The following is a 144,179-nucleotide window of genomic DNA, read 5'->3' on the forward strand; positions in this document are numbered from 1 at the left end:
GAGGAAGATGGGAGAGGCCACAAACACCAAAAGCAAAGCCCTCAGCTGCTAGGAGAGATATTGCCAAGAAAGGAGCAGCTTGGAAGGATAAACTGGGAGATTATGTTGCAAGCATGCCTAAGAGCTTCTGGAGTGCTGGGGGAGGAGCACTTCCATATAACACTCTACTTATGGGTCTAAGGGTTTTATTTTTTTCTGATAAACTGTTTCTGGATCTCTATGGGGCACCAAACAAAGCATTTCTTTCAAAGCAATAATATTTCATTAAAAGTTTTGGGGTAGAAATATATTTTAGGACCTAACAGAGTCCAGGACAATGATTTCCACAAATGTCTTATCTACTAGAAATAAATACTTAGATTGATTCAGCATATTCCTACCATTGCCTTTTCCGTAAAATATTTTCCAAAAAAAACTGGTAATCTTAAGCCATTAGTTTACTCTGTAATGTATGATTTCTAGTAAGATCTATTTTTTTTAAATGTCTTCACTCATAGTTAGGTTTCTTTGGAATAGTTTGTTTCCCTAATTTACATAGTCCTAGGCTTTGTTGTTGCTTCAAATTTTACATAAATATGTAAATTCTACACTTTAAGTTTTGTGGTTGTCTATATAATTTTTCTGTAGCAGGTTTGCTTTCCTAATTATATTTTTTACTGGACAAAAATGAACAGTTTCCTACCTGAAGAGTAGAATACATTTGGAAAACGCACACAGATAGGGTAGCCTAGAGCAAAACCTGCACAGAGTAGGTGCTAAATATATGCTTGCTGAATGAGTAAGTGAAGGGATGCTGTTGAATGACGTCTTCAAGAAAATCAGAGTTGGGAAACGGACTTTGGCCCAGTGGTTAGGGCGTCCGTCTACCATATGGGAGGTCCGCGGTTCAGACCCCGGGCCTCCTTGACCCGTGTGGAGCTGGCCATGCGCAGTGCTGATGCGCGCAAGGAGTGCCGTGCCACGCAAGGGTGTCCCCCGCGTGGGGGAGCCCCCACGCGCAAGGAGTGCGCCCGTGAGGAAAACCGCCCAGCGTGAAAAGAAAGAGCAGCCTGCCCAGGAATGGCGCCGCCCACACTTCCCGTGCCGCTGACGACAACAGAAGCGGACAAAGAAACAAGACGCAGCGAAAAGACACAGAAAACAGACAACCGGGGGAGGGGGGGAAATTAAATAAATAAATAAATCTTTAAAAAAAAAAAAAAGAAAATCAGAGTCAAAATAAAATGCTATTACATATCAATAATTGAGAACCATTTTTAATGTAGATAAGTGAGGATTTTTTTTTTTATAATCATGGCATATTACCATTTTTCCCACTGTGGAAATTTCTATCTCAATGAACTAGATATATGTAATTTTAATGGTATTTCTTTTTATTGTTGTTGTTGTTGTTTTCCAGGGCCAGGGAATGAACCCAGGACCTCATATGTGGGAAGCCAGCACTCAACCATTGAGTCACATTGGCTTCCCCCAGCTGTTTTTTTTAAATTTGTTTTGCTTGTTTTTGTTTTTCCAGGAGGCACTAGAAACTGAATTCAGAACCTCCTATGGGAGGCAGGAGCTCAACCACTCAAGCCTCATTCTCTATTATGATTTTTTAAAAAGATTTATTTATTTATTTCTCTCCCTTCCCCCTCCCCCCCCCCCACCCCTCTTGTCTGCTCTCTTGTGTCCATTTGCTCTGTGTTCTTCTGTGTCCACTTGCATTCTTGTCAGCAGTACTGGGAATCTGTGTCTCTTTTTGCTGCATCCTCTTGCTGTGTAAGCTCTCCATGTGTGCGGCGCCACTCCTGGGCAGGCTGCGCTTTTTTTCACACTCCTTACAGGGCACATTCCTTGCGCATGGGGTTCCGCTATGTGGGGGACATCACTGTGTGGCACGGCACTCCTTGTGCACATCAGCACTGTGTGTGGGCCAGCTCCACACAGGCCAGGACGCCCTGGGTTTGAACCCCGGACCTCCCATGTGGTAGGCGGATGTTCTATCAGTTAAGCCAAATCCGCTTCCCTCCTATGATTTTTTATTTCTTATTTTTACTTTTTAGGAGGGACCAGGAAATGTACCCAGGATCTCATACATCAACTACTTGAGATATATCCACTCCCTTTGTCTTTAAACATTATGAGTGTTTACTTAATATTAGCTTACCTAGATAATATGTCAGAAAATAAAGCTGGATTTCTCAACAGTCATACCAAAGTAATTTTTAAGCTTCTGTTCTAACTCACTTTTTATTCTGCCCAAATGTTCTTTGATATTGGTCTGGACTGCTGTTGAATGAGGACACAAAAAGGATGAAAGGCTACTTTTGTTCACAGGTTTAATCTTCACTTTTTTCTCCTGTCAAAATGTATTTGCCAGAAATCTTTCTTTCTAGCTGTATATTTATAGCAATTATTCTTGACTATTTTGAAAATGGTGTCATTTTCACAACTTTACTCCGTATAACACAGGATATCTTTATAGGAAAAAGAGGTTGTGGATACTGAGCCAAAAATTATCACAAATGTTCACTTCTACCATTATTTAGGATGCTCCATGAATTGCATAACCATTTCTTTGCTGTTGAATCTTTAAATTATTTTTGAGCATTTAGTTCTATTAAGTATTTTTCTCTAAAATTAGTTTTTAGGAGAAATCTTACCGGGCTTAAATATTTAAGTAGTTTTGTTTCTTGATAACATTTTTTTGCATATTTTCCCAAATGGCTGTACTGATGTTGTACCAAGTGGGCATTGTCTGTGTCGGGCAATAAAGATAGCGATTTTCCCAGAGAGTTATAGGAAAAAATTGAGCTTTTTTGAGGTTATGCTTCAATTAGTGTTTCTTTTTTTTTTTTTTTTAAGATTTATTTATTTATTTCCCCCCTTCCCCTTCTTCTGCCCTGCTGTTTTTGCTGTCTGTATTGTCTTCTCCTCTCATTTTCTCTCCTCTAAGATTCACCAGGATTCACTCCTAGAGACCTCTGATGGGGAGAGAGGTTCCCTGTCAATTGTGTCACCTCAGCTCCTGGTCTCTGCTGTGATTCACCTTGACTCTCCCCTTGTCTCTCTTTGATGCATCATTATCTTGCTGTGTGACTCCCTTGTGCGGGGCACTGGCTCACCATGCGGGCACTCACGTGGGCACTCATGCTGGCACTGGCTCACCGTGAGCACTCATGTGGACACTGGCTTGCTGCACGGGCATACTTTCTCTTCTTCTTTTTCACCAGAGGCCCCAGGGATCGAACCCAGGTCCTCCCATATAGTAGGTGGAAACTCTATCACTTGAGCCACATCCACTTCCCTCAACTAGCATTTAAAGTATATAACCGAAAACTATGTTGGCTAAAACACCTTAAAACAGTTTCAGGAAACTGCTCCGTGCTCAGTTGGCAAGTGTATCATTTATTTATTTACTCCCAACCTTATTCCAGAAAATATTTCACGATGAGTAAATATACCTACAGTGGCTCAGAACAGACTTGACAAAACTGGGTAGCATATACATCAAGTTTTATTTCAAGTGACAGACAGTGGGGCAGCAAAGCCACTTTATTATTATTATCTTTGACTTATTATTTATTTCTTCCCACCCCCTCATTGTTTGCATTTTCTGTGTCATCCTTGTTTATTTTTAGAAGGTACCGGGAACTCAACCCGGGACCTCCTATATGGGAGGGAGGCACTTAATCACTGGAACCATCTCCATTCCCTACTTTGTTGTGTTTCTCATTATGTTATTCTTGTGCCTTTTGTTGTGTCATCATGTTGCATCGCTCGCTGTCTAGCTTGTCTTCTTTATGAGGCACTGGGAACCTCCATTTCCTGCTTTGTTGTGTCTCTCATTATGTTTTTTTTTCTTCTTGTGTCTTTTGTTATGTTATTTTGTTGCATCAGCACGCCATGCCTGCCCATCGCACCAGCTTGCTGTCTTCTTTAGGAGGCACTGAGAACCAAACTGGGGATCTCCCATGTGATAGGCAGGAACTCAACCGCTTGAGCTGTATCTGCTTCCCAGCAATGCCACTTTAAAAGTCCTTTAATTTCAACTTCTTTGTGGAGCTTGAACCCTCTTGAAGCTGAGAGATATACAGAATTAGTCTCCTCGTACATTTTTACATAACCTTTGGAAAGCAGTTTGGCAAATACATCATGAGCCATAAAAATGTGCCCTTTCTAACCCAGTAATTTCACTTCTGGGAATCCTAAAAAATAAATTATAAATATGAGGATGAATTTTATGCATTAATGTTCATCACAATGTTATTTATGATAGTCAAAACTTGGAAATAACCTAAATGTACAAAAATGAAACACTGAATAAATAGTATTATTTCTACTTGTTGGCAATTTGGCCATTAAAGTGTGATTTCTTTTTTTTAAAGAGATACCATGGATAGAACCCAGGACCTTGAATGTGGGAAGCAGGGGCTCAACCACTGATCTTCATCCACTCCCCAATGAGAATTGGTTTCTTTGTCTGTTTTCTTTTTAGGAGATACCAGGGATCAATCCAGGACTTCGTACATGGGAGGCAGGCGCTCAACCACTCAAGCTACATCCACTGCTTTAAAGTATGACTATTAATCACATTGCGAAAGTTAACATAATATTTAGTGAAAAGGTAGAATATCAAATGTCATGCATTTTATGATAATTGTGTTGAAAAAGAAAAACAAATCACATATTAAGGAAAAAATAATGAAGTAAAATAGACCAAAATGCTCATAGCAGCTGTAATTTTATGAGGTCAACTGTGGGTACTTTTATCTTAAGTTTTGTTTACTAAATTTTTGTTATGGGCTTTTAAAAAAATGTCTGAATAAGTAATTTTGAAGAATAGTTAAGCCTCTAAGTGCTCTCATTGTTATATTCTGATGTAATATTAGGAAATGAAAAATTGCTTTTGGGAGGTTACCATCGGGAAAGCGTTCCCGGGGTGCGCAGAGTGTATTAGCCCCAGCAGGCAGGCAGAGGAGCCCGCAGACTTCTGCAGTGGGAGAACCACTGAGCCTACAGGGAAGAGCAAGCTTAAGGGAATGGGAAATGGTGGGAGCTCATCGAGTTTGAGGATTTGACAAGAGCCAACAACCTAACAGTCAAAAAATGAAAATGGGCATGGCTTAGGCAATCTTTGTGTAAGGATGTCCCAAGGAACCAAGAAGACTCAACATGTATGGAAAACCAGTGAGTGTCAAAGGGGATGTGTATACCAAAAATTTGTGCTAGGTCATGTCAAAATTTCATTCTAGTCATTAATTTTTCTCTCCAACTCCCTCTTATAGATAAGAAATGGAAACCAGCAGAAACAAAGTAGAAGACTCCAGCTAGTTGGGATGAAATCATATGGGATTCCCTTTGAGCCTGGGAAGACAGCTGATATTTTTTTGAGAGGCTGCTTTTTTCTAAAAGTTGGGCTATGTTCTTTATCTATGTTACTTTATTTAATTCTTATTTTATTTAATTACAGATGAGTAACCTGGACTCCAGAGAAGTCATATATCTTACCCAGGGACATTGAGCAGTTATTAGAACTGGAATTTGAACCTAGGTCTCCAAAATCCAGGTATTTTCTATTATTTCTAAAGGGGCTGAGAACAAAATAGCCAAGTAGCTTAAGTCCAAGGAATGGTTATTAAACTTCTACCCTGAGGCATAGGGCAGTTAAGATGAATTCTGAATCTTACTATCCCTGAAAAGTAATTGCGTTACCTTAGTCCATTACCCTCTAAATAGTAACATAAAAGGCCATATTTACCCACTACATCCAGGATAATTGGAATGTGTCTAGGCCTGGAGTCAGAGCTTATATTGAAGGTAATATTGATAATGCTAATACATCTGTAAAAGAAATTTTAGATCCTGTCTTCCAGGCTTGTGAAATTTAGTATCTTTTGAGAAATGGGTTGACTAATGTTGACAAAAAAAATACATGTTGCCAGAACTCATCTGTCCAAATTCAAACCGAACCATCACATGCCAAACCAAATAAACCAAGCCAAATCAAAATAACTCTTGCTAACAACAGGGTGACATTCTTATGTAAAGTAGACTATATAGTCAATGAAAGAATTGCTGATCAAACCTTTACATACATTGTTTCATTTATGTAGAAGAAAAATATCACATAAATCAGAAAGACATCATCTACATGTGCTTGTATGTGTATAAATTCTATGTATATTTGTAAGTTCCCATTTTGTCTTTATTATAGCCTTTATACTCTTCTACTTTTTTCTAAAATTATACACATTTTTCTGCTTTACTTCAACAAGACTTGCCCCATCGTCTATATCCATCTCCTCTGCTTCTTACACCTTATTAACATTTTTCTAAATCCTCTATTAGAATTGTGCATTTAAAAAATGCTTTTCAAGTCATACTCTTATTATTGATAAATCCACTGAATTTTTTTCCTTTTAAAAATAGCAATCTTTAACCTGATGCCCTGGTGCATTGGTAGAAGGTTGCGTTTACATACTTAGTTGGAATGAGGCCAGCTCATCTTAAAGGTGGAGATTTCAATCGACCAATGAGTCGATAATTCTCTGAAAGCAGCAAAATCTAATAAGAGCTCCAATTAGGACAAGCAGGCCACTTTTCCTCTTACTGAAAGTTAATCACCTTTAATAGACTTACCATAGTAAACCAGCTGAGAAACCTGCTGTTCTCCTTAAGACCTTAACAGCTGACTTCCTTACAATGTGATAGTCACACCTGAAAGTATCTATTTTAGTGCCATTTTCAGCCATAATTGAAATGTGTGACAGGAAAGAATTTAGAAGGGGGCTGAAAAAGCACGTTATTATCAAGTTTTCCTGCGTTGAAATCTCAAGGTTCTATTTGTATTTCAGATCCAGTTCACCGAGGAGCAGTGCACCCTCCCTCCATTTCTTTGCCACTGTCTTCCTCTCTGCTAGTTGTATTATCCACAACTGAGTCCCTCTTTTCCCCAGAATAAGTATCACTGTTGTGTGTTTCAGCTACATCAGCCATTTCAACTACATCAGCCCACCCAAATAAGTCAACTGGTCTCTGCCTTTCCCAACTCCAGGCAGCTGGATTCCTTTACCCCATACTCTATTCCTGTCTATTTGGGGTGCTTAGAAATATCACCCTTCCAGAATTTCAATATAAAGATTCAAGCAGAATTCTGGGTCCCCTGTTTCTGCCTCAGACTCTTTCCTTGTCAGCCTTGCTTGGGGCCGGATCTGATTCACATTGTTCTGAACCACAGTTCTCACTTCTTTCACTCCAGTTGGTTTTGTCCATTGGAAGGTCCTCCTTTTCCACTTACTCCAGGACCTGGTGTAACACAGGGATCAGCCAAGGAAACTCTCACACAGGGATTAAATAAAATTCTCTCAAATCCCACACCATTTGCAACAGAAGGCCCCCTATCCTAGCCATTTCCCCAGTGATATTGGGGACAAAATGAAAGTGTTGGTTTATATATTTTCCCTAATCACCTCCAGCTATTTAATCCTGCTTCCTTGGTAGGTTAGTTTATAGGTTTTTGGCTCTTCCTGTATGCAACCACTTCTCATTTCTGACATGGAGCATAACCTATCCTTGATTTCCACCAAAAAAATATAACTCATACAGGCCTTTATGTGTGGATTAGGTTTATTGCGTGCTCAAAGAAATAGAGGTTTACACTGACAAAACCCAAAGAACTTAAAATTAAACATAAGTGAAAATAAGCAAAACTAATTTGTGGTGTTAGAAGTTAGGAAAATGGTTACCTTGATGGTGCTGTACCTGGAAAACTCCTGCCTTTGTAGCCCTCATTGGTCCATGATGCCTCCTGCCAGTCATGATGATGGTGGCACCATGTCAGACCCTATGGGAAGGCCCACCTTGCTCTCGCCTGAAATCTTTTTGGGTAGGAGAGTACCAGCAATGGTTACATAGGTTTACAAAAATGTTTCCAGAACAGTCAAGCAATAGAATGCTTTTTCTCATTAAAAAAAAATTTTTTTTGGAGGTACCGGGAATTGAACTCAGGACCTCGTACATGGGAAGCAGGCACTTAACCACTGAGCTACATCTGCCCCCCATTGTTTATTTTATAATTAGTCAGAAATTGGTTTATTTACAATTTCTGGTTAATATACAACTTATGTTATATAAAATACTAGTATTTAAGAATTGCAGGCAACACTACCAGTAGATAAAATAATCTATTTTTAATAATTCAGAAGGCATTGTAAAATCTTTCCCTGCCTCTGGATCATCATTGTGGATACTAATTGTTACTGTATTATATTAAAAATCAATTAGGGGGAAGTGGATGTGGCTCAAGCAATTGGGCTCCCATCTACCATATGGGAGGTCCAGGGTTCTATTCCTGGGGCCTCCTGGTGAAGGCAAGCTGGCCCATGCAGTGAGCTGGCCCAAGCAGAGAGCTGGCACAGCAAGATGATGCAACAAAAAGAGACATAGAGAAGAGACAGTGAGAGACACAGCAGACCAGGGAGCTGAGGTGGCACAAGAGATTGAGCACCTCTTCCACTCTGGAAGGTCCCAGGATCAGTTCCTGGTGTCTCCTAAAGAGAAGACATGCAGACACAGAAGAATGCACAGAGAATGGACACAGAGAGCAGATGGGGTGGGGGTGAGGATATAAATAAATAAATCTTTAAAAATCAAATCAGTCAGGGTTATATGTGCTATTAATAGCTGAATGTTTAGGTTTCTGACAATTTACTCTGTTTTGTAGCAAGACAAGCTCCTCCACCATTTCTCCTAAGTCCTGGGCTAGGTATTTCAGGATACATTCAATTTCCTTACTTAAGGAGAAGATGATACATACATTAAGTGAATTTATTTATATATAAATGACATTAGGAATTCTTGGATAAATATGCAGCATTATGAAAGCACCATGAAAATTATATTTTGAGTCAAGAGTTTTTAACAATATAGCATATACAATAATAAAGATGACCATGGATAAAGCTGAGTTATCTAGACTTTGACATGATTACCAATGTCAGACTTCTATTTTCTTGGGTAGAGAAACAGAACCAGGGCATACTCCTGTGAATGGAGTGGCATTTCCCTTGAAGAGAATAGGTGCTTCCACTGTCAATCAGCCTGGGTCTCTGGGGTTGAATTCAACTTGCCCCTCACTCAAACATGAAGAGGGGTTGGAGCAGTACCTGGGTTAGACAGCTCTGTGGAAGCAGACCTAATTGATGTAGGTATCTAAATTTATAACAGACCTTATGGATGGGTCTGGACTGTGTATTATTTTGCCTGTGCATTGTTTTCAAGGCATATCTGTCTAGATCTCAGAGTCCAATATGTCCCAGATGACGTTGGGTTTCATTTATTTTATAATGGATTGAGTTCAAGTAAAAGGGCCAAATTTGTTGACTATAGTTTTAGCTAAGGAAACTGTGGGTGGAGGAGGCAATGGAATGGAAATGACTGCTCATTTATCACTCATTTATTTACTCAAGAAATATTTATTGAATGCCTTCTTTGAACTAGGCAAAGTACATTGTGCCCTGGGAACATAGTTAACAAAATAGATATGGCCTGTATCTTCATGGAGCTTGCCATCTAACTGCGAGTAGTAGATAAATGAGAAAACTAGCCGGTAAATAGTAGGTTGTAATTCTTATATATAATGAATTTAAGCTGTTGCTTTTTAAAATCTAATCTATGAGGTATAACTAACATATAAAAAAAGGCATCCATTTAAAGTGTATAATTCTATGAGTTTTGATCATTACAAGCCCAATCAAGGATATCGAACATTTCCATAATACCAGAAAGTTCTCTTGAACACTTTGCAGTCGATAATTCCTCTCTCCCCAGTCCCAGTGCCCCAGACTTACTTTCTGTCCTGAGAGCTTAGTTTTGCCTATTTACATATAAATGGAAACCTAAAGTAGGACTCCTTTGCAGCTGGTTTCTTTCACTCAACATATTGTTTTTTATCTTTATCCATTTTGTTGAATATATTAGTAAGTCATTCCTTTGTAATACAGAATAAAATCCTGTTTTCGCTATATACCATATTTTGTTTATCTTTTCATCTGTTGATGAACATTTCATTTGTGTTTTCATTTCTCTTCCTAAACATTCTAAGAGTAAAATTGCTGGATCATATAGTAAGAGTATGTGTAACTTTATAAGAAGCTACAAAGCATTTCCCAAAGTGGCTATACCATTTTGCATTCCCCACCATCAGGGCTGAGATTTCCAGTTGCTCCACATCCTGGACAGCAACTGGTAATGCCAGTCTGCAATTTTGGCCATTCTAATAAGTGTATAGTAGTATCTCATTATGGTTTTATTTTTTTTATTTTTTATTTTTAGATTTTATTTATTTACTTACTTGCCCCCCCCCCCCCCGGTTGTCTGTTCTCTGTGTCTATTTGCTGTGTCTTGTTTCTTTGTCCGCTTCTGTTGTCGTCAGCCGCCCGGGAAGTGTGGGCGGCGCCATTCCTGGGCAGGCTGCACTTTCTTTCGTGCTGGGCGGCTCTCCTTACGGGCGTACTCCTAGGCTGGGGAGATCCCTGCGTGGCAGGGCACTCCTTGCGCGCATCAGCACTGCACATGGGCCAGCTCTACACAGGTCAAGGAGGCCCGGGGTTTGAACCGCGGACCTCCCATGTGGTAGACGGACGCCCTAACCACTGGGCCAAGTCCGTTTCCCTCTCATTATGGTTTTAATTTGCATTTCTCAGATGACAAATTGTGTGAAGAATCTTTCATATGTTAGTCGGTCATTTGAATATTTTCTTCCATAAAGTGAATGTTTAAAATTTTTGGCCACAATAATGAGGTTGTTTCCTTCCTTATTACTGAGTAATAAGCATTCTTTATATACTTTGTTTAAAAATTATTTGTCACGTACATGTATTGCAAATGTTTCCTCTCTTGTCTGTTGCTGTATTTTCATTTTTATAATGGTGATTTTCTTAAGGAGCAAAATATTTAATTTGGATGAAGTATAATTTATGGGTTTTGTTTTTCTATGATTCATGATTTTTTGTGTGTGTCCTATCCAAGAAATATTTACCTAATCCAATGTTGCAAAGATTTCCTCCTAACTTTTTCTTCAAGAAAGCTTCTGCATTTGTATCTATTTTGAGTACATTTTGGCATGTGGCATGAGATAAAGTGTCCCAGCATCATTTGTCGAAAGGCCTAAATTTTCTCCTTTGAATTCACACCTTTGTTAAAAATTAATTGATCATATAGATGTGGGTTTATTTCTGGGCTCTATATATTTTGTTCAATTGAACTATTTGTTTATCCTTATGTCAGTACCATATTGGCTTTAAAGGAAGTCTTTGTTCTTTTTAAAAAAATGCTTTAGCTATTTAAGGTCCTTGTATTTCTATACAAATTTTAGAATCAGCTTGTGGATTTCTACCAAAAAATTGAAAAGGGGTTGCATTTAATTTATAGATCAATTTGGGGAGAACTGACTTTAACAGTATTGAGTTTTCTAATTCATAAATATGGTAAAGCTTTCCTTTTTCATTTCCCCCAGCAATATTTTTAGTGCACAAATTGTTCATGTATTATTAAATTTATTCTTAATTTTATATGTGTTTGAAGTTATTGTGATTGTTTTTCCCCAAATTTTATTTTCCAAATCTTAGTTGATAATAGTTTATTTTGGTGTTTATCAGAAACCAAATACTTTTCATATTTCTAGTGTCTTGGTACATTTATGTATCATATCAGAATCTGGCTGTTTTGTGGTCATCTAATAAGCATACTAACTCTAAGATACAGAAATTAAATACATTTCCACTGGAGATAATATACACAAGGAACAAAGTTAATCTGTATCTCAGGCTACTTCATTTATTTGCTTGGGCTGGTTATTACACAATTTTTCCATAAACTTATTTGATTGGGCACTTTCTCCTATTAGTTAAATCTTTTTTAATACATAGCCTAACAAAGTTTCTTAGGAAATTCATTTTAAAATTATAGACACATAATTTTATGCTAATTTACTATATAAATAACATTAAAATACTGACATTTTAAAAGGTTAAGATAAACAAGAAGCCATATGTGGTAGGTTGAATAATGTGCCCCAATTTAGACATGTTCTTAATTTAATCCATGTTCTTGTGAGTACAAATCCATTATAAATAGGACCTTGGAAGATGTTATTTTTAGTTAAGGTGTGGCTAACTGAACCAGCGGGGTTCTTAATCTGGATTACTGGAAACCTTATAAGGAAGAGGCCACAGGGAGAAGTGGGAAGTCAGAAGGAACACAGAAGAGAAAAGAGAGAACCTTACCATATGCTGGAGGGCAGAGATTCAAGCCAAGGAACCCAAAAGATTGTGGCAAGTCAGAACCAGAATGCTCTCGACCTGCAGAGGAAACAAGCCTTTTAGCCTCAAAATTGTGAGCCAATCAATTCTGGTTGATTAAGCCAAGCCATTGTGTGGTATTTGTGAGAGCAGATCTGGCAAACTAATGCACCATAATTTTAAAAGTATTTTGAGTCGTGATGGTGTTATGTTATTATTAGCTAATTTCTTCAAGCATAAAATACACGTAGAGCACATTTCTTCATTAACATTTTGTAGCAGTTTGATATAGTTATGAATTCCAAAAATAAATATTGGATTATGTTTGTAATCTGGTCCATACTTGGGCGTGATTAAGTTTTGATTAGGGCTTTGGTTGGGCCATATTATTAGGGTGGTATTAGGGTGTCCCCAAAGGGACAAAGTTTTAGGGTGTCCCCAAAGGGTGGGGACTCATAGATAAAAGGCGTGACAAAGGAGAGAGTTGGGGGTTTTTGATGTTGGGTTTTTGATGTTGGAGTTTGATGCCGGAATCTTAAGCTGGAGCCCCAAGGAGAGAGACAGAGCCATTCACCTGAGAGTCTACAGCTGACCTTGTGGAGAAAACAGAGGAGCTGAGCCCAGAGGAATCCAGGAAGCCTGAACCCTTGCAGACATTGGCAGCCATCTTGCCCTAAAACATGAAAATAGACTTTGGTGAGGGAAGTAACTTATGCTTTATGGCCTGTTATATAAGCTCCTATCCCAAATAAATACCCTTTATAAAAATCAATCAATTTCTGGTATTATGAATCAACACCCATTTGGCTGACTAATACACATGTGGTATAAACTCATTGTTTAAATAGTCTTCTTAATAACTTGAATTTCTTTAGTCAACATCTTGTCACATCTAAGTCCTTATCTTTAATCTTGTGCTGTAACTGATCAACAGCTTGTTCTATGAGTTGGAGAAGTATAAGCTTTGTCATTTTTATTGTATTTTACCTGGGCTTGCATAGGTAGCAGTATTCTAAATTTGTGATTTATTTATTGGAAGCTCTTTAAGCCACTTTGTTAAGTTTGGTAATTTAATCTACAAATACAATTACTAGCCTCCTTAAACTGGAAGCAAACAAGTGAATGAAGGACCATATTGCAATTTCCTCCCAGTCTTCCACAAAACACCTTGCCTGTGGGTCTGACATCTATCTACCTGAAAAACAGAGCAAAAGATAGAATCAGTTTAAGCATATATTAAATATTGAGAAGCTTTAATTTCCTTCTTAATTATTCCCATTACAGGTAAACATAACTAGAAATTGAAATTTTTTTCTTATACTTTGTATTAGCCAAAAAGAATCAGTACTTTGCCGATGCAAAGTACCAGAAATCTGTTGGCTTTTATAAAGGGTTTTTATTTTAAATAGAAGCTTACAGTAACAAGGCCCTAAAGAGTCCAACTCAAGATACCAAATGAGGTACTTTCTTACTCAAAGTCTGTTGCCACATGTTGAAGCAAGATGGTGGGTGATGTCTGTGAGGGTTTAGCCTTTCTTCTCCTTCTTAAGGTTCCATGGTCCCAGCTTGTTCTGATCTCAATTTTAGGCTAGCATCAGGCTCGCCTCTCAGGGTTTCCCCGCTGCTCTGTTTTTTTCAGCTGCAAAATATCAGGCTCTTCTTTCTTCCTGGAGCCTCTGCATTGTCTATGGATCTTTATTCCTCTGTGTTCTTCTCTGTGTATCTACTTTTCTGTTCAAGGTTGAGTATCCGTTTATATAGCCCACCAATGGGGCAGAGACTCAAGCTGAGTTGCCCTAATGATGTGGTTGAGTTAAAACCCTAATCTTGATTTAATAAAGTAAAAGTGAAACCTCTGAATTTAATATAATCAAAGGGGTATCATGACCAGAGGAAGAGACCAGTTTACAAACATAATCAGTGAATCATCTTGACATCCTCTGGAGACAAACAGTATAGGCTAGGGTGCTATCAGGTCCATGTCATTGCATTTGACTCCTCTGTCAGCCAACAGCCTCTGCAGAGAAGTAAAATCTTAAAATGAAATAAAATAAAACCCTCTCTTCCATTCAGCTGAATCATAATATGTACTATTGGTCATAAAATAAAGATGAATTATCATGTTGATTGCAATTCTATAAGCTTTGGAACAACAATGTGTAATGTTTAACGTGTGTTTCTGAGGCCGTATAAAGTTCAATACTTTCTGATCCACCAAATTATTTTAATGTGAAACTTTGGTAATACACAAACTTGTTTAAATGTGTCAAATAATTTCCCAAATGTTTCTAGGTTTTGTTAATATTATGCATTTTATGTATATCCTCCAGTCTTAACCCATCTCTACATTGTTCCATATACTCTTTTTGGTAACAATTTTTTAAAAATTACATGGCACAGTTTCTGGTATTAGGCCCTTGCCATCTACATGGAAAACTAAGAGGTTTATAAGTGAAGCAATGGCAGAACAACAAAAGACAGCACACAGCAGTATCTAAATATCTTCCCATTCCTTTGTTAAAACTAAGTGTAATAATGTCCTAATAAGATGACAGAAGTCATTTCCACTATTTTCACTAGAATGAAAATCCCTGATAGAATGAATTAGGCTCAGCTTATCCAAGATTCTTCTATCTGGGACTCTAAGTTATACCTTAGATTGCTGGGTTTGGTTTCAGTGGAGCCAGATGTTCTCTAGTGTGACAGCTCAGAACATGAGTACTGTGGAACAGCAGGGAAGGAGTAAATGAGCATGGGTCAAAATCAATCAGCAAAGAAGGAGAAGAGCAATGCTATACAATGCTGATTTGACCCACCCTACAAATACCTGCCATTCTTACTTTTTTTCTTTAAGATTTATTTATCCCCACCCCCCTTGTTGTTTGTGGTCACTGTCTGCTCTCTGTCCATTTGCTGTGTGCTCTCTGTGTGCTCTCTGTGTCTTCTCTTTAGGAGGTACTGGGAACAGAACCTGGGACCTCTCATGTGGGAGAGAGGCATTCAACTGCTTGAGCCACCTCAGCTCCCTGGTTTGTTGTGTCTCTCATTGTCTTTCCTCTTTGAGTCTCTTTGTTGCATCATCTTGTTGCTTCAACTTACTATGCCTGCCTGTCACACCAGCTTGCCTTCTCCAGGAGGCACTGGGAACTGAACCCAGGCCTCCCATGAGCCACATCCACTTCCCTCATTCTTACTTTAACTGGGTCTTCTTTGATGCTTAGACATCTTTTCATTCATCTGTTTTTGTTTGTTTGTTTTCAGGGCCAAACCATTTTCCATTTTATTGAGGGACTTCTAGAGGGTGGAGGAAGGAGTGGGAACAATAAAATCTGATGTCAGCAAACCGTCAGGGACTTCCCAACCTCACAGCTGTGGAACTTCATTCGTCGTTCTTGATTCCATGGAATAGAGATTGGCAAACTATGGTCGACAGGCCAAATCTAGCGTGCTTCCTGTTTCTGTACATCCCAGGAGCTATGAATGGATTTTACTTTTAAATAGTGAAAATGAAAGTTAAAAGAAGAAAAGTTCATATATGTGAAAATTTCAAATTTTCAATGTCTATAAATAAAGTTTTATTGGAACAACACCAACATTCACTTGCTTACATACTGGCTATGGACACTTCCGTGCTACAATGGCAAAGGCAAGCAGTCGTACATATTCATTTAGCCATCCCTTTTTAAGATGGTCCTTCTTTTTGGGTGAACAAAATGTCATGTTCTTAAAGGAGATAGGAAGACAATTAAAGAGCACAAAAGCACAGATGAAAAGAATTGTGGGATTTTGTAAAAGTCACCAGCAATTTCATAAGTAGCTGGATACCAATGCTGGGACCTGGTCACCACAGTGTTACTCAGCAAGACTGACTTTGAGTTTATGACAGGGAAATAGCCTTAGTTCTTTTCATTAACCCATGGCTACTCTCCATAAAGACCCTCTTTCCTCCAAGGATGAAGACTTTTATACTGAAGCCAAAATAACTTATAAGGAAGTATCTTTCCATACAATATGAATAAATCTTTATTACATGAAAGAATATGAACCTTGAACTTTATTCAACAATATCCATTTTTCAGTATACTATTAAAGTAGCTCAATTTAAAAGTCACTCTTTGGATTTCTTTTTTTCCTTTGAATACCTTTGGACAATGTAACAGCAGCTGCAGCAGTGGGAATCTATTGAAACAAATTACATTGCTCATTGATTGATCTCCAAAGGCATATTTCTTCTAGAAACTTGTCTTTGAAAATTCACTGAAAAACACCTAGTGCTTTAAATGATGGAAGTTAAAATATAAGAGATGAAGAATAGATCTTTATGTGGTGCTAGACCCAAACTGCCATATAGTTTAAATATTAATTTTAACTATCTCTCTGAATGATGTAAACCACACAGCCCAATAGGCCTTCATAGAAATTAACCAATACTTAAGATATTAAATATAAATATTGACTAAGTTGTAATCAGTTTGTTTTGGAATAAATAAAATGTCTCTATATTTCTGCCAATAGATCCTTATCCTTACTGTTATTTTTTCTCAAATTGTTTTTATGTTGACTTTCTCTCATTACATAGTATTTCTCCCCCAGATGAAAGAAATGTACAATTGTTTATGATCTTCTTTCTACTTAAAATTCCTGTTCTGCCTCCCTAGACCTCCCCACACACAATCCATCAAGGGTCCTTGGAAAATTCTAAGGCTGGAGAATTATAACTTGTAGAGGATCAATAAAGAGAAAATGTTTTAAAGACACATCTTTTCTTCTATGTAGTAGTACCTGAAAGAACACAGAAACAACAACAACAAAAACAATAAAAAGCCAACATTAGAATTTTTTAATAATTGTGCTCTGTATTAGTCAGAGTTCTCTAGGGAAACAGAATCAACAAGAGATATCTGTCAATAGTATGTGATTCTATAAGAGTCTCTCATGCCGCCATGGGGATGCACAAGTCCAGGTTCCTTAGGCAGACTGCAACCAGGGGCTGCAATGAAAGTCCTGGGAAGGTTCTTGACAAGTTCTGGGAGATGTTGGCTATCCAAAGATGAGCCGGAAAATTCGGTCTCAATGCTGGAATCACTTCCCCTTTTAAGGCATTTAACTGATTGGGTTAAGTATCACTCTTTGCTGATGGCAATCTTCCTGATTGTTGTAATTATAACCAGCTGTCTATGATTTACCACTGCAATAAAGTCCATGGTGAATTAAGTCCATAAATGTCCTTGTATTGCAGTTAGCCCAGTGCTTGCTAGACCAAACAACTGGGCACAATTACCTGGCTGAGTTGACATGTTAGCCTAACCATCATGCACTCCATCAACACAATAAAAATGCCCACATTTCTAAAATGGCAATTATAAATTCATGCTCAATAGTCTATCAAACTCTCACTGTCTCTCCTCTATGCCTCCCTTTGTTGTGTCTTCTTGTGCCAGCTCTCTGTGGCATGGGCCATCAGCTCTCCTTGGTGTGGACTAGTTTGCCTTCACCAGAAGGCCCTGAGAATCAAGCCTGGAGCCTCCCACATGGTAGATGGGAGCCCAATTGCTTGAGCCACATCTGCTTCCCTGAGTATTTATCTTAAAGTAAGATTTTTATTCATAAAATGGCAAAGTACTTATCATTGAGAGTTATTTAAGGGTCAGATGGTGCTGTGTTTTCACTTTATAGACTTTCATGATCTAGTAGCATCATTAAAAATTCAGTAGTAGAGCATTTCAGTAGAGTATATTTTCACGTAATAATGTTTTTATGAAGCTGTTTTAAAATGCTGCATGCAGGAAAGGATGTGACTCAAGTGGTTGAGCACTTGCTTCCCACATGGGAGGTCCCAGGTTTGGTCCCTAGGGCCTACTAAAAAAGAAAACACAAAAACAAACAAGCAAATAAACAAAAAAAAACTAACTCAGGGGGCCCCATGTGGTTCAGTGGTTGAGTGCCAGCTTCCCACATACGAGGTCCTGGGTTTAATCCTTAGCCCTGGTACCTGAAAAAAAAAAAAGATACATGCATCAACAATAGATAATGACTTCTGAAATTAAGATTATGTTAGGCTTATATATACATACATATATTTACCTTGATAAGCTATACAACAAGAGCGGTATAGGGAAGCAGACTTGGCCCAGTGATTGGGGTGTCCACCTACCACATGGGAGGTCCACGGTTCAAGCCCCGGGCCTCCTTGACCCGTGTGGAGCTGGCCCATGCGTAGTGCTGATGCGCGAAAGGAGTGCCGTGCCACGCAGGGGTGCCGCCCACGTAGGGGAGCCCCACGCGCAAGGAGTGCGCCCCATAAGGAGAGCCGCCCAGCGTGAAAGAAAGTTCAGCCTGCCGGGGAATGGCGCCGCACACACTGAGAGCTGACATGACAAAATGATGCAACAAAAAGAAACGCAGATTCCCCTGCCGCTGACAACAACAGAAGTAGACAAAGGAAACCTGTAGCACATAGAAACAGAGAACAGACAACGGTGGGGGGAGGGAATAAATAAATCTTTAAAAAAAAGAGCCATATAGTCTTTAAAATGATTTGTTCTTTGTTCTCATGTTTTAAATTCTAAAAATTGCTTTTGGTCATTCTTTAAGAAAAAGTCAAATAATTCTAAAGATTTATTCTTGCTTCCTCTTCTTGCTCCTCTGCTTCCCATCATTGCTTTTTTCTTTCTTTTTTTCCTTAATGCATCTCTAGGCCCTAAATAGCTTAAATGGCTACTTCTTGGATTTTTAAGTATAGGCAATTCCTGATAGTTGAGATGAGAATTAGTTTCCTTCATCCCCACTGCACTTCCATCCCTCCACCCCAGTCCGTACCCACACAGACATTTCTATGCCTCTTCCTATTCTCTCAATATAGCTATAATAATGTAGCTATACCATAATTGGAGTAAGGCAAATCTTTTATGTTTTCATTATTATTACTATGTAAACAATTCTCACAGATGAACCATGTTGTATACTATGGTTATATTTCTTTCTGGTACAACTTTTATTTTCCATCAATTCAATATTTGTCTCCTCTTTACTTCCTGTGTAACTCTCACCAAATCACCCCATACTTTTTACTAAATGTAATCATCTCTTTCAAACTAATAAACAGAGGAGGTATTTTATCACTCCAGTCTTCAAGGAAGCCTGTTTTGGAACCCACTGTCCCACTGCTTGAATCTGGATGGGATGTTCTTTAAATCTGTTACTTAACTTCTATCCTGGGATATTTCACTATCGCCTTCTTTGCCTTTTTTTCCTTGTTTGATCTCCCGTTTCCTTTTTTTTCTTTTTTAAAGATTTATTTTATTTGTTTCTCTCCCCTTCCCCCCTGTCGTCAATTCTCTGTGTCCATTCCTTATGTGTTCTTATGTGGCTACTTGTCTTCTTGTCATAGGTATCAGTAATCTGTGTCTCTTTTTGTTGCATCATCTTGCTATGTCAGCTCTCCGTGTGTGCTGTGCCACTCCTGGGTGGGCTGCACTTTTCTTGCACAGGGCGACTCTCCATAATTATGGGGTGCACTCCTTGAACGTGGGGCTCTCCTACGTGGGGGACACCCCTGTGTGGCACAGCACTCCCTGCACACGGCAGCACTGTGCGTGGGCCAGCCTCATCACATGGGCCAGGAGGCCCTGGGTTTGAACCATGGGCCTCCCGTGTGGTAGGCGGATGTTCTATCTGCTGAGCCAAATCTGCATCCCCCCTGTTGCCTTGATCCCACATTTTCAATTTTCTTGGCTTATACATTCTGGTTACATCTGGATATAGAAAAACATAATCTGCCATAATAAAATTCATTCTAATTTTGGGATGTTTTAAATGTTTAATAATAATTCAAACTGTGTCAGTTGAACTAACTACAATAACTAAAGTTAATTTTTAGGATTATTACTAGACTAACCATGCTTTGGTTTGGTTAATATCAGTGACCCACACACCACAAATCTGTTTTTCATGCTCTGATTGTTGATTCTGGTTAATGACAGAAAGTTTCCTTTTGGTTCATATCTTTGTATGACAGCTAAACTTGTTAATTTCCTTGTCCTTTTTCAGTGACACTAGCTACAATCACACAAGAAATACTGAGGTTATCAGAGTTCTTATCCTTGTCTCATAATTCCCCTGTAGGATTATGAAAATAAACCTATCCTGGGCAAAAAGTCCAAGATTTTTGGCAGTTAGGTGATTTTTATTTTTTCTTTTCTTCGTATCTTCAAGTAGCTTCCAAATCCTTCATTTTTTCCTAGCATCCTCAGAGTCATACTCCTCCTTTGTATTTCTTTGCTTCCCTTAGGAGCATATGAATGAGTACATTTTGAGACAAAAACATGTTAACAGAATCCTGGAAATAGCCTGATTTATATTCACATTGTTGTAGTTTCTTGGCTGCTATGATAAATACCACACAATGGGTTGGCTTAAACAATGGGAATTAGCTCAAGTTTTCAGAGGCTAGGAGGCCTGCTTCCTTCCAGAGTCCTTAGCATTCTGGTTGACTGGCATTCCCTGGGTTCCTTGACTTTCCCATCCCATGGTGATGTCCTCTCTTTTCTTTATGGATTCCATTGACTTCCAAATTTCTTGTTCTTCCCCATGGCTTCTTTTGTTCTATAAGGCCTTGAGTAATAAGATTAAGATCCATCCTGATTCATTTGACCACACCTTAACTAAAAGTAATATCTTCAAAAGGTCCTAAACAATGGGTTCAAACCATTTAATCCAGAAATGGATTAACATTAAGAACATATTTTGTTTTGTTTTCCCCCCTAGGATACATAATTCTACCTATCATATATATGAAGGAGTAAACGTACTAATTAGATGACAATTATTACTTTTCATTCTCTATGTGTGGCTCATTATTCATATAGTGCACCAAGCTAATCAAACCTGAGAGATTAATTTGATCACTCTGTGGGCCATTTGTGGAGCCTCTTTTATTTTGGCCCCAGACATTCACCAAATATAGGGAAGAAGCAGACATTTAATTGAGTGCGACTTTGTCTTAAACATACTTTTAACCATTACTCGTTTCCAGCAGCCTATTTATCTCACTTTCAGAGATAGGTGCTGACAACAATTCTTAAGCATTGTAGGCTTAATTCATAAACTTCCTATTGGAAAAGAACTAAGGACTGTAGAAGTTGAGATGGAAGGAAATGATAAAAGAAGTTAATATTTTTTCTGTGTCTTTTACATATCACACATTATGATAGGAATCTTTTTATTTAATACCCACTAGAATAGAAACTAGGTGGACAGGGATTTTAAAATACTGATTACTATTTCTTAGGTGACATGGAAACACAAAGTAGGCTATGAATGAGTGAATGATTATGGGATCTTGTTTAATCCTGATAGTGAGGCAGGGTAAACTAGGGACCTAAGGAGGAAAGACAGCCAGGCCCTGAGCCTCGGAAGACTTGCAACTCCTACCGTCTGGTTTATTGGACTTACCCCGGCCAGCTAACAGGGAGGTGAAGAAGGTCAACCACCACACCAGGGAGCCAAGAGTGCCTACAACTGCAAGCAGGAGAATTGTATCCATCATCCATGTGGAATCTAAGCCCCCTCTATATAGAGGTGGAGTGGACATCACCATTCCAGGGTCCACAGAATGGAGGAATAGAGTATGGATTAGAGTGGACTTACTGATATTCTACTATGGAACTACTGTGATTAGTAATGGAAGAAATTGTAGCATTGATGTGGATAAAGTAGCCACGGTAGCTGCTGAGGGTAGGGAGAGGAAAGAAGAGATATGATGTGGGGGTATTTTCAGGACTTGGAGTTGTCCTGGGTACCTGCAGGGACAGATGCTGGACATTGTATGTCCTGCCATGGCCCACTGGGTGGACTGAGGGAGAGTGAAAACTACAATGTAAACCATTATCCATCTGGTGCAGCAGTGCTTCAAAATGAATTCACCAAATGCAATGAATGTGCCATGATGATGAAAGAGGTTGTTGATGTGGGAGGAGTGGGGTGAGGGGGGTGGGGAGTATATGGGGACCTCTTAGATTTTTTAAATGTAATGTTTAAAAAAAAAAAAAAAAAAAACTTAATAAATTTCCACACAAACACCACCCAGTAAAAAAAAACTAGAACAGCATCCTGCTGGATGCACATAGGCAGGTTATCAGTAGTTAGCTGGTGCCTGCTGACTTGAGGGAAAGCAGCTTGAAGCTTTCACCCATCAGCTATGGAAAAACGTTGGCACCATGTGCCCACTGACTGTACAAACAAGTCATAAGAATGCAGCTTGTGGTGCCCACCCAGCAGAAAGTAGGAGAAACAGGATATTCCCACACTACCCACCTATTTTTAAAAGTCCTTTGTGGGAGCAATAGCCTGGAATCAATCACTACCAGTCAGCAATCCTAATCTCTTAAGAGAATCAAATCACCCAATAGAGCTTCCCTGCTTTGTCTCAAATATGCCAATCAGCGCAGACCCAGGAGTCCTGTATCCCCGATAAAACAGGGGACTCCAGGGCAGAACTTTGTATTTCTCTCCCTTGAGAATGCCTGTTCCATGTCTGTGGGTGTATTTCTGTTTTCTTGCTTTGTCCCACCCCCTCCAAATTCTCTGTTTGCCTAATTAATTTGTGGTTCATCCTTGAATTCTTTCTCTCCACAAAGCCAAGAACCTATATATCTTCTCCGATAACAATAGTAGCATTATATGTCATAAAAGTAGTTTGCTTTAGTTGTCATAGCTAATAGTAATGAGCAACAGATGGGATTCAAATTCACATTTGTGTGATATAAAGTTTATGCTTTTAAAAAATATTAAATTGGATTTAACAGAATGCTTCTTCCCTTACACATGGTAATCACAAAACAGGAAATTCTTAAACATGTGCAAACAATGAAAAAAAAATTGAAAGAAGCTTCCCTTACATAAGTTTAAGTACTTTTGTTTGTTAGTTTCATCAGGATTCTAACTTTTGCCATTGTCTTGGCACAGAGCTAAAAAAAATTAATTTTTTTAATTTTCTCAACACAATCTACCCTATTATCTACTTGTGAGTCTTAGGAGTACTGCCAAAGCGTGTGGTTATCAGTGGTAAGATTTTCATAAATCAGACATGCCATTTACTTCAGCTTTTGCTGTTATTAAGCAATGATTTGCTTTAGACATTTTTTTTTCAGTCTGTATATTTAGTGGACTTTGGTAAAGCCCTTTATATAGATTGTTAATTGTTCACAGTACACATCTAATTATGGCTTAGTAATCTTGAAAGAAAAAAAACTACCTTAAAGACTAATTAATAAATTGAACAAAATCCATACAACTCCCCCATCCCCCAAAAGCTAGCAATTGTGAGCTGTATTTATTAATATATTGAACTCGGGGGAGGGGGCAAGATGGCGGCTGAGTGAACATCCCTGTTAGGGTCTTCTGCAGGGAATCGGCTGGGCGGCGTTGGAGACTCTTTGGGACCGGATTGTTTCAGGATTTTTGCTGGTCCGGAGGTGTCTGGACATCGATTTGGAGGGAAGGTAACAGAGAGGATTCGTCTGTGAAATATACACGGAGATCCCAGCTACCTGTAGAGGATTCCCTCCTTGGGTAGGCGGAGACGAGGCATCTAGCCCCGCTCGGTGGGGCTGAGCCAGGCCGGGCCGCAGCGGCGGACGCCGGAGCCCGGCCGGGCTGCGCCGGCGGCGAGCGGGGTCGGGCGGGGCCGAGTCAGGCCGAGCCGGGCCGCGGTAGCGTTTGGAGCCGGGCGGGGCCGGTTCAGGCCCCGGCTGCGGGCCGCGGTAGCGTTTGGAGCCGGGCGGGGCCGGGTCAGGCCGCGGTGGCGGGAGGTGGACGCCGGAGCCGGCTGGGCCGCTGTAGCGAGCGGAGCTGGGCGGAGCCAGGCCAGGCCAAGGCAGCGTGAGGAGCCGGGCAGAGCCGGTCCAAGCCTCCGCGGCGGGCGGAGCCGGGCCTGCGGAGGGGTTTCTGTTTTTTTTTTTTTTTTTTTTGAGCATCTGCAGTACTGGGGAGTTCGTGGGCCCTGGGCGGCCTATTGGGGGTTTGTGGGAAGGGAGGTGCTTGCAGACCCATTTGGGCAGACAGACGGGGTTTTTAGGGCAAAGCGGGGGGAAGTTGTTGTTTTAGATAGTGTTGCAATTGTGACACGTGTGTACCTGTATCTCTCTTCTCCCTATCCGTTCCCCACCGTTTGCCCATCCTCTTTTTCTTTCTTCCTTTCTTCTTGCCTTTCTTTTTTCTTTATTATAATTAGTTTTTTTTTTTTTTCGGTTTTCTCTTTCCCTCTTGTCCCTCATCTTCCACTTATTTTTACTTTAATTCAAGTAGACAATAGGTGCTACAGGGAACACCTCACATTTGCTGGGTTTTCCCATCCTCCACTGCCTCATTTCTGTGTGAACTGATTTAGGCTACCTACACTATCCCCCTTCCCCTGCATCTTGATATCCACTATCATCTACTGTCTCTCCTATATTCCACCCCCCACCTCCCGTTCTTTGATCCACAAAGTGTCTAACTCTTAATTTCTAATACCTTTGTTCTGTTTTCTGTCTATAATCCACTCTTGAAACTATTACCTTTCTTTTCTTTTTCCCTCTCTCATGAAAACAATAGCTGTGTAGTTCATACCATATTCCTCCCAAATTCAGTCATCTACTTCATAAAAGGTACTCTACCTACAGCTATAACTCTATACAATCTACATGAATCTAACCTCCATCCTTCCAGATCTCATATTCTTGCTTTATTAACATACATCACCAATACAACTTTACACTTTTCCCTTGCTTACACAATTGCCTTTCCCCAACACTAATACTTTCCTCTAAAGTGAACTTAACCAACAACAAGTAACTAGAATAAGAAGAAAAAAGTGACAAAGAGAAGATATAACACCTGTGCAAAAATAACAACTAATTAACCTCCAAGAGCAGACAAAGAAGCTAAGGAACTGATTAAATTTGTCAAAATAAAGAGATGACCAGGAAGCAACAAAAATCTACGAACCAAACCAATAATCAGGAAAACATGGCTGAATCCAATCAACAAACCAATAATCACGAAGGGGAGCAAAACTTGGCACAAGCAATGAAAGATCTCAGAACATTTATCACCGACAAATTTGATGCAGTAATGAAAGAGGTTAACAACATGAAGACATCACTTGGAGGGGAAATTGCAGACATACGCAAAAACATAACAGATATGATGGGAATGAACACCACAGTTCAAGAAATCAAAAATACACTTGCAGCAAATATCAGCAGACTAGAAGAGACAGAGCAGAGAATTAGTGATGTGGAAGACAGTACATCAGAAATCAAACAGATAGTAGAAGGGGTCAATAAGAAGATAGAAAAAATCCAATTAGGATTTAGGGACCTGAATGACAATGCAAAACGCTCAAACATACGTATTATAGGCATTCCAGAAGGTGAAGAGAAGGGAAAGGGGTCAGAAAGAGTGTTGCAGGAAATAATGGCTGAAAACTTCCCAAATCTACTGAAAGAGACAGATGTACATATCCAAGAAGCACAGCGCACTCCACAAGTCATAAACCCCAACAGGCCCACCCCAAGACATATACTTGTCAAATTATCCAATGCTCAAGACAAAGAGAAAATCCTAAAAGCAGCAAGAGAAAAGAAAACCATCACATACAAGGGAAGCTCAATTAGATTAAGTGCTGATTTCTCTTCTGAAACCATGGAGGCAAGAAAACAGTGGTATGATATAGTCAAGGTACTAAGGGAAAGAAATTTCCAACCAAGAATACTTTATCCAGCTAAACTAGCATTCAAATATGATGGAGAGTTCAAAATATTTGCAGACAAACAGAAACTGAAAGAGTATACCAACAAGAAACCTCCCCTTCAAGAAATTCTAAAGGGAGTGCTGCAGGAAGAAAGGAAAAAACAGGAAAGGCAAAGTTGGAGGAGAGTATAAGACCAACAACAACAACAAAAAAGACAAAAAAAATATACAAACAAAATATGACAAACACAAATCCAATCAAAGTATGGCTAACACAAATAATTCCTTGATAGTAATAACACTGAATGTCAATGGATTAAACTCACCTATCAAAAGATTCAGACTGGGACATTGGATAAGGAAATATGACCCATCCATATGCTGTCTACAAGAGACACATCTTAGACCCAGAGACGCATGGAGATTGAAAGTGAAAGGCTGGAAAACAATCATACAAGCTAACAATAACCAAAAAAAGGCAGGAGTAGCTATATTAATATCAGACAAAATAGACTTTAAATGTGAAACAATTGTGAGAGACAAAGAAGGATACTACATTTTAGTCCAAGGGAAAATCTGTCAAGAAGATCGAACAATCATAAATATCTATGCCCCTAACAAGTGTGCCTCTAAATACGTCAGGCAAACGCTGGAAAAACTAAGTGAAAGAATAGATACATCTACAATTATAGTGGGGGATTTTAATACACCACTATCAACTCTGGACAGAACATCTCAAAAGAGAATCACCAAAGAAACAAAACATCTGAATAGTATATTAGAGGAGCTCGATCTAATAGACATATATAGATCGCTACACCCAAACACAGCAGGATATACATTTTTCTCAAGCGCACATGGATCATTCTCCAAGATAGATCATATGCTAGGCCACAAAGAAAGGCTGAACGAATTCAGAAAGATTGAAATCATACAAAACATTATCTCTGACCACAGTGGAGTCAAGCTGGAGATTTGCAAGGGAAAGAAGCCCAGATTTCACACCACGATTTGGAAATTAAACAACACACTCTTAGAAAAACAGTGGGTCAAAGAGGAAATCTCAAAAGAAATCAATGACTACCTTGAAACAAATGATAATGATAACACAACATACCAAAATTTATGGGATGCAGCAAAAGCAGTACTGAGAGGGAAGTTTATAGCCATAAATTCATATATCAAAAAAGAAGAAAGAGCAAAAATTGAAGAACTAACTGCACATTTGAAGGAATTAGAAAAACAACAACAAAGTAACCCAACAGGAAGAAGAAGGAAGGAAATAACAAAGATAAGAGCAGAACTAAACGAAATAGAAAATAAGAAAGCACTTGAACAGATAAACAAGACCAAGAGCTGGTTTTTTGAGAAGATTAACAAAATTGACAAACCTTTAGCAACACTAACAAAGAAAAAAAGAGAGAAGATGCAAATACACAAAATAAGAAATGAGAAAGGCGATATCACCACTGACCCCACAGAAATAAAGACTATCATAAGAGGATATTTTGAAAAACTATATTCCAACAAAAATGACAATCTAGAGGAAATGGACAAATTCCTAGAAACACATAAATAGCCCATATTGACAAAAGAAGAAATTGATGATCTTAACAAACCAATCACAAGCAGAGAGATAGAATCAGTTATTAAAAATCTCCCAACTAAGAAGAGCCCAGGGCCAGATGGCTTCACAGGTGAATTCTACAAAACATTCCGGAAAGAACTGACACCAATCCTGCTGAAACTATTCCAAACCATCGAAACAGAAAGAACATTACCCAACTCCTTCTATGATGCCAACATTACCCTAGTACCAAAGCCAAACAAAGACATCACAAGAAAGGAAAATTACAGACCAATTTCTCTAATGAACCTAGACGCAAAAATACTTAACAAAATACTTGCTAATCGTATTCAACAACACATTAAACGAATTATACACCACGACCAAGTGGGATTCATCCCAGGTATGCAAGGATGGTTCAACATAAGAAAATCAATCAACGTAATACACCATATAAACAGATTGAAGGAAAAAAATCACATGATTATATCTATTGATGCAGAAAAAGCATTTGACAAAATACATCACCCTTTCTTGATAAAAACACTCCAAATGATTGGAATACAAGGAAATTTTTTGAACATGATAAAGAGTATATATGAAAAACCTAAAGCCAATATTGTTTACAATGGAGAAATCCTAGACTCCTTCCCTCTAAACTCAGGATCAAGACAAGGATGCCCACTGTCGCCGCTCCTATTTAACATTGTCTTAGAAGTACTTGCTCGAGCACTGAGGCAAGAACCAGAAATAAAAGGCATTCAAATTGGAAAGGAAGAAGTCAAAATTTCATTATTTGCAGATGACATGATCCTATACATAGAAAACCCTGAGAGATCTACAACGAAGATTCTAGAACTCATAAATGAGTTTAGTAAAGTCGCAGGTTATAAGATCAATGCGCAAAAATCAGTAGCATTTCTGTACACCAATAATGAGCAAGATCAGGAGGAAATCAAGAAACAAATACCATTCACAATAGTAAATAAAAAAATCAAATACTTAGGAATAAATTTAACTAAAGAGGTAAAGAACTTATACACTGAGAACTATACAAGATTGTTCAAGGAAATCAAAGAAGACCTAAATAAATGGAAGACTATTCCTTGTTCATGGATAGGAAGACTGAACATTATTAAGATGTCTATCCTACCAAAATTGATCTACACATTCAATGCAATCCCAATAAAAATCAATGCAGCCTTCTTTAAGGAACTAGAAAAACTAACTATGAAATTTATTTGGAAAGGAAAGAGACCCTGAATAGCCAAAGACATACTGAAAAAGAAAAACGAAATTGGAGGAATCACACTACCTGACTTCAAAACATACTATAAAGCTACGGTGGTGAAAACAGCATGGTATTGGCATAAGGAGAGACATATAGACCAATGGAATCGAATTGAAAGCTCTGATATAGAACCTCACATATACAACCACATAATATTCGATAAAGCCACCAAACCCTCTCAACTGGGAGAGAGTGGCCTATTCAACAAATGGTGTCTGGAGAACTGGATAGCCATATGTAGAAGAATGAAAGAGGATTACCATCTCACACCTTATACAAAGATTAACTCAAGATGGATCAAAGACCTAAATATAAGAGCCAAGACCATAAAAACCTTAGAAAGCAGTGTAGGGAAACATCTACAGGACCTTGTAATAGGTAATGGATTTATGAATATCTCACCAAAAGCACGAGCAGCAAAAGAACTAATAGATAAATGGGACTTCCTCAAAATTAAAGCCTTCTGCACCTCAAAGGAGTTTATCAAGAAAGTAAAAAGGGAGCCCACACAGTGGGAGAAAATATTTGGCAGTCATATAACTGATAAGAAACTTATAACTTGCATATATAAAGAACTCCTATATCTTGAAAATAAAAAGATAAACAACCCATTTAAAAAATGGGAAAAAGACTTAAACAGACACTTCTCCGAAGAAGAAATACAAATGGCAAGAAAGCACATGAAAAAATGTTCCAAATCTCTAGCTATCAGGGAAATGCAAATCAAAACCACAATGAGATACCATCTTACACCCATAAGATTGGCAGCTATGAAAAAAACAGAAGAATACAAGTGCTGGAGAGGATGTGAAGGAAGGGGAACACTCATCCACTGCTGGTGGGAATGCAGAAGGATCCAACCATTCTGGAGAACAGTATGGCGGTTTCTCAAAAAACTAGCCATAGATTTGCCATATGACCCAGCAATACCACTGCTGGGAATATACCCAGCAGAACTGAAAACAAGAACACAAACCAATATATGTACACCAATGTTCATAGCAGCATTGTTCACTATTGCCAAAAGTTGGAATCAACCCAAATGCCCATCAACAGACGAGTGGATCAATAAAATGTGGTATATACACACAATGGAATACTACTCGGCTGTAAGAACAAACACACTACAAACACATGTGATAACATGGATGAATCTTGAGAACCTTATGTTGAGTGAAGCAACCCAGACATTGAAGGACAAATACTACATGACCTCAATGATATGAAATAAACAAGCTGCCCTAGATAGCAAGAGACTGAACGATAGGCTTGCAGGAAATCGGAGGGTGGAGGAAGGATATGAGCCGATGTCTGCAGGGGTGGAATTTAAGACGAGATGGTGGTAAGTATGAACACAAAGAAGAGATAAAAGGGGGGTAAGGGGTTGCCTTTGCTTGGGGCTTTGCGGGTTTGAGGGTGGCTGGGGAGGGACGGATGGGTAATGTTGCCCAAAAGTGGGGGGAGGGAGGGGTAGCATACGAACCAGGAGAGGATCAGGTGTTGGTGGAGAGTAAAATGCCGAGAAAATCATATCAAAATATAATAAAGAGGGTTACCTGTTTAGAATGCTCGGAGGGGAGGGTCTGATGCAGGACGGGCTCCTGGGGAATGTCTAAATGCTCATTCTGCCAGAGTGGGTGACACCATGGGGTAGAAACCCAAGTAGTGAGAGTGGGGGTGGACCCACATCCTGGGGAGGACTAATGCCATCCAATAGAGGGAACTGTATCCCTCGAGAGAAAGGGTGGCTCCCAGGGCATTGGGGCAGTTGAGCAAGTTAGGCCCTGAACACTATTCCATCTATCTCTGGAAATGGCTCCTCAGGAAACGGAGGTTGGCTATCACTGAGGGCACCAAGGTGGAAGGGAAAATGGATGTTAAATGTGTGGAACCAAAGTAAATGGGGGGTAAGAGAGGAGTTTCTTGAGAGTACACAAAGATGGATATAAAACATGTAATAGTACACCATAACATATAGGAGATGACAGACTGATAATGTAAACCATAATGTAAAACATAGGATAACTAAAAATGTAAAGAACTGTGTATCCTAAAGTATGCACCATAATGTAAGCACAGATGTCACCTTGTTAGAAAGCTAATGTCTCAGACTCTGTACATCACTTTAAGTAAATATGATATGAATAGGGCGTAAGAGTATCACTGTGGAAGGGAAAAGGTTTTCTGGTGGATGTGTGGGAGTGCTGTATATTATATATATACATTGCTGTGGTCTAGGACTCCTGTGAAGAAAAGCTGAATAATTAGGGGGGGGGGGGGAAAAGAAAAAAAATAGGATGTGGAATTTTTTCAAGTCAACATTCTTTATCTAAGTTCTTTATCTAACTTTATCCAAGTTCTTTATCTATCCTTTAAACTCATCGCTATATGCCATTCCCTAGTAAGGGACCATGACATTATATTGGGCTTCAAATTTCGGGGAGTTCTGGATCACAGAGTGTTTCAACAATGGCAATGGAGGGATACTGGTATGGGATACCAATGACAGGTGATATATGACTGACAGGGAGCTGTACAGAACATATGTCCAGGGTGCATGGTAATGTTTGGATATACTCATAGTGGCAACAATTAAAAACCACAGTAGGGGGGGTACTGGGTTCCTGGCCAGTGGTGCTCTGTCGTGGTCCCTAGGGGAGCAGCGACAGTCTCCCAGGTACAGTGGTGGGGACCGGGAGGGAGTGAGGGTTCAACAGTGAGCCCCAGATGCTAATGACTATGCTTGTGAGCTGATAAACCCAAAATAAGAACAAGGCCTAGAGCAACTTTGTGCCTGGGAATTTCCTTCTGTCAGCCTTCATGTTACTCAAATGTGGCCAGTCTCGAAGCCAAACTCAGCATGTAAATGCAATGCCTTCCCCCCAGCGCGGGACATGACACCCGGGGATGAGCCTCCCTGGCAACGAGGGACCACTATCAACTACCAACTGATGATGCAACTGGAAAATGACCTTATACGGAAGGTTCAATGCGGATCAGCAGAATATCCATGTCTACATAAAATACCATGACTTTAAAATGCTGTTTGACCTAAAGTAAGGGGGAAATGGAAAGGAGAAATGAGTTTATATGGCTACGAGTTTCTAAAAAAGAGTCTGGAGGCTGGCAGAAGGTTTGCCCTCATGCACAACTGAGCAGAGTCAGAGAGACAGATAAAGCAGATACAACCCCCAGATATTGGTTCCTTTGAGGGCTAAAGAGACCCATGGGAGTTATGGTCATGGCCGATGGGGTTAACTACCAGGGCAGATGGCCCCTCTTTGGAAATGGTGTTTATGTGTGACGAATCTTGACTCAGATGGGATCTCCCTTCATAAGACTTTCATGCTAATGTGCTGGAGGTGCAGTTTTAATGTTGGGGTTTAAGATATAGTTAGGGGATTTGAATCTCTGGACTGACAATGTGATAGCCAGATCCTGAGCCTCAACAGACTCCAGCACCTACAATCTGATTTATTGGACTTACCACACTCAGCTAAGATGGAGTTGAAGAAGGACAACCACCACACCATGGAGCCTAGAGTGATTACAACTGAAAATGGGAGGATTGCATCCAGCATCCTGGTGGAATCTGACCCTCCTCTTGACATAGAGGTGCAATGGACACAACCAATCCAATGTCCACATAGAAGAGGTGGCATAGGATTGGGAAAAGTGGACATAATGGACAAAGGGTATGGGGAAAGGCAGGAAGAGATGAGAGGTGGAGGCGTCTTTGGGACATGGAGCTGCCCTGGATGGTGCTTCAGAGGTAATCACCGGACATTGTAAATCCTCACAGGGCCCACTTGATGGAATAGAGGAGAGTATGGGCCATGATGTGAACCAATGTATATGAGGTGCAGAGGTGCCCAAAGATGTACTTACCAAATCCAATGGATGTGTCATGATGATGGGAACGAGTGTTGTTGGGGGGGTGGGGAGAGGGGGGGTGGGGGGGTGGGGTTGAATGGGACCTCACATATATATTTTTAATGTAATATTATTACAAAGTCAATAAAAAATAAAAAAATTTAAAAAAAAATAAAACAGATTGGAGCTAATAAATAAAATCATCAAAATTTGCAGGCTATAAGATCAACACAGAGCAACCAGTTATATTTATATACACTGTTTAACAACTGTAAATGTAGATTAACTATACTATTCCTTTTACAATAATGTCCAAAAGACTACTTATTAATTTATTTCACCAAGCAGGTGGAATACATGCATGTTGAAAGCTGTCAAATATTGCTTAAATGAATTAAAGAAGATCTGAATCAATGGAATGGCATCCTGTGTTCATGCATTGGGAGACAATATTGTTAATATGGAAATACTTCTCAAAGTTTCAAAGTTATCTATAGATTCCATGTGACCTCAGTCCAAAACAAAATAGTGAGAACTTCAGGGGAAGATGGCAGAGTAGGGAATCCTAGGACTCACTTCCCTAAGAACAGCTAGTGAGCAGGCAGAAACTGTCTGAACAAACTATTTTCAGGCACCAGGTGCCAGGAGATTACTATAAAATATCCAAGGAAGAGCAGATCAAGACTGAGAAACTGAGATATAAAACTGTGAGTAACTTCTCTAAGCCGACCACAGCAATTAACTCATTACCTTCCCCCTGACATGGGACATGCCTCCCTGGGATAATCCTCCCTGGGACTGAGGGATTATGACCATGTGTTAACCATTGATGTGTTTGGAAAAAGAAATTGACCAAAAGGGGGAAATAGTAAAGAAAAAATAAAGAGTGTTTATGGATAAGAGATTTCAAAGTGAGTTGTTAGGTCATTCTGGATATTATGCTTTTGCAGGTCTCAGGCAGATTACACTAATTGTCACAGCAAATAAAACCTCAAGAAAGAGAGCTCATAAGGTCTCTAAGAATGTACAGACACCAGAGGCAAGGTACTCTGCCTCATGAAATCAACCTTTTTGAAGGGCTTTATTTGGGAATATGTGATAGTCTATTCCCCAATATAATATAAAAGTTGTGCTCATTTATAATTCCCCTACTCATGATTCTTCTACTTCTTTTATTTGAAACTATAATTTTCAATATACATATTAAATATATTTATCAAAGACTTAAATCTGTGGATTGTCCACATGTCATTTGAACCCTGAATCCCAGCAGAGTAGCACCCAACTCCTACTCTTCTGTATTTGGGGTTTGCCTGGACAACTGACAAATGATGATTGACAAGTCCCATCTACCAAAAAACAAAAATAAAAATAAGGAGAATTGACAACTGCCAGCAAAACAATTACTTCCATCTCCTCCATAATAGCTAACTCTGCTCTCAGCCTGAAACCATAAGAGTGGTCATTAGCACAAAGCCTTCAAGACAAAGAATTGAACAAATATCAGGGGGCAATATAATAATGGGTCAAAGTGATTTCATTGCTACTGTAGTTATTATTTTGTGTTAACAGAAGAAATTGTAACATTGATATAAAGACAATGGCTGCCAAGGATTTAAAAGAGAGGGAAGGAGATGACTAGATGGAGTACAAGGCATTTTAGGGTAGTGATTTTTTCTGTATGCTACTGCAGTGATGGACACATGACATTATACATTTATGAAACCCATAAAACTGTACAGCACAAACTGTAAACCACAGTGTCAACTATTGACTTTGTTAGTATGCTTCAATATTGGCTCACCAATTGTAACAAATGTACCAGACTTAAGTATGATGTTAATAATGGAAAATATTTGTGTGTGAGGGGGCTTATATGGGAATTTCTTATACTTTCAAGGTATTTTCATTATAAATCTAAAATTTCTCTTAAATTAAAGTATGTTATTACAAAAAAAAAAAAATATATTGAACTCTAATGTTTTAAAATAATTCTGGTTCTCCAACCATTCCCCACCCCCTCACGCTGGGCATGTAGCAATAGTAACGCCCTATTTTATATATAAATATAAATAGGAAAGTGTTATTTATAAACTTTTAAAAAGGCATATTCTTCTATAACAAGAACGAGACTTAAATCAATCAATAAAAGCATTTATCAAGACATTAAAGTAGCAGTAAAAAAGCTGGGATCTCTATCCTGATATCAAATATTATTTTTTTAATATATTATTGTTTTTATTTTAATTCTGCCCCCTCCCCCCCCCATGGTTCCCTCATCTGCCTGCTTGTCTTCTTTAAGAGGTACCAGTAATCAAACCCGGTACCTCCGAAGTGGCTCAACTCCCTGTAATATTATTGAGGTAGCTAAATGACTGAAAATGGACTACAAGTTGCTGGGTTCTAAATATGACTGTGAAAGATAGACTTTATTTGACCTTACTTTCCCTAAAATAATTCAAATTTTTTTGAGGTAAGAATGACCAAACTCCAATTAGGCTTCTCTAAAGAGGAAGGGATGATACTTTCAGAACACAATTTTCTTGCTTGAAACTGCCATGACTTTTTTCTTACCTGAGTGTTTTGCTTTGTTTTCATTTACCAGTGTAATAAATCCACATCATACTCTATGTACTCTAAATGTAAATGTCACCTTCCCTTTAAGGAAAGGGTTTTTCAATAAGAATTAAGGTTGGCAGAAGCCCCCATGCACATTCATCCACTGGAGCCATCCAGACTGGTTTGTTACTGTGCTGAGCCCCTTCCCTTACTACCAAAAGCCACCGGCTGATTGCTAAGACTCCTGATTCATGCCCACGTATTTATAAGAAGTTTGTCTTCCATGTATATTATGGCAGTCACAAACATGCCGGGCAGATTCCCTTCTAATCTAGTGCTATCTTTAAAAAAAGGAAACACAAACAAAAGGATACATCTCACTTACTTTTAATCCAGAAAGCTTCTCTTCACCATATCTCCCTTCTCTCACAGATAAGAACACAACGTACACAGTTTATTACAAGGGTTAAAATTTAGTTCCCCAAACTCTTTACCCCCAAATTGCTTCCTCTATAATGACGGTTATTGCTGTTTTCACTCATTACTGAAATGTCCCAGGGCATTTCAGGGGCCAATTCAATGAAAGTGGCTACCGAAATTTAGAGGTCAGTACCTCTGCCTGCTTAGACCAACTACTGGATTCAAAAGTTGCTCCTAATGCCTGTCTTCCATATAAGAGAACAAAGTGCTGCTGCAGTACAACCTGAGAACCACCCTGGCCACACTCCACTCCAAAATAAGCCTACAGAACTTTATTCTAGGATTGACATTTTACAGTATGCCTTCCCCAGCAAAAACTTTTTTAAAAGAGTAATATCAAGTGTGGATATAGATTATTGATTGCACTGAGTAATGCAAAACCTATATATGTATTATGAATCATAGAAACCACCATTTCATTCATTGCTACAGTGTTATGTTCTCATTTGAAAACACATCCTAGTAGGAGTATTTTAGCTTAGTTATAAAGGTGGTTCATACTATAACATTTCCAAAGCATGTTTTTTTAAAAAATATTTATTTATTTCGTTGTGCTCGCTGTCTGCTCATCATCTTTTTAGGAGGCACTGGGAACCAAACGCAGTGCTTGAGTCACCTCGGTTCCCTCTTTGTTGTGTCTTTCATTGTGTTTCCTCACTGTCTTTCTTGGTTGTGTCATCTCACCGCACCAGCCAGTCAGGTCAGCCAGTCATGTCAGCTCACTGTCTTGCTCATCTTCTTTAAGACGCACCGGTAACCAAACTCGTGACCTCCCATTTGGTAGACAGGAGCCCAGATGCTTGAGCCACATCTGCTTCCCTCCCAAAGCATACTGCATTGTAGTTAAGTATTTCCAAATAGTACAAATTCCCTGAGTTAAATACATTTTAATCTAAAGAGTTGAGACTGATCATCTAAGGGAAAAATAAAAAATTATGACCATCATTTTATGATAAGAGATCTATTCCATCCTTCATTTTTAAAAAAGATTTATTTATTTATTTCTCTCCCCTCCCCACCCTATGTTGTCTGCTCTCTGTGTCCATTCGCTGTGTGCTCTTCTCTGTGTCCGCTTGTGTTCTCATCAGGCGGCACTGGGGATCTGTGTCTCTTTTTGTTGTATCATCTTGTTGCGTCTGCTCTCCGTGTGTATGGCACCACTCCTGGGTGGGCTGCAGTTTCACATGGGGTGGCTCTCCTTGCAGAGGGCCACTCCTTGCACAGGGGGCACCCTTATGCAGGGACATTCCTGCATTGGCTAGCACTCCTTGTGTGCAGCAGCACTGCACATGGGCCAGCTCACCACATGAGCCAGGAGGCCCTAGGTATCAAAACCTTGGACCTCTTGTATGGTAGGCAGATGCTCTATCTGTTGAGTCACATTTCCTTCCCCCATCCTTCATTTTAATACAACAATCCAGATAGTTATACTATCTTTGATAAGAAGTTATACAGAATCATTTAAAAATTTCTTTTTTTTTACTGCTCAGATTGGTATAGCACAGCAATTCATGAGTTTAAACAGTCAAAAAGTCATCTGTAGATCAAAAATAAAGCTCAAAACTGCAGAATAAAAAAAAAAGGATCTCTTCAAAAATTAATACTGTAACTTTCCTTCATTAAAGACTGTTTGGCAAGTCCACAGATAAACATTTGTCTTTGACTTGTAAGACATTAAGCCAGAGCCTACCATAGCTCAAATCTCAATATGGGAGTTTGTCCAAATTTTCTGTTGTATTGATTATTTTTGAAATATTTCAACCATTAGCCAAGGCTGGAAAATCTTTGTCATACAGGGATTTGCTGCAATAGGTTTGACATAATAGGATTTGCTCAAGTGTTTGCTTAGTCCTACCAGGAATTCTTGGTGCACTAGAAGGAATATTCCGTCTTCTGGGAGCTGTATCTGAAGTGTTTTGATATCATTTGGCTCCCTTTCCTTTTGAAGAGAAGTTTCAATAAAGCTTGTTCCAAAGCTTCAAAACACAGAGCAATCTAGGTCAGGTGTTGCCTTCACCTTTCAAAACACGGAGTGATGCAAAGGGAACGTTTATTTATCTGATAATGCCAGTTATAAGAAAAAGACAGGGCTCGACTTCTACTGGTATGGCTAATGACATCACAACACCAGTCTGCACATGTCCAGGGCCCTGAACACTAGTTTGGAAGCCAGCAGGGCATGTCTATAATGTGTAAGATGAGGTGTGTGTGGTAGATATGATTAGCTGACAGCTTGGTTGTTCTGACGCAGGATGGTGGATACTGCAGAGAAGTCTGATGGGCCTGATAGAGATAACTGAGGATGTTGAAAGTAAACTTGGCCACGAGGGTCAGGTGGCTGTCTTAGGAACAAACTCAGTTGTGCTGACTGAGGTACTTCTGTCTGTTTCCTCTGTTTGCTTCGTTCACATCGTTATCACGAGTGATCAATAGCTATTCAATGAATTGGACTAAGAAATTCCAGGAATAAGCAGTAAGATGATGCAGTCTTGGAGAACGACAAAGTGAAATTCTTGAAGAAGCCGTACATGCAGCAGCTACTAAAGAACATACGTAATTTAGAAAGGCATAATCTTGCAAAGATATGTCTAGGAAGTAATCCACATACTTGCTTATAGAGTTATAGTTTTTTCCAAACAAATTATTGGTTAGCCATCAGGAAGCTCTATTTCATATTAAATTCCCATCCTGGGCTGGTTGCTTTGTTCTCAATTAGAGGGACAAGAATCCCTAGAGTACATAGGCAGTGCCTAATAAAAGAAAACAGACCCATATGTCAAGCCTTCAACATGATTGCAAGTAACTATGAATCTTATCCTTCAAAAATTGACACTTAGTGGTTACCATAGGTTCTGAGGGGAGAGGGAGGGAAGAAAAGAATAGATGGAACATAGGGCATTTTAGGACATTATAATTGTTCTGCATGATCTTGCGATAATGGATACACTTTAAATTTTGTTAAAACCTACAAAACTGTACGGTCCAGAATGTAAACCATAATATAAACCATTGACTATGGTTAGTAGCAATGATTCAATATTTGTACATCAACTGTAACAAATGTACATTCTGCATGTAAAATGTTATTAATAAGGGAGAGGAGAAAAGGGGAGGGCATTGGGTATATAGGGATCGCCTTTATTCTCTGGGTGACTTTTCTGTAACCTAAAGCTTCTTTGGAGATAAAATGAAAAAAAAAAACACTGGGGGAATATACAGAAGAAAATATCACTGTATATATAAGACAAACAGATCTTACAGTAATGAAAGATGCAATGTCTAAATTTTTGTTATTTTAATTTAAAACTTTTTTAGTATTTTATTTGTTATTTTTAAAACTATTATTATTGTTTAATTTTCTTATTAATTTTATTTAGTTATTTTGTTGGCTTCATTTTCCAAGAGGTTTTGGATCACAGAAAAGTCACAACAGTGGCAGGGGAGGATCACTGGTGCAGGGTATCATTGATGGGGGATGCATAGGGTAGGGCTCACCTGGAGCATGCTTCTAAGGCATATTCATATGTTCAAGTGTTCATGGAGCATTGTCTTGGTTGTTGGAGATCCACACAATAATCAAAAGAATATTGAAGTCCATTCCTGGGGTGTTCTGCTACATTCTTTTATAGGACAGTAAAAATCCCCCAAATGCAAGGGCAGTGCCTAGGGAAGGAAGATAGACCATTAGGCAATGCCCTGATATTGACGACTGTACTTATGAACCTTTTCTTGTGAAATTGAAACTTAGCCTAATATTATATATTGCCTAAGAGTTACCTCCTGAAAGCCTCCTTATTGCTCAACTGAGGTCTCTTTCTAAGCCAAACTCAGAATATAAATGTATTACCTTCCCCCCAGTATGGGACATGACTCCTGGGGATGAACCTCCCTGGCACCAAGGGATTTTTACCAAGTGCCAACTAGCAATGCATCTGGTAAAAGACGCTGACCAAAAAGGGGAAGTGGTAAAGACAAATGAGTTTTTATGGTTAAGAGATTTCAAAGTGAGCCAGGAGGTCATTCCAGAGGTTAACTTAGGCAGGTCTCAACAGGATCTCATTGACTGTCTCAGTAAGCAGTGCCTCAAATAGGAGGGCTCCTGAGGGCTCCAGAGACATCCAGACATTATAAGCAAGCCAGGCAAGCTCAAGAATTTGGCACCTTGTCAGTGCGCCTTACATTGGAATTTATGTTCCCCAATGTAAGAGTTAGAGTCATTTATAGTTGCCCTAAAGATGGCTCTTCTGTCCCTTTTATTTGAACATATAATTAGTACTTTATTTGATAAATATATGTCCCAGAGACTTCAATCTTTGGTCTGTTCATGTGCCAGTTGAGCCCTGAATCTCAGCAGAGTTGCAACACCTACTCTCCAGTTCACTGGACTCACCCAGGACAATTAACAAGGAGATGATGATGAGCATTGCCAATCCCAAGGAATAGAGAGTGTCTGCAACTGCAAGCAAGATAGTTCCATCCATTTACCCCACAGGATCTAAGCCCCCTCTCAATTAGAAGCAGAGTGGGCATCATTATCCCCAAATCGTCAAGAGTGGGAATGAACAATGGACTAAAGTAGACTTATAATTATTCTACTATAATTATTCTAGCAATGGAAAAACTCTTATCATTGATATAAAGGCTGTGGCTACCAGAGGTTCTGAGGAGAGGGACAGGGAAGAATACATGTTAACACGAGGGCATTTTTGGGACATTGGAATTGTCCTGCATGCCATTGCAATGACGGATATAGGCCATTATATATTTTGTCATAACCTACAAAGCTGTGTGGGACAGAATGTAAACTAGTGTAAACTATAGTCCATGATGGCAATGCTTCAATATGTGTTCATCAACTGTAACAAATGTAGCACACTAAAGAAGGGTGTTGTTAATGTGGGAAAGTGTGTGGGGGTTAGGGAGTGGGCACATGGGAATCCTCTAGATTTTTAATGTAACATTCATGTAACCTAAAGTTTCTTTAAAGATAAAAAAAATTTTTAAGTATAAAAAAGATCTATTTCATGTACTGCTTCAGAGGGATAATACTAGATGAAAAGGGCAGCTGTCAGAAGGCAGAAGTTCCACTGAAAGGTTTCTAATAATAATAGCACCATATATATAAAATAACTTTTGTTTTGCTAATAGTAAGGCTCTTGAGCCACTCCAACTATGGCACACTATCTTGTGTTTTTTTTATGATTCCATTTTTTAAATTTTATTTTTTAATTATCTTTTTTTAAAGTTAATAGATCAGAGAAAACATTACATAAAAAAATAAAAGAGGTTCCCATATACCCCACTCCCCATCCCACCATCATTTTTTTAAATTGTATTTTTTGAAAATACATAGATCACGAAAATTGTTACAATCAAAAAATATAAGAGGATCCCCTATAACCCCCAACCCCATCAACCACCTCTTTCATCAGTGTGGCACATTCACTGCATTCGATGAATACATTTTGGAGCATTGCTGCATCACATAGATAATAGTTTACATAGTAGTTTACACTCTTTTCTTTTTCTTCAAATTTACTTGCTAGAAGCATACAGGAAAGAGCAACTAAATGCAGCTGCTTTATGGAGATGTCATAGTGATCCATCATCAGGTCCAGCAAATAGTAAGACGCCAGGCAGAAGGGCAGAGCAGTAAGCAATTGCTCAAATGGCAATTCAGTCCGCAAAATCCAGTCTGAGCCTTGTTAGAGCGGACTGGCCTTCGCAGGAGGGCAACTTCAGCTCCTCGTACCAAAGAGCTTGATGAATATCAGTGGCCCGCTGATATCCATGGGCCCCGGCGGCGCGCCCACCCAGAGGATGCACCTTGAGGCTGCACCTTCAGTCCGCACCCACAGCGCTCAGCCTCAGGCCCGCCCCCGGGCGGGGTCCTGGGGCCGCAGCCCCCCCAGGCTGCTGGGGGAAGGCTGCCGAGTGCTGGCCTCAGCGCAGCCCCGCCCATTTTTAAAGGCCGCGCTGCAGACGTTATCGTTTGCCAAGCACAAGATAAAACACTGTAATTGCAGAAGATAAAATCGGGAATTAAAATCATGGATTTCTTTTGAGGCTTGTACACACAAAAAAGTTCATGCTAAACTCATGCCCGCGTGGGAGCACGCACCCAAAGGTACACGCTAAACGTATTCTTCTTGGCATTTTATGTGATGAGTATCTCCTGTCTTCAATCTCCTAAAAGAATCCTAATGAAAAATCCCTTCAAGGGACAGCCCACTTAAGCTTAGCCACATGCTGCACAAGGCAAGATGAAGGGGGAAATATGGTTTCAGTTAATTCCAATCTTCATTTTAGATCTAGAAAAGGTTGTCCTAACCCAAACTTAAACTTTTCTCCTTCCTCATTCCTCCTGTCTATGACTCTATCTAAAATCCTGTTCTTAAGGATTAATCACCATGAGGTGTTATCTAACATTTGAGTATTATACAAAAATTTATTCAGTTCTTACTACTTCCGGAAGTTTCTGAGTTTAATTTAAATATGCATCTAGAGTTTGAAAACACTAGGAAAAGAGTGATATTCCCAATTCCAAATTTGGAGAGAGATTTTTGGGCAGTGGGGACTTACCACGGGATGTTTAAATGTCTCATTTATGCACATGCTGGTCTTGAAAGGAAGGCAGTCATTTGATTATGTAAATCAAATATGATAAAAATATGAATCTGGACATGAAATCCATTCAAATTGAAATTTGTGGTTGAATTTTAAGATGCATGGTACTTAAGAAATAGTCACAAAATAACCTAATTTGGGGGCGGGGAAAAGGTAGGTGAGTTTCTAAACAAAAAAGTGGAAATCTAGTGTCTCATTAGCTCCCAACAACTTGAAATTCATAATACTCACTCCAGCAATAAATCCTTAAAGCTACAAAATGTTGGTCCTGTGTTTTAACTGTATATTCTACTCAGATATAAACAGCATTTATTGTGCTGTGTAAGCAGCCTCTTCCTCATTAGATACCTATTTTAATAAATTTCTAAAAGATTTTAATAAATTCTTAATAGAATTAAGATTCAAACTTTATAAATTTTAAAGTCTGGAAGCCTGTTGACCTTTCAAAAGAAAGTAATGTCAGATGGTTCAATTTATCCAGTCCTTGGAAGCATGTAACACCCTACTGGAGGAAAAGGTCTTAACGAGGAAGGAACAAGCTTCTAAGGTTATAAAGCAACAGTGTAATTTTGTAAATATATTCTTGAGATGTTTAATTAAATGTAAAAACAAATGTAATTTTCCTCATGCTAAATCTATCTTACAGTGATTATTTCTCTGCATAAGAACAAATTAGTCAGTCGAAGCATTCATAAATCAAAACTCAAATGAACTATCATCCTGAAACAATCATAAATTTTACTTTAGACTGATATTAAAGATGAGTGTACCTTTGTAAATAAGCACAAAAATTAGCCACTCACAGGTCCAACATCTATAAAGAAATATAGCTCATGCCTATAAGTTTTTATCACTTAGTGATAGTTGCACAATATTGTGAATGTAATTAATAACATTGAATTGTACACTTGAAAGTGGTTAAAATGGGGAATTTTGAGTTTTATATATGTTAATACAATAAAATGCTTAAAAATTAGAAGAATAAAAGTCCTTTTTAAGTGAAAAAAAAAAAAGCCCCTTTTTAGTTTAGTTTTTTTTCATAACACACTTAATGAAGGAAGTAGAATGGTATCCTAAAGGAGCAATGGGCTTGGCAAAACTGATCCACATCTGAGCTAAAGCTCAGTCACTTCAACAGCTGTGAGAACTTGAACAAATCATACAATTTTTCTGGGCCTCAACTGGCCCATACATAAAATGTGGACCTACATTTATGTATTAACTACCCCTTGGATCTGTGATGAGTATAGGACAAGAGAAAGTATAAGAAACAATTTTATACATTATAAAACACTAAACAAATGTCTTTTATTAGTAAGAGTATAATTAACATTTAGATTCTTGACAGCTTTCTTGATGAGCAGGTCCTAGATCTTAGGAATGCTTTGGTCTTGTACTTTCACTATTATCAACAATAATCAATTCCTCCTTTTCCCTTCTCCCTTTCTTTCCTTCCTCCTTCTGAAAATGGATTTGAGGCATATTGCTACTAAAATATGTACATTATGATTAACAAAATAGGAGTGGAGATAACAAACCTAAATAATGAAAAGTGAGTACTACGTAAATACTAAGAGTTAATACAGGTAACACTATAACTAGGACCAAACTTTTTTTTTAAGATTTATTTTTACTTTTTAATCCCCCCTCCCCCTCCCCTCCCCTCCCCCCCTCCTCCTCCCCTCCCCTCCCCCCTCCCACCCCCTACTTCCCCTCTCCTCCTTTTCCCTACCCCTCCCCCGCGCTGCTGTTTTTGCTGTCTGTGTCCATTCCCTGTGTGATCTTCTGTATCTATTTCTCTTCTTGTCATCTCTTCTCATATTTTCTCCTCTAGGATTCACTGGGATTCAATCCTAGGGACCTCTGATATAATAAGACGTTCCCTATCAACTGTGCCATCTCAGTTCCTGGTTTCTGTTGTGCTTCACCTTGACTCTCCCCTTCATCTCTCTTTTGTTGTGTCATCATCTTGCTGCATGACTCACTCACATGGGCACTCAGCTTACCACAAGGGTACTGGATTGCTGTATAGGCACGCTTTCTCTTCTTTTTCACCAGGCGGCCCCAGGAATTGAACCTGGATCTTCCCATTTGGTAGGTGGAAGCCCTATCACTTGAGCCATATCTGCTTCCCTGGTACGGAACTTTTGATTGTAAAACTTGACATGAATAGCGTGATAACTCCTATTTATTAGGATGATTCAGCGGCACTAACACTTTCTGATACATCTAAGAAAAATGAATTCTACTCACTAAACTTTGTGCCTCCATGCATTCAACAAATGTCCATTGAGCTCTTCCCATGTGCCCTGCACTGCTGTAGGCACTGAGGAAACAGTGGGCAACAAAATGGACGTGAGTGAGAAGAAAAACATGAAAAAAGCATAGAAAAACACATACCTAGTGATAAATATATATTCTTAATTATAATAAATCATCACAAGAAGAAGAACTGGATTTTCTGAGAAGGAATAACAGGGGCAACCTATTTTAATTTGGGGAGTGGATCAGGAGCGTGCACTCTGAGGATCTATTTGAGTACATTTTAGACATTTAAAATTTTCCAAAAATTAATCACTTAAACTTTTGTCCATTCATGAATCCACTCATTCATTCAACTAATACTTGAGGGTCTTTCTGGGCATAGAAATAAAACTAATAATAGTAAATAGTGCACTGTTGTAAGCACTTTAACATATAAAAACCAGAGGAAAGGTGTTACTAGTCTGTGGGAGGGAAGCTGGTGGTGGCAGAAGAGTTTCAGTGGCTAATGGTGTCTCTGTCTCAGAAGCCTTTCCTCTGTCCAGGAGACCCTCACTGGATATACAGTGACCTCCTTTCAAGAAGGTCCATTGCAGACTTCCAACTTTGCACACGTCATCTTTCAAAATGTGGCTGAGAGTTATCTTCCTAATGCACACCTGGAATGTCATTACACCTAAACTCCATAAAACACCCAGATCTAGAAGATTGGGTTGGTATATTTAAGATTTGACGGAGTACTGCATGCAATTGTTATATGTGTTTATGGTCCCCTATTTCTGAACATTATGTAGAGGATAACAGTTCAATACTAACATTTCAAGGATACTACCATTTCCATAATGAAGGACAAATTTATCAGTTCTGTTATGCTACCCACAAGGGTGAAATTCGTGAAGCAAGTACACCTTTCCAGTTTCAAGCTGCTTCTTTTGAAGAGTTGCTTACTATGGAAGATAAAGGAAATTCTGACATGGCGGTCATGGCCACAAAAGCTGACCTTCTTGAGTTGAAAATTGAGAAAAGTATGAAAGAAAAAGTACTGTTAAAGGTAATTGCTGTTCTAGAAAGAGAAACAGGACAACTTTGAGAACAAATTGGAAGAATGGAGAGAGAACTTACCGTGAGAAAGAAAGAAGTGACCAACTGCAATCAGAGCAAAAAGTTAGCTGTGTCTTGTGTAATTGTTTGGATTTAATAGTATATTGCCTAAAACCCACCTTTTTCAAAAACTGAACTAAGTGGATGAAAACCATCTATTGAAAGTAGTATTTAGATAGACATTTGTATAAGAATAAGTCAGTTTCTATTAACCTTTTGTCACAGCTTCTTTTAAAATGTAAAATGGTTAAATACTTTTACATTTTTGATACCAGCCTTGATCAGGTAGTGCCTGATAGGTGTTCCCAGATATTTTACATCTAATTGTAGAATACTTGATAGAAGATAGTGAATTCTGTTTGGAAATACAATGAGAAATGATAATCATTGGTTAAAAGGAAAATAGCATAATTAAAATTACTTTTCAAAAAAGCTGAATACAGTGAAAATGTGTTAGACAATATTTTGAAATTTTTAATATAAGAAATGCTATTAATTATCCTAAAAACACTTAACTATCCTAAAAATATTAAGACACAATTTCTTGAGCTAAGAAAAAGATGTGTAAGTAGAAAACAGTGTGACTACCTTAGATATACAAATGGATTTAAGTTAGAAGCTGAAAACAATGAAAAAAGTCATCACCAAGTCATTTGCTAAAGAAATGTATTTTATTAGTTCTGACAAAACTATACAGATTGTGCTTATACATATCACACTCTCAAAGTAAAGTTAGTTGGAAATGCTTGTATTTATTGACAGGATCGAGCTATTGTTTCCTGAGGGTGGGGTTTGTTTCAATATTCTTTTGTCTAGTTAGACCTTTAGTAATTACTTAATAGTTGTTAAACCGGGAGTGCAGTGATTCTCAACCATTTGTATACACCAGTGGCATAGTATATATTGTACTTTTGCGCAGAGATGATACAAAAACAGGGCTTAAATTCTGAAAGATTCCTTTTGCCTTGTTCTCTTTCTTTGAGGATTGCTCTTTTGAGTTAGAGGGTAAACAAAATATCAGGCAAATTATCAAGTGAATCTCCTTATAAATGTCTATTAGTATTCTCTTCTTTCTTTATTACCATTAACGTTTTAGTTAAATATTGGTAACTCCCGATGTTATTCTGGGAAAACACTTAGTTTACTACAGTAGACTATAAGAGCAGGATATTATATATATTAGATTAAGGGGCTACATTTTCCATCATTTGAACTTTTTAAACAGACATACCAAATATTAACATAACTACAGTAAAAAAATAAACATATAAACTTTGGTCATACTTACCATAATTAATAGGAAATATTAATATATTCAGTTTACTGATGAGGATATGAAGAACAATAAATTAAATGACTTCCCTAACTTAGGTCAGTGGTTAGTAGGTGGTCATGAAAAGATTCTACTCCATTGTCTGTGCCACATCACACACCTCTAATTTATTACCTTTGCTTAACTCAGTGATAAAGAAACAGACATGGGGAAAAACAGCAATGCAATGTTCTCAGACCTAAAATAGACATATGCAGATGGAGCTTTGGGAGACAGGAGAAATTACCTTACAACAGGTATTAGAGAATGTTTCTCAGAGAAGGCTTTGTTGAAACCTTGAAATGTGAAAGGAATTGGTCTACTTGCTATTCTAGGTTGAATAACATGATAAATTATTTGGAATTTTGGAAGATGAAAAAGTTGATGGGAGAGAGAAGCAGCAAGATGGTTATCAGTTTAAGTGTGCACTCTCCACCTCTCTCACAAAAAATGGCTGAGAAGGGGCAAGATCATCCCTGAGTGAGCTGTTTTGGAAACCCACAGAGCAGGAGGCTTCAGGGCATGATCTGGACAGAGCTGGACAAAGAGATAAATTGTTCAAGGTAAAACCCAGAGCTTTTTGCCGGAGTCTGGAAACTGCAAAACAGCTAAGCCCCACCCTCAAGACGTGAAGTTGCACCAGAAAAGCGGAGAGGTGAATCTGCTGAGGCAGCCGGGTTTATGTAATCGCCCTGGGATAGAAATTTGGCCTGGGAGTGGGCAGAGTCAGGCAATTGACTGGTCTTGTGCTGAAATGCTTTCAAAATTTCAATTCCCCTAAGGGAGGCAGGCAGTAGGAAGTGCTTAATAAGCTTCCAAGAGCCTATTTAGGATCCCCTGGGAGAAAGGAGTGGTCTGGAAGAGGGTTGAGTCACTTTCCTGTAGTGAGTTCAGTCACCTAGGTCCCATTTGAATTTCAAAAGGGAACTCAATCAGACCTGGAGAGGTGAGAGGAGATCCCCTCACCCAGGCTATTGCATTCTGCTGCCCTGGGAGAGAAAGAAATAAGAATAGAAAAGAGTCAGGGACAGACTTTTAATCAGCAGGAATCTATCCAAATGTAGAAAGTCAAACCTGCCCAAGGGAAAGTGACTGGATAGCTTTTTGAGGAGCTAACTGACCCAACCAGAAAGTTTGGCTCAGTGGAGGAGTTACCACCTCAAATGTACAAGGTCCCTAGTTTGATTCCTGGCTCTTCTTAGAGTAGTGATCCACTGGGATATCAAACATCCAGCTGATACTTTAGGACAGGGAAAATAGCCATCATTTTTGTATTAGCTTTTTTCTGGTCTCTTATTTGTCCTAAAAAAAAGGTAATCTAAAAAAAGTTTTTGACTTAATTTGCTCACTAAAACCTGTTTCAAAGCCTGCAGAGGGAAGGCTGCAGGGTAATTGGTTGATGAACACTGGCAGCCTGAGAAGCTCCACAAGGGCCTAAGAAGGAAGGCTGTTCTTAGTTTTTTGTTTGACTGCATGCTCGTGTGTTTTGTTTTGTTTTGTTTTCTTGTTTTTCTTTCCTCTTTCTCCTCTCCCTCTACCTTTTTTTGTTAGGTGCTGCTGGCTTGTTTCTTGTTTGCTGTGTTTCCTCTTCCTTGATTTCCCCTATTCTGTGTATACTGGTTTGTCTCTTTTCTTTCCTTCATCTTTCTATCTTCTGCTTTCTGTTGTTGTTCTAACATTCCACCTCTCTTTGTTTAGTCCTTGATTTTTCTGGTTATTATTTCTATCTTGTCCATTCTGTTTTCTTTCTTTTATTAACCTTTTTTTCTTTTTGGCCTTTCTTTTCTCTTTCCCTCTCTCCTCATCATCTTGGCCTTTCAATTCATTCTATATATTTTTCTCTAATTTGTTTCCCATTTCATTGTGGGTACTCCACTTTTTTATTCCTATTACTCTACACTGCTTACATGAGTTAAATATTAAGTTTTCAGGCCTTACACAGTTCCTCTTCTTTTACTATTATTATTGCTATTATCCTTTTTCTCTTCTTACCTATTTCATTTTCTCTAGCCCTAATCTTTTTCCTTCAAGGGAACATAGAAAACAACAAGGAAATAGAACAAGAAGAACAAAGTGTCAAACAGAAAACTTAACACACACAGAAAAACAGTAGCTAAATAAAACCTTAAAGTAGAGAGAGGAGCTAATCAACTGAATAAACCCACCAAGATAAGAAGATCACCAGACAGCAACAAAAAAATTACAAACCATATCAAGAATCTGGATGACATGACCCAGGCCAATTAACAAACTAAAAACCAGGAAGAGATAACAAAATATCAGCAACTAATCAAAGCTGTCCAATCAAATATTATGGAACATCTTAATGAGGTGAATGAAGAGAATAATGATATTAAGAAGACACCAGGAGAACATACTGAAGAAATTGTAAACATACATGAAAAAATAATGGATATGATGGTGATGAATGGGCACAATCTTTTTCCATCAAGGGAACTTACACAACAACAAGGAAATAGAATAAAAAGAACAAAGTGTGAAAGAGAAAACTTAACACACACACAAAAATAGCAACTAAGTGAAACCCGAGACTAGAGGGAGAAGATAATCAGCTGAATAAATCCATTAAGATAAAATGACGACCAAATGGCAAATTACAAACCATACCAATAATCAGGATGGCATGGCCCAGTCCAATGAATAAACTAAAAACCAGGAAGAGGAGGAGAACATCGAACAACTAATCAAAGCTGTCCAAACAGATATCATGGACCAACTTAATGAAGTGAAGGAAGAGATTAAGGATATCATGAAAACACTTGAAGAGCATACTGAAGAAATTGTAAACATAACAAAAAGATAACGGACATTATGGTGCTGAATGGCACAATCCAGGAAATCAAAAATAAACCATCAGCAAATAACAGCATATTTGAACAGGCAGAGGAAAGAATTAGCAATGTGGAAGTCAGTACATCTGAAATCAAACAGATAGTAGAACAGATAGATAAAAACATAGAAAAAATCCAGCAAGGACTCAGGGATTTGAATAACAACACAAAATATACAAGGATATGCGTTATAGGCATCCCAGAAGGAGATGAGAAGGGCAAGGGGACAGAAGGAGTGTTGGAAGAAGTATGGCTGAAAATTTCGCAACTCTATTGAGGAAGATGGGCGTATATGTCCAGGAGGCACAGCATACTCTGAACAGTATAAATCCCAACAGGACTACTCCAAGCCATATACTTGTCAAACTGTCCAATGCTCAAGAGAAAGAGAAAATACTGAAAGGAGCAAGAGAAAAGAGAATCATCATGTACAAGGGAAGTTCAATAAGATTAAGTGCTGATTTCTCATCTGAAATCATGGAAGCAAGAAGGCAGTGGTATGACATAGTTATGGTCCTAAAAGAAAAAAACTTCCAACCAAGAATTCTCTATTCAGCAAAGCTGGCATTCAGAAATGATGGTGAGTTCAAAATATTCACAGATAAACAGAAATTAATGGAGTATGCCAATAAGAAAACTGCCCTTCAAGAAATACTAAAGGGAGTTCTGCAGGTTGAAAGGAAAAAATGGGGGAGAGAGAGTTGGAGGAGAGTGTGAGAACAACCAAAAAGATAAAAAGAGAAATAAAAACTACATATGACACACATAAACCCAAAGAAAATAGGGCTAATATAAGGAATTCCTTGAGAGTAATAACACTGAATGTTAATGGATTAAATTTACCAGTCAAGATATACAGATTGGCAGAATGGATAGGGAAATATGACCCATCTATATGCTGTCTACAGGAAACCTACTTTAGACTCAGGGATTCAAGGAGGCTGAAAGTGAATGGCTGGAAAATAATCTTACAAGCAAACAATAAACAAAAAGGGTGGGAGTAGCTACACTAGTATCAGAAAAAATAGACTAACTGCAAAACTATTGTAAGAGACAAAGACTGACACTATATATTAGTAATATGGGTAGTCCTTCAAGAAGAAAGAACAATCATAAACATTTATGCACCTAACCAGGGTGTCTCAAAATAGACGAGACAAACACTGAAAAAACTATGTGGAGAAATAGGTGCCTCTGCAACTATAGTGGGAGACTTTAATACACCATTATCACCATTAGACAGAATATCTCAACAGAGAATTAATAAAGAAACAAAGACTTTGAATAATACATTAGAGGATCTGGACCTAACAAATATATACAGAACACTACAGTCAAATATAGCAGGATATCCATTCTTCTCGAATGCACACAGATCATTCTCCAAGATAGTTCATATGCTAGGCCACAGAAAAATTCTCAATGAACTCAGAAAGATTGAAATTATTTAAAGTAATTTCTCTGACCACAATGGAATAAAGCTGGAAATCAGTAAGGGCCAGAGAACCAGATTAGACACAAAAGATATGGAAATTAAACAACACACTCTTATTAAACAGTGGGTCAAGAAGGAAGTTTCTAAAGAAATCAGTAACTACCTTGAAATGAATGAAAATAAAAATACAACATATCAAAACCTATGGGATGCAGCAAAGCTATACTGAGAGGGAAATTCATAGCCATAGATGCATATATCAAAAAAGAAGAAAGAGCTAAAATCAAAGACCTAACTGCACAGCTGGAGGAATTAGTAAAAAAGAAATGAACTAACCTCTGAGGAAGAAGAGAGAAAGAAATAACAAAGATCAGAGCAGAACTAAATGAAATAGAAAATAAGAAAGCACTAGAAAAAAATAGACAAAATCAAAAGCTGGTTCTTTGAGAAGATCAATAAAATTGACAAACCCTTATCTAGACTGAAAAGAAAAAAGAGAAAAGATGCAAATACACAAAATAAGAAATGAGGAAGGGTATATCATCACTGACCTCTCAGAAATAAAGACTGTTGTAAGAAGATACTTGGAAAAATTAAATGCTGACAAGAAGGATAATTTAGAAGAAATGATCAAATTCCTAGAAACACACAAGCAGCCTACATTGATGAAAGAAGCAACTTATGAACTCAACAGAGCAATCACAAGTAAAGAGATAGAATCATCATCAAATCCTCCCAACTAAGAAGAGCCTAGAACCAGACAGCTTCACAGGTGAATTCTACAAAACATTCCAGAAAGAACTAACACCAATCCTGCTTAAACCCTTCCAAAAAATTGAAATAAAGGAACTTTGCCTAACTCATTCTATGATGCCAACATTACCCTAATACCAAAGTCAAACAAAGATGCCAGAAGAAAGGAAAATTACAGACTAATCTCTTGAATGAACCTAGATGCTAAAACCCTTAGCAAAATACTTGCTAATTGTAGTCAACAACACATCCAATGAATTATACACTATGACCAAGTGGGTTTCATCCTGGGTATGCAAGGATGATTCAACATAAGAAAATCAATCAATATAATACACCACATAATCAGAGCAAAAGAAAAAAATCACATGGTCATCTTTATAGAGGCAGAAAAAGCATTTGACAAAATACAGCACCCTTTTTTGTTAAAAACATTGCAAAATATAGGAATAGAAGGAAGCTTTCTGAACATGATCAAGGGTATATGTGAAAAGCCCACAGCTAACATCATATACAATGATGAAATCCCAAAAGCTTTCCCACTAAGATTGAGAACAAAACAAGGATGCCCACAATCACCCCTCCTATTTAATATTGTGTTAGAAATACTTGCTCAAGCACTGTGGCAAGAAAAAGATATAAAAGGCATCTAAATTGGAAAGGAAGAAGTCAAAATTTGCAGATGACATGATCCAATGCATAGAAAGCCATGAGAAATCTACAACAAAGCTTTTAGAACTTATAAATGAGTTCAGTAAAGTCACAGGTTATAAGGTCAATGTACAAAAATCAGTAGCATTTCTGTACACCAATAATGAGCAATCTGAGGAGGAAATCAAGAAAAAAATTATTTTTTTTCTATTTGCAATAGTAACTAAAAAAATTAAAAACCTGTGAATAAATTTTACTAAAGATATAAATGACATACACAGAAAACGACACAACACTGTTAAAGAAAACCAAAGAAGACTTAAATAAATGGAAGAATACTCACTGTTCATGGATAGGAAGACTAACTACCATTAAGATGTCTATCTTACCCAAACTAATCTACAGATTTAATGCAATCCCAATAAAAACCAATATAGCATTTTTTACTGAATTGGAAATACTAAATATGAAATTTATTTGGAAGGGCAAGAGGCACTGAATAGCCAAAGAAATTGAAAAAGAAAAACAAAATGGGAGGACTCACACTATCTGACTTTAAAACACTTTACAAAGCTACAGTGGTCAAAACTGCATAGTATTGGCACACAGATAGACATACTGACCATTGGAACCAAACTGAGAGTTCTGATATAGATCTTCACATGTACAGTCATCTGTACATTCAACAAGGCCACCAAGCCCACTGAACTGGGAGAGAATGGCCTCTTCAACAAATGGTGCTTGGAAAACTGGATACTCACATCTAAAAGAATGAGAGAGGAACACTACCTCACACCTTATACAAAAATCAGCTCAAGATGGATCAAAGATCTAAATATAAGAAGTACAGAAGCATCTACACAGGACCTTGCAATAGGAAAAGGCTTCATGAACTTCAGAAGCATGAGCAGTGAAATGAAAAAATAGATGAAAGGGACCTCCTTAAAATTAAAAACTTTTGCACCTCAAAGGAGTTTGTTCAGAAAGTGAAAAGACAGTCTATCCAATGGGAGAAAATATTTAGTAACCATATATCTGATAGGAGCCTAATATCTTGCATAAATAAAGAAATCCTATATCTTGAAAATAAAAAGACAAATAACCTATTTTAAAAATGGTCAAGTGATTTGGACAGACACTTCTCCAAAGAAGAAATACAAATGAATAAAAAAGCGCATGAAAAAATGTTCAGCATCATTAGCTATTAGAGAAATGCAAATCAAAACAACAATGAGTTACCATCTTACACCCATTAGACTGGTGGCTATTAAAAAAACAGAGGACTACAAGTGTTGGGAAGGATGTGGAGGAATGGGAACCCTCATCCACTGCTGGTGGGAATGTAGAATGGTCCAACCATCATGGAGGACAGTTTGGTAGTTCCTCAAAAAACTAACTATAGATCTGCCATATGAGCCAGCAATTCTACTGCTGGGTATATACCTAGAAGAACTGAAAACAAGGACACGAATAGATATATACACACCAATGTTCATAGCAGCATTATTCACTGTAGTCAAAAGTTGAAATCCACCTAAATGCCCATCAACAGAAGAAAGATTAAACAAACTATGGTGTATACATACAATGGAATATTATTCCACTGTAAGAAGGAATACAGTACTAACACATGGGATAACATGGATGAATTTTGAGGACCTTATGTTGAGTGAAGCAAGCCAGGCATTGAAGAACAAATATTACATGACCTTTCTGATATGAATTCAGCAAATTGAGCTGACTCAGAGAGCTAGAGTCTGGAAGACAGGCTTATAGGAAATAGAAAAGGAGATGAAGATTTTGAGCCAATGCTCATACTAGTGAAATATATGATAAGGTGGAAGTGAGTAGTTGTGCAGTGAAAGCATATGACAGGAGTGAAGGGATACCATTGGGTTGGGTGGTACAAGTTTGACAGGGGAATAGGGTGGGCAGGATGGTTTGGACAGTCTATGGACCTGGGGGAGGGTTGAGGGAGGGAGCAGGTGAACACTGGGGATTGGCTGGTACATGTTTGAAACTATAATGCTGAGAAAGCTCTTTCAGCAATATGACATAAAGAAGGGTTGCTGGTTTATGGTGTTGGATGGAGGGGGCATTTGGGACAGAGCACACCTGGGACAGTCTTCTATAGAATGTGTGAGTGATCATTTTGTCATAATAGTGTGTTTTATCAGTGGGGGAGACCCACATAATGAATAGGAAGGAGTTGGACTCCCATACTGAGAAGGTCTGATATGGTCTTAATCAGATGGAGGGTGTCTCTTGAGAGCATGGGTGGTTCCTAATAGGGGAGGACAGACTAGCATGTCAAGTCCTCAGCATTGTTGCAAGTATCTAAGAATCTCATCCTTCGAAGAGTGAAGACTGGTGTTTGCCATGGGCTCCAAATAGAAGGTGGATGGAGGAAGAGAATAGATGGAAGAGTAGGTATTTAGGGGGCAATGGAAGTGTTTTGCATGATCTTGCAATGATGGATTCAGGCCATGCTAAATTTCAACAAAAATGTTAACTATAATGTAAACCACTGACCATGGTTGCTATGTTTTAATATTTATACATCAGTTGTAATAAATGTACCATCCACATGTAAAAAAGGTTATTAATAGGGAAGGGGAAAGGGGGGGGAGGAGGATGTTGAGTATATTGGAATCCCCTATATTCACTGTGTGACTTTGCTGTGACCTAAAACTTCTTTGAAGACAAAATGGAAAAAAAGCAAGACACAGGGGAAGAAATGGAAGAAAATGTCACAGGACAACAGATATTACAGTGATGAAAGGCAAAATGTCAAAAAAAATTTTAATAGCTTTCATTTTTTAATACCTCAATTTTTTTTACTTTATTTTAGTTTTAGTTTTTCTAAATAATTATGTATCTTATTTCATATATTTAAACCTATCATTATTATTTCATTTTCCTATTAATCAAATTTGGCAATATTCTTGGCTTCGTTTTTTAAGAAGTTTTGGATCACAGAAGGGTTACAACTATGGCAGGGGAGGATCATTGGTGTGGAGTGTCAGTGAGGGGGGATACATGGAAGGAAGTTCACCTGGGCATACATATAAGGTATATAAATATGTTCAAATATTCATGGGACATTGCCCCTGTGGGTAGAGATTCACACAGCAACTGAAAGAATACTGAATTGCCATCCTGGGGAGCTCTGCCACATTCTCTAATGGAATAGCAACAATCCCTCAAGTACAGGGACAATGACTAGTGAAGAAGGATGGTCCATTGATGGGCCTTGATATTGATGACTATGCTTTTGAGCCTTTTGCTCTTGAATTTGCAATTTATCCTAGTATTGTAGGGAGCCCAAGAGTTACCTCCTGAAAACCTCCATGTTGCTCAAATGTGGCCTCTTTCTAAGCCAGATTCAGCATATAAATGCATTACTTCCCCCCATTGTGGGACATAACTACTGGAGATGAGCCTCCCTGGCACTGAGGGATTACCACCAAGCACTGGTTTATGATGCCACTGGAAAAAGACCTTTAATAAAAGGGATAAATGGTAAAGACAAATGAGTTTATATGGCTAAGAGACTTCAAAGTTTGTTGGGAGGTCATCAGAGAGGCAATGCTTATGCACGTCTCAGCAGGATCTCATAGACAGCCAAGATAGATACTACCCAAATAGTGGGGCTGAGGACTCTGGAGACACCCAGGTCCTATGGTCATGGCAGATACCAGAGTATCTGAGTTTCGTGCCTTGTCAGTGGGTCCTACTTTGAGTTTGTGGACCCTAGTGTGACAGAGTAGGACTCAGATGTGACTTCTCTACACATGCCTCTTCTGTCCCTTTTATTTGAGCCTATAGTTGGTGCTGGAGTTGATTGGTGTACATCCAAGAAACATGAACCTCTGGGCTGTCCATATGCCAGCTGGGCCTTAAGCCTCAGTGAGTTGCATCACCTCCTCTCCAGTTCATTGGACTCTCCCATAACAACTAACAAGGAGGTAAGAATGGACAACCACCACACCAAGGAACTGAGGGAGCCTACAACTGCAAGAAGGAGAGTCCCATCCATCAGCCATATGGGATCGAAGCCCCCTCTCAATTAGAAGCAGAGTTGGCATTCACCATCCCAGAATTCTCAGGATTGGGGAATAAAATATGGACTACAGTGGACTTTCTGGTATTCTACTATAGACTTAATATGAGTCTAGCAATGGAAAAATTATGTCATTGATGTGGAGACAGTAACCACTGGAGGTGCCGAAGGCAGAGAGAGGAAAAAAGAGGTATAATATGGGGGCATTTTCAGGACTTGGAATTGACCTGAATGACATTGCAATGACAGATACAGGCCATTATATATCCTGCCATAACCTAAAGAATTGAGTGGGAAAGAATGTAAATTACAATGTAAACTATAATCCATTCTTAGTGACAGTGCTCCAAAATGTGTTCATCAATTGCACTAATGAAAGAAGTTGTTAATATGGGGATGGGGGGAGGTGTAGGGAGTGGCGCATATGGGAATCCCTTATATTTTTTATGTAACATTTTATGTAATCTATCCTTTAAAAATAAATTAAAAATTTATTTTTAAAAAGTTGAGGGAAGAAAAAATGTATAGGCATTGAATTGGTAATAGTGTGGCTGCTTTGGGGGAATATAAAAAATTGAGCATGGTTCTTACTGGAAGGGGCCAGAATAGGGACACAGGAAATAGGTCAGGGGCAGATCACAAAGGACCATCTGATTCATGTTAAGGAATTTGTGCTTTATCTCAAAAGCCACAAGGGAAGCTATTTCAAGAAGGGAATTGGTATTATATTTGAGTTTTAGAATGATCATTCTCACAGCAGCATAGGGGATAGATTGATAGGGATGGGATTTCTGTTAGGTGGACTTATCACACTAAGTGAACTGAGCAGTGATAGGGCCCAAAATAAAACAGATCAAAGTAAGAGGAAGATAGGGATTGTGTAACTATTTAAAAGATCAAATTTAAAGGACTTGGAAAAACACTTGGACGTGAATTTTGAATGAGATAACTGTAGTCTAGAATATATTCCCAGATTTCTAATTAGAGATACTGAGTATCTTATGATGCCTTTAACGTCCTTAAATAGATCAACAGGAAAGAGGGATCTCAGAGAACAGACGAAGTATTCAAATTTGATGTGAAGATTTTGAGGTTTTTGTGGATATTCAGCAGGCAGTTGAATATATGGGTCTAGAGTATAGGAATGAATTTTGGGCTAGAAATATGGATTTCTTACTTAGAAGCAAAAGAATGGGTCAGAGAGACTGTATATAATAATATGAAAAGAGAGTCAAACATTCATCACCAGAATGAGAAACACTGGTATTCAGGAAACAGTCATATAAAAAGAAGAGGCTTCACATGGACTGAAAGAGGTGACAAGAAAGGAAGAAAACAGGAAGAATTTATGTCCTAGAAGAAGGGAGGAGAGAATTTCATAAAAGAGGGTGTGACCAACAGTGCAAAATACATTCCCATGTTGATTTAGATAAAAACAGAAAGTTATTATTGAATTTGGCAATATAGGGGCAATCTTTCACTTATTAACTCAACCAATATTTAATGAGAGATTAGTATGTGAGATTACTATGCAAGACACTGGGAATGCAAAATAAGCAGCAAAGCACTAAATAAGTCTGTCCTTACAATGCTTGATCTAATGGGGAGAATGCATTTATCAAATTTTCTCTCAAGTGACCTGTCAGAATCAAGACATCAGCCTGGATCATGGAAAACATAGGAGAAAGATCCCTAAATATCTGTCTGGCCCAGAGAGTGCAAAGTCAGCTTATAATAGTTCAAATTAAAGTAAGATTTTTTCCTGTCCTTTTCTCTCCTCCTTTCTATCAATACCTGTTTTAGTTTCTTAACCGTTAAAACAAATGCTATGCAATGGTTTGGCTTAACAACAAGAATTTATGGCTCCTAATTTCAAAGTCTAGGAGGTTGACTTCTTCCCAGTGTTAGTATCTTCTGGCTGGCCAGCAGTCTTTGGGGTTCCTGTTACATGGCAATGCACATAGTGGCTTTTTCTCTTTTCTCTTCTGGGGCCTGCTGAGTTCCAGCTTTTGGCTTCTCCCTGTGGCTTCTCTCTCCATCTGACTTTCACTCTGCTTATAAAGGAATACAGTATTCCTGACTAAAGCCCAGCCAGATTCAGTTGGGCCACATCTTAACTGAAGTAATGTCTTGAAGAGGCCACATCAACCAGAATGCAGACCAGGACAAGAGAATGTCCAAACTCAGGTATACAATTGAGTCCGCAAAAATACCTCCCTCCCCCAATTCTGTTGGAAACTCAGGAGCAAAGTAGGGAAGAAGATGACCTGAGGAAGTCCCTAGCTGGTACAAATTTGGAGTTGTGATTACTATCCTGGACAGAACATTCCATTTATTGAATAGAGCTTGTGTTTGTGACTTAAAGTAATAGCAGGGCCATCTATTACTTAAAAGCAAGCAGAAAAGAACATGGGACCTTTCCAAGTTCCTTGGAAGGGTGTGTTTTTTGTGTACCTCATGTATTACAAGTTGCGATAAGAATTTCTTATTTCATAACCTCTAGAATGGAAACTATGTAGACAAGGGTTTCGCTTTGTTCACTATTGGATCTCAAGGAAAATTGCTCTAAATGAATTTTAAAGGGCCATGGAAGACAAAAATAAGGTTATCTTTTTTAATATGTCAGGAGTCAGGAACTATGGAAGGTTGCAGCAGATTGAAGAGCTAATAAGAGGTGAGGGAATGAAAATAAGTGGGAGGTTTCTTTTCCAAAATTCTTGGCAATGATGAAAAAGGAAGAATGTGAAATGAGAGAGAGGCAGGTGATGGAGGTTTTATATATATATATATATAAATATTATATTATATATATTATATATATATTATATTATATTTATATATATATTATTATATATATATTTTTTTTTTTTTACAGAAAAAGAGTGGATGATTCATGTACATATATTAATTCTTGAATTTCCTAGAACATGTGGTTAAACAAAACCATTACTGGGTCATGAAGAATAACAGTGTAACCAAGAAATTGTGTGGTTTCTTCACTTTGTAAATTACCTTTCTTCCCAAAGTACTCAAGTTTATTCTTTAACATCTGCAAAGGAAAGGTACTCATCCTTTCAAGGTGAAATGATTCTCATTTACCTATACCATAACTTGGGACTTACTGGGACTCTTAAAGAATTGAATGAATGTACTATCTTCATGATGAATTATGTTTTACTCATTTTATTTTTTTATTTTACTTTTTAAAGATTTATTTTTATTTATTTCTCTTCCCTTCCCCTCCCACCCATTGTCTGCTCTCTGTATTCATTTGCTGTGTGTTCTTCTGTGTCTGCTTGTATTCTCGGTGGCACCAGGAAGCTGTGTCTCTTTCTGGTTGTGTCATCTTGCTGCATCAGCTCTCCATGTGTGCAGCTCCCCCTATGCAGGGGACACCCCTGCGTGGTGCAGAACTCCTTGTACATGGCAGCGCAGCACGTGGGCCAGCTCACCACCTGGGCCAGGAGGCTCTGGGTTTGAACCCTGCACCTCCCATATTGTAGGCAGACAATCTATCGGTTGAGTCACATCTGCTTCTCTCGTTTTTACTATATAAAGTATATTCACTTCTTCATTCCCAGCTAGTTAGTACATGACACATTGTATATGCTAAAACATATTTGATGAATGAAAGACTTATAAGTAGTAGCTGAAACTTTAGAGATTGGGTGAATTCTAAGTAAAAGGTCTTACATAGAAAACAGTAATACCAGATCACAGCCTGTTTAAGCCATTAACTTTTGAAAATCAGAGATCAGGAAATCTGAAAAAGAATCTCATCTTCAAATAAATATTGCTGATATATCCATTCAATACCTGTGTGATGACTTGGTGCTCTGGACCCCCTCCCCCAACATGTTCTTTAACTTAATCCATTGCTTTGAATACCAATTGTAAATAGGACCTTGTGATGAGGTTACTTCAGTTAAGGCCCAACTGATCAGAAAGAGTCTTTTTTTTTATTTAAAAGATTTATTTATTTCTCTCCCCTTACCCTCGCCCCCGTTGTCCATTCTCTGTGTCTTTTTGCTGCGTGTTCTTCTTTGTCCACTTCTGTTGTTGTCAGTGGCACAGGAATCTGTGTTTCTTTTTGTTGTGTCATCTTGTTGTGTCAGCTCTCCGTGTATGCGGCACCATTCCTGGGCAGGCTGCACTTTCTTTTGTGCTGGGCGGTTCTCCTTATGGGGCGCACTCCTTGTGTGTGTGGCTCCCCTACATGGGGGACACCCCTGCGTGGCAGGGCAGTCCTTGCCCGCATCAGCACTGCAAATGGGCCAGTTCCACATGGGTTAAGGAGGCCCAGGGTTTGAACCGCGGATCTCCCATGTGGTAGATGGATGCCCTAACCACTGGGCCAAGTCCACTTCCCAGAAAGAATCTTAATCCTCCTATTATTGGAGTCCTTCATAAGCGGAATGAAATTCAGACACAGAAAGAAAGTCAGGGGAAGAAGCTGAAAGTCTACTGAACCCAGAGAAGATAAGAGATGTTGCTATGTACATTGCCATGTGATAGAAAAGCCAAGGACCAAGTCTTATGGGAGATAGCATCACTTTGGCGATGCCTTGATTTTGGACTTTTTCTAACCTCAAAACCATAAGACAATAAATTCTTGTCGTTTGAGCCAAGCTATTGCCTGGTATTTGCTTTAGCAGGAAGGAAATGAGAATAATATGCTAATTTGAAAGTTCAGCTATTGGATTTTACTTATTACAAATGAGACTGATAAATGGATTCACTTATATTTTGCCTTTACCAAAAACTCTATAAAATAGGGTAGATAAGGAAAAAGAGAAAGGGAACACGTATGTCTAGACTGCTGTCCTTAAACCAATGGTGGGACCAAAAATAAAATCTGAGTTTCCAGATTCAAAGATGTTATATAAGATAAGCTTCAGGAGTCCTCAAATTCCTTCAAATATTTTTATTTTATTATTTATTTTTAATTTTTATATATTTTTAGGAGGTACTGGGGATTGAACCAAGGACCTCATATACAGGAAACAGGTGCCCAACCACCTGAGCTACATTCACTCCCCCCAATTTTTTAATTTTAGATTTATTTTTTATTTATTTCTCTTCCCTTCCCCTCCCACCCATTGTCTGCTCTCTGTGTCCATTCACTGTGTGTTCTTCTGTGACCACTTCTATCCTTATTAGCAGCACCCAGAATCTGTGTTTCTTTTTGTTGCATCATCTTGTTGTGTCAGCTCTCCATGTGTGCGGCACCGTTCCTGGGCAGGCTGCACTTTCTTTCGTGCAGGGCAGCTCTCCTTATGGGGTGCACTCCTTGCGCTTGGGGCTCCCCTACGAGGAGGATACCCCTGCATGGCACGGCACTCCTTGCACACATCAGCACTGTGCATCGGCCAGCTCCATACGGAGCCCAGGGTTTGAATCCCAGACCTCCCATGTGGTAGGTGGATGCCCTATCCATTGGACCAAGTCTGCTTCCCCCCAAGTATTTTTAAAGAGAAGAATGTTTCCATTTCCAAAGCACTATCTTATAATTTAGCCTGAGTACTACTCTCTTAGAGGAAATGACTCGAACTCAGTAATTTCACACCCATACTTATTCATTCAGCTATACTGTTCTTTTTCATTTAAAAAAAATGCATACACTTTTACAAAATGAGCATTATCATGAACTATATGGGTAAATAATTCTGTCATTGGAAATTATGGGCTTAATTCAACAAAGAGATCATGATTACAGGTTTTTAATTATATAGTTTCTCTCTCTGCATTTTTTTAGCATGTAATTGACATCCCTATTTATAATCGTCAGCTATTTTCAAAATTAATCACTAGTTTTAACAATAATTGTTATTATATTGATTGAAAACTGAAAAAGCGTATGCAATTTGCTATTCACAAAGTTACAGGTTTTCTATAAATAAAGGAAGGTGGTAATTATCACAGGAAAGCTTACATTTTTCATATGAATGAACAGAACACAAGAATGACACTTATTTCTTAAGATTTGGGATGCGAACAGTAACTGGGTAGGATTTTCAGCTTCCGTCTTTAACAAGCTTTTCAATAAGATCACCCAAGTACTTCTTTATGTCAAACAATATTAAACAACAAAAGGAAATGTAAGTCAAACATCATCATTTAGGAGATACTATTGTTCAATCATTTTCAGTTACTTCCTTGGATGAGCTTTTAAGCAGAGACCTGTCCTAGGATAGTATTTCTGAAGAAGAATATATAATTCTTACTTTGAGTTATTTGATTAATCTTTCAAGAGTCTCTATTCATAGTCTGGAACAGTAAAATGACATTGTTACAACCCAACTTCTGAAAGGCACAAGATTGTGCAGCTGCAAGACCAAAGGATGCACCTGTTACTTAGTCAGGCATAAGCTTTATTGGGACTTATGGACAGGAGAGAATCTCTGATGGCAGTGGTTCAGAGAAAGAATGAAGACAGCATTCCACAAAGAGATGAGAATATGAGGATTGATATATAAGGGGTTTCAGAACAACTATATTCCATAGGGTATGGGAACAGAGTTCTTGCTAGGGTCACATGAAGCATACATATGGAGTCTGGTGATGTTTTTACTATGCTTGTAGGAAGGATGTTTACCAAGGACATTTACTGTTTTGGGAAGATTACAGTTTATGATACCCTCTGTACATTCTCTCCCTTCTGCGGAGGGTTGTTAAACCCTTAACTTATGCAGGCAGCTACATGCTGAGGACTATAATCTTCCCAAAACAAAAATGTCTGGGTTACATGGCCCCAAAAAGGGATCCAGCTGTGATATACTGGGCCTTGGGAATGAGAAAGGCCAGCTGCCTCCAGAGGCTACATCTTCCCAAACCTGATGGGCTTGAGCTTGCGGGCTTCAAATGCTGCCTTGGAAACTGCCACCCATTCCCACAGGGGCATTTATGGCTACAACAGCTAGGAGATGTGTGAGGAGAGGCAATGTCCTAGACATAAGCTCACAAAGACAAAATGGGCAACAACAAGATATGCATATGGCAAGCGTGGCAGTTTGGTATTGTTTATGAATTCCAAAAATAGATATTGGATTGTGTTGGTAAACTGGTTTGTTCCTCTGGGTGTATTAGATTGTATTAGACTCAGAGGTTTCACTTTTACTTTATTTAATTAAGGCTTTTATTTGACCACGTCATTAGGGCAACTCAGTTTGAGTCCCTGTGTACAACTAGCCTACAGCTGTGGGCTAAACAAATGGATGCCCAACCAGGGACAGGGAAGTAAATACACGGAGAGGGAGAACACAGAGGCAGATATGCAGGAAGACAGAGTGCTCCATAGACACGGCCCAGGGAGGAGAGATGAGCCTGATAGGCTATAGCTGACCTTGTGGAGAGAACAGAGCAGCTGAGCCCAGAAAGAAATGAGCCACAGGGAGAATGACTAGACTATGCCAGCCTACAGCTGAGATCAGAAGAAGCTGGGACCACAGAAGAAGGCTGAACTCTTGCAGACATCATCTGCCATCTTGCATCAACACATGGCGACAGACTGTGGGTGAGAAAGTACCTCTTATGGTTCCTTGAGTTGGACTCTTTAGGGCCTGGTAACTGTGAGCTTCTACTCCACATAAATACCCTTTGTAAAAGCCAACGGAGTTCTGATACTTTGCATCAGCACCTTTTTGGCTGACTAATACAGCAAGCAAAATAAAGACAGTACTTAAGAGAGCCATTCTTTTATCTTAAAGGCATATTCATTAATTACTTAGAAAATGAAAAAAAAGAAAAAAGAAAATAAACTAAGTTTACAAAGACTTTTGACATGTTCAATATCCTTCTGCATATGATCTTGAACAAAGGAGATACTATTATATTCATCAGGCTTGTAGGTACAGGACTTAACACTAATCAATGCACAAGTTCCTCTTTGATCTGCAGTTAATAGATCTAAGCTCTAGGTTTCTCGGTTAGCAATGCCATACATGTTGTCTCTCCATGGGAGCAGGTCATAATGCCAACTGTATCTGTTTAGGTTCTACTCACATTACTCTGGTAATTATTGCTCCATTTGGTATATTCTTCACACAGACAGCATATGCTGCAGCACCATTGGCCCTAGAGAGAAACTCCAGTATTTCACCAGCCTTGTTCATAGTTCGCTTTGGCACCATGAAACAATGCCCATCTGGAGGCAATGTTCATTGTAAATCTTGCCATACCAAGCCATTGTTGGCTGTTGCAGGAGTCTGAAACTGCAACATAATTTCAATCCATTTCAGGAGTCATGTCCAGAAATGTGGTAGATCCTTTTAATATTTTAGGGATCGTATGCACCTAGCCAATAACTCAAGTGGAGAGGTACTATGCAGGGTATTAGAGGCTGGTCTGAATGCATAAGAGTTTGACAATACTGATGTCTGTCTCTTAAATTTCTATATACTTTCTAAATACTTCCAATGCAGTTTATAACACATTAAATGGAATTAACTATTTTTATTACTTTACTTTTTACTTCTATATCTTTGCCATGATTATGTTAATTATTTTATTTTAGCAATATGGGAAAAACTGCTTTCTCCATTATTTTATGAAAAGCTAAGATTCCCAATGGAATCAAGATTATCTTCCCCTTGCCACCATTTAATATGAAGATTGAGGTGGCCTCTGACAGGTTTCCTTGTTATGAAATTACTTTTTGTTATCAACTTTAATTCAGGTTTTTATTTAATAATGGTTTCCTGGAATTAGCCACTTAAGTACTTTAGTTTAGAAAATACATTTGCAAACTTCTTATAATTAACCATAAATTACTTTTTGTCATCAAATGAGTTTCTATTTAATAATGGCTCTTTCTGACATTTAGTCTCTATCCCTCATTCTGCTCTGTGAAGAAAAAACCCTATTTATTTAAATTTGGGCAAAAATAATTTTAAAGAGGGGCTTGCAATAATTTAATTAGCCAAAACCTTATAATTTTCATTATCTTAAAGATGTAACAAATATGTTAATTAAAATTTTTAAAATTTATTCATTTATTTCTCCCCACCCCCAGCTGCTTGCACCTGTTGTCTGTCTTCCTTGTTTCTTTTTTTTTTAAAGATTTGTTTTTTTATTTATTTCTCTCCCCTTCCCCCTCCCTCCCCCCCAGTTGTGTGCTCTCTGTGTTCATTTGCTGTGTGTTCTTCTGTGACTGCTTCTATCCTTATCAGCAGCACCGGGAATCTGTGTTTCTTTTTTTTGCATCATCTTGTTGTGTCAGCTCTCTGTGTGTGCAGCGCCATTCCTGGGCAGACTGCACTTTCTTTTGCGTGGGCTGCTCTCCTTACAGGGTGCACTCCTTCTACGCGGGGGACATCCCTGCATAGCACGGCACTCCTTGTGCGCATCAGCACTGCGTGTGGGCCAGCTCCACACAGGTCAAGGAGACCGAGGGTTTGAACCACAGACCTCTCATGTGGTAAGCGGACACTCTATTCATTGGGCCAAGTCTGCTTCCCCCTTGTTTCTTTAGGAGGCACTGGGAACTGAACCTGGGGCCTCTGATATGGGAAGGAGCACCCAATTACTTGAGCCACCTTTGTCCCCTGCTTTGTCATGTGTCTCATTATGCTTTTACTTCTTGTGTCTCTTATTGCATCACCCCGTCATGTTAGCTTGCTGTCTTGATCATCTTCTTTAGGAGGCACTGGGAACTTCTGCTCCCTGCTTTGCTGTGTTTCTCACTATGTTTTTCTCGAACCACAGTCCTCCCATGTGGTAGGTGGGAACTCAATTGCTTGAGCCACATCCACTTCCCTAATTTATTTTATTAGTATCCTATAAACCTAGGGAGATTACATGCAAGCAAAGTAAATTGGAACCATTATAGTGTATGCAAGAAATGTTTTTTCCCTTCTTCCATAGGAGGCTAAAACTTCTCTTTTCTTTAATAAAATTCTAGAATTGTAAATAACCTTAAGCATACTGGTTGCCAAGTTCTGGAATGTATTATAATTGTTTAATTTGTTTAATCATAATTTAGAAAAATCTGTCCATAGCTTTCAAGGACTTTTTCATTACTTACTGAAATTTGGCCATTGGATTATTACTGTCATCTCAAAGGGTGTTAAAATTTAATTGGGGAATTACAGATATTATTCTGTAATATCCTCCATGTCTCTATTATTTTAATTTCCATGCCTAGCAGACAGAATTCTAGGCTAAATTTACATTTCCCCTATCTTTCTATACCCAGCCCATCCCCTTAGTTTCCTCAGCTGGTTTTAAGGAGTCACTGGAATTCATTGAAAGTTAGAAGAAGACCCTGCAGCATGACAGGCTACAGAAAAATTATGGGAGAATCCAGCTTAAACTTTTCAGTTTCTTTCCTTTAAATAGTTTCTTTATTCAGATTTTACGTGCCTTTTTATCCTGTTTAGCTTCTCCAATTTGGGCTTCAGGAGTACTCATTTACCCATGTAAGCACCCACTTAATTTCCAGCAATTTGAATAGAGCTTTTTTTAAAGAATTTTCATTTGTTAATTTAATAGTACCATCTGCAGGTATGAAAATATACACTGAACAATCAGACAAACACAAAAAGAGTTAAGACACACCAAGAGCAACATAAAGCTCACTAATTTGACTCACTCCTTTGGTTTGGCTGTGTCCAAGCTCTCCATCACTTCACATCTTTGACTTTCACTTCTTTTAAGATCTCCTCTGGAATCAGTGTTGCCTGTAATATGCAAGCTTATTCTTGGAAACACTTTTATTAGTAACTAGCAATCAGTTAGGAATACTTGATCATATAAACACAGTTAAGCACTAATTTAGCAGTTTAGGCAGACATTTAACACTTACATATTCTGGATTACTCCTCAGTAGTACACTTAGACTTGAAGTTCAAGAGTAAACTATTGATTCAAAGCTAAAAGTTCTTTTTAACACCTTGGTAAGTATTCTGATCAAAATAAAAAAAGCTTAAAAGATTGTTAAAATAACATCCCATTAAGCTTTTCCAGTTTACAAAGTTTTACAATATAGCTGATCATCGACTCGACATGACAATTGGTTAAGGAATCTTTCATCTCTGCCTGTGTTAAGCTCATATCCCTTTCTAACATTAACTATCCTTCTACGGGATGCACAGAGGCCCTTGTTGCTTGTTCTTCCTTGGTAGCTGCCTGCAAGTCCTCTAACAGGGGCCAGGCTGCTGCCATCTGGCAGTCTCCTTTTTCCTAATTTAATAGCAGCTGCTCTCCTGTCTGCTGTAGTCCAACCAGCATATCTGCCAGAGTTTTTAGGGCATCCACATATTCTGTTGGCAGTCCCTGCTCATCCAGGAGGGCAGCCACACCTCCCCACATAGATGTTTTAGGCCAGCCTGGGATTTCCCTCATAGATTCTCCTTTCCTTGAGCTCATGCCTGCTACTTTGGCCCTCTGGTCTCCTGGCTGTGGTTCACCAGTTGTTATAACTCAATTCCTGAAAGGCATGAGTTGGTCTGGCAGTGAGACTAAAGAACACATTTGGTACTTAGTCAGGCATAAGCTTTATTGGGACTTATGATCTGGAGAGTCTCTCTGATGGCAGTGGTGAAGAGAATGAAGATAGTGCTATGCAAAGAGATGGGAAGATGAGGGCTGAACTAAGGGGTAACAAAGACATTCCATAGGGTATGAGAACAGAGTTCCTGCTAGGGTCACTTGAAGCATACCTACGGGGTCTGGTGAGGTTTTCACTAACTTGTAGGAAGGACATTTACCAAGGATGTTTACTGCTTTGGGAGTTTATAGCTTATGATACCATCTATGTATTCTCTTCCCTCTGAGGAGGGTTGTTAACCTTTAACTTATATCTAGGTTACGCAGGCAGCTACGTGCTAAGGACTTGGTGGGGGGAGGTCTTCAAGTTAGACAAAAGCTAACTTGAAGAACATTTCAGGTGTTTGCAGATTATTCAGGCTCATCCATGCTTTGGTGATTCCTCCTTACTGCATCTCTCCTTACATTTCCAATTTGTTTCGCTCTTAGGTATATTAGAAACAAAATTCCCCTATTTTGATAGCAGATGTTGTAAGCACCCTACCCTTATTCCCTCATTATTCAAGTATTTACCATTCCAGTACATTCCATTCAAGTACACACCAATGGTGGTTTTTGTTATTGTTGTTGCAGTACCAGGGATTGAACCCAGTGCCTTGCATGTGGAAAGCAGGTTCTCAGCCACTGAGCAACAATTGCTCCGCGGCAATGGTGTTTTAAGGCAGCATCAGCAGCTTTCTGACTCCTGGTGTCTCTGAGCCTGCGTGTGTGTGTTGGGGGGCAGAGCTGGAATGCTGGGAAGTTCATGCTCTCAGGAACTTGCTTCAACCAGTGACTGAGGGGATTTGGAGGATAAATACCCCAGCATCCTCACCCTTTGGATGGAATGTTCTACACTGTCTCCTACAGTGCTTCTTTTGACCTCGAATGCCCATTGTGATAAACACCTAGATATTGTACCATTGGTTGCCTTTCTTCTCTTTTTTGGTCTAACTTTCCCATTTCCCTATTGGTGTTTCCTGAAATCACCTCCCAAACTTACTCAAATGCTTACTCAAAGGTCTGTTTTTAAGAAAACTCATTCTGAGACAAATATTTATGATTGACACAGACTTGTTAAAATAAAACTAATAACACTCAAATGTGTAGACCTCAATTGGAAAGAATAATAATGATGATGAAAATTTACCATTTTATGGAACGTTTTTTATATAATTTGTGTCTATAACTGGTCTAAATATTTTTTCATATTAATATAATCTTTCCAATATCTCTCCTTATGAGGTAATTGTGTCATTTTGTAGATGAAGATATTAAGGCTTAAAGATAGATATTAAGTAACTGTACTAGGGTCACATAGCTATTAATTATCAGAGCCAGTATTTGAGGCCGATACTCTTAACCCTCACTCAGAAAGATGTCTTGCCAAATTACAAATTCTTTTAAATACCTAGTCAGATCTCCTCAGGACATATGAATGGTCTCCAACATAGTCTATAGATTTCCTTGTAATGTGAGCATCATCTTTGTATTTCTTTTGTTTAGAATCTTAATTTAATTGATATTAGTTTATGTTGCTGAAAGTTTCATGATAAATAGAAATAAAGGCTTCTATTTTCTTAGAAACTGATGGCATTTTGACCATGGGCAATAGTAGCTATTATAAAGAATTCTTCAAAAGGACAAATGAAACTTGAGGCATTATAGTCAAATGAGTCATTCACCACCTGCAGTTACTTTTCCTAAGAAAGAAGGTTTGAATCCAACTGGTTGAAATAATAAAGTGACACATCATTTGGAGAAGAATCTAATTTCTGTTTTGTTTTTTAAGAACAAAGTTTTAATTTTCAGTAGAAAATGGATTCAGAGGCTCATGGTTGCAAATTCATATTTAAACTTATACTTGTTATGTAGCAAAGAAGCTGGCTTTCTTAGCCACCATTGGCTTAAAATCAGCTAAGAAGATAATCGTAAGAAAACTGCAGTGATGGGAACAAAAGTATCAGCAAGGAGTTCAAGATTCCAAATATCCCCTAGAGTCTACAGATTCGATTCTATTTAGTAAATATAGCAATACTTGGTACATAGTGGAAAAAAAAAACCAAAACACCCGGACACGCTCTTGTGTTTATTTTGATAATACCGTTACCATGGTGAAATAATATTAACTTAGTAGCATTTTGAACAGCTTAAGCACTAATGTGTGGCAAACATTTGACTAAGGTTATCGATTTCTGTACAGTGAGGTTATATTTTCATGACTGCACAAAGATTTCTCCCTTTCTTTCCTCTTTTCTTCTTCCTTTCTTTCTTATTTCTCTTTCCTGTCTTTTCCATCACATCTCCCTCCCTTCTTTCCTTCTTTTTGACATAAATGGTACAATTTTGTTTTACTTATGGTTGAGCTTAGACATACCTTTTTTCAGGTACTTGTATACACAAAATCAGAGGACAGCGTTTCATATTCTTTATGTTCATTGAAATTATGACATTTCTGTTGTAATTATAGGAATATATTTACATTCTTGAATATGAAGACAATATTTAAAAATTCAAACAGTTGAATTTTTAAAGGTATTAATACATAGGGAAAAAAGCATATTTAGAACAAAGTGCTATGCAACTGCCTATGTGAAATTTTGCCAAGTATTCTATTTAGTGATTATAATTTATTTGCAGAAAATTTGGTCTTTTATAAAAGGTTAGAACAAACACATCTCTCCAGTGTTATTAAGGAATGGTTCTTTTGCCATGATTTTCTTTGCATTATAGTTTCTCTCATACACATCTGTGGACCCAATTAAATTTTTCTCTTCTCAGGGCAGATATTATTTAATCATTCAATGAATATTTATTGTGCACGTACCATGTGGCAAATTGTGTGCTAAGCTTTAGGAATAGATACAAAGACAAATGAAACTGGGTCTTTGTCTTTACAGAACTTATAAAAACAAAGTGGGAGGAAAGGTGATTCAAGAGCCATATAATCAATGCTATGAGAGCATGAAAGCAGTGTACACAAAGTAATCTAGTTACCCAGAGAATGGCACTTAACCCAAGTATTTAGTATTTAGAGAGAGAGAAAGATATGTTGGCAGTATGAACTAAATCGCTGTCAGCTGAAATAGAAAGATGGGCTAAGAAGCACATCTTCATATGTAATTTTCCAATTCTTATGACATAAAATACCTTTCTTTGAATACTGCTAGGGTTCTACATGGATTGGGGCCTTCTTCAACACTAGAGGCTTTGTATTTCTCCTCATAACTCATACAATTTATTAGACAAGTGCCAAACTGTATAAATCCTACATGACAAGTTGAGGGGAAGTTAATAGTCATTTATTTTAAGAGACTAGGAAATAAGGGTGATCACTATATGGACCAATTAGTAAGAAAATTCAAGATGATAAAGAACTGAAATTGTACCTGATATAAGAGGAGAGGGAATAAATAATATCAAACAGATTTGACTGATATCTTTGTATTTAAGTAAGGAATGTAAAATTGTTCCCTTAATTCCTACCTACCTCCTCCAGAAAGACTCATTGTTTTCTACTACTCTTCTTTTAAATTCCTAAGACTGATTCTTGAATATCTAAGTAAGCCTAGAAATGTAATGGTAATTTTATTTAGAATGTAAAAGAAATGTGTCGATAGCATTCATTGCCTCTTCAGATAGCCCTCCCATTCTAAATACAACCTTAAAATCCCTTTTCCTTCTCTTGTAGCCCTTGCAGTTTCTACCAAGTCTGTACATTGTATTAAATAGATTTGCAATAAATAAACGTTCTTTTGTAACAAAAAGAAATTAGTTTGCCTTCTTTCTGGTCTTGCATCATAGTTCTGCAGAGCTGAGTGGAAGACTACTGTCTAGCTGAGTTGAGAGGAACAAAGTGTAACACAAGAAGATGGTGTAAATCCTGCTATTGATGGCAATAGCCTGGATGAAAAAGTAGCATACTGCTATCCAGCCTTTTACGGAAGCCGGTGAGTGAGTTGCTCTGGGAGGAAAATGTCTTGCTTGGAGCCATTTGTTTCCAGAGAGTTTTTCCTTGCTCCCTAGCCTGTCAGGTTTACTGAGGCCAGCCAGAGTTCAGGACACAGGAGAAGCCCCACATTTGTAAAGCTTGAGCAAAATCCAGTCACAGGTGAAAAATCATGTAAGAAACAGGATATTCATAAAAGTTGCTCAATCAAAATTATTTATAATTATTTATTTCCTAGAGCATTCATTCATTAACTCATTCTTATTTTTATGGAAAATTTAAAAACAAACGACAAGAAAAGTACCCAAAGCTAGGCTACGTTTAGTCTTCTATAGGATTTATGTTCATTTTTCCTCGAAATAGAAATGCCTCTTACATTACACATCATTTGATCCATGGAAAGAAAGGTAGCTGCTCATTTATTTCAGTTCCTGCCCCTTCTCTCCTTCGTTTAGAAAAAGGACCTACCTTTGCCCCCTTTGAACTAAAGGAAGGCAGGCACAAGTCTGACATGGGATAACTTCTCCAAAAGAACTGATTAAATCTCTTTCTTCTCAAGATGAAATGGATCTTTAAAAACAAACTGTGGCTTTATAGCGGCAGGTATTAAATTCTCCCCTTGCATTTGCTTTAGTTCAATGGAGTATTTGTGTGGTTTATTACAACATCTTTCATGTAGCAGATCTAAAAACCTCTTTTTGAAGATGAAGATAAGACATAGTGTGCTACAGATTTTAAAGATCCTAGTTTTTAAGCCAGCCAGCCAGCAGCTCTTTGCAGAGACACTGCTGTGCTGCTGTGAAAAGTTTCTTTTTTTGGTGCAGTTTAATTCTCCATTCATTTTAGGATTTGCTTCTTACAAATAAAATGCTCAACAGTCATTTCCCCCTCTCTGCCAGGTTTAAAGAAGAAGTTGCCAAATATAGAGGTAAAAAAGGTATTTGTTAAAATGCAGATTCCTGGGAGTCTTGGTGAAAATTAATGTTTTGGTGGCTTTCAGGAAAGCCAACTTTTTATATGAGCATTCAGTTAACCCTGCTGTAGGAGGTCAGTTAGAGAAACAGTGGCCTAAAGTAATTCTGAACAAAAGTGAACGTGAGAGTATTAAGCAGATTTGTTTGCAAGATATTTTCTAGGTCTAATGGGAGAGTTCTCCATTACTCCAAATAGTCATAAACAAAACAGTAGATTATTTTTAAAAATGAAAAAAAAAAAGATTCAAAGGGAAGTATTATTGCCATTCTTTCCAACGGGTACTATGAATACCATGCACAAACCTGTAATGGAGGAACAAATTAATCCAATGGTTTGATTACAGTGCATTACAGAGGTTTCATAAAACCTTATTATATGTCATGAAATCCAATTCTTAAAAAGTCTCTTTAGGGGAAAAAAAAAACCCTATAGATTATAGTGTAGATTAATTTAATAGGATTCTGTTGTATGTTCCAACTTGTCAGCTGTCAAGTCAGGATATACTACATGCAGAGATGGCAAAATGCCTACCATTCTGTTATAAATGTTGATGGGGCCTCCACTGAGAAACCTAACACTGGCCTACATCCTTTCCCATTCCAGTTTGGTTTGTGGGCTGTTGAAGGGGGAGGCAATAGTGGGCCCTCTCTTGTAACACCTGGAGATCAGGCACACCTGGAGACCCCTCAGTAAAACCCAGGAATGGAAAGAATAGAAAACATCTAAAGTATTCTGGTGGACCACACAGTGATGCTACTCAGACTTGATAGACCAGCTGCCAGTAACCTTCTCAGCTATGAGGAATTGGCAGTCTGTCTACAACACCTGGAAAAGTGATGGTAGTACATTCACTGTAGGTCCATGTTACAGAAATAGATCCTGAAAGAACCTTATTTGGATTTACACATGCTCAGCTGGTCCCTACTGTCAGAGCCCTCAGAAGTTTTCAACTCTGTGGAATCTAATATTGCTAAGAAAAATTAACTCTTTATCTTTCAATCAATTATAATTGCAGTAAAGAAATTAGGGGTAGCACAGAAAGGTGATTAGGAGAACAGGTTCTGGAACCAGAATGCCTGGGTAAATAGAAAGGGTCCGCCAGTTTCTACTTGTGAAGCATTGGGCACATTGAATCAGTATTCTGTGCTTCAACTTCCATATGTACAAAATGTAGACAGGAGAACCTACTTCCCATAATTCTTTTAAATTAGTAAACATGATTAAAGCACTTAATATAACATATATAAGGCTCTTATTATAAAGTGCTGGCACATAATTGGTGCTCAGTAAATATTAGCTTTATTTTGTGTTTTTGTTAGAGAATAAGAAAGTGTCATTCTCAATTTAAAAATGTTTTTATTTAACTATATTGAAGTACATTTTACATATAATAAAAATAGGCCATTTTTAAGTGTGCAGTTCAATGAGTTTTGACAAGTATACCTGTGTAACCAACATTCCAATTAATATATATACATTATTTCCGTTATCCCAGAAAGTTCCATAATGCCCTTTCCTGTTTTTCACCTCTCTACATAGCCCAAGAAACAATCAATCTGATTTCTATAACCACAGTTTATGTATTTTTAAGTTCTGTAACTAAATGAATTCACATTTTAGATTATGTCTTCCTGATGAATCATTTCTTTTATCTTTAAAAAATAACTCTCGCTGGCCCATGCGCAGTGCTGATGCGCGCAAGGAGTGCCATGCCACACAGGGGTGTCCCCCGCGTAGGGGAGCCCCACGCGCAAGGAGTGCACCCATAAGGAGAGCCACCCAGCGCAAAGGAGGGAGCAGCCTGCCAAGGAATGGCGCCGCCCACACTTCCCATGCCACTGATGACAACAGAAGCGGACAAAGAAACAAGACGCAGCAAAAAGACACAGAAAACAGACAACCAGGGGAGGGGAGGGGAATTAAATAAATAAAAATAAAATCTTTAAAAAAAACAAAAACAACAACAACAAAAAAACTCTCTGTATCTGGTAATGCTTCATTTATTGAGGTAATCTTGTTCCACTAACTTTCTTAGTCTTAGTGATCGGTATGTCTATTATATTTTCATTCTTTTTCAACTTGTTTGAATCTTTATACGTAGAGTACATCTCTTTCAAACAGCATCTAGTTGGGTCTTGTTTTTTTATCTAGTCTGACAATCTCTGCTGTTTAATTAGAGTGATTTGTTCTTCTTAAATTTAATGTAGTTATCAGTGGTTTGATTTAAATCTACCAGCTTGCTATTTGTTTTTTCTATTAGCCCTTTTATTTCTTATTCCTTTCTTCTTTTCCAATCTATTGTATTAATCAATTATTCTGTCTCCTTTGTTAGTTTTTTTTTTTTTTTTTTAGTTATGCTTTTTGGATTATTTTTTAGTGGCTGCTTTAGAAATTGCAATATACATTGTTAACTTATCAAAGACTATTTGAATGAATGGTTTAACACTTCATATAATTTAAGAACCTCACAATAGTATGTTTCCAATTACCTTTCATCTATCCTTTGTATATTAATGTCATATGTTTTCTTCTATGTATATTACAAACACCACAGTAGTTTGATATTTTTTAAGTAGTTAAATTGACTTTTAAAGAGATTTTAATAAGAAAAAAACAATTTTTATACTTATCCACATATTTCCTATTCCCAGTGCTCTTCCTTACTTGTCTCCCCAATATTTGAGGGCTCCCTGAGTGATTGATTCACTAAGATGGGATTTGGCACAACGTCTCCTGGAATTAAGGAATCTGTGCAAAGGAAGTGCAACAGTGGGTCCCTGACTATGGGACCTCTATCCTACCACACGTTGTAGCATCCAGATGCTGTGGCCTTATCAGTAGCAGTTTGTCCTCGGTGTCAGTTCTCCAGGGAAACAGAACTGACAGGATATATATGTATGTATATTATGTAAATTATGGACATTTAAACTATTTGTTATTTAAACATTATGGAAGTCATTATAGGAAGAATCGGCTCATGCTACTGTGGGCATCTGCTATACACCATAGCATCTTTTACAGTGTTGTCGTTTAGGGAATAGCACATTCGTAAAGGTCATTATTTAGTGCTGTGCCCCAAAAGGTAGTGGGTTCAGAAATCACAGGATGAAAATAGGCATGGCCTGATTTACATTGTCTCCCAGTGAATCACTTGGGAAAATTGTGCTTCTGTCCCTGAAAGTTTAAGCTCTGTGGGTGTAGAGGTCTTGGTTCCATGTGATGGGGAGAGAATGTTTCCACCAAAGGATGGATAAGATTCTTTTTAAATTTAAAACTGTAGCTATCATCTCTTTTGGGGGAGTTGCTTGTGCATGTGGAAGAGCAGGTACAGGTGTAATTGATCTTGATCTTTATGGGAATATATAACAGCTGGGTAGAATATGTCTAGCACTAAGGTAATCTATTAGAGCATTGTTTTGATAACCTTCAACCCTGCTTTAATTGTATATGGGCATATATGGAGAATCATTGCCTGCTGAGAGCATCATAACCAGGGGTTCAGCCTCCACAGCGGTGAGAGTCTGCATCACCCCACCAGGGGAGCCATTAGAGTGCAGAAGTGCCATCCTGGGGTGATGGAAAGTTAGATTAAAATTAACATCCTTTATGTCTTTAGAATCATCTGCAGCATAGAGTTGAGGCTCTAGTTCATTCCAATAACACTTCCCTTGTATGCTTCTCCAAGAATTGTGATCTTAGAATCCTGGAGGTGCTGTGACTGGATGGAGTGAACGCATGGGCTGAAACAGACTATGAGGTGCCCTGCCCAGACTGCTTTACTGTGCAGGGCACCTGCCCAGGGCAACTGCCCATCGCGTCTCCAGGATGATGTGAATTTGGCTGCTAAAAGCTAATAGCTGCTTCTGTTCTCTAAAGAATTGCCCTAACTGGCAGGGCTGATGGGAGCTCTCTCACTCAGCAAGAAACCTACAGAGGACCACAGACAATAACAGACTGAATCAGGGGTCCAAATTCCTCGAGCGAGGAACAACACTGAAGTTCAATTTAAGTTCTATTGCCCTTACCTGCCTCCTGCAACGTGTCAAGACTAGACTTTAAGCCTATATCCATGCACCCAAATTTCTGCCTCAATTTCTGCTTCTAGGGAACCTGAGCTAAGATAGGGTGAAACTCAGTTTCTGTGCTTCACTTACCTCTTTGGATTCTTGTATTTGTTTCACTATTGGTTCTAAGGATTCCTTGATTTCTTGCCAGATGACTAAATGCATTTTGAAAGCATCTAAAAAATATTTTGCTCACCATAAAGTTTTGTCTGGGTATCTAGTTCTCCATACAATTAGAAATGGATGTCTCTGTTTTACTCAGCAATTTCCTCAGTTGCAATATTTATTGAGCATTATTATGTATCAAGCACTGTTTCAAGGACTAAAATATATTAACTGGTTTTAAACTGCTCATTAGCCCTCTAAATAAAGCATAAACACTACACCCATTTTATTTTATTTTTTTAAAGATTTATTTTTTATTTAATTCTCCCCACCCCGACCCCTGGCAGTTGTCTGTTCCCTCTGTCCATTCGCTGTATGTTCTTCTGTGTCTGCTTCTTTTCTTGTCAGTGGCACTGGGAAACTGCATCTCTTTTTCATTGTTTCATCTTGCTGCATAAGCTTTCCATGTGTGCTGTGCCACTCCTGGGCAAGCTGCACTTTTTTCATGTGGGGCAGCTCTCCTTATGGGGCGTACTCCTTGTGCGTGGGGCTTCCCTACACAGGGGACACCCCTGTGTGTCATGGCACTCCTTGCACGCATCAGCACTGCTACGCACGGGCCAGCTCACCACATGGGTCAGGAGACCCTGAGTTTGAACCCTGAACCTCCCACCAGGTGGTAGGTGGGCACTCTATCAGTTGAGCCAAATTCGCTTCCCTCTACACCCATTTTAGAAATAAGGAAATTATGACACCTTGAGCTTAAACAACTTGCCCAAGGCATATAGCTGGTAAGTGGCCAGGATTCAATGCAACAATGTGACTCTGGGATTCATAACACCCTACTGCCTTTGAGTAGGAGTTCCTTGGTTAAATTCTTCTGGAAATGTTTTACATGGTATTTAAGTTCTTGTAAAAGGGATTGGAGAGTAGTTTTCCTATCAACCGACACATGTGTTTTATAATATGCAAGTCTGTTTTGAGTTGTATAGAGAGAAGGTCCCATGGTCCATCTAATGTTTCACTATCTAAACTATGCTCAACCCAAGGATTTCTGCAGCTGCTTTATTGCAGGTTAGATGTGCAACAGGAGAAAATACTGCATCTAGACAATAATATTGCTAAAATGGTAATTTAGGAAAAAAGATGTCATGTTTCATGACATTTTGCTTTACATAACAACTACTATATTTTTCTTGTGTACCTATTATTGGCCAGTAATTTTCAAATATTTCTGTAAAATTCATTACATTTCTTCATGAAAACAGCTTCCAGACACACTCAATAAATATTTGTTGAATGAATAATGGATGACATGTGAAATATTAATATACCATCCAACAGAGTATAAAATAAAAAATAATTTATTTAATGATCACACAGAGTTTAAGTAACTCAGACCAACCCAAATACTACATTGGAGAAAGTTCTTCAATGTATGATGGCCACTTGAATATTAAGGAAAGAAACTCTTGAGATATTGCTATGGACCAATACCCCAAACCAAGAGAAGTCAACTGACATTTGTAGTCGTTTTCCTGTTATTTAAAAATGATCAAAGAGAAAATATTGGACATGAAGCAAGTTGGATCATCTAAAGCAGTTGACAAACACAAAAGTCAGTAGGAAGCATTTTCTCTCAGAAAACTCTCAAATACTGAAGAGAGACAAACATATAATCCACAGACACATTCTAAGGCCAGTGAAAGAGACCAGATTTCTTCGTTTCCCCTGGAATGAATATGATTTGCAGACATTGCAGAGGAGAATGCAAATTGTCACATGCTCAGCACATGCAGGGAATTTATAGACAGGGTACAGTCTAGGCAACGTTTGACAGTGGACTTACTACATAGGATATTTATGTGACGGGCACAGGGTTTTAAGGGACTAGAACCTTCAGCCATCCATTATAAAAATTTTTATATATCCAAGTAAACAATGGGACTACATTTTTGAAGGAGAAAGGGTAGCTTGAACTCTAAAGCTTTCTAATACCATTGTCATGAAACTGTAATTTGACCACAGCCTCTTCTACAACAGAAAAAATTACTTTCTAAAATTTCAAGTCATTTGATAACTATAAATCCTTAAACTCCTTATGGGTTAGTACATTTGCAGAGATACTGTTCTGTCTTGTTCAGATGCCTTCCTTAAAAGATAGACAGTGCCTATGTACATAATTAGCATATTTTGGCCTGAAGCCTTGCACCTAGTGATGTGTTTCAAGTGATTAGAACTATCTGAGAAATGCTATAATCCCTTAGAAATGTACTGTTTGGCTTTTCTCAGTGCTGTTATGAAAATGACTAGGAACACATAAACTAGAATTAAGAAACAGTGAGTGCTTCCTACCAGTTAAATGAACAGCACAAATGTGTATATATTCAATCATGCTTGCTGCGCTAAGGACAGTTTGAGATAACTTCTTAATTGAATTGTTTAAATAATGACATTCCAATGCCAAGTCTTCATTATACAACTGACATTATGCAATGAACATTTGTCCTCAGTATTTTTCCCTTTAAAATAATAAAAAAGTGACAGATGATCACTTTTTAGTATAAGGGTGTGGACAAGACTTCATGAAATCACTTGACACATTGCTGGTAGATGCAATATAAATTAAAGCCATTTTTGCTTTATTTGTTTTTATAGAATTTTCTCCCACTTCAGCCACCACAGAGTAAAGTTACTTGATGTTAATCTAGTTAACTATCTTTTTAATGCCTATTTTGAGTGCTTTGGTTTATATCAAGAGAGGGGTGGTTTTATAACCAAACATACTCAGATACTAAATCTGTAACCCATTCTGCAAAAAGAAGCACCAGCAGATCCAAACTCGAGAGACTCCATCCTGCCTCCACACTCTCTGGTTGTGATTTTATGTTCCTTAGGATCATTAGAATTTAGGCATTATTAATAAAAATAGTATTTGAATTTTAAAGAAAAATTATGAGTTATGATGTAGGCAGCATGAATAAAATAAGAACACATTTATTAAGTCTAATAGATAGCTAAATGTCACACAATAAATTCACTATGATCACTTCTTCATATAACCTCAAGTCCTTTGAGTTTCTCTTGCTCTAACATGATCACCTAGTGAAACCCTAATTACTGTTCAATTCAAATTGTTGGCTGCCCTTACACCTGTACCCTCACAGAAGGTGACTGAAGCAAAGCACACAATCAGCCTGACTGATTCAAGTTCCTAACTGTGAACCTGAACCTAAATCTGTGTCCACACATGAGCAGTCTCATCCCCAGCTTGCTTATTTAGTCCCCTTTCTTCTTATTACTTAAGAAATTTGTTCCAACCATTCTCCCCTCTTTCTCTGGCATCATCTATTTTTTTCTATCATTTTAATGATTCACACGAGCCCACAAATGAGGAATAATTTCCCTTTTCTTAAAAACAATCTTGATCTCACCTCTTCAAGCTCAGTTTCCCTTCCTATATAGCAAAGCTCCTCCAAAGTTTTGTCTGTATTCACTATCTCCAATTACTTCATTCTCATTCTCTTTTGAACTCCTTCCAATTGGTCATTTACTCGCCAACACTCCATCAAAACTGATTCTGTTAAGGACACAACAGATATGCATGTTTCTAAATTCAGTGGTTAGATCTCAGTCTTCATCTTACCTGAGTACTCATTTGTATTTGACAGAGTAGAGTCATACCTTCTACTTGAAATACTTTCTTTACTTACGTGGTGGCTTGGAGCTATGTCTCCCAGAAAAACACATTCTGAATGCATTCCTGTGGATGTGAACCCTTGGAAATACGACCTTTGATGAGGTGACTTCAGTAATGGTGTTGCCTAACTGAATCAGGATGAATATTTATCCCATTATTGGGAGCCTTATAGTGAAGGCCACAGAGCGAGAAGTCTGAGGGAGCAGCCAGAAGGTGGAAGTCAACAGAACCTGGAAGAGAAAAGAGAGATGCTACCATGTTCCTCGGCATGTTACTGAAAAGCCAAGGACCAAGGATTGCCAGAAACCAGCCCCAGAACACCTGTCCTCAGAGAGAAAGCATTGCCTTGCTGACACCTAGACTTTGGAATTCATCTTACCTCAAAACTGTGAGCCAGTAAATTCCCATTGTTTAAGCCAACCCATTGCATGGTATTTGTTTTAGGAGCCAGGAAACTAAAACAACTTAGCTTCCAAGATAGCGTAGGCACCCAATTTTTCTAGCCTCTTCTTTCCTTGTTCTTTTTTTTTTCCCTAAACCTTTAAATGTTGGTGTGCCTCAGTGTTCTGTTCTTCTTTTATTTATTTTTTCCTAGATAGACTTGGTTGGTGACCTCATGGAGAGTCTCATGACTTTTAATATCATCTGTAATACTGATGTCCTCAAATTTCATAACTTAAACCCAGACTTCTTCCCTTATCTAAAACTCTTCATCCAATATCCCATTCAAAATCTCTACCTGAATGCCTAATAGAAAGCTTCAACTTAACCTCTTCAAACTGAACTATTGATCTTTCCCCTAAACTCTGTTCCTACTATAGTTTTCCCCATATGAGTAAATGGCAACTTCATTCTTCCAGTTGCTTAGGCCCAAAACCTTTGTCAAAATATAATTTTATGGGGAGTGGATGTGGCACAAGCAATTGGGTGCCTGCCTCCCACATGGGAGGTCCTGGGTTCTGTTCTTGGTGCCTCTTAAAGAAGATGAGCAGACGACAAGCAGACAGCCAGCAGACAGATGAGAGAACCAGCTTGGGGGGAAGAGAATAAAAATAAACAAAAAAACTAATTTTATAAGATAAGATCATGATTTCACATAAATATAAATTACATGTGTCAAAAATGTATTTAATCTATCAGATTATGACAGGTCAAAAATTATTTTACATTTGAGGGAAACTCATGTAAGAAGTAAGACAGTAAAACTGATAAAAAATTAAAGAGCTCAAAAGAGGTAAATTTGATTCAGAGGAGAAACAAAAGTGAAAATACTCAGGAAAACAATCAAAATAAGTTTGTTAAATTGCAGACAAAAGTAGTTCATGACCTTCAGGACAACAAAATGGTTGAGATTATCTTCTTTCCCAGATGGAAATCAGTAACATCTATACTGTATAAAAACTTACAAGTGTACCTCGATTCAATGTATAATAAGAATCTGGTCTCTTCTCAGTACCTTTACTGCTATTGCCCTGGTCAAAACCACTGTCATTTCTTGCCTAATTGTTGACATTGCCTCTTGTTTGGTATCTCTTTTATTTTTATAATCTAGTTTCAACATAGCAACCAGAGCAATCCTGTTAAAACATTAGTCAGATTATGGCACTTTTTTGTTAAAGTCTTTTAATAAGTTACGTCTCATGCCTCCTGTCCCACATTAAAACAAAGTCCTTACCCCAGCCTAGAGAGCACTACCTGATCTGCATCTTCCTCCAAGTTTATTACCTCTCTATGTTGATCTTCTACAATACCCCATCTCAGTTACAACGCTCAGCTCACATAGATTGCCTTGTGGTTTTTGAACCTACCATATTTCTACCTCAAGGCTCTTATATGTTTTTATTGATGCCCCTGGCTGGAACATTCTTCTTTCACATCCTGGCTCACTCCCCATCTCCTGCAGGTGTTTGCCCATTTATTACCTTCTCAAAGAGAACTTCCTTGACCACCCTATTAAAATAAACCTATGGGGAGTGGATATAGCTCAGTGGTTGAGCACCTGCTTCCCAGGTATTAATGTTGGTGCAAAAGTAATTGTGATTTACATTGCTGAAATTTGCCATTTAATATTGGAATACATTCTTAAATAAATGTGATTATGTTATACATCATTTTAATGTGTATTCCTTGCTTTATGTTTTTTTCCTAATGACTTATTACTTGCTGTTTATTTATATTTATTTTAGACTATGGAAATGATGTTGGACAAAAGCAAATTTGAGTGATTTTCTTATCTGAGTTCAAAATGGGTGATAAAGCACTCACAACATCAACAATGCATTTGGCCAGGAACTGCTAATGAATGTACAATGCAGTAGTCATTCAAGAAGTTTTGCAAAGGAGATGAGAACCTTGAAGATGAGGTGTGTAGTGACTGGCCATTGGAAGTTGAAAATGACCAATTGAGAGCAATCATCAAAGGTGGTCCTCTTAAACCACATGAGAAGTTGTGGAAGAACTCGTTGTCAACCATTCCACAGTCATTCGGCATTTGAAGCAAATTGGAAAGCTGGAAAATGCTTGATAAGTGGGTGCCTCATGAGCTGACTGAAAAGAAAAAAACAATCGTCTTTTTGAAATGCTGTCATCTTTTAGTCTATGCAACAACAAGGAACCATTTCTCAATTGGAATGTGACGTGTGACAAAAAGTGAGTTTTATACAACTGATGATGACCAGCTCCATGGCTGGACAGAGGAGAAACTCCCAAGTACTTCCCAAAGCCAAACTTGCACCAAAAAAAGGTCATGGTCACTGTTTGGTGGTCTGCTGTCGGTCTGATCCACTACAGCTTTCTGAATCGCAGTGAAACCATTACATCTGAGAGGTATGCTCAGCAAATCGATGTGATATATCCAAAACTGCAGCAGGCACTGATCAACAGAGAGGGCCCAATTATTCTCCATGACAACGCCCGACTGCACATCACACAACCAATGCTTCAAAAGTTGAATGAATTGAACTACAAACTTTTCCCCCATCTGCCATATTCTCCTGACTTTTCACCAACCAACCGCCAGTTCTTTAAGCATCTCAACAACTTTTTTGCAGGGAAAACACTTCCACAACCAACAGGATGCAGAAAATGCTTTCCAAGAGTCCATCAAATCCTGGAGCGTGGATTTTTATGCTGCAGGAATAAACTTATTTCTCATTGGCAAAAATGTGTTGATTGTAATGGTTTTTATTTTGATTAATAAAGATGTGTTTGAACTTAGTTATAATGATTTAAAATTCATGGTCCAAAATGCCAATTCCTTTAGCACCACCTTAATCAAGGTCCTGGGTTCAATCCCCAGTATCTCCTGAAAAAAACTCAATTCAACTTATGCCTCCAAAGTTTCTACTTTTGGAATGTCCTTTACCCTTTCTGTGCTTTTTTTTTCTTCCTAGCATTTATCATCCTCTAATATACTGTATGTATTATTTATCTGGGGCAAGCATTTTTGTCTGATTTGTTCACCAGTGTGTCCCAAAAGCCTAGACCAGCACCTAGCATATGGAAATCATTCTAATATTTGCTGAGTGAATAAATGAATGGATGGAATATTAATTGTCCATCTATTCCTAGAACCATTTCTTAACTCCTTCTTATATGGCCCACACTAACTTTAAAATGAGGCCATTGCTTATTTCTGATTTCTCTTCTAATCTTGGTTCTAATAAAATCAAGTTGGAACCTATTATTGGCTACATGGAAAGCACTGGGTGGACCTTATGGAGGACGTAAGGAAAAAGATACACAGGGTTTGCAATCTAGTTGGGATGTAAGATGATCAGATGACAAGCTAAATGCAGGGAAAAGATGTAAATATAATTTCAAGACCAAAATAGATGGTCAGGAGGCTGAAATATTTAATGACTAAAATAATTTGTTTTTTGAGTCTCACACTTGAATGCTGTAAAATAAGTTGATTGGTAGTAATATATTTTTCTAAGCAAAACAAAGGAATGCATCTTAATACACAAAATAATTAAGAAACTTGCAAGAGTCCACAAAATGACCTTTCTTTTTTGGAAAACCACCTCGAACTTATTGTAAGATGCAAATGTAAAGAAACAAATTATATGTCTCTCACTTCTGAGCAATTACCTGATATAATTGGGAAGACTTATTAAGGAGTGGGAGACTGGTCATTTTGGTAAAGCCATTTTCTTCCATGTTCTTACCTTTCTCTTATGCAGACATTGTCTTTGCACTTAATTCTACATTCTGCTCATTTTTCAGGTCCTTTCCTTTTCACCACTTCCTGTCCTCCCACATACACATCACACACACATATTCCTCCTCATTGTGTTTATTGGAGTCAACAGTTCTTCCGTAGCTACGTTCAAGGAAACTATCTCATTCACTGAGATAGGTATGTTTTGGTTTCAGACCATGGATTCTGCCAATGGTTTGCCATTTTTGGTTCCTCAACCTTGTAAGGAAAAGAAATATTTAAAATTTATATGCATTGCCCCTCCCACCATGATCTAAGCACCTCAAAATTTGTATGTGGATAAGTTGGATATCTCCGTGTAACTAGTGCTGGCTCTGAAAAGAATGTACTTTGCTTAAGGAAAATGTTTATACTTCATTCCCTGGCTTCTTCCAAAAAAGGTTTTAAACTTCTTGGGTAAATGGAGAACAAAGAAAGAAGGTTTATCAGCACAGATTGTTTAATTCCCTTTCAAAGTAGCATTGCTAACCTTTCTACAGTATTTTAGTTGATATTAGCAGAGAAAATGCCATTTGTACTGAGAAGCTACCAAATATAGCCAAAGTTAAAAGATAAATATAATGTACTTGTTAAGGCTGTGCTCTCATCCCATTTTGAAATTTTCTCTACCCTTAGGGCAGGCACCAAGCTGTCTATGTTTGATGCAATACTAACTTTATCAGCAATGTTAAATAAATAAGAAATAATGAATCCTCAGACTGGCTGTAGCAGTTAAAAGACATGTTCTGTTTGTCAAAACTGAGAAGAAACTTAAAACACATTTCCTCTTTGAATAACCATATCTTTAATATTTGCTTCTGCAATAGATACCCTTGAACTTAAAAAATGTAAAAAATTAAGGATTTTAAAAAAAACTAATAATATTCTAAATTGATGACAAATATTGCATCTAAGAATTGGATATTTCATGTACTCAACATTTCCTCATTATTTCTGCATTACAATGCTTCCATTTTAAATGTGGGTCAAGTGGAAATCATGTTTCCTTTTGCTTTCTCTAATGTCATTCTTAATTTCTTCTTTTTTTTTCCTGTGCTATTTCTGCTTCCCTTGATGCTTAATCTTTCAAAGTAGTTGAAGAATGTCAAAATATATTGTCCTAGATATGTATGTTGCTAACTATTTTTATGCCCTGTCATCAAAGTTTTCGATTCTAGGAAGAACTCAGATATAAATTTCAAGAATAATTTGTATTAGCTTCAAATAAATACTATATGTTACTAATATTTAGTTTTATGCTATTTATATTATTTTCTAAAAAGTGTTGTATTTTTAGTTTAGGAAATTGACTCCTTTATAGATCTAATGAACACCTGGGATCTTCCTTGTAGTAGTGATTCCTGGAGTCATAATGACAGCTTTGTTTATATAACTTAGATGAATCATTAATAACATAAGTATTATTACATCCCCAAATTAATAATAATACTAATAAAATTTACAGCAACCTTTTATTAGGAGTTTGTATGTTAATCTCTGCTGTGTCCTTTATGTGTATTATTTCATTTCATCATTGGGAGGTACTAACATTAAATTCTTCATAGGTAAGAAATCCAAAGCTCGGGGAGATAACTAAACTTGATCAAGGTAACATATCCAGTAAAAGTAGGTCACACTATCAGTAAAAATGAGGGAGAAGGGATTTCAGAATAAATCTTTCAGGCACATTTAGTGAATAAGAACTGTGCCAGATGATGCTATTTAATTTAGTTAATCTTTTGGCAAATTCTAGGAGATGGGCATAATGTTATGCCAATTTTATAGACTAGGAAACTGAGACAACCAAATACTTTGCCCAAGGATACACAACCCCCAAGTAACTAACTCTATATTTATTGAATGACTCAGTTCACAAATGATTTTTTGAATGGCTACTATGCCTGGAATTGTGTTAAGTCTTAGGTTTATGGTGATGAAAAAGATTCTCATTGTCTTATGAGGATTTACTGCGTAAAAAGAAATGAAAATAAAAGGATTTTAGTCTGGTTCTTAAAAGGAGAGATATAAACAAGGTCTGTGGAGCCTATGGGAAAGCAGTACCCTAATTTAGAAAGGGCAGGGGAGTGGACTGAGAGGACTGTTTTGAATGGTTTCTGAGAAGGAATGCCGCTTGGACTGCAACTTGAAGAATGAGTAAGCTTAGTAATAGGAAGGAAGAGAGGGAGGATGTTCTAGAATGAGGGACAGCAGGTGTGTTCAGAGTCTGAAGATAAAAGGCAGCTTGACACTTTCTAGGAATCATGGGTATTGTGAGCACAAAAAAATGAGAAGGAGGTGTAGGGGAAGGTAAGGAAGAAACAAGAAAGGATGAGGCCATGGAGCACCTGGGGTGTCATCATAAACTGTTTTGGCTTTTTATTCTGCAGGCAAGAGGAAGCTTTAAAATGATCTCTAAGAAATCAAATCAGAAAAACTTGACAGATGTGGAGGTTAAAAATGGAGGCCCAATTGAGAAATGGGCCAAAGACTTGAATAGACATTTATTCAAAGAAGAAATGCAAATGGCACAGGAAGAGATATTCAACCTCATTAACTATTGGGGAAATGCAGATAAAACTACAATGAGGTATCATTTCACACCTTATAGAATGGCCTGTATTTAAAAAAAAAACAACCAAAAAACAGAAAACTACAAGTGCTGGTATGTAGAATGGTGTAGCCTCTGTGGAAGAGAGTTTGGAAATACCACAAGAAGCTCAATATAGAACTGCCATATGATCCAGCAATCCCATTACTAAGAAAATATTCAGAAGTATTGAAAGCAAGAACACAAACTGACATTTGCACACTGATGTTCATAGCAGCATTATTCACAACTGCTAAAATATGGAGCCAGCCCAAGTGTCCATCTACCAATGAATGGATAAACAAAAGGTGGTTTGTATCTACATTGGAATACTATTCAGCTTTAAGAAGAAATGAAATCAAGATACATATGACTACATGGATGAACCTAGAAAGTATTATGTTAATTGAAATAAGCCAGACACAAAAGGGCAAATATTGTATGGTCTCACTAAGATGAACCAAATACAATGAGTAAACTCACAGAAGTAAACTCCTTAGAAAATAGGTTTTCTAAGAGATAGAATGTGGGTTGGAATGGGATCTAATGCTCAATGTATGTAGCATTATTAATAAATTTAATACTAAAGGAAAAGAATAGAGTTGAGAGTAAAACATTATAATGAGTATAACTAACACTGCTGACTTATATATGTGATTGTGGCTGAAAGTGGTAGTCTGTGGACATAAATGTCAATTGAGAGGAAACTAGAGAATAATCTAGGGAATATATAGCATAGTGATTTTGGAGGTGGATGAAGATTGTGGTTAATAGTATAAATATTAGAATATTCTTCCTTTACAAAGTGCTAAGAATATGCCTCCAGGAGGCAGGTTTTTTTTCCCCCTGAGCTTTAGAATTCCCATCTGTATAATGGGTTTAAAAAAGAAAAAAAAAACCATATTTTTGCAGAAAAACATGCTTTGTCACACTGGAGAGAATCATATGGTTGTTAGACAGTGAAAAATCCCTGGATTTGAAGTAGGAGATCCTTGGACTGCCAAGGATATTTAGCTCTGCCACTCAGCATGTAACCTCTTCTCCTCTTTCTAATGTTTCAGAATGAATTAGGTAAGATGGAAATTATCCCTTTGTTTAAAGCATGAGAGAATTTATGAATATTAGCACTGGCTCTAAAATTTTTCTGGTGGGTAAATCTTTCCTAGGTTTTTCCCTATATGAATGAGTTATGTGGGCTTTGGACTTCATTAGTCAATTTAGATATTTCCCCAGAAAATTATCCATTTCGTTGAGATTTTAAATTTATTTGTAAGCATACATGCATAATAGTCTTTGAAACTTGTTTTTCCTCCAAAAGACCAGCTGTTGTTTTTTAATTCTTCTTTTTCTGCTTTTTACTTTTTGCTTTTATGTTAATTACTTTCATCTGCTTGATTTTCTCTCTCTTTTTTTCTTTTTTACTTTGTTTTATTCATTAATAATCAAAATAATTCAAGGCCATAAATTTACCTATAAGCACTGAGTGTTTTCTTTAGGTTGTGTTTTTTTTCCTTCATTTTTTTCATTTTTATTATTTTCTAAGTAGTTTGTTATTGACAAAACAGTTATTCTGCATTTTTAAAATCTCTATTTTATAGAATATATAACTTTCCTTTTGATGCAAGACATTTCATCATGTTGCATTGACTCTTGAGAAGGAGGCATATTATTTGTTGTTAAAAAAGTTTAAAATGTAACTGTTCTACTTTATTAAAAATAACAGATATTCTCTATGTTTAATGCCTATTATTTGATATTTATGGACTGATAATAGATTGTTAAATCCTTATTCTATTGTGTTTATATCTGTCTTTCTATTTTTAAGATTTTTCTTGACATATTTTGAGGTTACATTATTTAGACTGTAAGAGTGGATCTGTTAGGCCTTTAATTGAGATGTTGCCGCTCATCAGTCAAAAACGATCTTTGGGGAATGGATATAGCTCAGAGTGCCTGCTTCTCATGCCCAAGGTCTTGGGTTCAATAATTTTTATTTTGGCTAAAGTTATTGTTATTTCTGCTTTTTTGGGAGAATTTGCTTAATTCATTACTGCTCTATTTATTGCACATTTGTGATTATCTTTCCAAATTACACTAGGAAGTATTTTACCTTTATTTTAATGAAATTTCACCAGGCATAATGTACCATCTTTTACTTAAGAATAAAAATGTTACCATGAATGCAAACTTACTAAATATTTCTTGATGTTTCTTATTTAGTATGCTATTATAGTTTCCTCGCTGTTATAACAAATACCATACAATGGATTTACGTAACAGCAGGAATTTATTGGCTCACGATTTCAAAGGCTAGAAGGCTTGCTTTGTCCTGAGATCATTGTCTTCTCTCTAACTGACAATGTTTGGACTTCGGCTTTTCTGCCACATGGCAATGCACATAGCAATGATTTTTCCTTTTTCTTCTGGATTCCCTTTGATTTCCAGCTACTCCCCATGCCTTCTGTTTTCTGTGTCCAATTTCCTTTGCCTATAGGGGCTTCAGCAATATTGGATTAAGGCCCACCTTCACTCAGTTTAGGCGCACCTTAAACTAATAACATCTTCAAGGATCCTATATACAAGTGGGTTCCCACCCATAGGACCAAGGGTTGGGATCTGAATATGCCTTTTGTAGGAGACAGGATTCAATCTCCAACACATGCCATATCTGAATAACACCAAACTTTTATCTCAATTTCAGCACACTTCCAACTTTTTTCTGTTAATGGTCTACTTTTTGATACCGATTAATTATGAGATTAAGATTGGGAGGAAATCATTACATTAAACCATTTACTAATAGGAAGCATTTGGTTCTTTGATTATCTTCTAGGCCCTGAAGTAAATTACCTCAATAACAAGAATTCTTAGTATTTTCTTTTCATCCATCTATGAAAAATGATCATTTTGGAAACTAAAGAATGCTTAATACTTTGCACTAAGAAAGAGTAAGCACCCATGAAAGGAGAGAGGCACCCTGAACAAACACAAGGATTAGAATGCAAGTTAATTGCTTGTTCTCTTTACCCCATCTGCTTTCCATATGTGGATCAGTCTTGGAGGTCTGCATAAAAGAAAAAAATGGGCAAGGGCAGAAGCTTGTCCTTGGTTGGAAAATCTTTATTATATGTGTCAGCAATAGCTGCTATCATGCTGACCATCCAAATAGACTTTGTTTTCCTTCCTCCCACGTTGTGATTAGATAAAGTAGATTTCCTTTTAAATTTAAGATCAATGGTAATGACATTTCTGAGTTCCAAAATCAGTAATCTTGTCTTCCTTTTCTCACCTGTATTGGGAGAAAACTGATAAAGATCTATAACCTTTTTATGGGATATTTTCTTCTCTATATGCTTTGGTTTAATACTTAATCGTTTTGTGTGAACTTAATGAAGCTTCCTCTAGTGAGATAGAGGTTAAAGTTCTCTAATATGACAACAAGAAAGCTTTAACTCATTCAAATACGTCATCTTTTACTAATTTTTAGATCCCTAATTTTAACTTTTAGTGACTCTCTTTCCAAACCAGTCTTATCTCATCCAGTAGACAATTTGTGTGAGCTTTTCTTAAGTGACCACAAAGGAAGTGCTTTTATTAGAAAATATCTGCAGAATTAAAAAATATATGCCTAGTTTTTCTCATATCCTTAAAGGCTAACTGGCTAAAACAACCTTTTTGACGTTTGTCCTACAGTTTATATTTTTGCCTTCTGCCTTTTGTTTTTGGTAACATTTTCTTGGATTTAATTTCAGTAGCTTCTAATTGCCTACAGTTGATGGTTTCTTGGGGATCAGTCTGAGCTGAACAATGGATAAAAGGAGCCATTCTTACCATCGGCAAAGCTCTCTGTGTACCCAGGGGTGATCAAATGATAGAGCGAGTGTCACAGAGTAGACATAGGTCACATATATAATGAGATGGTGGCAAGAAAACAATCAATTAAAACAACAGCAACAATATTACATTGGAAATTAAAAACATACAGACTAAAACATTTCAAGATCTGGAGAGAATATCAGTTAAGAGAAAATACTCCTGGCACAGAAATATTGTGCTTGTTATAGAAATAAAAAAAGAACTTATTTGGCTATATTCTGGTTTGTTGACTATTAATATTCACTTGTCTCAGGCTGCTCAGTTGCTAGGAATGTGGCTCTAATTAGGCCAAGGTCACAGGTTTAATCCATATGTGAATCTGTTTGAGAAATTGTCATGTGTTGGGTGAGACACATCTTCCAGTACCATGGTTCTGCTTATTAGACAAATACCCTGGAAAATTTCCCTAAACTCCTTTTTTTTTTTTTTTTTTTTTAAGATTTATTTTTATTTATTTAATTCCCCTCCCCTCCCCCGGTTGTGTGTTTTCTGTGTCTTTTTGCTGCGTCTTGTTTCTTTGTCCGCTTCTGTTGTCGTCAGCGGCAGGCACGGGAAGTGTGGGCGGCGCCATTCCTGGGCAGGCTGCTCCCTCCTTCGCGCTGGGCGGCTCTCCTTACAGGGTGCACTCCTTGCGCGTGGGGCTCCCCTACGCGGGGGACACCCCTGTGTAGAACGGCACTCCTTGCGCGCATAAGCACTGCTCATGGGCCAGCTCCACACGGGTCAAGGAGGCCCGGGGCTTGAACCGCGGACCTCCCATGTGGTAGACGGACGCCCTAACCACTGGGCCAAAGTCCGTTTCCCCCTTCCCTAAACTCTTTGAGACTAAGGTTTCTCATCTGTAACATTGAGTTAATAATCTCTTGTCTTTCTATCTCAAAAGAATGTGGAAGAATAAGGGAAAGACTGATGCTGAATGTTCTTTTTTTTTTTTAAGATTTGTTTATTTTTATTTACTTCTCCCCCCACCTACCCTGTTTCATTCTCTGTGTGTTCTTCTGTGTCTGTTCGTATTTTCATTAGGCAGCTCCAAGAACTGATCCTGGGACCTTCCCGAGTGGGAGATAGGTGATTACTCTCTTGTGCCATCACATCTTTCTGTTCTCCTGTGTCTTCTTATTTTCTCTCCTCTGTGTCTCTTGTTGTGTCATCTTGCTGTGCCAACTCTCCACATCAGTTGACACTCCTGCATGGGGTGGCTTTCCCACGTGTGGTGGCATTCTGACGAAGGGAAGCACTCCTGCGCAGGGCTGCATTCCTGTGTGGGCCAGCACTACACATGGGCCAGCGTGCCCTCACCAGGAGGCCCTGGGCATCGAACTCTGGACCTCCCATATGGTAGAAGGGAGCTCAATTGGTTGAGCCATATCTGTTTCTCCAAATATTCTCTTAAAAACTAAAAAAAAAATTACACAAATGTAATTTATGATTAATATTATTCTAATCATACATTACAGTATCAATTGTCTTGTGCACTATGCCTTTAATTTGCAAGGGTGACCAGCTTTTCCAGTTTGCCTGGAAATGTCCTGGTTTTAGCACTCTAAGTCCCACATTCCTAGGAAATGTCTCTATTTGGGGCAAACCAGAACTCTAGGACATTGTTTTAGTTTCCTTTGCTGCTCAAACAAATACCATTCAGTGGGTTGGCTTAACCAATGGGAATTTATTGGCTCATGGTTTTGAGGTAAAATCAAGGCGTCATAAAGGTAATGTTTCTTCCCTAAGACTGGGGCTCTGGGGCTGGCTGCCAGTGATCCTTGGTGCAGGGCTCCTCTGCCACATAGCAATGCACATGGCAGCCTCTCCTGGCCTCTCTTGTCTTCTGGGTTCCATCAGTGTTCAGCTTCTTGTTTTCTGTGTCTTTCTCACCCTCAGTCTGAATTTCATTCTGCTTATAAAGGACCCCAGGAATAGCATTAAAACCAATCCTGATTGATTTGGGCTACACTTTAACTGAAGTAACCTCATCAGAAGGTCCTATTTACAATGGGTTTTTTACACTCACAGGAATGGATTACGTTTAAGAACATATTTTTCTGGGGTACGTAGCCCCAGACTGCCACAGCACCTTAAAATTCATTGCATGTATATAATTCTCATTTGAGTGCTGGTTTCCCTCCTGAACCACATATTCATTATTTCGTTCACTATAGCTTAGGGAGTATTCATAATGTCACAGCACTTTGAGAGACAATGAGTATATAATGGCAACTGAAACTAGAGAAAAGGGCATTCCATTCTGGGACAGAAATTAAACCAGTAAATATACAAATAAGAATGTACCTGTAAGGTGGGATAAATGTGCCAAAGAAAAAGACCAGACTAGACAACAAGAGAAATCACCCTTAGACTACAGAAGTGGAGAAGTAGGTCAGAGAAGTGCTCTTTGGACTACATGAATTAAAACCAAAGCTTGAGAGATTTTAAAGAGCCAGCTGAAGAAAACAGCCAGATGTATGTGGTGGTGATGGGTAGAAATAATTTCAGATGATAGAAGATGTGTATGCTGGATTTTCTTTCTCAGCTTTGCCTCCTGGGTTTAACATAGCACCTCACACAAAGCAGGTAGGTATCAAGGTCAATTTGTTGAATGAATGAACTGAATATATCCGTCAGTTAAACTCTCAATATTGATAATTAATTCTAGAGTTTCATTCCCTGTCAGAGATCATTTGGGCACACTGGATAGGATGAGTCTCCTGTCCCAGCTATCCTTAATACTGTGGATATCTAGGGATTGCGCAACCCAACTCAATGACATCTCTGCTAGTTGCTTATGCCATGAAGGCCCATGCCTGATGTCTTATAGGTTTTGTCATAGTTGTAGCCAGAGTGATAAATCTTAGGAGAATTTTTCAGTCTTTTTGGTTTTTTTTTCATTAAAAAAAAAAAAGCCTGCATATATATTCTTTCCAGTGATATGAATGATACTTTCCTGGGTTTTCCCAAATTTACTTTTTTACACTAAAAGTCTTCGCTTTTCTGCTCACAATTTTGGTTACTGGCTTATTATGAAACATTTTGTTTTTGTAATTAAAGAAAAGGAGTTACTCAAAGTTCCTATCTGCCTTGAAGTTCTTTTTTTTTTTTATCACACCATGTTCAATTGCTTCGTATCTTTCAAGGTCAGGTTTATTTCCATTCCTCCATGAAGCATAACAGCAGCTCATTAAGTGGTTGTCATGTCTCTTTTGAATTTTCTAAAAGTTTTCTTTATTTCTGCCTTTTGGAAATTACCATTTTTAAAAACCCATATAATGTAGTTATTTTTGCACATGACTGTGCTAGTTTCTAAGCACTTTAAGAACATGATCAGCATTTGATTTTCCTTTCTATTTACATTCTTCTCCATCTTCTCTCTCATCCCTACCTGCACCATACATGTAGTGGTACTAAATAAATATTTATTAAGTGAAAAAAAATTCTTTTAGATGTTATAAAATAAAAATGGAATTCTTTTAAGAATAACTAGAAGCCAAGAATTGTGGTTTGGGAGGAAAAAGAAAGGAATCCAAATGGGTAAAAAGTAGGAGTGGACATTTTTGTAATGTGGCATCAATAAAGGTAACTGAGGCAAAGGCATTGTGGCCATGGATCAATCTGCACTACCAATTATCAGAGGAGAAGGGAGCTGATGAGTCTTGTGTAAGAGGGATTGTTATAATCAGGTCAAATTTTTCCAATATGTTCTGGGATGTTCTTCTTTGAAACCATCTTTCTTAGAGTTTAAAATGCTGCTAAAAACCTGTATCTCAAAAAAGAAGAAGGGTTATTGCAACCTATTTGGTGGCATTCCCCTTGAGGTTGCTTTCTCAAATGGATTTGTGCCTGAAGAAGCTAAGTGACTCTCTATTCTCAGGTGATACTAGAGATCATTGGAAGGGCAGAATTAATAAAATCACATTCTAAAAGCATGGATGACAGTACATGGGTTATTTTATCTATTGGCTTCTTCATCTAACCATATTAATTACTATGACCCAATACAGATTACTCCATCTGATTGAATGGAAAATTTTCTTTTGTTTTTGCATTTATAGGATGGCTTGATGGAGTAAATATTTCTCTTTGTGGTGTACTTACTGTGCTGGTTGAGGATGAATTCACTGCTTTGAGATCTACAGCATGACTCACACTCTCCTTAGGTCCTGAATCTCTTTCTTATCATAGGATTAGGACTTTTTACCATAATATGATGGACTTTTCCTTTCTCCAATATTTGTTTTTTTACAATAAGCATGCAATATTTGTTTTACATTTCTGGAAGTAGATAATTATATTTTACATGTTTTAAATCAACTATCCTGGATATTGAACAATTAATATGAATACATTATTATTAAGAGAGAAACTCATCATTATTGAGTCACTTTTTTGGATTAACATGCGATCTTAATTTTTTTAATCATCAATATGACTTCCTCCTTCTCACTCTGTTCCTCCTTCTCACTCTGTCTGAATTTCATTCTGCTTGTAAAGGACCTCAAAAGTAGCATTAAAATGCATCTGTGGACCCCACATTTAGAAAAATTCTGCCTAGAAGACACTGTTAGATAGTGAAATGTCTCTTTTTTCTACTTAATGTATATGTCAATCAGAGCTCCTGTTAAGAATGAGATATCTAGAGTTAGCATTAAATTGATACAATTCTAAGATTCTCCAAGAAACTTGGTATTTTCATTAGTGTGAACAGTTATATACATGTTATTAATGATAAGCATTTGTTAAATTGGATGCCACGTTAAAAAATAATAAAATTGCTGAAAATGTATTTATAGAAACCGTGTTAGTTCAAGTTTTTTAAACTAAACAACCATTCTACCCAAGCAGCTATTTTTATTTAAGCAATTCTCTTCTTTTGAATTAATAGTATTTCAGTTCCAAACTATCAACAACCAGTTGTCTTTTTCTGTGAATGAGAGCTACATCTTCCCCACTTATGTTTTTCACATTTAGCATAAAGTTAACAACTTTAACATGACATTCTTATATTTATTTATTTATCTATTTAAGATTTATTCCCATAAGTAGTTAAGGAAAAAGCGAGATTATGCAGAAATGCTGAGTAGCCCTACCTCGGCCTATATGGTAAACATTAAACAGATTAGTTAGCAAACTACCTCTTGCTCTAGTAAATAATTAACGTTACTCTTCAGACTTACAGAAACAAATGTCAAAGCTCCTTTTGTGGTTTCAGGAAATTAATACTCAGCTGGGGAAGCGCCTTTTCTAACTAAAACTTTGCTTGTTTTTGAATGGGTGTGGGGGAGGGCTGGGTAAGAGAAGGAATAGTTATAAAGTCTAGTATAGACTGATCAGAGACTCTTGTGCTTTTCAGTCCACCCTCAATAACTACGTATAATATCCCACCCAGAAGGACTTGAGTGCTGCAGTTGAACTGAAGTACAAAGTTCTCAGACCCTCGAAGACATTTGAGATATCAAGTTTGATAAACAAATGTAATTTCAGGTCATGTTAAAAATCCTGAAAACAGCATCACATTTCTTTCTTTAAACACGTCTCAACTTTATAGACTTTGCTTGATTCATTTGCTCTTTTGTACCTACCTAAACTGTTGTGTTCAGAGATATATATATCAGTGCATATATGATATATATGATATACTTAAAAATTTATAAACATATACATTTTTTCCCCCAAAGATCAGTTAACTATATTTGTGTGACAATTTCTGGATTTTCTATTCAGTTTCACTGATCTATTTGTCTTTATTTCATCAATATCTTACTGTCTTGATCATTGTAGCTTTATGTTGCCTTTTTTTTTTTTTTTTTTTTATGCATTGTCTTTTATACAACCAGATAGCTCTAATTTTTCCACCGGTATGACCTGATGTAGAGCTGGAAATTAATTAAGAAAGGCTAAAATATTTTGTGTCAGGCATTTAGGCTTAATATGAGACAGGGGTTTTTCTCACTTAATTGCCATAACTACCTTGTATGGTATAAGGGAGTGAATTCTCATTTACAAATGAAGAAACTGAGATAACCCCAAGATTTTAGAGCAAGCATATGATGGTGCTATGATTTGGAAACTATTACCATTGCTCGCTTCAGCTGACAATAATTGAAAGGCATACCTTTGTTTATTTTATAAATTAAAGGTATGCCTAATCCTTTGGTACCTTAGTACTGCATCCTGAATATGTCATGAGGATGTATTATACCTTTTCTGGCTAGAATGCTAGTTCTTCTCAGTCCCTCACCAGGATAAATTTCTTATTAATTTTTTAACTGCTTTGAAGAAGATATCTGGGATGGCCAACTGGATCTATTTCTTCCACAATATACTGAAAATAACTTTTTCTTAAGCACTTTAGACTTCATGAGAATTTTGACAGTGTCTTGTTCACATTTGTATGGTCAGCTCCTAATATGAAATTGTCATGGAGTAAATATTTGTTGAATGAATGCCTGAGAGAGTTCCTACATATCAATTTTTATGAACTAGTTATGTTACATGGTAGTATCTATTGCATGTAATGTGTTGCACCAAGGAATAAAGAAGTGAGAATTTCCAAAAGAAAGAAAAGGCACAATAATTTGAGGAGACCAAACAAAGAAAAAATAATATGTATTTAGAAAGAAGAATGAGCATAACAACTGTGACGAACTGAACATCCAATTGCTGACAGCATGCAGAGTAAAACAAGGCTAAAGCATGATGGATTTAAACAGGAGGCATTTCCTGGAGGAAGCTCTTAGCCCTGAGATTTCCCTTTTTAATGCACAGAGGTTTTTTGGAACTAATGTGGAGCCTAGAGTTCATTTTGCTCTTAAACCATGATGCAGCCACAAGTGGATTGAAAATTGTCGTATCTTTTTTTTTTAAGCATTATGGAAATGGCTCTATAAATATGCTAAATATTGGTTCACCAACTACTTATTTTCCCACTTCATTAGAGAAGAAAATTACCCCATTCATAGAATGTTTCATTTCCTTTTCCATAGAGCTCATCACTAAAACATAGGCTTTGCTGGCATGGCAATTTATGTCAGAACAATAAGAGGAAAGCTAGATAGTATATTATCTAAATTATTGAATTCTTACAAATTCAAGGTAGAGGTCAGAAGAAAGGTGGAATCTTCCCTCGTTTGGTAAGAAATATTATTAGGGCTTTTATACAGATGATATGAGAAAATGCCAGGCTGGAGAGAGGGAGACTTGGGCTTGGTCTTCTCCGTCTTGATCTTACTCTTGTCCTCCCTATGATGAGGAGATTGGGTGAGGTAATCTCTAAAGTTACCCTGACTTCTAATATCTGTGCACTCCTGCTTTTTGATGTCTCTTCTTCCAGCTGACTGTCCTTTAGTTATTTTGTTCATTGTCAATGTGCCCTCTATCTTTAAGCAAAATACTCTCTACCCATTTAGAGTCAATTCTTATTCGCAGTTCCTGGGTGGGAGTGGCTAGGAGACAGATAAATGGTATATTTGTTGGGGTTTGCCAATTACCAAAGAATTGAACTTGGACAAATTACTCAACTTCAGTAAGAGCTGCTTTCCTCATCTGGAAATTGGAGTTAATATTAGCACCATTGGTGGTGGTGAGGATTAAAGGAGGGAATGAATGTAAAATGGTATACCTTTATTGACCATACGTGTTCATATTAAATATTATTATTTTCTTCAGTTTTGTGAGAAAAGATGTTTGAAGTTTCAGATACTTGAGTTTTTTGAGTGACTTTTAAAAATTCACATTGTTTTGTATTATCCCAGAATAAAACTTGTGTTCATTTCAAAAATAAAGTTTAGTGATTCATTAACCAGAGAACACAGTGTAAAAGTGTAAAAACACACGTACACAGTGCAAAAGCTACCTAAACCCTATACCTCTATTATTCATGCTCCCCCGCTTCTTAGCTTCAATTCAATACCTTTGTAGTATGAGTCACTACTAATTCTGGTTAGTGTTTTGCTGAATAAATCATATTCTCTTCCAGATGATCCAAAGAACTGGCAGTGAATTATTATAAAAATGAGCGTGTTACCTTACCTTGCATGTAAGGTAGAAAATTCTAAGATCTGGACCAATTGCTTTGAATGACAAACAGTAGACACTTTCCATAAATTAATGTATGACTTTGTTGTTTTGCTAAACTATCTTTACCCCATTTGGTGATTTTTCACTATGTCTATAGCTTCTTCTGTGACTTTTACTTTTTTTCCCTGAAGATGGTGCTTTTCTGTATTAGTGAAGTTATGCTGCAGATGAGACTCTTCCGGGAACCAATTATCCATTGTTTTGCTAAAGGCAGTCCATGTTCCTGTGACAATTTCATAGATAGAGTTAATTCCACAGATTGTTTATTCAGAGGTGAAGATTTCTTAAAAAGGGTATAAGAAATCTGTGGTATTTCCAATATATCACAATTGCAAGCAGTATGCATTTACAGATAGGCATCATACTAGGGGCATAATTTTAAAATTAACTTTATAAAATAGATAGTATCCCTCAAAGAAAGAATGGAAGGAAACAGTGGCAAAGGGAGACATAACTCAAAAATATTTAGAAATTTCAAAGTGAAGTTTTGAAGTGAATTGAATGATTCTGATGCAGGGAAGAGACCTTTTATTCATTCATTAGTAACTATATGATGCAGCCCTTCTCTGCACTAAGCATTGAGCTAGATGCTGGAGTTAGGCTAGTAAGGAAAAGCTAGGATGGTCCTTGAATTCATATTGCTTTTGAACTTGTTGAGGAGAGAGATTAATAAAATAAATCTAAAATATATAATTACATATATTTATTGTGATATGTGTTTTAATGGAATAGTATAGGAGATTATAAATTTGTAATACAGTGATGTAAAAGGAATGGGGTGATATTACAGAGGAACAAATTTCAAAATATCCTGAGAATCCAAAGGGGTTTTACCTATTTTGTACATTGGAATATTCAGGGGTTTGTAATGATGATAGGGATGAACCCATATAACTGAGTTTAATCCTTTAAAAATAATTACAGTTAGATATAAATATTTTCCTAAATTAAAGTGTTAGATTATGGGGATTTATTTTGTCTCTTTTTTGTTTTCCTATTTTTAAAAAAATTTATGTGGTTGCGTGATTTTTTAAAAAGTAGAAGGCAATATTTTTATTTCTTAAAATAGTTCCTAAGAATTCTGACAGAATCTTAGGAAACACCGTGGAGTGTGTATTTGTGCAGTAAGATTTTTTTCTTCCTTGTTTTTGGCAAATGAACTTTGTACTCCTGATATGCCTGATGTTCATTTTGAAGGCAAGGGACCACAGCTGCAACTCAGCTGCTATGATCTCCTTTTCTTGTTTCTGGCCTAGAGATTTGATTAAAAGGAAAATTGAAAATGTATCCAACCTTGAATTAATGCCTACAAGATTAGAGCAAAGCAGTGGAACTCCAACTTCCAAAGTACTAGTTCATTTCTGCTTTCATGAAGCAATCAGAATGCAAAATGAAAATTATTTTGTTGCTCATACGTTTGCAGTCCTATCAACCCAGGATCAGAAGCAATTTTGTGTGAGGAGAAATTTTCAGTGACTGATTTTAAATTATATATAAAATTATACATGTACATATCATAATATGCATATTCATAGTAAGTATAATATATTATTTATTTTTTTAATTTTCTGGCTTAAAATACATTGTACTATCTCTTAGAAAAGTAACGCTTGTAACATGTTTACTATAAGAATTTTAAAAATGTAGATAAAAAAAGAGAAGAAAATAATCATCCATCATCCTATTGCACAAATATAAACCACATTTTTATTTTTTGTGTGTGTATCTTCCAGTAATAATCTTATATATAATTATATACTTTTCTTTATATACTCATATACACAGTATGTATACACACATACACATTTATTTTGTAGGCATGAAATGACACTGTATCATATTTTCTTACTTATAACTACATCTTTCATCATCATTTTTAATGGTTCCATAGCATTCTGTCATACAGACATTTTATCGTAATCAATTAATCTCTTGGTCTAGTATATTCAGGTGGTTTCCACTTTTTCACTATTATATACAGTGCTGTGATAAACATCCTTAAAGGAAAGTCTTGAAATCATCACCTTGAAGATGAAGTTGTGATTTAGCTGCATAAATGAGTTAAGGAACTACAAGGACTAGAAAAGAAACAATATTTTATCATCTCTACTTTCCTTCTGCCTTTCCACATACGCACCCAACCCATTCTCAGAATGACTTCTAGGGCAGCTTACAAAATAATGCATAGTGACAGTGGGAACTTAAATGAAAATCAGATAGCTATTGATCATCTGATTTATGGGTTTCATTTCTTTTTCCTGATACTGATGCAGGGTATAATTTAATTTAACAAAATACAAATAAATTAAAGCTGATTTGTTTTTGAACATTCTATGCCCACCTTGAAATTCTTACTAAGAGATTAAAATGTTATAAAATGAAGATACAAAATAAATGTTAGGGACTTTGGAATATTAAAATTATTGAAGTAATTATAAAGGCTTTAAAAATGCTAGCTTCATCTGCCCTCTGTCAAGTCTTTTGTTTCTGTCCTATTTAGTTGACCAGAATTAATGATTGAAAAATGATAGGGTTACTTTTCTGTTTTTGTTTTTTTTTTCTTGTTTGTTTGTATGACTGTAGATATAAACCTATAGTAAATTGCCCAATCTGAAAAAGTAAAATTGAAAAGGAAAAGCAAGGTAACTTTGTGTGTGTGTGTGTGACATTAATAATTGAAAATTGGTTAGCAAGACTCGGTCCCACTTTGTTTACACATCTCTGACAGGGTTAATATATAGGACTCGTGCTAATGAGTGTTATTTGACCGAATAACGATGCCCACGGCAAGAGAAACAGGGAGCTGACGTCCTGACATTTATCTTCAAAATAGCTGAACATTTTCCAGCCACATTTGACAAAAGTTCTTCTGTTAACCATCTAGAATGAAATTCTTCTCAACATGACATAATTGGGAATCCACCTTAAAACACTTTGAAAATAAAGACCTTTTCAAATTCAGATAGACTTTTTGTCTCTCTCATTTTTTAAAATACTTTATGAAGACACTGAGCTTTAGATGAATTTAGTTCTGAATTTTTGTGAGCATACAAAAGTTTAGAGTTAAAATGACCCTTTAGTGACTGCTGCTGAATAGATTGTCTTTAAGACATTTTAAAATTCTGAATCAAAATAAGAACATGCCAAATTGATTATTTTTTATTGGTTTCTGTTTTCATGAGTTTTAGAATATTTCAATATTTAGTAAACTATGCTGGTAAATAAAGTGTCAGCTGGCAGTAAAGTTTATAAAAAAGAAATCCCTGGTTTCAGGTAATTGACCGTTTAGCCTGGCAAATCTGTTAAGAGAGTGAACTAGAATGAAGGTTTTTCCGGAAGAGATAATTTGGAGTGTATGTAAGGACATCATAACAGAAGGGTCTGGTAAATTAAGCAGGAAAAGATAAAGGGCCTATGTACCAGGCTTAGGTTAAGGAGCTCAGTGACAGTTTGGTTTTAGTCACCCGAGCAGTTCCTGAGGAGCATGGACTGAAGGTAAGTGAACCTAGAATGAGAGAAAAAATAAGAAGTAACTGAAGCATTCAAGGAGAGAAAAATGAACAAGGGTACCAAAAGAGTTTAGAAATGGCATAGGCAGGACTGATGGCTACTTAGTTTAATTTCTTAAAATAAAAATATTTCTCAGTCAGGATTTTGGAGGCGCTTAAATGCTAACATAAAATGGGCACCCGACCCAAATAATTTAGGTGCATTATGTAGAAGGCAGACCCGCCCACATCACATCTTTTGTCATCATATGACATCATATGTCATATGTCATCATATGATGAAAGTCCTTGTTGATACTTTTTATCCTTTCAGTTTGTCCCTAACCCTCATATTCTTGAAATTTACAGCAGAGTTTGGATGGCATAATTCATCAGCTTGGGATGAGATGGAGAAATTTTATTGTATTTTAGACCTTTCCTAACATACAATTTGTCCATTTACTTTCAGTATAATTTTAAGATATTTAATTTATGTTATTTAGAGCCATATGCCTTTACCAGCAGAAAGAAATAATACAAAATTAAAATAAAAAACACAATTTAAGAGCCCCTTAATTTCTTCTTTTTCTGCATTGTCTATGGTGATATACGAACTTAGAATTTTAAAAAACATTTCTTATAATTGCTCTGAAATTTTTCTGTCACTTTGAGTTACTCTCAAAGCCTGATCTTTTCCTAAGAAAGATTGGATGTGGATCTAGATTTAAATCTAGGTATGTCTTTGAAAATTTCTCTTGTTGGGTTCCTCCCTTTTAATATTTTGCACAGAGCAATGTCTCTGGGAAAGCATCACTGTTGACAACTTGCATGGTGACTTCATTTCTCCTCCAAGAATAATTATGAAAAAAATGTCCTTGAAACCAACTACATGGTGAGCTTGGAAAAAGCCAAAGAGATTGAGCTGTTTAAATAATGAAACAAGGTCATCCTCTGCTTCCTTAGAAGATGTTTTTATTACTCTGAAAGGAACTTTGGAATTGAATCAAAAAATAAAAGTCAGCCCTGCTTTGCCCAGAAGTTGTGTTTAGATCATTAAAAGTATTTGGCTAGTCTTAGTGAAATTAAAGTGGGGAATATGTGGTGCCATTTCAATTAGAAATCTGTAGGCATCCATATAAGTCATATATTAACATTCATTTGAATAAAAATCTTTAAGATTTATTCTATTACATATTACTAGAGTAATAAGCCATTTAAAAATAATCTAGCCTTAATAACCAGAGAAGAATCATTCGTAGATTTTCGTATGAAATAATTAAATCATGTCTACATCCTCAAAGTCTTATTTTCAATGTTTCCCACATTTACATGTCAGGAGAAAGAAATCTCATTAGCAAATTATAATAGAATACTGAATATAGTCACAATAATATAAATTTACCTTTACATTTTTGTTTACATTTTAACTTTACATTTACTGTTCTATTTTTGACATATTACAGTTAATTCTTATTAGAAAACAAAAAAAATGCAATACTTGTGCTATGTCTCCTATGTTTACATGTATGAATAAAAAAATGGATTCTTTGGAAAAAGTGCAAAAAATCAGAAACTAAAATCAATGTCATTTGAAAAAAAAGTCTAGCTACTTTTAGAAAAGTTTATCTCATACTTATTCTTTATTTTGTTCTCCAATAATTGTTTCTGTCTTCTCAGTCTCATATCTTACTTTCGTTTCAAATGTTAGCATTAGACACATTCCAAAACAATTCTATATTCAGATAATCATTAACAAATGCTATCCCAGTTTGACCCTTCTCCTCAGACAGCCACCAAGAAATAAATGTTTTACGAGGTTTCACCTTTAAGGAGATTACATCCACCCTATAGGCACTATACCTCTGAGCCCTTCTTTTGTAGAAACCAAAGTCTTTGCTTTCTGAATCAAAATGGTTTAAAGGTTTTCTAAACTTAGGTATCACCCTATCCCTGATACGGTAATTCTCTACTGCCCACCATCAATCTTCTAACCCTAAATTAAAAATATGGATTCAAATGTCTTCCAAGAAAGCCGGAAGCTGAACCAGAATATGTACGAGGAATTAATGTCATTCATACAAATTCCAAAGGCTTGGTTTTTGAACCTCAATTACTCATGAACTGATCTTTTGATACTAAGCCGATAGAGGGCACAGCTCATGGGCCTTTTGTACTTTTTCAGAGTATGATACTTACAGTGCTTTGCACATAATAGATATTCAATACAACGTGGGTATCACTACCACTGCTAATGTCAGTTCTTGTCTTGGTCTTAGTTATTTATGAGACTATTGCATGGTCGTCTAACTGATTTTCTGACTTCTGGGCTTGTCTTTTCTGATCCGGCTCACATAGCACTACCAAACTGGAGAACTGCATTAATTATGGTATTCTACTGCTCACAAGCCACTCCACTCTTGGTAAGATTTCATGTGGTTTTTCGCTTTCTTTTTTTTTAAGATTTTATTTATTTATTTATCCCCCACCTTGCGGCTTGTTCTTTTTCTTTTGCTGTCTTTCTCTGTGTCAATTTGCTGTGTGTTTTTTTCTGTATCTGCTTGTCTCCTTTTTGTTGCATCATTTTGCTGCACCAACTCTCCATGGTCCACGGGTCGTCAGCTCTGTGGCACATAGGCCAACTTTTCCTTCACAAGGAGGCCCTGGGATGTGAACCCAGGGCCTCCCATATGGTAGACGGGAGCCCAGCTGATTGAGCCACAGCCGCTTCCCTTTCAATTTCTTTTTTATACTTTCATGTATTGCTTGGTATTTTTACCATGAACATCATTTTTATTTAAATATAATCAGGAAACAAAAAGCTAGTTTGATTGTGAAAAGATAAAAATAAAAATATACAAAGAAATAAACATCGGCTAAAATAAAGGAATTTTGAAGATTAAATATAATGGCATTTCTGGTTCCAAAATGAGTAGTCTCTGCACCTGAATCTGTTGCTGCAATGGCTGAACTTTCTGTCAGTCATTGTGAGGGAGGGGTAGATACATACATAATCACACATACACATAAAACAAATAGATGGTGTGGTGGTTTGAGATTATTTTATGAATCCCCAAAAGAGAAAGGTTATGTTTGTAAACTAATCTAGTCCTCTGGGTTTGTTACCCTTTGACTCAATTAAATTCAGCTGAGGTGTCTTTAATTAGATTACCTGTTAAGAATAGGGCTTTTGATTTTACCAAGAAAGTGGGCATGACTCAGGTTGAATCTCCGCTCCCTTGCTGGGTCTGATATAAATGGACACTCACACAGACAGACTCTGGCAGAAAAGAGCTCTGTAATTTTTTATTCTGCCATGTGACATAAAGGAGAAGGCTCAAAGAGCTGAGGTCCTTGGGAGAGATGAACCATTTTGTCTGATAGTTTCCAGCCAAAATTGGGAAGAGGGCAGAATGGCCGAGAGTGATAATAGCAGGCCTAGAAAGAAACAGGTCTTATGCAAAGAAAGGACTACAGGATCACTTAAGCATAAAGCCTCAAGAGGCTGGGCCCACAGAGCTCAAGAGGAAGAAGAAACATGGAGGGGAAGGAGAGAACAGGCAGGGAATGTTGGGTGTCTTGCTTTAACATGTGGCAACACACCAAGATTAACAGTAATTGACTTTGGTGAGAAAACACTTCTTATGTTGCCTTGGGCTGGACTTTCCACAACCTTGGGACTGCAAGCTTTTACCCCAAATAAATACCCTTTATAAAAGCCAACAGATTTTTGGTACTTTGCATAGGCACTCCTTTGGCAGAGTAATACAGATGGATTTATATACATAAGCTCACATATCTATGAACACAGAATGTGTACCAAAATGCTGACCATAGTTTTTTTCTGTGCAACAGGATAATTTTGTATATTTTCATTTGTATATTTTTCTGGAACAAATTCATAGCTTTCACCAGAGTCTAGAAGACATAGTTGATCATGCAAATATTAAAACATACTGTTCTATGCAAACTTTAATCTGTATTCAATTGGGCTCCTGTCTTTATTCGAAAAATATATATATACTGCTTCCCCACCTCCTTGCCCTTTCAGATGCCCCATTATCTTCCTTTCATATTCTCCTTCCTCTTCAAGAAAATCATTAAAATTTGATCTCTCTTTCAAGTCCCAGATCATATTCCCACTCTTTTGCCTTTACAAATCACCTCCAAATCTCTTCGTTCTCTAAATTCTGACAACACTGTCCAATTGTGTGTTGATCACTTTCTGAAGTTTTGGTTCTGCTTTTTATGGGAATATATGGCATCTTCTCATCTGGATGATAAACACCAAAGGCAGGAATTGTGTCTTTTTTTAAAGATGTATTTATTTATTTCTCTCCCCTTCCCCCCCCAACCCCCCGCCCCAGTTGTCTGTTCTCTGTGTCTGTTTGCTGCGTCTTCTTCTTGTCTGCTTCTGTTGTTGTCAGCGGCATGGGAATCTGTGTTTCTTTTTGTTGAGTTATCTTGTGTCAGCTCTCCATGTGGGCGGCGCCATTCTTAGGCAGGCTGCACTTCCTTTCGTGCTGGACGGCTCTCCTTACAGGGTGCACTCCTGCGTGGGCTCCTCTACCCGGGGATACCCCTGCGTGGCAGGGCACTCCTTGCACAGCATCAGCACTGCACATGGGCCAGCTCCACGTGGGTCAAGGAGGCCCAGGGTTTGAACTGCAGACGTCCCATGTGGTAGACGGACTCCCTAACCACTGGGCCAAGTCCGCTTCCCAAGGAATTGTGTCTTAATTAAGGCTCTAGCTGGGCTCTTTCCAGTCTAATACAGAATAATACCGGTAGGAGCCCTCCAACCTGATAAAGAATACCAGTAAGGGCCAGAATATGTTAAATGAGAAAGGAACTTTTTTTGGTCAAATTATTGAAAAAAGTGAATGATAAGCTCATGTTCTACTTTTCTGGGGGAGGAACCAATAAGGGTACTGGGGAAGGGTTGCCTCTGATAATCTGAGGGCTTTAAGTGAATATGCATATTTCAGAATGCATATTTAAGGAATGGAGTTCTTATCCTTGCAACAATGTGGATGAACCTGAAGATGTCATGTTGAATGAAATAAGTCAGACACAAAATGACATATATTATATGATTTTACTGATGTGAAAAAATTAGAAGAAGGAAGCTCATAGAGTCAGAATCTAGAATATAGGCTACCAGAGGACAGCATAGGGTCAGAGAGTAGGGATTAAAGGATTAATATGTGAAGTGTTTCTATTTAGGATGATGGGAAAATTTTGGTAAAGGGTGGTGGTAATGGTAGCACAACAATGGAAATGTAATTATGCATTGAATTATGTAAATACAGCATTGAATTATGTATTTGAATGTGGTAAAAAGGGAAAATTTTAGATTGTATATACATTACTAGAATAAAAAAAATCCATGGAACTGCACAACACAGTGAGCCATAAGTTAAATCATGAACTATAGCTAATAGTACAATTATAAAAATGTGCTTTCATCAATTGTGACAAATGTACCACACTAATGCAAGGTGTTAATAATAGGGTGGTATATGGGAACCCTATATTTTTTGCATGGTTTTTCTGTAAACTCACAACTTCTCTAATTTAAAAAAAAAAGAATTAAGGTGTACAGAAATATACATGAGGCTTTAAGATAATCACCTTAAAGATACTAAAATGAAACAAAACAAAACAAAACAAAAAACCCAGTATCTTTAAACTAAATGATTCATGATAGGAGAGTACAAAGATCAGGAATTCATCCTATCTAAATTCCAAGTAAAAGAAAGTGAGTAATTGTTCTCTCTAAATCTGTCATATCATAAGAATGTAAACTCCTAGGTGAGAGAGCATATGTATTAGTCAGGGTTCTGTAGGGAAGCAGAATCAACAAGAGAGATCTGCCAATAGCATGCAATTCTATAAGAGTCTCCACACAGCCATGGGGATGCACAAGTCCAGGTTTCACAGGCAGGCTGCAACCTGGGGCTACAATTAAAGTCCAGTGAAGTTTCTTGACAAGTTCTGGGAGATGGTGACTGTCCAAAAATGAGCTGGGAAATTCAGTCTCAATGCTGGAATCACTTCCCCTTTTAAGGCATTCAACTGATTGGGTTAAGTGTCACTCTTTGCTGATGGCAATCTCCCTGACTGATGTAATTATCACCAGCTATCTATGATTTACCACTGCAGTAAAGTCAATGGTGACTGAAGTCCATAAATGCCCTTGTGTTACAGTTAGCCCAGTGTTAGCTTGACCAAACAACTTGGCACAATTACTTGGCTGAGTTGATACAATAGCCTAACCATCACAGTCCACCCCTTGTTAACTTGGTAACCATACACATTACCATAAACCATACTTAGTCTCTAAGTAAAAACAATAACAGACATGCATTCATATATATATATTTCCGCCTAAAGATGTTTAATTTTCCTGCGTACAACCAGAAATCCATAAATTCCATACAAAATAGGGTTCAAGTTTTTGGGTAATATTCACTCTCAAGCTTGACATCCTCTAATATTATGACATGAAATGGATACAATTTGTTATACGCCAAGGGGAAAGTTTGGGGAACAAGACAAAGAATTTCATTTTGTGTACATATACAATCATCATCATAATGAAACAAGAAAGAAAGATTCATGACCATTATAGTCCTAGTTTCTGTAACTGGTCACATGGTTCTTTGCCTGGTGAGGTGATCCAAACTTTCATTCCTGAAGGTTCTGGGCATTAGTCCTGCTTGGACTGGGTTGTTGCAATTTTCCATTGACTTTAATCATAGGACATGGCAGTACTAGGAGATGACCTAGAGGATCTCTGTATTCTAGGCAAACTCTTCTTTACCCTCATTATGTAGATGCAGTCCTATTTCCCCTTGATAGTCAGGATCAATTACCCCAGCCAGTACAGTAATTCCCTTCTTTGACAGTTGATTCAAAGATAAGAGGAACACAAAGTGGCCAGGTGGCAGTTTTAACTTCCAGTTCAATGCACTCATTGTTGTGTTCCCTGGTGACAGCACTCCCTCCTCCTTTCGGAACTAAAGCTGGTAGACCAGGAGAGTTTGAGGTTGCAGGGACAGGAAGCAACAGTTTTCCTAGTGGGTCACTAGGGGTAATAGTGAGTGGTGCCACTCCCATTTCCACCCCTTGATTCCTGGACGCATGGATCTTGGTGATGGGAGAAACAACACCATAGAGTGGATGCTGATTTAAAGCATACACAGCCTCCTGGAGAACATTGCCCCAGCCCTGCAAGGTATTGTCACCCAGTTGGTGCTGTAATTGAGTCTTCAAAAGGCCATTTCACTCTTCTGTCAATCCAGCTACTTCAGGGTGATGGGGAACATGGTAAGATCAGTGAATTCCATGGGCATGTGCCCATTGCCACACATCATTTGCTCTGAAATGAGTTCCTTGATTGGAAGCAATGCTGTGTAGAATGCCATGGTGGTAGATAAGACATTCAGTCAATCCATGGATGGTAGTTATGGAAAAAGCATTGCATGTAGGGAATGCAAAGCCATATCCAGGGTATGAGTCTATTCCAGTTAAAACAAATCACTGCCCCTTCCATAGAGGAAGTGGTCCAATGTAGTCAACCTCCCACCAGGTAGCAGGCTGGTCACCTTGAGGAACGGTGCCATATTGGGGGCTGAGTGTGGGTCTCTGCTGCTCACAGATTGGGCACTCAGCAGTGGCTGTAGATAAGTCAGCCTAGGTAAGGAGAAGTTCATGTTGCTGAGCCCATGCATAACCTCCAACCCTACTTCCATGGCCATTTTGTTCATGAGCCCCTTGGGCAATGACAGGAGTGGCTGGGGAAAGAGGCTGAGCATTAGCCACAGAGCAGGTTATCTTATCCATCTGATTATTAAATCTTCCTCTGCTGAAGTTACCCTGGTGAGCGTTCATGTGGGACACAAAAATTTTCATGTTTTTGCCCACTCAAAAAGGTCAATCCACATACCTCTTCCCCAGACCTCTTTGTCACCAATTTTCCAGTCATGTTCCTTCCAAGTCCCTGACCATCCAGCGAAACCATTGGCAACAGCCCATGAATCACAGTACAAATGCACCTCTGGCCATTTCTTCTTCCAACCAGGTGCACTGCTTGAAGTTATGCCCACTGGGAGGATTTGCCCTTACCACTCTCCTTCAGGAATGTCCCAGAAAGGGGCTGCAGTGCTGCAGCTGTCCACTTTCAGCTGGTACCTGCATGTCATGTAGAACCATCTGTAAATCAGGCCCGAGTTTTCTCTTCCTCGGGCAACTGATTATAAGGGACTCCCCAAGAGGCCAAAGCTGTGGGCTGGGAAAGAGATGGTAACATGGCAGGGGTAGTGACCATGGGCATTTGAGCTACTTCCTCAAGTAAATTTCTCGTGCCTTCAGGACCTGCCTGAGCCTTATATTGTACATACCACTCCCACTTTATTATGGAGTGCTGCTGTGCATGCCCAACTTTATGGTTTGGTGGGTCAGATGATACCCAGTTCATGATAGGCAACTCAGCTCTCATGGTAACTTGATGACCCATGGTTAAGTGTTCAGTCTCTACTAAGGCCCAGTAGCAGGCCAAAAGCTGTTTCTCAAAGGGGAAATAGTTCTCTGCAGAGGATGGCAGGGCTTTGCTCCAAAATCCTAAGGGTCTGCATCATGATTCTCCTATAGGGGCCGGCCAAAAGCTCCAGACAGCATCTCTATTTGCCACTGAAACTTCCAGCACCATTGAATCTGCTGGATCATATGACCCAAGTGGTAATGCAGCTTGCACAGCAGCCTGGACCTCACACAGAGCCTCTTCTTGTTCCAGTCCCCAATCAAAACTAGCAATTTTCTGGTCACCCAGTATGTGGGCCAGAGTAGCACACCCAAATGAAGAATGTTTTGTCTTCAGAATTCAAAGAGACAAATTAATGGTTGTGCCTCTTTTTTGGTCATAGGAGGATACAGGTGCAGCAGTCTATCCTTCACTTTAGAAGGGATATCTTGACATGCCCCACACTACTGGACACCTAGATATTTCACTGAGGTAGAAAGACCTTGTATTTTAGTTGGATTTATCTCCCATCCTCTCTCACACAAATGCCTTACTAATAAATCTAGAGTCCTTGGTACTTCTTGCCCACTAGGTCCCATCAACATGATATCATCAATATAATGGACCAGGGTGATGTCTTGTAGGAGGGAGAGAAGATCAAGATCCCTGCATACAGGTGGCAGACTTGGCCTAGTGGTTAGGCGTCCATCTACAACATGGGAGGCCCGTGGTTCAAACCCCGGGCCTTCTTAACCCATGTGGAGCTGGCCCATGTGCAGTGCTGATGTATGCAAGGAGTGTCGTGCCACACAGGGATGTCCCCCGCATAGGGGAACCCCATGCGCAAGAAGTACGCCCCATAAGGAGAGCTGCCCAGCGTGAAAGAAAGTGCAGCCTGCCCAGGAATGGTGCCGCACACACGTAGAGCTGACACAAGATGACGCAACAAAAAGAAACACAGATTCCTGTGCCGCTGACAACAACAGAAGCAGACAAAGAAAAAGACGCAGCAAATAGACACAGAGAACAGACAACCGGGGTGTGGGGGGGGGAGTGGAGAGAAATAAGTAAATAAATCTTAAAAAAAAAAAAAGATCCCTGCATACAATATTGTGACATAGGGCTGGAGAGTTTATATACCCTTGAGGCAGAACTGTGACGATATACTGCTGACCTTGCCAGCTGAAAGCAAACTGTTTCTGGTGGTCCTTCACTAATAGCAGTTGAGAAAAGAGCTGTCGCCAAATCAACAGCTTCATACCAGGTACCAAGGGACGTGTTTATTTGCTCAAGCAATAATACCACATCTGGGACAGCAGCTGCAATCAGAGTCACCAGCTGGTTAAGTTTACAATAATCTACTGTCATCCTCCAAGATCCATCTGTTTTCTGTACAGACAAATAGAAGAGTTGAATAGGAATGTGGTGGGAATTACCACCCCTGTATCATTCAAATTCTTGATGGTGGCACTAATTTCTGCAGTCCCTCCAGGAATCTGGTATTACTTTTGGTATACTATTTTGCTAGGTAGGGGCAGTTCTAGCAGCTTCCACTAGTCCTTTCCAACCATAATAGCCCTTACTACACAAGTCAGAGACCAATGTGGGGATTCTGCCAGTTACTGGGTATGTGTATTCCAATTTTGCATTCTGGACCTAGGGAAATAACCACAGAATGGTTCCACAGACGCAATAGACCAACTGAGAGATGGACCTGAGCTAAAATTTCATTAGTCATCTGACCTCCATAAGCTCCTACTCTGACTGGTGGACCATAGTGATGTTTTGGGTCTCCTGAAATTACTGTCACTTCTGAGTCAGTGTCTAATAATCCTCAAAATGTCTGATCATTTCCTTTTCCCCAGTGCACAGTTACTCTGGTAAAAGGCCATAGATATCCTTGGGGAAAGGTGGGAAGAAGATTAACAGTATAAATTTTGGGCAGTTTAACAGGATCTTTCCCCAAGAAGACCTGGCTTCCTCCTCATTCAAAGGGCTCTGGGTCTGTAAACTGTTCCAAGACAGGGAATTGATTAAGAGGCTGTGAATCTCTACATCTGTAATTTGAGTTTGGGTTTCATTCACTCGACATAGAACTCTCCTGTTTATACAAATCCAGAAGAAATTAGCAGACTGCCTGTCTGTTTCACTGCTAGGTACCCCATGATGTATTAGCCCAAACTATAACTCTATATGACTCAAACTATTTTGAGTGCTTTTTTGAATCTCTTTCTTTGAGGTAGCCATGCCCACCATGACTTTGGGGATTAACTGCAGATACTTGACTTTTACCAGAACGACATCCAATCATCCCCATAATGTTTAAGGATTCTAATTCCATTACAGCCCTCCCTACAGCAATATCTGGACTACAGAGAAGAGGATACTCAGAGCTCTTCAGGGAAGGTGGAGTTAGTCTAACAAATTTATTCCTCACAGTCCTCGTTAAAGGAGTGTCCTCTGGACATTCCTGGGGTGGGTGAGCAGCTCTCAAATGGTAAATCCATTCTAGCATTCCAATCTTCTTATACATTTGAATTCCCTCTTCTACTGTGTACCAGGGCAAATAGGATATCTCAACCTCAGACATGCTAAGGCATCTTTTGGCTCATGTTTCAATCACCCACTCATACAAACTGTTAGAACTCTTTCTCAGTGTTGAATCCAGAATTTCTGCTTAGTGGGCCCATATAAAAAAAATTCAGCCTGATCCAATTTTATATTCCTTCCATCATTATCCCATACCCTTAGATCCATTCCCACACATATTCCCCTGATATCTGTCTATATAAGTTGGGAAACTCATGCAGTTCTTTCTGATATACCTTACTTCCTCATGGATCACACGTTGTTATTTCACCTTTGGGGGCTTGTTGTGATTTTAGTCTAGTAATAGTTCTCAAAGATAAGACAGGTGATGGGTAGAAATGCCTTGCAAGCTACTGATCTCAGGGAATTCCCTTGCATTTTCTTCTGTTGAGACAGGATTAATTTCTTCAGGCATGGGATGGAAGGCAGTTTCCTCAGGGTAGACTCAAAGATCTGCAGTGCATGCTGGAGTTTGGCTGGTATGAGCCTCAGGGATGGGAGTAGGTCCAGACTCCCTGGGGCAGGCTTAAGGATGGGCAAGGTAGGCTTCAGTTTGGCTGGTACCCACCTCAGGGCTGGAAGTTGTTTCAGACTCCCTGGGGTAGGCTAGAGGCTGGATGATACAAGGTTGGCAAAGTGTGGTCTGGACAGGGCAGACCATGGCAGGCTTATCTGGTAAAGTCTCAGCAGAATTCAGGGTTCCAATGTCTCCATCAATATCATCATCATCCTATATGTCTCCATTCCAATTCTCTGGATTCCAGTTTTTTCCAATCAATGCCTTCACTTTAACTGCAGAAACCCTGCAGGATTGAGATTTTAGTTTCCTTTGTAACTCTGCTACTTGTGCAATGAGAGTCTGAATTTGGTTCTCAGATATTTTGAGCCTCTGGCTACAGGAGACAAGATTTTCTTTCAGAGCACACATAGAAACTTTTGCATCATCCTTTTGATGCTTAATATTCAAAGTTGAAGTCTTTAACTCATCTCTTTCTTTTGTAACAATATCCAGAGTATCTAGAATGAGCCATCCAACATCATTATACTGTCTGACTCCACAAAACTATGTTTAGGTGTTGAAAACATTCTCACCTAGATCCTTGCTTCTTATAAGCATGGAAGTAGGGGAATTCAGTGATGCTATTTTGTGTTTCTCAATTGCCAAGTTACACCATGGACTGTTAACAGTCTCTTCGTTATTGGAAGGGGCATCATCAGTACCCTTGAGTTCAATTAGAGAGCCAATTGCAAAACTCCCAGAACCACCTCAGACACCCCATGTTTAAGACTCTGTTCCTCTAGAACCACTCCCAGTACCAAGCTGTATTAGTCAGGGTTCTCTAGGGAAACAGAATCAACAAGCGATATCTGTCAATAGTATATGATTCTATAAGAGTCTCTCACACAGCCATGGGGATGCACAAATCCAGGTTCCTCAGGAAGGATGCAAGCAGGTGCTCCAATGAAAGTACAGTGAAGGTTCTCAATGCTGGACTCACTTCCCCTTTTAAGGCATTCAACTGATTGGGTTAAATGTCACTCATTGTTGATGGCAATCTCCCTGATTGATGTAATTATCACCAGCTATCTATGATTTACCACTGCAGTAAAGTCAATGGTGACTGAAGTCCATAAATGGCCTTGTATTATAGTTGTTAGCCCAGTGCCTGTTTGACGCAACAGCTGGGCACAATTACTTGGCTGAGTTGACACAAAAGCCTAAACATCACAGCAAGTGTTTGAAATAAATGGGTAACACATTACAAATAAAATGATTTAATTGACCAATGAATCCTTCAAATTTTAAAATATACCCTGAACTTCAGATTCCCACTTTACCACTGTGACTTGGTCAAATTCATTAGTTAAAAATATGAGCTTTGGTGACAGGTAAATCTGGGTTTGAATTTGGGATTAACACTAAACTCTCAATTTAACACAAGTAAATTTATCTCTTAGAACTTCACTTTCCTTCTTTGTAAAATGGGTTTAAAAATATGGCCTAATTCATAGAGTAATTATAAAGATTATGAAAGACAATGTATACAAAACCTTTACCGCAGCATCAGGAACATTGTAAGAATTCAATGGCTGCTATTTATTTATTTATTTATTTTTTAGGAGGTGTGGGGGATTGAACTCAGGACCTTGTACTTGCAAAGCAGGCCTCAACCAAGCTACATCTGCTACTCAATGAGAGTTGGTTTTTCCCATTTGTGTGTTTCCAGGAAGTACCTGGGATCCTGGACTTGTATATGGTAAGTAGGCACTCAATCACTTGGGTTATATCTGCTTCCCTGTTGTTATTAATATTACTAACCTTGTTTAAGTCTAATCAACAAGGATGCCATATTGACACTAAATTGAGTGTAATTGTTGGGTATGTTGCGCTCTGTCCTCTGGGTTCTTCTGTTCTTGCCTCTCTAGCTTGATCACCCGTGGCTCTGCTGTCTGCACCTGATGCTTTGGCTTTATCAACTACTCACTGTTTCCCAAGCTCACCAAGCTGTTTCAAGCCCTGAATACCCTTGCACTTTCTCTCGTTCGCTCAGAACACCCTTTCCCTTTGACACTCTTACTGATCCTTTAAGACTCTGTTGAAAGGATACCTTTTCTAAATCTTCCTATATTGATTGTGAACCCCCTGAAGAGAAGGCAGCTTATTTATCTTTGTGTTCCTGGTGTCTTGCACAGTCCATGACAAGGAGATTTTAAATAAATATTCATTAAATGCAACTGAAAGCAGAGTATCATTCTGTAAAGCAGTATACTTTGGAGTTCAGAATCCTAAAATCACTGTTTCACCCTAGCATTTGAACCAAACTAAGACTAAAATTCAGTTAAAAGTAGGGGTTTTTTGAGTTAGGTGGCTCTGGATGTGCATCCTTCGCTACCTATGTGGTCTTAGGCAGGTCATTTAAACCATCTACATATAAACTTCTGAATCTGCAAAATAAGTTTATTAGAAGTTCTTATAGTGTTTATAGAAGTGAGTAAAGGAATCTGAATTGTTTAACTCTGAGCCTGGGATCTGCTCAGTATTCAACAAGATACTTGTGACACTGTTGCTATTATTGTCACTGCCATTGTTGTTTTCGTAGCTGCCTTCATCATTATGATCATCAATAGCATCAGCAGCAGGAGTCAGGAAACCCAGTATAAAAGGGTCAGGAATAGAAAATGTTAGCCCAAGCCATGGTCACTGCCATTAAAATTATGATCCTTTCTTTGGGGCTTTAAGACGCAATGGGAGGTGCTAAATAGTAGGCACAAAGGAATTGAAAGATAGAAAAGGAAACACCTTGGCCCTCTAGATATGACAGCTATCACTAAATTCCTACTCGTTGGAAACTGGAAAATTAAAGGCATAATGGAAGCTTAGTTAATGATTTCTTTTGATGGGAGTGATGGTTATTTGTAGATAACTAGTGAAAATGAGATAAGTTTAGAAGGTTAGATTGGAGTAAGAAATAGAAAAGTCCTGCACAGCAGGTTAAAATAATTAGTACCCTTTGAAATAATGAAATCGTTGTTTTAGAAAGATTATTTTATTAACTTTCTATTGTTGCATAACAACTTACCACAAGTTTAGCAGCTTAAAAAAAATCTCACAAATCTCACAGTTTTATAAGTCAAAAGTCAGGCCCAGTGTGACTAGATTCTCCGCTCAGGCTCTCACAAAGTTGAAATTAAGTCTGCTGGGTTGGGGTTTCTATTTGTAGGCTCTGGGGAAGAATCTGCTTCCATGGTCATTTAGGATATTGGTAGAATTCAGTCCTTGTGTGTGTTGGAGTGAGGTCACCATTTCCTTGCTGGCTGTCATCTGGGGTTTGTCCTCTGCTCCTAAAAGCCACCTGCAATCTGTCTCATATGAGCCCCTCCTTCTTCAAGGCCAGGAACAGTCAGCTGAAGTCCTTATCAATATTTCAAATTTCACAGACTACATCTTCTGCCACAGCCTGAGAAAACTGTCTGCCGTAAAGGGTTCCTGTAGTTAGAATAGGCCTACTTGAATGATCTTCCTATGTTAAAGTAAACTGATTAGTAACCTTGATTACATCTGTAAAGTCTCTTTTACCAGGTAAGGTAATAAAATCACTAGGAGAAACAGCAGTAGTCAAAGGTCATGGGGGCCATCTAGATTCTGCTTACCACCAATGATCATTGTAATGGTGTATAGAATTGTAAAGGAGCATTCTTGAGGGTGCAAGGATCACTTAGAAACTCAGCAATTTGAGCTGAGATATTCAAGTCCTAGTTAGTAATAATATCTTGGTATGTACTAGATCCTATTTCTATGGTTTTACCCCATAAAATCTTTGCAATATCCTTATGAAGTATGTGCTATTGCTATTCCCATTTGATAGTTGAAGAAATCGAAATTTACTGAGGTTAAGAAATGTGCTCACCTTTGCAGAGCTAGTATTTTGCAGATCTGAGATTTGGACACCATCTCCAGAACCCAGGCTCTCAACTATCATCATATGACCCAGTGTCCTTTAATCAAAAGGCTGGGGACCATAAAACCAGAATGAGGACAAAAGGACAAATGGTTCCTTAGATCTACTGGAATCATCTCATTTGTGTATTGAACCACTCCACGTGCTAAGTCTTTTGGTACTTTGGATGACATACGTCATAACTCATTCAATTTTCGCTACACCAGGGATGAGACAATTTTAGAGATAAGGAACTTGAGGCACGTGTTAACTACATATCTCATTTCAGATCTCAAGAGCTATTAAGTAGCTCTGGTTTGTTGGACTTTGAAGGCATTTTATTACACTGCATTATTAACCTCAGAACATTGAGCTCAGTATGTTCAAAGCTCTGAGAAGGGAAACATGTAGTTACTTGTAGTGCACTTGTAGTGCAGAAACTGATCCTAGATTGCCTGTTTTTGATGTCCAGCTCTGCTACTCGCTAGCCTTTTTGGCCTTAGTTTCCTCAGGGATATTACCTGTTTTTATGGGGGTTATAGTGAAAATTAATGAGTTATTACAGGTAAAACTCTTAGAAAAGTATCTGGCAAACAATAAATTCTCAAAAATTGTAAGCTATTAGAAAAGCCTGAGGAGGAATACATGGTATAGACAACTATCTAAATCTCCTCTTTGGATTATTTGTATGATTAAAAGTTGATGATACCGGGGAATAGGGATTGGTTAAATAATAAAGAATAGCAAGGTTGCTCAGTGGGGTTAGCTAATTAGGCTTGTGGTGAGGAGGAACTTAATTTTGAGTTGAATTTTGAAAAGCTGGAGGGCATATAGGAGTAGCAGGATGAAAGGGGAAAGCTCTATGTAGGTCACTTATGAAAAGGATCATAGAAGGATGGCTTGTGCTTGAGACAAATTAGGTAGATGTTCCTAGATCTAAAGATAGTGAAGGAGGCATCATAATCCAGGTCAGACTGTGGAGTTGAAGCAATGAACATCTTGGAAGCAACTCATTTCTTTGCATTTATTTATTCATACATCCATTCTTTATCCATTTGATAAACACTCAAAATGCAGGGTGTTATCAACGATACTGAAGTGAATTATAATCTCGCCCTTAAAGAACTGAAAAACTAACAGAAGAAATGAGACTTGCAAATACTTATAACTGAAACTAAAAAGTTGCATGAGACATAAGTGAGGTACTGGCGAAGTTCCAACGACAATCAGAGGAGGGAGAGATTGCTTTAAGCTGAGAGGAATCAGGAGAGCTTTATGGGGGGGATGGCAAATTGATGAGATGTTTGAAACAGCCCAAAGAGAGAAGACACCAGCCTTTGTTTGAAAAATAACGGAGATAATGGACATTTTTTTTTAAAAGCACATAGGAAAGATATTTGAGGATCGAATTGTTAGAAGTTAACCAAATGGATTTTGGCAAGAGGAGGAAGGAGAAGAAAAAGTTAATGAAGGTTTTGGTTTCCATAACTATGGAGTTTGAAGAATCAGTAGGAACACTCAATACAGGAGGAGGACCTTGGTAGAGAAGGTGATGAATTTTTGTTTGGGACAAACTCTGTTTTCCCTATTGGAGGGCTGGAATGGTCTGGAATTTGCTATGGCCTAGTTGAATTGGTGCCGCTGGTAGAACTATGGCTGCTGTTCACAGCGAGTCATGAGGGGAGGAGGACTTCAGGAAAACAGAAGTCGGGTTAGCAGACGACTGTTCCAGACCAGAGGTTTTTGTCAGATTTCTATCGATCTCCTCAGTTAGATGGCGGTGTCTCAGAGGCAGGCGACCATACAGCTTAGGAGAGTGAAAGAGGGGGCTGTTAAGAAGAACGCTGAACCACTGGCATAAATGGGTCTGCCTTGAGGTAAGCGCTGCAGAGGTGTATGGGGATGGGGACGACTGAGACGGCCCAGCCTGCAGGGCTTCAGATCCTCTGTCTCCACCAGAGCAGTTCCGTTTTCAAAAGTTTTGTGTGGATTACAGGTCTGAATAAAATATAATTTGAAAAAAAATTTTCCACTCCCACAAAAATGGTGGAAAACAATGGACTAGGCAAAAGTTTAAGGTCAAGAGTTAAAAAGTAGAAACGGAGGGTGTATTTTTTTCAGTTAAAAAAAAACCAGCGCTTTTTCTATTTTCCTGTACTTCACAAGGCCAGGAGTGTTAAAATAGTGTGGTAGCACGTGTGCCTTTTAAAATTACAACTATATTTTTAAACAAATCATTTGTTGGTGATGCAACTGCAAAAGGCATCTAAAATTATCACGCCTATTTTTGATTCATAGAATTGCATGTTGTGAAATAATAGATATTTAGCAGACTATGTTTAAAATTCACTTATAAATTGTGATTTTGTAAACCAGGTTTCATCCTGCATCACATTTTTTTTAATGCTGTGAAAATGAATAATTTTAACAGTTGCAACAAATGTGATGTGAGAATCAGTGTTGAAGAGGCTAAGGTTTCTTTTTATAGTACACACTAGTGATGAAAGGAGGAAAAATTACCCATATAACATGTGAATGCCAATAAAAATACCTTTCAAAATATCCATAATATTAGATAACCAAAAATTCAATAAAGAAACATAAATGAAAAATTACATTTGGATCTAGAAAATAACTTAATTTTAATTATATTTTATTTAATTCCCAAACTCTAAAATTCTTCTTGTATCATATTTCATTGAAGAAAATTTTGCTTTTCATTTATACCAAATTTTTAAATGATTAGATTGATTATATTTGATTGATGGATGAGATTTGAAGTTTTACAAATAATTTTATTAAACTCTTTGGGGTTAATTTTTTCATTGTATTTTGATTTCAGGAAAAATTCATAATTCAAATATTGTGCATAATTCTCCTCCTTCTACATTTCCTTCCTCTCTTTTTTTTGAACATTTTCTGAACCTGCTATGTGTTTAAGAATGGAGCTTGAGAGAGATTTTCATTCTCGTGTCTAACTTTAGTTTTCAAGTTAGGCAAAATATTAGTACCTTTCTACCATTTGAGAAGCTATTAATGAGAGGAATCCCTGTGTAGATCCATTCCTGTGTAGATTCATTTCAAACGAGGAAAAATCATTGCACATTATCTAAGACATTCACTTACTAATCTATTCAGAAGTTCAGAAGTCTTCTTCCTCTTATAACTCCAAACCATGACTCTCTGAAGTCTTGGGTTGATTTTCTATTGTTATTGTTGTTACTATAACTATGGATAGAGGGTGGCTGATTTATTGATGAGGCAAGGGGCACCATTTGCTCCATAGTATTCATTTATCATGTAAGACTGGGTTATATTCAGACACTCTTTGGGGGGGTTTGTATTTAGACCCAGTTCTTGGCCCCGGGATGCACACAACCCAATCTCAATAAAAATCTGTGTAAATGGGGATCCAAGCATTCTAGCAAATTAAACCCTCATATTCATTTTCACCTCATTGTGAAATACCTCCTTGGACAGCTTGCTCCATTCTGGAATCTTTCACATGAGACACCCACATTCTGAGAGGGAGTAAAGGGAAGGGTAAGAAGGACATTTGCGTGGATCACACTGCAGAGAAGAGTAGAGAGTTGACTGAAATACACAAGTGGAGTCACTGGAAGTCAAGGGTAAATATAACTGGATATAACTCTCAGTCCACAAACTTATAGGCTTTTTGCATGCAAAATATTTTCTTTGGGGAAACGGACTTGGCCTAGTGGTTAGGGCATCCGTCTACCACATGGGAAGTCCACGGTTCAAACCCCGGGCCTCCTTGACCCGTGTGGAGCTGGTCCCTGCACAGTGCTGATGCGCGCAAGGAGTGCCCTGCCACACAGGGTTGTCCCCCACGTAGGGGAGGCCCACGTGCAAGGAGTGCACCCGTAAGGAGAGCCGCCCAGCACGAAAGAGAGTGCAGCCTGCCAGGAATGGCGCCGCCCACACTTCCCTTGCAGCTGACGACAACAGAAGCGGACAAAGAAACAAGACGCAGCAAGCAAATAGACACAGAGCAGGCAACCGGTGTGTGTGTGGGGGGGAATTAAATAAATAAAAATAAAATAAATCTTTTAAAAAATATATGTATTTCCTTTGAACTAACTTATTTTGAGTGGCAACAAATGAGAGCTCAGTCATTTTTGAGGTCTGCCGCCCCCTGCCCCGGGACACTGGGCAAAGGCTGTGAGGAGCCCTCTGGGGATAGCGCCTTGGATTTACAGCATTGACTGTGAGGAATTTCTAAGTCCATGGTTCCCCAGGTTAGACAACTCTGCTGCTTGGTCACAGAGATCTTTGGAGGGACTGGGAACCCCACTGCCTGGGATCGTGTCTTTCTAAATGCACTACACTCCCTTGAAGTTCTTGCTCCTCTTTGCAGGCTTGTTCCTGCTTCTTGCTGGCCCTTCAGAGCTCCTCTCCCTCCCCCTTCCCCCACTCCTGTCTGGGATTCTTTCCTAGAGTCTCCCAGCTTCCCCAAGGCCCTCTCTCTACTTCCTTTCTCCTAGTTTTGGTTTAAACAAAAGGCAGAAAGAGCTCTTAAATTTGACTGCTTCTGCTTTGGCTCTGCTCAAATCCTTGAGAGCAGGAATTCCAAAGCCTTGGATGTCTGTTAGAAATGAGGTGAAAAGGAAAAATATGGGCACAATTGGTGTAATTTAAATTTTCAGTAAATTATCCTGCCATTACATGGTCCATGAGAAAGGTAGAGCAAGTAGGTCAGTCCCAGTTAGTAAAGTTGTGAAAGTGCCATGCTGCCCTGGACACTTGTGGCCATCTGCACAGTGCTGAAAATCCCCTTGCTTCTGGTCATTAGCAGGCCTGATGCAAAGCACCAATGCTCGCCCTACTATTTCTTATAAATGGTCTACTTTGGGAGTTTCTATTTTATATCCTTCAAGTCCACAAAGCTTTTGTCTGTGTAAAATTGGCAGCCACAGGGCCTTTCAGTTTTCCACCTTAGAGTCCTCTTCAAAGTTATTCCATGTGTCCTCCAGGTGCCCTACATTTAAGAGCAGAGCTGGGTTTTCCATATGCCCCCTGGGTCAGAGTGGACACCTAGTGTCCCTGCTGTCAAGGACACCTGACTATTTCCAGCAGAATTGTTGTCATTATTGACTCTGATTATTAATAGAATTTCTCACACTACAGCAATTAAGGTTTTAAAGCTTTTTCACTCTATTATCCCATTTGATCCTCATGAGAATCCTGAAAACTAGGACAGATGTTATTATCTATGCCCCCTAACTATTGTCTTGATTAGGGCTCTTAAAAGCACAGTTAGACTCACTCAAGATTTCTTGATAGAAACTTAAGTTGCCAAAAACATCTTCCAGATAACCAGAGTGAATTGTACCCAAGGCATTTATGTCTTATTCCAATTAAGGAAAAATCATTGTACAGTATCAAGGCATTCACATACTAAACTATTCAGAGCATTAGAAGAATTGCCATAGCGGTTTTGAAGGTCATTACTTTGGTTAGATACTTGAGTTAGAATCAGATTATATCTCTTTTGATGCCAGTTAAAATCTTCATGGCAAAGTTTTTCTGTGTCACAAAAGGGTCACTATGATCTTTTTTCTTTGTTTCTTTTCCTTGCATTCCTCTCTCCCTTCTTCCCTTCCTCCTTTGCTTCCTTCCTTTCCTCCCTCTCTTTCCCTTCCTCCCTTCCTTCTATTCTTCCTTTCCTTGTTCCCTCATTCTTTCTTTTCCTCCCTTCCTCCCTTCTTCCTCTCTCCATTCTTATTTCTTTCCCTCAAGTACCTTGTGAAAAACATAATTTTCTACTTCCAAAGCTTTTGCAATAAGGATATATAAATAACTCAAGGGTTGGCATTTAATTAAATTAACCCAACAACTAACAAATACTGTAGTTAAGTATTTAGGAATTTGCTAGAATGAAAGGAATTTTCATTTATTGATCAACTATTTATCAGACATTGTGCTAAACTTATACATACTTTGACACTTTAATCTCACAACCACTCTTTGAAATGACTATAGCTCAGGGTGGTTGAATATATTTGCTAAGACTTTATAACTAGAGATTGATAGAGGCAGAATTCAAAACCAGTTATTAAGGGACCCCATAATCAGTACTTCGTCATTCCAGGCTTATATATTCAAAAAGGTTTATTTCAATTTTGGATGAGAATTATAGAACATAGAACCTCAGAATGGGAAGTGACTTCAGAGGACCACTCTAATGCACAGCGCCGCCCCTCTAAAATTCTTTGCCTAGTGTTTTCCCAGTCTCTCTGCTGAAGCAGAACTAGTGAGGGATTGGATTCTTACCTTTAGAAAATTCTTTCTTGTTCTGAGCTGTATTCTGTCTCTTACTTTTTCTGTATCCCATCCATCCTTTGATTGTGAATTTTCCCTGTGTGTAGGTCAAACATATGTCCCAGTTGCTTGGGACATTCTTGATTTTCATAAGCCTGTTGTCCCAGTATAATTATGAATAGTTTCCCTATTCACTTTCTGCCCTAATTTGGATGATAAATTATATTCGCCCACCTGTGAGGCCTCATAGATTTAACTGCTTTCCAAATATTTAGGAGAGCTGTCATATACTTCATCACTCATCTGAATATTCCTGGTTGTCCTTTACAACAAGTAACATACTTTCAAATTTCTTTCAATCCCCTCACTATTATGGCCAGAGTCCCTCTAGACATTTTCTAATTCCTATATTTTTAACCTAGGCTTCATGGACCCCTGAGGAGTCTGAACACAGGGTTTGAAATTCTGTATGAAGTACCACATATAAAATCATTGTATAGCTTCCTAGTGCTGCCATAACAAATTACCACAAATTGGGTGACTTAATAACAGAAATTTACCTTCTCACTCTTCTGGAGCCAGAAGCCTGAAATCAAGATGTCAGCAGGGCAGGTTCCTTTTGGAGGCTCTGAAAGAGAATCCATTCCATGCATCTTTCCTAGCTTCTGGTGGCTTCTGGAAATCGTTGACATCTCCTGGCTTGTATAGAAATAGGTACAATTTCTGTCTCTGTCTTCTCATGGTTGTCTTCATCCTTCTGCTTTTATGTTTTTTATAATGACACTCATGGTTGCATTTAGCACCCACCTTAAATCCTCATCTCAGGATCCTTAACTTAATTACATCTGCAAGGACCCTATTTCCAAATAAAGTCACACTTACAGCTACCAGAGTTAGGACTTGGACATATCTTTTGGGGAGACACAATTCAACCGACTAAAAATATATAGCGTTTTTCTGAGGAGTGGACCCATAGGCTTTTTCATAGCATAAAGACATCTAAGATCCTCCCAAAAGTTTAATAACCACTGCTCCAGTTTTTCATTATCCTGAGTACAATATTCCAAGCATCCTTAAAGACCTATTTTGCTAATGTCATAGTACCCGGCACATGGTAGGCATTTAAAAAATATTTAACAAATGATTAAATGGTTTGATCATTTTAGAGAATAGTTCCCTGTTCCTGAAAACCTGCTTTTTTTTTTTTTTTTTAAGGTACCCAAGGGTGAACCTGGACCTCGTACATAGGAAGCTGGCACTCAACCACTGAGCCACATTAGCTTCCCTGAGTTGGCTTTATTATTTGTTCTGCTTGTTGTTTGTTTTTGTTTTTTCAGGAGGCACCGGGAACAGAACCCAGACCTCCCATGTGGGATGCTGGCACTCAACTGCTTGAGTCACATCCACTCCCTGTATTCACTTTTGAAGGGCATATGCTAACGATAATTCAAACTGAATTGATTTACAATTACAGCTACTTGGAATCACCTACATTTCAAGTGAATAATAAGAGGATTCCATTGTAAATGCCTACTTACTTTCCTTTCCTTTTTATGGGGTCCAAGGGGAAATTGATAAAGGCTAAGTTCCTAGTCACAAAATTGGATCAGGTTTGCTAAAAATGCCAAAGTTGCATGAGAAGCAGGCATCTATTTCATTTTTAACCCCAGTCTCAGGAGCCTCTGAATTCTGGCATTACCCTGTTTTTCTTCCTATGAGGAAAGGAGTGCTGTGTTCTCCAGTTCATGACAAAAACCTTATTAAGTCTTCACATCTTTTGGAGGATCTGTACAATTGACTTCCTAGCTAATTGTTCATACTGTCCAATTTCTCCTCATGTGATCTCTCTTCATAATCTCCTCCTGCAGTCAAGTTAGAACCCTGATTTGCCCTTGTCTAAAATCTAGTACCAGTCCTTCCCTCTATAATTTGTGATATATTCCAACTGGAGCACTACCCCTCAGGATGACGATGTAAGTCCGCAAAACCTGCAGGCTTTTCCCCATGATGAACTGTACTTTTGGTCCAATGAACTAAGATAGAACCAAGTTTGATAAAATCATTCAACTGACAGTTATGCCCCAATTAATCCTATGTTCTGTAAGACATTTCTCCTTATGCTGGCGTTCAAATGGTCTGCTTCCAATGTTCATGACACGACTATTGCTAAATGGCTGGCTTATGGTCCTGATTTTAGAAATGCAATTTTATTGGTACTTTTCTTCTGAATTTCAACAGTTTTTGCATTCCAGAAAATTGGATTCTAGACAGATAATTTCAGTTTTTATTTCTCAGTTGAAAATCAGAAAAGATGGAAATAAGGGTGGATTTGCAATTATAATCTCAGTTACTATCAAGGAATTTTTACTGACTCCTGGTCTTATGTAAAAGGAACTTCTTGTCTTGAAGCAACTCCCAAATAAGATAGATGTAAAATTCCTTAATGTTTATATCATCCTGCCAAGGTACCAATTGTTTGTTTCGATGCATGGCTACAATTCAACAATCTTGTGAATTCCATTTAGTCCAACTATCCAACAGATGAAGTAAATATTGCTGCAAACTTGAATGCCAGGGTTGATGGTAGAATTTCTAGAGCCTTACCTGAACTCATTTTCAAGCAGGAGGATTGTTTTCCTATAGGTCATTCTTCTAAGTGGGATATTGCCATTCAAATTAATTTTTACCCATAGGTTAACCTATAGAATTAAAATGGCCCTGTGAATGATTCTTATAAAAACTGCTAACATTGCCATTTTAAGATTCCCTGCCCTAAATAGTTAGAGTCTTCCTCCATTCACACGATCCTCAAAATTGTTATTGTTCTTATACCAGCTTCTGAAAACAGGATGTTAAATATGACTGAGTTATTGTAAAAGATTTTCCAAATTTAAAAATACTTCTTTGTGGCCTGAAGAGTTCCTAAATCTCTATTCTTTTTGCCTTTGGAGAGAAACTTCCCTCCTTATGTTCCATCAACAAACTTGTATTCTGAAATTAAGTCCATTATTTGTCTACTGTTAGATTCATTTTCAACCTGAACTTGATAAGAATTGCCAAGATTTAAAAATAATAATCCTGAATACTATAGCAAGCTGTCATGGAAAATGGCACAGAAAAGAAGCTACTTGTGAGTCTAATAAAATTAAAATTTTACTTTAAACTTCTTATTGCATCTCAAAAACTTAGATACAATAGGTTGTTGAACTTATTCCTGGACTTGGTTGTTAAAGTACAAACAAGGAGTGACAGGTTAAGGAAAAAATAACTTAGTGAATAGATTTGCCATGGGAGGTTGTAGAAACAGGATTTCTAATAAATGTCTAGGGAGAGCCTCATTTCTCCAACCTGTGTAGTTCTATGAAAACAGCCTGAAATATTGTAAATGTTAGGTCGCTCCAAGACTAGGTCACAAAAGCACCAGATAAAGATTTTTGTCTTCAGAACAATTCAAAGCCTAATATGACATGTAGGATAGTCTCTCTCTTCCACATTTCCCCCATGACCTTCCTTTTCCCCTTCTTTTTTTCTTTCCTACTCTCCTTTGTTCCATTTTATCTTTAATTTTTTCCTTAAAAATTTTAAAAAAAGTAATAATGTTATTGATGAATATATTCACAGGTATAAAAGGAAAAATAATTTAGTTAATATTATAAACCTAATTCATGTTATGGAAGTATTGCATAATAAAATTTATATGCCATAATTTTTCAACCGTCCTTGTATTGGTGAACAGACATGTCTTTTGCTATTTTAAAAAAATGCTTCAATAGTTCTACATATATATATATATATTTTTCTTCTATCTGGTTGCATCATCATCTTTTTGGTGCGGTGGGGGCCCATGCCTTAATGTGCTCAGGTCTAGGATGCCTTCCTTCCTTCTTCCCTCCCCTCCCCTCCCCTCCCCTTTCTTTTTTTTTTTTTTTTTAACCAGGAGGTCCCAGCGATCAAACCTAGGTCCTCCATATGGTAAATGGGAGCTCAATTGCTTGAGCCACGGTCACTTCTCTATTCTTTTTTTTAATGCACAGTATATTTTTTAAACTTTTCTCCATCAATTAAACTACTTACATACACAATCTCAATATTTAGACGTTAGAATTTTCTGATCTATGCACTTCTATTTTTTTTTTTAACTTTATTTTTAAACAAGTTTTAGATTACAGAAAAGTTACATAAAAAATATAGGGGATTCCCATATACTCCATCCCCTCCACCTCTCATGGTTTCCCATATTAATAACATCTTACACTACTGAGGTATATTTGTTACAATTGGTAAACAAATATCGAAGCATTGCTACAAACCATGTTCTATAGTTTACATTATGGTTTACACTTTGCACCGTACAATTTTACAGATTTTGACGAAATGTATATCTGTCATTGCAATATCATGCAGAATAATTCCAATGTCCCAAAAATGCCCTATGTTACATCTATTCTTCCTTCCCTCTCACCTCAGAACCTCTGGTAACCACCATCTTTATTTCAATTTTACAATTTCTTCCCTTACTAAAGTAATAATATGTCGATGTTGGTCCATAGTTGCATTCCCTGCTTATGTTTGTTCATTCCTCAGTCTTGAGGGTTTTGGGATGGTGATGCCTGTTCTGCTTCAGATTGAAAGACTTAGATCTTTATGGGGCAGATGGAAGGAACCCAACCTGGGTCATGCCTCACTGACGTAGTTCAATCACAACTCTAAAGTGATCTAATCAAAAGTGATCTAGGGAAGTGGACTTGGCCCAATGGATAGGGTGTCCACCTACCACATGGGAGGTCTGCAGCTCAAACCCTGGGCCTGCTTGACCCGTGTGGAGCTGGCCCATGTGCAGTGCTGATGCGCACAAGGAGTGCCCTGCCCCGCAGGGGTGTCCCCCGCATAGGGGAGCCCCATGTGCAAGGAGTGTGCCCCATAAGGAGAGCCGCCCAGCGTGAAAGAAAGTGCAGCCTGCCCAAGAATGGCGCCGCACACACGGAGAGCTGACACAACAAGATGACACAACAAAAAAAGAAACACAGATTCCTGGTGCTGCTGATAAGGATAGAAGCGGTCACAGAAGAACACACAGTGAATGGACACAGAGAGCAGATAACTGGGGGGCGGGAGGAGGGGAGAGAAATTAAAAAAAAAATCTTTAAAAAAAAGTGATCTAATCAGGGAGTGGATGTAGCTTAAGTGGTTGAGTGCGTGCCTCCCACATATGAAGTCCCAGGTTTGATACCCCGTACTCCTAAAAACAAAAACAAACAAATGAAAAACCAACTCTCATTGGGGAGTGGATGTGGCTTAGTGGTTGAACATCTGCTTTCCATTAACAAAGTCCTGGGTTCAATCCCTGGTACCTCCTAAAAAAGAACTGATCTAATCAAAAGTCCCCTTCCTTAACTGATCTACCAAATGGCCCCACATTGAATAGGCTTCCATGCACAGGAATTGGTTAGTCTAAGAACATAATTTTCTGGGGCCCACAAAAGACAAACGAGGTCTCTCTTTCATTCTCCCTGGGGTTCTTTTTTTTTTAAAGATTTTTTAATTTATTTCTCTCCCCTTCTCCCCCACCCCCACCCTGGTTGTCTGTTCTCTGTGTCTATTTGCTGCATCTTCTTTGTCCGCTTCTGTTGTTGTCAGCAGCATGGGAATCTGTGTTTCTTTTGGTTGAGTCATCTTGTTGTGTCAGCTCTCCGTGTGGGTGGTGCCATTCCTCGGCAGGCTGCATGTTTTTTTGCGCTGGGCGGCTCTCCTTATGGGGCGCACTCCTTGCACGTGGGGCTCCCCTATGCAGGGGACACCTGGGGTTCTTTTTGTAAGCAGCATGACTCAGTGGCTTGTGTTTCACCCCGGGCCCCTGCAGATTTGGGAACCTGTGCATGGGCTTCTAACTCACTGCTGCGAGCGGCTCTATAGACTGTATCCATGTCAGGAGGGAACCAGGGTGAGCTGCTTCTGTATGACTCCCAAGCTGTTCAGATGTGACGGGGAGGAGGCCAGACTGGCAAATCTGGGATGGAAATTTCCTACTTGATCTTGGAGATTATTTTTCTTTATTTTCAATTCAGTGTTTGTAGAGTCCTTTTCCAGTCTCTATCATCCTCCAGAGTTCTAAGCAAGTGGGATTTGTACTTTTATTAGCTGATCCTGAGGAAAGAGTTTTCCAGGTGATGTCATGTCACCATGTTGATGATGTCACTGAACATATATTCTATATTAAATTTTTAAAATGGATTTCTAAGTGTAAAATGTCTTAATCTAATGGGAAGCTTATTTTAAATTTTAGTAGTTACTGCCTGATTTTTTTCAGTAAAGCCTGTAGTAATTCCTACCTTTAAAAAACTTTTAACATAAGTAACAATTGTGACATAAAAACGTCTATATGGTTTAAGATATGTGCAGAATAGCTAGAAAAGCCAGTCTCTCTCTTTGTCAGTTTGATTTTATTTATGAATTCCAAAAAGATATAAATAATGTGTAAACTTGTATGTTCTTTTGAGCACGATACCCTCTGACTGAGTTAAATTCAAAAGTTTTGCATTTACTTGATTAAATCAAGATTAGGGCTTTGATTTGACCACATCCTTAGGACATGCAGGGTTGAGTCCCTGCCTCCTTGGTGGGCTATATAAACGGACACTCACTCAGAAGATACACAGAGGAATAGAGAGAGCTCCATAGACAAAGAAGAGGAGAGAACTTGTCAGCTTTGATCCTGCAGCCCTGGGAAGAGAGATGAGCCATTCACCTGATAGTTTATAGCTGACCTTGTGATGAGAACGGAGCAGCTGGGCCCAGAAAGAAACAAGCCCTCCAGCCTACAGCTAAGATCAGAAGAAGCTGGACCCTTGCAGACATCACCTGCCATCTTGCTTCAACACGTGGCAACAGTTTGGTGAGGAAACAACCATGAGTTGGACTCTTCAGGGCCTTATGACTGTAAGCTTTTACCCCAAATAAATAAAATCCAAAAGATTTCTGGTACTTTGCATCAGCACCCCTTTGGTTGACTAATATACTCTCCTATTGAAGTTTCTCAAGGAAAGAATAGAGAAGACATGGAAAAACAAACAATTAAATATGTAATAAACACATTTTGATGATTCCAGAGGAAAAGTGAAGTTGCTTAAAAAGCTTGGAGAACAAAACTGACATTTGACTTCTTGGTTCTGATGTAGGTTGCTAGCAAACAGTATCACCAAGGTGCCAAAGGAAAATTATTTAGATCCTAGAGCTCTCTTCTCAGCCATGTTCCCTGCTCTACTTTTCCCTCCCATACCCTAAGTACTAGATGATTACCCCTGGAGAAGAGGGGTAGGGAAAAAAAATCATTCTTCTGAGTAGAAATCCTGGATGGTTCCCTAAAACAAAAGCAACTTGGTAGAGGCCAGTAAAGCTGGAAACTGAGCTCAGATTTTAATGCCAGAGACTATTCACTGAGGCATGGTCCTCCTCAACCCACTAGGAAGTACGCTGTAGGGTCTTCACTCTCAGAAAGTATACCTGCTCTATTAGTTACCTGCTCTATTAGTTACCCACTGCTGCATAACAAGTTACCCCAAAATTTAGTGGCTTAAAACAATAAACTGTTATTATCTCACAGTTTTTGTGGAGCAGAATGTGCACATGTTTTAGCTGGGTACCTGTGTGTCAAGGATTCTCAAAAGGTGCAATCAAAGTGCCAGCAAGAATTATGGGCTCATCTGAAAGCTCAACTGGGGGAATATTCACTTCCCAACTCCTTCACATGGTTGTTGGTAGGGTTCAGTTTCTTGTGGGCTGTTGTCCTGAGGCCTCCCTTAGTTCCTTGTTGCCTGGCCTCTCAATAGGGCAGCTTACCACATGATAGTTGACTTCCTTCCGAGCAAGTGAGAGCGAGAGAGGACAGAACCAAGAGTGTTTTTGTAACTTAACAGTTAAAATAAAACTTCCTACTCTGTATTCTCATTAGAAAAAAGCTATTAGGTGTAGCTCACACTCAAGGGAAAAGGATTATATAAGCATGTGAATACTAGAGGAAGAGGACAGTGACTTCACCTTACAGGCTATCCACCACACTTGCTGTTGCAAGCTGCTGTCTCCGGGGATAAATATAAGCACATAGGGAAAAACAAGGCAAATCTTAGGAGTGCAATGGAAAAGAAAGACAACAGATGGAACAGCTTTATACCAGAAGAAAAACAAAAAATAAGTCAGAGAAAATAGATATTTAAAATAAACTTAATAATCTCAAATGTATAAGGGCAAACATTGGTAATATTTATAAACATTTATGAAGAGGAGAAGTTGAAAATGCTGGGTATGACAAATATGATAGCTGAAAAAACTCCACAGGTATAGGATATATAGTAAAATGGATATAGCTGAAAATGAATATATACGGTGTAAGAATTGATGGAAGAAATCATCCAGAAGGCATCAGAAGGGTGTAGAAATGGAAAATATCAAGTGATAAATAGAAAATGTAGCCACACTTTGTTAACAGGAGTAAGAGAAGTACAAATAGGACAGGAATATTAGATTTGAAGAAACAATGATTGAGTATTTCCCTGAATTCTTTCTAAAAACTTAAGAGAACATGTTCCTTCAGTCCTCCTAATGAGTCCGAAAAACTGTATTAATACTTTTCTGATTAAACTAGGTAAAGTGGATTTTTTCCCTGTGACTGAATCCTGGCTAATAGTTTGGTAATTATCAGTAGAGTACAATTGAATATATACTGTAATATCCCAGCAGAAAAAAATTAATCTGTCCAATGGATGGCAGAAGGGGATAAAATAAATGGATTCCAAAGCACAAAATAAGAGAAAAAATAAAGAAATTCCTGATATAACAGAAAATGCCACAGATATAACCTTGTGGTGTCATTACGGACAACTGTGTATCAGTATTCGGTGAAACTAAATGTGTATATACCTTGTCATCTCACAATCCCACTTCTGGGAATATATCCCGGAGAAATTACCACAATGGCTGACAGAGATGCATGCATGTCACAGTAATGTTTGTGGTTTCCATCCCTAGAGAAATGGAAAAGTAAAATGTGGTGGCTACAAAATAGCAGTTGAAAGAAAAGAATTAGATTTTCAAATAGCAACATGGATGAATTTTAAAAAGAGTGGAAATAGAAAAATAAACTAGATATATAGTGCAATGCCTATATAGATGTCAATTAAAAGAATCCATGCGTAAAAGTAGACTGTATACAATATATAGCAACCAGAAATCATAAACTATTTGCAATAGCCCAACGTTCTGGTTATCTGTTTCTGAGTAGCAAACTACTCCTAAACTTATTGACTCAAAACAGCAACCATTTAATTATCACACAATTTTGTGGATCAGGAATTCGAGCAGAACTCAACTGGATGATGATTCTTTCACTCTACTTGGAATTAACTGAGGTCATGAAATGACATTTATTAGTGGGTGGGCTGATCTGAAGCATCAAAACAGCTCCATTCACGTGCTGTCAACTGGAGTGCCTTCAGATGGCCTCTACAGCATGGCAGTCCCATGGTAGGCAGACTTCTTACATGGTATCCCAGAGCTCTCATAGAGAACATTCTAAGAGACAGGAGTTAGAGGCTGTAAGTGTCATAAGGCCTGGGCTCTGAAGCTGACAGTGTCACTCCTGCCATATTCTATCAGCCAAAGCATTCGCTGAGTCCAGCCAGATTCAAGGTAAGGGATATAAACCCACTTCCTGATCAGAAGAGTGTCAAAGAATTTAAAGGTGCATTTGATCTCTTGCAAATGAGAAGAGCTAAGAAACAGCACTATGGAAGAATGAGAAAAGTTCTGTAATATACAAACATGCACAGCCCATGTGTATTTCAATTGTGCATATATCTCCAAGGTCATTTATCAAGCACAATAGGATCAAAAGCTGGTAAGAATGAAGGTAAAAGTATTGAGGATAATGGACAAAAGAGAAAAATAATATAAAGTGAGAGGGGTATTCCACATGCCAATGATGATGTGTGCCATGAACTTTAGAGTAGGGGTAATTTAACTCCGCTCTTAAGACCTAAATACAAATAAACAGAAATGAAGAAAAAGAAGAGGAGGAGAAGAAGGTTGAAGGAACACGAAAAATAAGGAAAGAAAAGGTTCCTTTCTTATTTCACAGCAGAGGTCTGTATCTTTGGACTGTGTCACTCTATCACCCATGAATTTAATTGCATTTAAAATTATGCTCTAGTCTTTTATGAATTTAATTTAAGCACTTAAATGAGATTTTCTGAGATCTTTTCTTAGCTGCTCTGAAGAAAATGTACTCTAACATTTCATATTGTGGTTTTTTTTTTTCCTTTTTAATTTTTGAATCACTTAGAAGACAGAGGAAGTGTGAGCAATGTGTGTATATATGTATGTGTGGGGTGTGTGTATGTGTGTGTGTGTGTGGTATGTGTGGGAGCAGGGGCTGTATTTATTATTTCTTCCTTCTTAATTGTAGACTTGGCGTAAAAATCTGCCAAGACTTCTTCAGGGTGAGGCTCCACCCCACCAGCTGCTGAAAGGCAAGAAAACCTGTCAGTTTCTAACTTGATTTTTACAGTGTTTCGGCATTGGGACTAAATTGAACTCTCTTTTTTCCCTAGCTCTAAAAAAGTAGCTCCTGTCTTTCAAAAATAGATTTCAAGACTTCAAAGTGAAATGTGAATAAGTGTGTCAAACTAGAAACAACTAGAAACAACAATCTGCCATGTTGCTCCTCATTGTGACTTATTTTCAGTTCTTCATAGCTAGGAAGAAAATACTATAACTTAGTTTAAAATTTTGAACATAACAAAGATAGATTATATTTGAATTCTAAGTTTAAAAATCAACAGCAGAGTAAGTGAATGTCTAAATATAATTTGTTCATCAATTATTTATCAGTGATGAGTATGGCAGGCTCAGTCCTTCAAGGACTTGGAAATAAGGGAAATTAGATTGCCCATTCAGAGCCAAACAGGCCCACATCAGAGGGATATGAATAGATAACTCAAAGAGGAAAAACAGCTTCTAGACTTGTAAAATTTAGCCATAATCAAACTAAAGATATTAAACTAATGAAACAGTAAGTCAGAGTAGCAACGGTCAGCTGTGCAAGCATAAAGGAGACTGAGAGAGGCACCCATTATCATGCAGTGAAAGAAAAAAGCAACAAAAAGTAACATTAAGAAAACATTTTAAGCAGACGCATGCTTAATTAATAAAAGCTATGATTATAAAGTCTAAAAATATTAATCATATACTATAGCAAAAATCACAGAATCATAGAAGTTCAGAACTGGGAAGAACCTGCAAGGGCATCTGGTCTACCTTCTCAATGCTGGTTTCCTTTCAGAATCATCCAAGATATTTGTCTACATTTTTGGCTATCTCTCAGCTGCCCATTGCCTTTTGGTTCTAAGATGTCAATGTGCCCAGTGATTGACAGTGCACTTCTAGCCTAGTGTAAAATAGCATACATAGAGTCAACATTTACCAATAGTTACATGAATTGTTTCCTAAAATAAATGTAGGAATGTTTCATATCAACAGATGGTGAAAAGTGGGGATTATTTTTCAACACTAACCTGGAGTTCTGGAATTTGATGATTATCTGGTGGAGAAAACATATGATCTTTGGCATTGACTATTGATTTTTCATTACTTCTTTTCCCAGGCTACATAGTGGTAATGGAAATTCAGACTAAGTTCACGGAGTCACTTGTGTTGATGAAAAACAAAGGATCTGTCATATCAGAGTACTCATTGTTTGTTTTGTATCAACTGTGGGAGAAACATAATGCTATTTGTTTTCATAACCATCTCATGTAATTTTCATGATATGCCTTCAAGGTAAGACTTATGATCACACCAGTCTTGGAGATGTAAAGGAATTTCTCCATGATCATAGTTTGAAGCTTAGATTTGAACACAGGTCTTCCTGGCTCCATATGTCAGTGTTACAGTGCTTATAAGAGGACACATTGGCTGCCATGACAACATTCTCTTGTCCAGCCTTCTTTCACTATTGCCTGCTTTTCCTCTCATTCCCTACCTGCATTTCCCTCCAAACCATTTTCTAGTTCTTTTCTTCTTATATAGCCTGTTGCAAATGATGTTAATTTTAAAAGTTCATACCTTCATTATATATTCAGTGTAGAAAAATTAGAAAATGCAGACAAAGAAAAATAAATAAAATAAAACAAAGTGAACAGAAATGCCTAAACCATAATTCTACCATCTGGAGATAGCTATTGTTGACATTTCAGGTTGCCTCCCTTTCAATGAATACATTAATAAATTATATTTTAAATGACATATTATAAAAATACTTTATATTCTACATTTTATCATCACTATATTTCCATTTCTGTAAGAGGCATCTTCATTATTATGTGTATTTGTGTTTTTAAAAGCTTTTACATTAATTAAATTTTAAATCAAGTGTCTTGCAATTGACTTCTTTTAAATATTATTTTTTCTGATGATAGAATATTTGCTCACTATGAAAATTAAGTCATAACAGAAAGTATATCATATAGGAAGTGAAAGTCTTCCCTGAAGTTGATGAATGCAATACAATTCTGTGTTTGACTACTTTCAAAGTAATTCTGTAATGGGGTGATGTTTTTCTTTGAAGATTTCTTTATATCAACAAATAATTAATTAACTTAGACTATTATATGTATACAAATATAGAAAAATTACTTTGGTAGTTACATATTGCAATTAAGTAAATAATTCCTGCTTATTTTGGATAATAAGTAGAGATTACGGTTGAATAAAAATTTTTTCTTAGCAAGCACCTCTCCAGAATTGAAATGGGAGGATTAATTAAAACTTAAAGCTTTTTAATGTAGTGTACCTTAAAATTCAAGTTCTGTTTATTATCTCTTTAAAGCTATGCATCATTCAAAAAATTTTGGCTGTTAAAAATTCTTAATTAATAGGACTATTTCAAATGTTTTTGTAAACAGGATATAATGCTCTAGAACAATGTGGTAAAATATAAAGCTCTAAATCTGGAAGTTAAATATATTATAGAAATATAGTGCAGGTCACAGTGCCAGTCATACATGTACTTTAAATTTTCTTGTACTCTAATTAAAATAGTAAAAAGAAACAGGTGAAATTAAATGTTTTTTTCTTTTTTTCTTCCCTTTTTTTGTCTTTATTTTTTTTTAATGTTACATTCAAAAAATATGAGGTCCCCATACACCCCGCACCCCCTCATCCCACTCTCCCCTCCATAACAACAACCTCCTCCATCATCATCAGACACACACCACACTTGGTGAATACATCGCTGAGCACCACTGCATTCCATGGTTAATGGTCCACATCACAGCCCACACTCTCCCACAGTCCACCCAGTGGGCCATGGGAGGACACACAATGTCCAGTAACAACAGAAGCAGACAAAGAACACGCAGCAAAATGGACACAGAGAACAGACAACTGTGTGTGTGGGGGGGGGGGGAAGGGCAGAGAAATAAATTAAAATAAATAAATCTTTAAAAAAATAAATCTTAAAAAAATAAATTCAAAGGCTTTATGTTTACTTGATTAAATCAAGATTAGGGCTTGATTCAACCATTTGCGTCATTAGGGTGACTCAGTTTGAGTTCCCACTCCATTTGTGGGCTCTATAAATGGATACTTAATCAAGAAGATGGAGGCAAAAGATACACAGAGGAATAGAGAGAGTTCCATAGACATGGAATAGGAGAGAACATGTCAGCTTAGATCCTGCGGCTCAGGGAAGAGATGTGCCATTTGCCGGATGGTTTACAGCTGACTTTGTGAAGAGACCAGAGCAGCTGAGCCAACAAAGAAACAAGCCCTCCCACCTACAGCTGAGAAGGACGAAGCTGGGCCCATGGAGCCTTAAGAGGAAAGAGGAAATTTCATATTACCCAATATGTACAAAATGCTGTTGTCACTATGCAATCAATATAAAAATTAATGAGATGTTTTGCATTCATTTTTTTGCAGTAAATCTAAATCTAGTGTATATTTTAAACCTGCAGCACATCTGTTTCGATTTAGTCACATATCAGTGCTCAATAGCTACATATGGCGAATATAGATAAAGGCAGAACCCTAGGCATTAACAACCATGATAAAAATAACTATACAAATTAATTAATACTAAATCAGAAATTATGAGCCTAATTGAATTAGACTTTAAAAAAGCCAAATGGCAGCAATGATTTGCTCTGTATTTCAATGGGTGAAATACATTATGAACCAATTGGCTGTGGATAGAATTCCAAGCTAAGGTCAAGAGAAACAAAAAGGTAATTAGTCCCAATGATAGAGATTACCTGTAAACTCAATTAGTAAGGCCAGTGCCAAACACAGAATAGATATTTAGTATATAGTTGTTTTTGATTGATTGGGATTAAGAGTTTTATCTTTTAGGAATCTGCTCTGTTTCATCCAGTTGCTCTTGGATGCTTTACAAAATGTTGAAAGGCTTTGGTGGACTACTTAATTATTTGTGTGAAATTATTTAATTAGGAAACAACAGCTTGTGATATCTACACAAAGGTATGAGATAGAAATAGAAGAGATGGTTTGGAGAATATTACAATAACTTGATTTTAATTAATTTTTAGTCCATCACAAAAATACAGGAGTGGGAATTTTTATTGGAGGAGAGTGGGGAAGTGAGTATTCTGGTTTATTGTAGAAGATTTTAGCAATTCCATTGATAGGCTTATAATTTATTTACTGCTTATGTATCCAAATGATAGGAAATTTCTTGTAGCAAGTTGGAATGTTTTTAATTCATCTTTGCATCCTCTTCACATAATATATTTGAGAATGAGTGAACAACTGCAGTAAGATAGTATTAATAATTATGAAGCAATCTCCTTTCTTAACAAAAATGAGAAAGATGACATGGAGAGTAAGATGAGAATAATACTCCAAAATATTCTTTTCCTAAGAAACACATATTCCTCAGAGAAAAGGAAACATTATTCAATTGAGAAATATTTTTAATCAGACCATACAGAAAGTCAGTGTTCTGACATTAAACAAGTCTGTGCATGGCCCCCACTGAATCGGTTGATTTAATCTGATCTTTATTACCATTCAGTTGTTTTTTAAAAATTAGGCAAAAATTTAATTGAAAGATATCCAAAATGAATTCAATATTACACTTCATTAAATCCAGCAATCCTTTCAGAGCGTTGAGTTTAGCAAAATCAAATTATTTAAGTTTTGTTTCATGTTTAATAAAACCAAAACAGTATAGCATCAAAATAAATGAGAATGCATTTTCCTTATTAAAGCGGCTCAGGCATATTTATTTACTACTTAACAGGCTATTTATCCACCACAAACATCTCTCAGCTTATATAACTCATTAAGAAAACTATGACTTGATTTCTATCCTGCATATATCAAGACTTCTTCCCTCACTTATTTCAGACAATGAAAGAAGTTGTCTACTGACTGGGTGAAGGAGATGAAATGTTCATTTCTATGTTTTATAGTTTTGGCTTTATGATTAGAGAAAGAATAAAAAAACAGGAAAATCCACAAAACACTGAATCTTGCAGAGCTCAGAGAGAAACAGAAAAAACTCTTCAAAGCCAGAAACAAAAAGTAAATGTTATAAAACCTACTAAAAAGTAATAAGGGAATAGACATGGATTTATCAAGCAAACCACTTGGTTTAGAGCTAGAAAATGAAAATTACCACCATGAAAATAATGTTTATAACAATACATATCATGCTTTTCCTCCACTTACTTTTTAAATCATATATGATCCTTATTTGGACACACGTTGTTCCAGAAAATGTATATTTGGGGAGAGGTCAGGGATGGAAGGTGTAGAAATTAAAAATTAATAAGAAAAAGCCATTCATCAGAGACAATTGACAATTCAGATTCCCAAATTCATTACTTCAGGAGATTTACAGTCTTTAAACACCTCGACATTGGAAATGTTATAAATACAAAAGTGAATATATGAATAAAGTTTTTAGTTATTCCTGATTTCATTGTTAAGAAAGAGATCATTGTATTACATGGTATATTCTATGGATGGGGTATGATCCTCATCTTGAGAAAATAGATGATGAGGAAACATTTTAGAATAAAATGCTAAGATAAAAAAACAGAGAAAGAAAAAGATAATATACATATTTTAAAAAGATTTTTTATTTCTCTCCCCTTTCCCCCCATCCCCCGTTGTTTGTTCTCTGTGTCCATTTGCTGTTTGTTCTTCTGTGTCTGCTTGCATCCTTGTCAGTGGCACCAGGAATCTGTGTCTCTTTTTGTTGTGTCATCTTGCTGCGTCAGCTCTCTGTGTGCGGTGCCACTCCTGGGAAGGCTGTGCTTTTTTTCACACAGGGTGGCTCTCCATGCAGGGCGCACTCCTTGCATGTGGGGCTCCCCTATGCAGGGGACATCCCTGTGTGGCCTGGCACTCCTTGTGCACATCAGCACTGCGTGTGGGCCAGTTCACCACACGGGTCAGAAGGCCCTGGGTTTGAACCCTGGACCTCCCATATGGTAAGCAGATGCTCTATCTGTTGAGCCACATCCGCTTCCCATAAATATTTTTAAAGTATTTCTCCAAGAGTGCTTTTCCTGTGGGTGTATGGGAAGAAGCTGGCATTTAGCAGTATTTCATTCTCTCTCTCTCTCTTAATTGCTCCCCTGTATTTGATGATCTACATGGACTACATATTTCAAGAGTACCCACAGCTTACAAAAAATCTTACATAAATAGTTCTGCCAAAAATATTACTTCAAGTTGTACAAGAGTTATTTAAAATTTGAAGTACAGAATAAGCAACCTTTTACAGAATTATGTTCTGGGGGACAATAATTTCTCTAAATACTCTGAGAAAAATTGGCCAGATTATCAGGAAACAATGCATATATTTCCCTCTTAAAGATTCACAATGGGCACTTTCATATTTCATAAAGTTCTGATAAATCCTGCAGCAAAGATTTTGTTTAACAAGATATTTCCCAAATGTATCTAAACAGGAAGACTTCTTAAATTTAACATCTTGTGGAACAGCTGTTTGGAGAAAAAATATTTTGGTAAATGCTTCTGCAGAACCATAATATCTATTAATACATTGGTTACATCACCAGACTTTTGAGGATTCTCAAATTCATAAAACCCAGAAATTAAGCAACATGTTTATCGATTAGCAAGGCTGGCTAAGTAACTTGCTAATCAAAACCTACATCCAAGCTACAAATTCATGCTAGATGCTTCTTTACAAGATCTTCATTTCTCCAGAATGGTGAGACTTGTGGCAGTAATGTTTCTTTTCCTCATTATAGCTCAGGGAGTTTTGTGATCACTGGTAAGCAGTTGAAAGTGCATTTGATAAATCTATGATGGCCAAAGATTAGAGATGCAGCATAGTCACTTCATAGCTGTGTGACCTAGTTATTTAACATCTCTGTGCCTCAGTTTCTGCATCTATAAAATTGGGACAGTTATAGTTCTAAACCCATAGAGTCTTTATAAAATTTAAATGAATTAATACTTGTTAAATGCTTATGCTGGAGCCTGTCCTAGAGTAATTCCTATATAAGTATTGCTAAATTAAAAATAGAATATGCTCTAAAACAGGTGGCATAGACTTGGATTTTTAAACTTTGGAAGAAGTTTTCTCTCTATGTGTGTGGCAGGAAGAGGGGGAAGGAAAGGAAAAAAATACCTTCCTCACCTACCACATCACATGCATCAGTTGCTCCACATCTAGAAATCTGGGAGTGTTTTTATATGTTTATCATTTGTTGAGTTTGGTTGGTTCATTTAGAAGTGGTCTTAGGAACACCTCCATCAGAAAGTAAAGTTCATTTTCTTAAGTGTCACCTACTGGACTCAAATTAGAGTCTATGTAGCCATGGCTTAGAAATGTGCATTTTAAATAAGTTCCTCTGGTGATTCTCAAGCCCACTCAAGTTTAGGAGCCTCTACCCTACCAAACACAATTTATACTCCTCCTGCTCAAGTCTCATCATGCTGTTTCTTTCAGCCTCTTCAGGTTCATTCTGTCAGTTCACACAGTAACAAAACCCTGAAAATCAGTGTCTTAACTAATTAAGGATTTTTTTTCCCTCCCATATAAGAAGCCTGCAGCAGGTAGTTAAGGGCCAACGGAGCTATTCCATCCTGTCATGGGGCTGCAGACTCCTCGCAACTTTCTGCTCAGCCATCCTTTTTTGTCTTGTGGTCACAAGACTTGTTTTTCCTCTGAGCATCTTGTTTACAATCCAGGCAGTAAGAGAGGGAAAGGCAAAGGGCAAAAGGCCCTTTTCAATTGAGCCTGTTCCCTTTCTAAGGAGTTTGCTTGGAATCTCCACTCCACAATGACTGCTTTCAGGTCATGAACCAGTTCCAGGCTGCATTGCTACCCTTCACCCTTATCAGGCAAGGAAGATGAGAAAATTCCATGTTTCACTTGGGCACACCAGTGTGTTATTTGACTTACTCATACTCTTTGGTAGACTCTATACTGCAGTCTTAAAGAAATTGTTTTTTCAAGCCTCCATGCCTTTGTGTATACATTTTGGTTGGACAAATCTGTCCTTTCCCACTTAATTATTTAGTGAAACTTAATTCTTTCAACATTGATTTTAGGGAAACGGACTTTGGCCCAGTGGTTAGGGCGTCCATCTACCATATGGGAGGTCCGCGGTTCAAACCCCGGGCCTCCTCGACCCGTGTGGAGCTGGCCATGTGCAGCGCTGATGCGCGCAAGGAGTGCCATGCCACGCAAGGGTGTCCCCCGCGTGGGGGAGCCCCCACGCGCAAGGAGTGCGCCCTTGAGGAAAGCCGCCCAGAGTGAAAGAAAGTGCAGCCTGCCCAGGAATGGCGCCGCCCACACTTCCTGTGCCGCTGATAACAACAGAAGCGGACAAAGAAACAAAAGCAGACAAAGAAACAAGACGCAACAAATAGACACCAAGAACAGACAACCAGGGGAGGGGGGGAAATTAAATA

General features: G+C 37.9%; 1 pseudogene; it reads right to left on the minus strand.

Moving 5' to 3' along the window:
* Positions 1-37,801: 37,801 nt before the first annotated feature.
* On the minus strand, positions 37,802-113,268 carry LOC101419341 (cyclin-J-like; annotated as a pseudogene).
* Positions 113,269-144,179: the final 30,911 nt, after the last annotated feature.

This window comes from Dasypus novemcinctus, chromosome 12 (assembly GCF_030445035.2).
Source record: "Dasypus novemcinctus isolate mDasNov1 chromosome 12, mDasNov1.1.hap2, whole genome shotgun sequence".
In the NCBI taxonomy this organism is placed as follows: Eukaryota; Metazoa; Chordata; class Mammalia; order Cingulata; family Dasypodidae; genus Dasypus; species Dasypus novemcinctus.